General features: G+C 41.5%; 2 protein-coding genes and 1 pseudogene across 9 annotated transcripts; 1 reads left to right on the forward strand and 2 right to left on the reverse strand.

The window, feature by feature from the left end:
• Positions 1-42,725: 42,725 nt before the first annotated feature.
• LOC110257896 (uncharacterized) lies at positions 42,726-53,716 on the reverse strand. Its single transcript, XM_085009132.1, has 7 exons — positions 53,368-53,716; positions 51,005-51,119; positions 49,009-49,161; positions 48,632-48,795; positions 48,317-48,492; positions 47,550-47,707; positions 42,726-46,694 (listed from the first exon to the last, which is right to left on the reverse strand). Exons 1-6 carry the CDS (start codon positions 53,714-53,716, stop codon positions 47,603-47,605), a joined length of 1,062 nt encoding a protein of 353 aa, XP_084865258.1. The 3' UTR covers positions 42,726-46,694; positions 47,550-47,602.
• Positions 53,542-112,492, forward strand: LOC110255257 (centriole and centriolar satellite protein OFD1). Of its 8 annotated transcripts, none has more exons than XM_021080897.2 (23): positions 53,542-53,919; positions 54,073-54,171; positions 74,767-74,973; positions 77,094-77,162; positions 77,249-77,279; positions 84,077-84,184; positions 86,262-86,398; positions 86,988-87,161; positions 89,704-89,810; positions 91,599-91,718; positions 93,808-93,881; positions 94,781-94,872; positions 95,899-96,088; positions 101,962-102,092; positions 102,624-102,735; positions 104,622-105,227; positions 105,520-105,607; positions 106,507-106,604; positions 108,171-108,290; positions 110,126-110,283; positions 111,280-111,441; positions 111,992-112,059; positions 112,354-112,492. In XM_021080897.2, exons 1-23 carry the CDS (start codon positions 53,911-53,913, stop codon positions 112,394-112,396), a joined length of 3,003 nt encoding a protein of 1,000 aa, XP_020936556.2. In that variant the 5' UTR covers positions 53,542-53,910; the 3' UTR covers positions 112,397-112,492. The 8 variants fall into 8 exon arrangements, with proteins under 8 accessions (XP_020936556.2, XP_084865146.1, XP_020936557.2 ...); XM_085009020.1 differs by having other exon boundaries at positions 53,542-53,819; positions 74,763-74,973; XM_021080898.2 differs by having other exon boundaries at positions 53,542-53,819.
• A 16,060-nt stretch (positions 112,493-128,552) lies between these two features.
• Positions 128,553-139,429, reverse strand: LOC110257945 (neuronal membrane glycoprotein M6-b-like; annotated as a pseudogene).
• Positions 139,430-144,179: the final 4,750 nt, after the last annotated feature.

The raw sequence follows: 144,179 nt of genomic DNA on the forward strand, positions 1-144,179 counted from the left end.
GACTTTTTTCTTCCCTTCCTCTTTTTTTCTCTTCTCTTGTTAATTGATTATTTCTAGTGTTGTATTAGAATGTTTTTTCTTTTCCTTTTTTTAAATACGTGTGTTATTGTCCTTTTTTGGTTAGTAGTTCCCACAAGGTCTTTATATCTCTTTTGATATGTATGTAAAATTGTTTTAAGTTTCTGGTCTGTTAATCTCTAATGTATTTTCAATATTATGTATTCATCTTCTCCTCTTCTTACAATTGCTGATTTTCATATCATATTTGCCCGTGAATGATTTCTTACATCAACTGTATGTTTGCCTTTACTGTTGAGGTTTCCCATGTATAATTTTTTTGTTTCCTGTTGTGGTCTTTTCTTTTCAACCTAGATAAATTTCTTTAGCAATTTGTTATAAATCTTGTTTGGAGGTGCTGAATTCTTTCAGCTTTTGCATGATGAAAAACTGTTGATTTCTCCATAAAATATTCTACCTTGTTGTGTAGAGAATTCTACACAAGAACATAACAAGTTTCTAGGGCCCTCTTCTTAGTTATCTTAAATATATATTGCCAGTCCCTTCTGGCATACAGTTTCTGCTGAAAAATCATCTACTAAACTTATGGGGGTGCATTTTATGCTATTTGCTTTTTTTTCCTTTGTCATCTTAATATTTTTCTTTGCATTAAATTTTCATTGTATTTAGTATGCATCTTGCTGTTCGTCCTTGGGTTTAACATGTTTGGGATTCTCTGTGATTCCTCAACTTGAGTAAGTGTTTCCTTTCCCATACTAGGGAAGTTTTCAGCCATAATCTATTCAAATATTTTATCTCTGGCCCTTTCTCTTACTCTTCCCCTTCTGAAAACTCTGATGTGTATGTTTAATGTTTTCCCGGAGGTATCTTAGATTCTCCTCAGTTCACTTCATTCTTTTTTCTTTATTCTTTTCTGTGGCTCTATTTTCCACCTCATTTATTTGTTCTTCTGTCACTGTTATCCTCATGTTGATATTTTCCAGTGTATTTTTCATTCTGGGTAATTGTGTTATTAATTTTAGTTTTCTTGTTCTTTAAATCTTCTAGCTCTTTGTTAAACATTTTTTGAAACTTCTTGATCTGTGTCTTCATTCTTTTTCTGACATCATGGATCATTTTTACTATCATCACTGAGTTTTTTTTTTTTGTAGTTTGCCAATCTTTTGTTCATTTTAGTTCTTATATGTGTTTACCTTATTTCTTTGTCTTTTTCCCTTCTCTGAATTTCATGCTCAACTTGACAACAAGGATGTGGAGGTGGAACCTGGTGTCCAGTCCTAGAGTTCTCAGGTGTGGTAGCAGCTCATATCCTCAAGAGCACATGATGGGAGCAGTGGTATCATGCTACCTGTTCTGCAGCTGGGTGGCTGCTATGGACATAGTCTGTGATGGAGGTGACAATGTTTCATGTTTCATGGAAGTGATCATGGAGCAGAGAGTGGGGGCAGTGGCTCCCATGACCCCACCCATTACCAGGAAGTTCTAAGGATGCTTCCCTGTAGATGACAGTATTAGCAACTACTCTAGCCACAGTGGAAGACACCATGGTCCCTCCACTTACCAAGAGGCTCAAGGGAGAGCTGTCTATAGCTGGAGGGGAAGAAACTGTTCCCAGGGGGCCTACCTTGGCCAATGACTGGTGGGATCACTCTCTGCAGCTGCTCTTCCTTTTGCTCAGCAGCAGCTACTCACACTCTGGCTCCTGGAACTGGTGCCATTCACGTCCTGTAGCCTGAGAGTGGGTACAAGGAAAAAGGCTGTAGTTGTGGATCACAGCCCTTACCTAAAACACCCTCAAACAATGGTCTCCAAGTTTATCCAGGTTTCCTAAGCTCAAATGTGCTTGGAAAACACACATACACTCAAATGTGATTACCCTAGATTCTAGTCCTTCCAGGCTGTTTCCATGTGGCAAGTCCTGGTTTTTCTTCCCATATAGCCAATCTGAGCTCTTTCTCTGAGTCTGATCTCCAGAGCCTAAGTTTCAGTTCCCAACCCCTGTCCATACTGGCATAGGGTTTGGAATTGCAGAACATTAGCAGTGACCATTTATGCAGGACTCTTTCCATCTTAATTGCTTCAAACAAATCATTGTGTTTGCCTCCAAGGCTCTAAATTTCCTCCCCTGTCCTACCTGATCCCCCACAAGTGGGGGCACTTCCCATGGTGCAGAATTCTTCTTTTTTCCATCTATATCCTGGGGGATACAGCCCCATCCCACTTTCTTTCTCAATTTCTCTCTCTTTTGCTTTTCTTTTGACGTATGAGGTTTTGTGAAGATTTACTTGCTTTATCAGAATCATGAGGTATTTTGGCAGCATACAGTAAATTTTTGTGCAAATTGTTGCATAATTAGACCTTTTCTCTTTTATTGTACTTTCTATTTGTTATAGAAAGTCTCTTTTATTTTTTTCAATTTTTTCCCCACTGTACAGCATGGGGATCAAGTCATTCTTACATGTATACATTTTCCCCCACCCTTTCTGCTGTTGCAACATGAGTATCTAGACAAAACTCTCAATGCTGCTCAGCAGGATCTCCTTGTAAATCTATTCTAAGTTGTGTCTGATAACCCCAAGCTCCCGATCCCTCCCACTCCCTCCCCCTCCCATCAGGCAGCCACAAGTCTTTTCTCCAAGTCCATGATTTTCTTTTCTGTGGAAACGTTCATTTGTGCTGGATATTAGATTCCAGTTATAAGTGATATCATATGGTATTTGTCTTTGTCTTTCTGACTCATTTCACTCAGGATGAGAGTATCTAATTCCATCCATGTTGCTGCAAATGGCATTATGTCATTATTTTTTATGGCTGAGTAGTATTCCATTGTGTATATGTACCACATCTTCCAGATCCAGTCATCTGTGGATGGACATTTGGGTTGTTTCCATGTCGTGACTATTGTGAATAGGGCTGCAATGAACATGCGGGTGCATGTGTCTCTTTTAAGGAGAGTTTTGTCCGGAGAGATGCCCAAGAGTGGAATTGCAGGGTCATATGGAAGTTCTATGTATAGATTTCTAATGTACCTCCATAGTGTTCTCCACAGTGGCTGAACCAGTTGACATTCCACCAAGAGTGCAGGAGGATTCCCTTTTCTCCACAGCTCCTCCAGCACTTGTTATTTGTGGATTTATTAATGATGGCCATTCTGACTGGTGTGAGGTGGTAGCTCATGGTAGTGTTGATTTGCATTTCTCTTAGGATCAGTGATGTGGAGCATTTTTTCATGTGTTTGCTGGCCATCTGTATATCTTCCTTGGAGAAATGTCTATTCAGGTCTTGTGCCCATTTTTCCATTGATTGATTGGCTTTTTTGCCATTGAGTTGTATAAGTGGCTTATATATTCTAGAGATTAAGCCCTTGTCAGTTGCATCATTTGAAACTCTTTTCTCCCATTCTGTCGGTTGTGTTTTTGTTTTCTTTTGGGTTTCCTTTGCTGTGCAAAAGCTTTTCAGTTTGATGAGGTCCCATGGGTTTATTTTTGCTCTTATGTCTATTGCTTTGGGAGACTGACCTGAGAAAATACTCATGACGTTGATGTCAGAGAGTGTTTTGCCCATGTTCTCTTCTCGGAGTTTGATGGTGTCCTGTCTTCTGTTTCAGTCTTTCAGCCCTTTTGAGTTTATTTTTGTGCCTGGTGTAAGGATGTGTTCTCATTTCATTGCTTTGCATGCCGCTGTCCAGGTTTCCCAGCTAAGATTTTTTCAATGTATTTGTGGGAGTCATGAACTTCACATCCTACTACTCCACCATCTTCTCCTGTGCTTGCTATATTATTGTAGAATTATATTATGCATACAACATGCTGCTTTGATTACCATATTTTTGTAGTAAATTTTGAAATCATGTAATGTTCATACTCCAAGTTCATTCTTCTTTTTTAAGTTGTTTAGGCTCTTCAGGATCTCTTACAATTCAATATCAATTTTAGAAATGGGTCTCAAGCTTTGCAAAAAAAAAGTGGTAATTTTTTAATCTAATCTAGAGATCTATAGATTTACAGTTGGGGGTACTATTGACATCCTAACAGTATACTCTTCCTATTAATGAACATGAAATGGCTTTCCATTTATTTACTTTATCAAAATTTTAGCAGTATTTTTTTTGTTAAAGTACAAAATACTCACCTCCCTTTTTACATGTGTTGCTATTTTATTGTTTTAGATTCAATTGCAAAGGAAAATGCCCTTAATATATTCTTCAGATTATTCATGCTAGTGTATGTAAGCAATGCTTATATTTGTGTATTGTGTATTTTTTTATTGTGTACCCCACACTTTTCTGAGTGTATTTATTAGCTCTAGGAACATTTCATGGTTTCTTTTGCATATGCTTCATATATGATTATGTCACTTGTGAACACAATAGGTTTACTTCTTCCTTCCCAATTAGGGTGACTTTTATTTCTTTTTTCACATCTAATTTTTCTAGCTAAAATCTCTATTACAAAGTTATATTCTAATCATGAAAGCAGGCTTTCCTGTATTTTTTCTCAATTTGGAGAAAGTTCATACCCTATATGTGCAGGCTGGTCACTGCTCCTGATCTTCCTCTAGATGCTATATTGTTCACACAGTTTGGCCACATAGTTTTTCCCCCCAGAGATTCATGGAGTGGAGGCTAGGAAAAAGACCCAGTCATATGTTAATTAGGTTATTCTTTATTTTTACTTTTTTCAAGCTAGACAAAGTATTGTGCAATTAAAAGATTTGAAAGATTTGCTAAATCCAGTGATGAATAGAGTATGATGTCACCTGGTTAAAAAGTTAGTTACAATATAGCTTTGCTAATGTGTAAAAAAGGCTTTTTGAAGAGAAAGTGAAACTACTTCATTTTGACACCATTCTGCTCCAGTAATATATAAGCTATGGTTCCCACTCAGACACACACATCTTTGATAAAAATTGTTATCAATGCTCCAACCACATCCCCCTTGTGACGCTTATATTTAAGGACACAGTGTTTCCCAGTGCAAATTTACCATAAAGAGACAGCACTTCCTTCATCTATTTGCAGGTAGTCCAGTTTCTAGCTACATTAAACCCACTTCACTTGTACATGGGAAATTATGCATTCTTTGAGAACCACACTTAGATTATGACTATGATCACTGGTGCAGAATTATATATGTCACAACTCCCTTGTACTTTGACCCTTCCCTATCCAGTTCTCCTTTATGAGACTGGGCTATAGAATTTTCCTTGAGACTTGGGTCAATTGCATTCTAATATATGCAACTTTTATTCCTGGTTCTCTTTCTCACTTCCATACTGATTTCTCCTGTGCTAGTATATCCCATTTTATCTCTTCTGTCAGGGTCTGCTCATAAAAACACAATCTTAGTTGCTCCTCAGAAATTAGGCTCAAATAAAACAATTAATTAAGAGCTGAATGATGAATGAAGTAGCATTAAATGTTGAATAGAAATGACCTCATTTATTCAAAGATATTTGCTCTCCTCATTTTCTTAAAAAAATTTTATTCTGGCATTTATCTTTTATCTTCCTACTTTGGAAAAAAAACAGAAATATTTCTTCTCATAGTCCAAATTTATTGCTAAAGGACAACTTCCTGCAGTCTGACTGTAGGAGAGATTGACAGATGACCAGTGGGACAAATATACAAAGAACATGTGCCTAATCTAAATATTGCTGTACCATAGCTCGCATTAAGCATTGCCATATTTTATACTTTTGAAAGCAAAGCTTAAACACCAGATATTTCAGCACATTTTACCATTTTTTACTTAAATCCCCTTTTTTTAGAATTATGAGAGTGAAATATATTACAGGTAAAAGCCAGATATGACAATTTACAATGATATTTTACAAAAATTTGTATTTCATAAACTTCTACCAAAGGTTAGAGATAAGTTAAGAAAATGATGAAATGGAAGAAAAAAATTGGGTTTTTTTTGGACTGTGATCATCTTGATCTAAGGCCCATCCTTCTCAAACTTGTAAGTGGTAGGGAGCTGAAGAGAAAATCTTAAGACCAATAAGCTATGGTCTCCCAGTTAACGTAGCAATATATCCTGAAAAGACAGTTTCACCCATGTGATTTTTAAAAAATTACCAAAAAAAGCAACAACAATGACGACAATAAAATCTGCTACAGTTCTAAAACTCTCACATTAATAAAGAAGATAAGAGGTATAATGATGTAATTTTATACAAACTGTGTAAACAGGTGAGAAGGAAATTGTCCTGGAGTATTTCAGTCCCATAGACCAAGACCTGATGATTTGACAGGATGTCTGGGGACTGAATGACTTTGGCTTCTCCAGAGGTATAACCCTCACTATAAAAGTGTTTAGTTTGAATCTTGACTATGCAGTTTTAGAGGATCAGGCCTTTGCTTTTTCCCTTCAGTTGTGGTATCGGCTGTTCAGAGACTCAGCTTTTGTGGCTGGCCAGGCTGAGCTCATCCCTGGGATCTGTCTGTGAAATTTCTCCCCAGCCTTCTTTTCTATCTTTCTACCTGAGCCAGTGTTTCCTATCAGTCACTTGAGTCAATTCTGTGAAGTCACCTGCCAGTTCTCTTGGAGAGAACACAAATTAAACAAGGTCATATGTATAAAGATGGTCAGAGGGGTGTCCAGCTAGTGGCCTGACTTGATGTGGGAACAGCTGTTGGACCAAGTGTAATGATTTTGGAGAGGAAAGAGGAACTTCCCTGTAAGGAACATACTGCCTCTTAGAGTGAAAGCAGTATGGAAACCAACTCTCAGGTGCAAACACCAAGTGGAGTCCATCCATGGGTTTGGTTAGGATGTGGGAGGAAGGTTTATGAGTTGTTATTAAAGATAATAGCCCAGAAACCTTTTGGTATTTGTATAACCCAGCTCAGACAAAGGGATAGTGAATAACCAAGGACATTCTGGTAGGAGGTTTAGGTTACAGGTCAGCATTGACCTCCTAATTTAAATTATATCACCTGAAACAAAGGACACTGTTCCACCTGCATGCCTGTGGGTCACTTTCAGAGAGTTCTAGGATGGACAAAGTCCAGACAACTTGACAGGCTGTCAGAGTTCTGAATGCCCTGAAATTCTACAGAGGCAGAACTCTGAACCTACAAAAAAGATGGCTTGGATACTGGGCATGAAATGTTCCAAAATTAGGCTTGCATGGTGCTGGGCATCTATCTGCAAACCATCTATCTGGGATGGTGGTTGTGAATGCACTATGTCAAAGCAGAGGTACCTTAATGGGTAGGTTGCATCTATCCCTTGAGGGTTATCTGAAATTTCCTATTTTTCTTTCCATCTGAACCGCTACCTCCCTTCATTCACACCTGAAGTAAAATCTTACCTCAAGCCAAGTAATAAAGAGCTGATGAATTTTATCTCCTTAACCTGATTTGGAGTGGGTACAGCTCATGGACTAAGAGAAGAGTGGTGAAGTTTGGGGAAGAGTTGAGTGCCATAGCTAACTTTAATAGAAGAATAACACCATCTGGAAGGCAGTGAGTTGTTCATAGAGGAAGACAAGGAATTAAAATGGCTCTGTAGTGCACCACCCCAGGGAAGTCAGTCCATGGGCTTGTTCAGAAAGCTGGAGGAGAGGCTCTGAGTTGTTATTACACAGATTGGCCACCAGAGAGGGATGAATTGCTGGAAAGCCCAACAGCTGGTTGTGGTGGCCCTTCTAGATACCTAGATGGGGTTCAAGACAGGGAACTAGATGCATCAGGGAGTGGCTGGCAAGGAGGGGTAGATTTCATGCTGCTTCTGAAATCTCCAGACCAAAGTGGCATAACTACTGAAAGGGAAATGGTTCTGCATCATTGGGTTACTGTCAGTTGGCCCAGATAGTCCAAATTACACAGGTTTAGAGAGGCCTTCAGGGATACTGAGTGCCTTTGGTTTAAGAGGAAGCAGAACTCTCAATCTCTAGACAGTTGTGTACTAGGAATGCAATCTTCCAGAGCAGGGCAGCACAGTGTTTGGTATCTGGAGAGCCAGGATGATGAGCAAGAATGGAGAGGGTAAAAGAACGGGTATTTGGTGTGCAGGTTGAGTATATGTCCCAGAACTGTCTCTCAAGGATTCTCCATAAACATCTTAATGTATCTAGGTATAGATGTACTCACATTTTTGTGCAATACTGATATAAAAAAATCTGACATAAACCCAGGTCACAGAAAACATGGGACAACCAAATGTGTACAGGGCAGTGAGGAAGCTGTAGGAAAGGTTGGAGAATTTCCAGGTGATTTACCTGATTCTGAGTATGTCTGGCTCACTGCCTTCAATGGGAGCTGAGAGGAACAGTGTGGGATGTGGGAGACTCTGAGATGCAATTCTCCTTCCTTTCCACCATCAGGCCCTTGGTTATTCTGAGAATGAAGAGGAGGACCAGGCCAGGTTCCCAGGTGTTCATGACCCATGCAGGACAAAGCAGGGAGATCGGGAGGCAAAAGGATGGGATGGTGCTGAGTCAAGGTCAGTGTGGCCAGAGGACCAGGAGCCCTGACATGGCCCACCTCCTGCCTGGGGCTGGTGCTCTAGGGCTCAGAGATGTGTTTAGGGATGGTTCTGCCAGAACCCCAAGGATGGGCCTGGGGAGGAAAGCCGAGTGACAGCTTGCTTCTGGCTTTTGGGTACAAAAGACCAGGAATGAGTGTGGCTCCCTGGTTCCTCCATTATCACTGGGGACCTGTTCCATCCTGATCATTAGGCCCAATTACCAGATGGTCTCACAGATTGTCATGGGCCTAAAGGCCTTTTCCTCTTCAAGGGGTATAACATTGGAATATGGGGTTGGCAGTTTTCTTGAAGCAGGATTGGTATTTTTCCCATTTCTCTTTTCCTTTCACTTCCTTGGTTTGTGGCAACAGTGAATTGGAACCTGAGGATATGAAAGGAGTGGGCATAGGAGTGGCATCTGTGGCTGGCCAGGCTGTATTCTACCCTGGGATGTGGTGGAGCGATTTCTCACCAGGGTCCTTTTTCTCTTTTTTCAGCTAAGCTGGTGATTCCTGTCAGTCACCCATGTCAGTCCTGTGAAGACACCTGTCAGTTCTTTGAGAGAACTTGAGCAACCACCAGGTCACAGGTAATGAGGCCTGGCAGAGGAGGATTGAACTCATGGCCTGAATTGCCTTGACCATGGCTGCTGGACCAAGGGCCATAGGTTTGGACAGGGAGATGGGGTGCCCTTGGAGACCTTGAGAGAGGAAAACCACCCCCTATAAAGGACAAACGTGATCTCAGAATGAGAGAAGGATGGAAACCAGTTGTGAGGGTCGCACACCCATTGCGATCCCCATGAGGTAGGTCAGGGCTAGGCAACGGGGCTCTGAGTTGTGATTAGGGGGACTGGCCACCAGAGGGCACCAAAGCAACGACAGAGCCCAGAGCTCCTGGCATGCCCCAGCTCAGACAGTTGCTTGGAGCTGGGTCTGGTGTATCAGCAGTGACGTGCCTGGACAGGAGGGCTAGGTGCCAAGTAGCCTCAGACTCTCCAGTGCAAATGAACATCACCTAAAACAAAGGCCCTAGTTCCATCTTTACTCCTCTGGGGCCCCTTTAGAGAACTCTAGGAAGCTCAGAGTCCGGACAACTGGACAGGCTAAGTCCTGACATCCTTGAAATTCTGCATGGGGTACCTCTGAAGCCACAAGCTGTTGCCTTGGCTACTGGGTTGCCTCTGCCAAGGTGGGTTGGAGGTCACACCTGCAGAGGCTCAAAGCAGACGTTCCCTGGTGGGCTTCCATCCCAAAAACCTGACCTTGGAGTGTTCTCTGAAAAGTTCCTATATTTCCTTCCATCTGAGCCTCTGATAACTTTTGTTCAGCTCTGAAGGAGAGAACTTCCTTCCAGCCAAATAACCTCCTTTAGGAGGGGAGGCTGATGAATTCCTACCCAGGTAGCTGAGTGGTAGTGGCTCCTTCCACTCAGGAAATCAAGGAGGAATAGTGAAGGTTGAGGAGCAGTGAGAGCCATGGCTGCCTTCGAGAGAGTCATGGCCCCTTCTGGAAAGTGCTGTGTGGTTCTTAGAAGAGGGAGTATTAAATTGACTCTGGTATGCATCAGTCTGGGGCAGTCATTTAGAACTTGTTTCCTTGGGAGGCAGGAGGAAGTGTCCTGAGTATCTTCAGAGAAATGGGACTGCCAGAGGGGCCAAAGGCAAATGAAGCCCAATAGCTCCTGGTGTGTTGACCCTTCCTTGCTCACAATTGTTGGTTTGGATGGAGATGTAGCATACTTGATTTACAATGTTGTGTGAGTTTCAGGGCATAGCAGAGTGATTCAGTTTTTTTGTATCTATATAAGTAATATTTATTCAATTATACACACTCACATACACATCCATTCTTTTTAAGATTCTTTTCCATTACATATTATTACAGATTTTTTTTTGTTTGAGGAGTGTGCACATATTCCACAATTATTTTTAATTACAACAATAATAAAAACTCCATTAATGAAGCAAATCTTGTTAGAAACTAATTAAGAAAACTTGGTAGAATTCAAATTGGAAACAGTTTGAATTGACAATTCTGAGTGCATAGTGGTAAGAAACTATCTATGATACAGTAATTAAAGAACATTTTAAATCTTACCCTTGAGCTGTATCTTCATAGTTCTTTTATAATTGTACTAGTTAGCTAGTTCCAAAGCAAACATATTCATCACTGTATACAATTTTCTTTTCATGTTCAATAATATCTAGTGATTGGTTTGCATGGTTTAGGAAGAATGCCTCTTTTTAAATTTTTTTTTTTTACAAAATAAAATACATATATTTAAACACAATTACATTCACACAGATCATTATATTATGGATCTTAAGAAACAGATTAAGTGACTCCCTCTGGAGAAATGGAATGGAAAGTATGCTGAGACAAAGAGGAAATTTATTCTATACTTTATCCCATTTTGTATGGCTTTCATCTTTACTTAGTATTTAGTATTTATCTATTACATTTCAATTTTTCTTTAAAAATTACATTACATTAAAGTTGCATATATTGCGCAACTAAAATTTATAAAGAAGAAAGCCTTATATACCATTAAATATTTTATATAGCGTAATAAAAAGAATAACTTAACTGGTAAGAATAACAAAAATAATACACCCTCTGAAAAGAAGTAAAATATAAAATGCATAAGTTGGTTAAAAAACAGTGTAACTATATAAATATGTCCTCACAATTTGTTATATCTCATTGATTCTTCAATAAAGGCATTACACTATTCTAGGTGATGTGATAAACAAGACATTATAGACCTTACATTGTACCATGGAGAGAAATGGTTATTAATAATACAATTGTAGAACTGTATTATTTAATTGTACAGTGGCATTATTTAATTATAATTATCATAAGTTCTTTGATGGAGAGGAAATCAGAATCAGACCTAAGAAGACTTCAGCATTCCAAGAATGGTGTCAAATGACCCCCTTCATGGTGGATTATGCACTTATTTACTATGAGATATATTTCTTCTCCAGAGATTCCTTGTTTGGGTATCAATTGTAGATTTTTGGTTTGCAGTTGTCCTGAAGTTTTGATATAAGAGTCTATATGTATATGAGGTTGTTTTAAGCTGTTGGTCTCTTAATTGTAAGTTCATCTCCAGTGTCCTGTATTTGTACCCGTCTCTTCTCAGATTTCTGATTTTGGTGGTATAATTGTGCCTGGATGACTTTGTATCTTTACTGTATATATTCCTTTACCAGTGAGCCTTGTCATTTGTGGAATTTTTGTTTCCCGTTGCTGTCTTTGCTTTTCTGTCTAGAGAAGTTCCTTTAGTATTTGTTGTAAGGCTGGTTTAGTGTTGCTGAGTTCTCTCAGCTTTTGCTTATCTGTGGGTTTTGATTTCTCCTTCAAATCTGAATGAGAGCCTTTCTGGGTAGAGGAATCTTGGTTGGAGGTTTTTTCCTTTCCTCACGTTGAGTATATCATGCCACTCCCTTCTGGCCTGCAGAGTTTCTGCTGAAAAATCTGCCGATAACCTTATTGGGGTTCTCTTGTATGTTGTTTCTTTTCCCTAGCTGCTTTCAAGATTTTCTCTTTGTCTTTAATTTTGGTCAGTTTGATTATTATGTGTCTCAGTGTATTCCTCCTTGGGTTTAGTTTATATGGCCCTCGTTGTGCTTCCTGGATTGGAGTGAGTGATTCCTTCCCCATGTTAGGGAAGTTTTTGGCTATTATCTCTTGGACTATTTTTTCTGTCCCCTTCTCTCTCTCATCTCCTTCTGGCACCCCTATAATATGGATGTTGGTGCGTTTCACGTTGTCCCAGAGTTCTCTGGGGCTCTCTTCATTTGTTTTCAATCTTTTTTCTTTTTTCTGTTCTGCATCCATAATTTCCGCTAATCTGTCCTCCACCTCGCTTATTTGTTCTTCTCCCTCCTGTATTCTGCTTTTGGCTGCTTCTAGTGAATTTTTTATTTCAGTTATTGTATTTTGCATCTCTTCTTGTTTAAGTTTTATATCTTAGATATCTTGTATCTCTTTGCTCAGAGTTTCCTGTAAGTTGTCCATCTTTGCCTCCAGTTTATTTCCAATGTCTTGCATCATCTTCCGCATCAACAATCTATAGCCTTTTTCCTGGAGGCTGAGACTCTCATTGCTTAGCTGATTTTCTGTTTTTTTTTTTCCTTTCTCCTTCATCTGAGGTATAGTCCTCTGTCTTTTCATTTTATAGGTTTTTGGTGTGGTGACCTTTTTACAGATAAAAGGGTTGTAGCCTCTCTTACTTCTGGTGTCTGCCCCCCCTTGTGGCTGAAGTCTGTTTGGGAGCTTGCTGTTAGGCTTCCTGATGGGAGAGGCTGATGCCTGCCCCCAGGTAGGAGGAGCCAATTCTAATCCCTCTGGAGGGTGGGGCTTAGTCTCTGGATGGGATTAGAGGCAGCTGGGTGCCTGAGGGGTCTTTAGGGAGCCTGTTTACTGAGGGGCAGGGCTGTGACCCCACCTGGATTGCTGTTTGCCCTGGGGCTTCTCAACACTGACTGATGTGTGGGGTCAGATTTTCTCAAAATGGCCCCCTCCAGAGAAAGGCATGCTGCTGAATATTCCCAAGAGCTTTGCTTTCAATGTCCTTCCCTCACAAGCCACATTCACCCCTGTTTTCCCAGGATGTCCTCCAAGAACCGCAGTCAGGTTTGACCCAGATTCCTATGGAGACTTTGCTTTGCCCTGGGACCCAGTGCATGTGAACATCTGTGTGCGCCTTATAAGAGTGGGGTCTCTTTTTTCCCCAGTCCCGTGGAGCTCCTGCGCACAAGCCCCACTGGTCTTCAATGCCAGATGCTCCAGGGGCTCTTTCTCCCAGTGCCAGATCCCCACACGTGAGGGTTTGATGTGGGCTCAGAACTCTTACTCCTGTAGGCGAGTCTCTGTGGACCAGTTTTCAGTCTGTGGGGCTTCCCACCCCAGAGGTGTGGTGTTGTTTATATCACAAAATTGCCCCTCCTACCTCTTAATGTGGCCTCCTTTTGTTCTGGAGTAGGGTATCTTTTTTATGGTACGGTCCATTTGAGTGTCGATTGCTCAGTCTTTAGTTGTGAATTTTGTTGTTTTTAGGAGAGAAGTTGAGCTGCAGTCCTTCTATTCCACCATCTTAATCCTCTCTCCCCTATTGCAGAATTTTGAATAGAGTTCCCTGTGCTATACAGTAAGTCCTTATTGATTTTTTGTATGTAGTATAGTGTGTATATGTTATATCCTAAATGCCTAATTTGTCCCTCATGCCACTTTTCCTTTTGCTAACCATAAGTTTTTTTCCTACGTCTGTGAGTATGTTCCTGTTTTTTAAATAGGCTCATGTGTATTTTTTTTTTCAATTACACATAAGTGGTATCATATGATATTTGTCTTTTTCTCTGTCACCTCATTTAGTATGATAATCTCTCCATCTGCACATGTTGCTGCAAATGCCATTATTTCATTCATTTTTTATGTCTGAGTAATACTCTGTTGTGTATATGTACCACATCTTTATCCACTCCTCTGTCAACAGACAATTAGGTTGCTTCCACGTCTTGGTTATTGTAATAGTGTGCAATAAACATTGGGATGCATGTATCTTTTCAAATTATGGTTTGTGCCCAAGAGTGGGATTGCTGGATCCTGAGGTAGTTCTATCTTTAGTTTTTTGGGGAACCTCCATACTGTTCTACTTAGTGGCTGTAAAAGTCTACATTCCCACAGCAGTGAAGGAACATTCCCTTTTCCCCACACCCTCTCCAGAAATTTTTTTTAAGGGCCAAACTTGTGGCATATGGAAGTTCCAAGGCTAGGGGTCAAATTGGAAGTGCAGCTGCTGACCTACACCACAACCACAGCAGTGCTGTATTCTTAACCCACTGAGCAAGGCCGAGGATCAAACCCACATCTCATGAATAATAGTCTGGTTTGTTATTACTGAGCCATGAAGGAAACTCCCTGCAGTATTTGTGGCTATTCTGACCAGTGTAAGGTGGTAACTCTTGTAGTTTCAATTTGGCATTTTTCTAATAATTAGTGATGTTGGGCATCTTTTCATGTGATTTTGACCAGCTCTTTCTCTTCATTGGAGACATGTCTCTTAAAATCATGTGACCATTTTTTTTCTCCCATATTAAAAAAAAATTTTTGAAGTAGAGTTGATTTACCAGTTGTGATAATTTCTGCTGTACAACAGTGATTCAGTTACACATATACACACATCCATTCTTTTTAAGATTCTTTTCCCACATAGATTATCACAGAATATTGATTGCATAGTGTTCTCTGTGCTGTACAGCAGGTCCCCGTTGGCCAGACATTCAAAATACAGTGTGCATGTGCCAATCTAAAATACCCAGTTCACCCCTTCCCCAACCCTACCTGTCTCCTTTGGTTTCCATAATTTTCTTTACAAAATCTATGAATCTATTTCTGTTCTGCATTAAGCTCATTTGTATATATTTTTTTAGATTACACATATAAATGATATCATGTGATGTTTTTCACTGTCTAACTTCACTTAGTATCTCTAGGTCCCATCCATTTTGCTGCAAATGGTATTATTTTATTCCTTTTTATGTCTGAGTAATATTCCATTGTGTGTGTGTGAATACACAAACCACATTTCTTTATACAGCATATATATGGGTCTTGTTTTTGTATCCATTCAGCCAGTGTATGTCTTCTGGTTGGAATATTTTGTCCATTTACATTTAAGGTAATTATTGATTTCTATGTTCTTATTGCCTTTTGTTAATTGTTTTGCATTTGTTTTTGTTGATTTTCTCTGCCCTTTATCTCCTGGCCTTTTTTCTTCCCTTTTGTTCTCTTGTGGTTTGATGATTATCTTTAGTGTTGTGTTTGAATTGCATCTACTGTAGATTTTTGGTTTGTGGTAACCGTGAGGTTTTGATATAGGAGTCTACACATACACACAAGATTGCTTTTAAGTTGCTGGTCTCTTAATTGCAAATGCATTTCCAGGATCCTGCATTTGTACCTTCCTCTTCTCACTATTGCTGCTTTTGGTGGTATATTTGTGTGTGGATGATTTCCTACCTTTACTAATGTTCGCCTTTACTGGTGAGCCTCCTCATTTGTAATTTTCTTCTTTCTAGTTGTGGCCTTTTCTTTCTGCCTAGAGAAATTTCTTTAGTATTTGTTGTAAAGCTGGTATGGTGGTGCTGAATTCTCTTAGCATTTGCTTATCTGTAAAGGTTTTGACTTCTACTTCGAATCTGCAAGAAAGCCTTGCTGTGTAGAGTAATCTTGGTTGCATGTTTTTTCCTTTCATCACTTTAAGTATATCATGCCACTCGCTTCTGGCCTGCAGTTTCTGCTTAAAAATCAGCTGATAACCTTATCGGGGTTCCCTTGTATGTTATTTGTTGCTTTTCTCTAGTTGCTTTCAATATTTGCTCTTTGACTTTAGTGTTGGACAGTTTGATTAATATGTGTCTTGGCGTGTTTCTCCTTGGGTTTATTCTATATAGCGTTCGTTGTGCTTCCTGGATTTGAGTGAGTCATTCCTTTCCAATGTTAGAGAAGTTTACAGCTATTATTTCTTCAAATATTTTTTCTGGCCTTTTATCTCTCTCTTCTTCTTGCACCCCTATAATGTGAATGTTGAGGTGTTTAAAGTTGTCCCAGAGTTCTTTTAGACTGTCCTCAATTCTTTTCATTCTTTTTCTTTATTCTGTTCCACATCAGTGATTTCCACCAGTCTTTCTTCCGCCTTCCTTTTTTGTTCTTCTGCCTCCTGTATTGTGCTATTTTTTTCTTCTAGTGAATTTTTTATTTCAGCTATTGTGTTGATCATCTCTGATTGTTCAATCTTTAAATCTTCTATTCCTTTCTTAAACGTTTCTTCTAATTCATCGATATTTGCCTCTATTTTTTCCCCAAAATCTTGGATCATCCTTACTAGAATTACTCTAAAGTATTTTTCAGACAGGTTTCCTATCTCCACTTTGTTTAGCTGTTCTTCTCATGTTTTGTTCTTTTCCTTCATATGACTCATGTTTCTCTGACTTTTCATATTGTAGAACTTTTTGTGTGGCCTCCTTTCTGAAGGTTAGAGGGTTGTAGCCTCTTTTTCTTCTGGTGTCTGACTCTTTGTGGTTGAAGCTGATTGATACAGGGGATTCCTGACGGCAGGGACTGGTGCCTGCCCACTGGTAGGTGGAGCTGGTTCTTATCTCTCTGGTGGGTTGGGCTTCATCTCTGGGTTTGATTTGGGGGCAGCCTATTTGCTGATGTGTGGAGCTGTTATCCTACCCTGTTTGTTGTCTGGCCTGGGGCTTCTCAGCCCTGATGGGTGTGGCCAAATTTTTCCAAAATGGCAGCCTCAGGGGAGCTCACACTGATGATTATTCCTGGGACCCCTGCCTACAATGTTGTTCCCCCACAGTGAGGCACAGCCACCCCTGCTCTCCCAGGAGACCCTCCAAGACCTCCCAGTGGGCTTTATCCAGATTCTCATAGAGTCCCTGCTTTGTTCTGTGATCCAGCACACATGAAACCCTGTGTGCCCTCTTAGAGTTAAGTCTCTGTCTCCCCGAGTCCTATGGAGTTCCTGTGCTTAAGCCTTACTGGCCTTCCATGCCAAATGCTGCAGGGGATCCTCCTCCCAGTACCAGACCCCCAGGCATAGGAACCCAATGTGGAGCTCCATATTCTCACTCTTATGGAAGAGCCTCTGCAATGTAGTTATTTTCCAGTCTGTGGGTCACCCACCAGTTACGGGATTGCATATATCATGAAAGCACCCCTCCTACCATCTTTATGTGACTTCTTCTTTGTCTTTGTATATAGGATATCTTTTTTGGTAGCTTCCATTCTATTTTGTTTATGGTTGTTCAATAGTTAGTTGTAATTTTGGTATTTTTGTGAGAGGAGGTTATCTGGAGTCCTTCTACTCTGGAATCTTGTCTATGTTAATTATGTTCAATTTCCTATGTTCCCTTGTGGTCCTGTCCACATGTTATAAAGTTGGGATGGTCTTTTGCAGGATTCCCTTGTTGGCTCTGAATTAATAAGCAATAACTTGTCCTTCCTCTCCTGTTTTTGTTTCTTGTCCTCTGTGCTGAGTCTTGTGTCACTGGCTCATGGGCACCCAATGGGAGCGCAATTGTCTGACCATTTTTTAATTGGGTTTTTGGGTTTTTTTAATATAAACCTGTATTAGATATTCATAGATTATGGAGATTAATCCCTTGTTAGTTGCTTCATTTGCAAATATTTGCTCCCATTCTGTGTGTTGCATTGTTGTTTTGTAATGGTTTCCTTTGCTGTGTAACAGCTTTTATGTTTAATTAGGTCCCATTTGTTTATTTTTGCTTTTATTTTCATTACTCTAGGAGGTAGATCCAAAAAGATATTGCTGTGGTTTAGGTCAAAGAGTGTTCTGCCTATGTTTTTCCTTTAGAGTTTTATAGCATCCAGTCTTACATTCAGGTATCCCTTTGTGTATGGTGTTAGAGAATATTCTGGTTTCATTATTTTACATGGAGCTGTCCAGTTTCTTCCCAACACCACTTATTAAGACTGCCTTTTCTCCATTGTATATTTTTCCTCCATTTCCATAGAATGATTAGCCATATATGGAACCAAATGTTCCACTGATCTATATATCTGTTTTTGTGCCAGTATCAAAATGTTTCAATGACTGTGGCTTTGCAGTATAACTGATTCTTCTAGCTCCACTTTTTTTCCCCTTAGAATTGCTTTGGCTCTTAAGAGTTTTGTTGTGTTTCCATACAAATATAATAACTTTTTGTTCTAGTTCTTTGGTAATTCAATAGCGATTAGAATGTCCTGGGTACTATAGTCATATTGACAATATTGATTCCTCCAATCTAAGAATACAGTGTGTATTTCTGTTTGTGTCATCTTCAGTTTCCTCCATTTGTTTCTTATTATTTTTCAGAGTACAGGTGTTTTTAGAATTCTTTTTTTTTTTTAATCTTTTTGCCTTTTCTAGGGCTGCTCCTGTGGCATACAGATGTTCCCAGGCTAGGAATCTAATCAGAGCTGTAGCCACCAGGCTACCCCAGAACCACAGAAATGAGGGATCTGAGCCACATCTGTGACCTACACCACAGCTCATGGCAATGCCAGATCCCTAACCCACTGAGCGAGGCCAGGGATTGAACCCACAACATCATGGTTTCTAGTTGGATTCATTAACCATTGAGCCATGATGGGAACTAGAATTCTTTAGGTAGGTTTATTCCTAGGTATTTTGTTCTCTCTGACAGGATGATAAATTGGATTGTTTCCATAATTTCTCTTTCTGATCATTAGTTGTTTGCATAATAGGAATGCATGAGATTTCTGTGTACTAATTTTGTATCCTGCAACTTTACCAAATTTGTTGATGAGCTCTAGTAGTTTTCTGGTAGCTTCTTTAGGGTTTCCTATGTATAATATCATGTTATCTGCAAACAGGAATGGTTTTACTTCTTTTCTGATATAGACTCTTTTTATTACTTTTTCTTTTGTGATTGCCATGGCTAGTACTTCCAAAACTATGTTGAATATAAGCAGCAAGACTGGACATCTTATCTTGTCCTGATATTAGTAGGAATTCTTTCAGCTTTTCACCACTGATAATGCTGTTAAGTGTGTGTTAGTCATATATGCCCTTTATTGTGTTGAAGTAGGTTCCCTCTGTGCCCACTTTGTGAAGAGGTTTTTTTTTAATCAAAAATGGGTGTTGAATTTTGTCAAATGCTTTTTCTGCATCTCTTGAGATGACCATTAGTTTTCATTCTTCAATTTGTTAAATGTGATGTTTCATGTTGTTGGATATTGAAAAATCCTCACATCCCTGGAATAACTCCTTCATCATGCTATGATGATTCTTTAAATGTATTGAATTTGGTTTGCTAACATTTTGTTGTGGATTTTTGCATCTGTATTCATCAGTGAAACTGATCTATAGGATTTTTTTGGAGGAAGTTGGGGGTTGATTACCTTTTCTGATTTTAGTGTCAGGGCAATGTTGGCCTCATAGAGTGAGTTTGGGAGTGTTCCTTCCTCTGCAATTTTTTGGGAGTATTTTTGGAAGAATAAGTGTTAACTCTTCTCTAAATGTTTGATAGGATTCACCTGTGAAGACATTTGGTCCAGGACTTTTGTTTTTTGGAAGTTTTTATTACATTTTCAATTTCAGAACTTATGAATGGACTACTCATGTTCTGTTTCTTCCTGGTTCAGTCTTGAAAGGTTGAACCTTTCTAAGAGTTTGTCTGTTTGTTCAAAGTCAGCCATTTTATTGGCATATAGTTGCTTACTATGGCCTTTTATGATCTTTTTTATTTCTGTGGTGTTGACTGTAATTTATATTTTTTCATTTCTAATTTAATTCTCCCTTTTTTCTTTGTTAAGTCTGGCTAAAGGTTTATATATTTTGTGTATCTTTTTAAAGAACCAGCTTTAAGTTTCATTGATAGTTTCTGTTATTCTCTTTGTCTCTCATTTATTATCTGATTTTTATGTTTAAGTTCAAAGTTATTTATTTGTGATTTTTCTTGTTTGCTGAGGTGAGATAGTATTTCTATACACTTCCCTCTTCGAATGCAGAGGAAGGAACACTCTCAGAATGTTTTTGCTGCATCCCATGGGTTTTGGATCATTACATCTTCTTTGCAATTTTCCTCTAGGTAATTTTTTTTAAATTTCCTCTTTAATTTCTTCAGTGATCCTTTGGTTATTTAGTAGCATATTATTTAGCCTCCAAATGTTTGTGGGTTTTTTTTGAAGTTTGTGTGTGGGAGCGTTGTGGTCAGAAAAAATGCTTGATATGATTTCAGTCCTCTTAAATTTAAAGTCTTGACTTTTGGCCCAAGATGTGATCTATCCTGGAAATACTCCGTGTGCACTTGAGAAGAATCTATATTCTTCTGCTTTCTGATAAAGTGTCCTATAAATATTAATTAAGTCTCTCTGGTCATTTAGGGCCTGTGTTTCTTTATTGATTTTCTGTTTGGATGTTCTGTCCATTGATAAGTGAGCTTTTTAAGACCCCTGTTATTGTTGCATTATGGTCAATTTCTCCTTTTAGGCTGTTAGCGGTTGCCTTATATATTGTGGTGTTCCTATATTGGGTGCATATATATTTACAATTCGTATATCTTCTTCATTGCCCCTTTGATCATCATCATCCATCTTTGTCTATAGAAACATTATTTATTTTAAAGTCTACTTTGTTTAATATAAGTATTGCTGTTCCTGCTCTCTTTTGATTTCCATTTCCATGGAATATTTTCCTCCACCCCCCTTTTTTAAGTCTGTATATGTCTATATGTCTGAAATGGATCTCTCTTAGGCAGAATATATTTAAGTCTTTTTTTTTTTAAGGGCCACTCTCATGGCCTATGGAAGTTCCCAGCTAGGGGTCAAGTCAGAGTCACAGCTGACAGCCTACACCACAGCCACAGCAGTGCCAGATCCAGGCCATCCCTGTGACCTACATTGAAGCTCATGGCAATACCAGATCCTTACCCAACTGAGTGCCAGGGATTGAACCTACTTCCTCATGGATACTAGTTGGCTATCTTTGGGGTGGGTGTCCCTTGATATGGTACCATATGGTATCATATGATATGGCATGGTATTTCTTGCTTTTCCCTTGTTACTTCTTTCTTTGTATGTAATTTTTGTCAGTTTAAGTCTCAATGTTTTTCTCTATGGTTTCTCCTGTATGGGATTCTCTGTGCTTCTTCAACCTGAGTAAGTGTTTCCTTTTACATATTGGGGAGGTTTTTGGTTATAATCTCTTCAGATATTTTCTCTGGCCCTTTCTTTTCCTGGAACCCCTAAATACAAATGTCAGTATGATAAGTTGTCTCAGAGGCCTTTTATACTCTCCTCATTTCTTTTCAGTCATTTTTCTTTATTCTTTTCTGTGGCAGTGATTTCCACCACTCTATCTTCCACCTCATCTATCCATTCTGCCTCTGTTATCCTACTATTTATTCATTTTCTTGTATTTTTCACTTCATATATTATTCCTTTCATCTTAGTTTGCTTCCTCTTTAAATCTTCTAGCTCTTTGTTAAAAATTTTTGTAACTTTTCAAATTATGTGTCCATTCTTTTTCCAATATCTTGGATCATTTTTACTCTCATCACTCTGAATTCTTTTTCAGGCAGATTGCCTATATCCTCTTTATTTAGTCGTTTTTGTGTGTGTGTGTTTGTCTTGTTACTCTGTCTAAAAGTTATTTCCTTTGGCTCATAAAGTCTACCTTTCTATGTTTGTGGTCTACTTGATAGCAGGTATGAGCATGTTGAAGCTGATACCCAGCCCTGGAGTTCTTGGGGATGATGATGGCTCACATATTCAACAGCAAGCAATGGGGGTAGCCATACCATGCTACCTCTCCAGGAGCTGGGTGGCTTCTACCGATGGGGCCCATGATGGATGTGGCAGTGGTTCGTGGCAGTGGTTCATGGCACTGTATTTGGAGTGGGGTGTTTGGGAAGGAGTGGCTGCTGTGACACCTCCCCTTGCCAGGCAGCTTGTGGGACCACTCCCTTTAGGAGTCTGCAGCTACTCCCATGGCCCCTCCCATTGCCAGGCAGCAGTATTTCTTTAATATTTTCTCTTTTTTTGCCCTAAATTTATCAAAACAAGTCCAACATATGTTGTTAAGATTACTGTTGTGATTTTTTTTCATTTCAGGTAAAAATAATGAGCTGAACAGATGAGGTAAGATTTATGATCTGTGTAATGTGCTTTTTAATTTTTTTATTACTCAGTGAATTTTATTACATTTATAGTTGTACAGCAATCATAACAACCAAATTGAGATGGCACAACCATTGAGATGGCACTTCCATCTCAAAGCCCCAGTGCCTACCCCCCCAAACCTGTCTCATTTGGAAACCATCATTTTTCAAAGTCTGTGAACTAGTATCTGTTCTGCAAAGTTCATTGTGTCCTTTTTTGAGATTCCACATGTAAGTGATAGCATCTAATGTTGGTGTCTCACTGTCTAACTTCATTTACCATGATAATTTCTAGGTCCATCCATGTTGCTGCAAATACTGAGTCATATTCATTGTGTATATGTATCACATCTTCTTATCCACTCCTATATTGATGGATATTTATGTTTCCATGTCTTGGCTGTTGCATATAGTGCTGCAGTGAATACTGGAGTACATGCGTCTTTTCAAGTCAAGGTTTTCTCTGGATAGATGCCCAGGTGTAGGATTGCTGGATCAAACTGTAGTTCTGTTTTTAGTTTGCTGCTTTCCACAGTGGTCGCACAATTTTACATTCCCACCACAGTGTAATAGGGTTCCCCTTTCTGCACACCCTCTCCAGCACTTACTGTTTGTAGACTGATGATGGCCATGGCCCAGAGTACCTCATTGTGGTTTTGATTTGCATTTCTCTAAAAAGTAGTGATGCTGAATATTTTGTGTGTCTTTTGGCCATCTGTATGTCTTCTTTGGAGAATTGTCTGTTTAGATCTTCTGCCCATTTTTTGATGGGGTTTGTTTTTTTGGTATTGAGATGCAGAAGGTATTTATAAGTTTTTAGATTAATCCCTTGTCAGTTGCTTCATTTGCAAATATGTTCTCCCATTCTGTGGATTGTCATTTTGTTTTGTTTAGGGTTTCCTTTGCTGTTCCTACTCTTTGTCGTCTTGGGTAGGATAGCTTTTTGAAAGCTTCCAGTCCATTTAGTTGAAGGTTGTTCAGCGTTTGGTGTAATTTTGTTATTTTTATGAGAGAAGGTAAGCACCAGTCCTTCTCTGCCATCTTAATCCCATTTGTAAAATGATTTTTTAATTTTTTTTTTTTTTTTTTGCTTTTTACTGATGGCCCTTCAGCATATGGAAGTTCCCAGGCTAGGGGTTGAAATGGAGCTTCAGCTACCTGCCTATAACCCCAGCCACAGCGACTTTGGATCTGAGCATTGTCTGTGACCTACAACCACAGTTCATGGCAATGCTGTGTTCTTAATGCACTGAGCAAGAGCAGGGATTGAACCCACATCCTCATGGATACTAGTCAGATTCATTTCTGCTCTGCCACAACAGGAACTCACATATTTTTATTTTTTATATTTTTGTAGTTGAATTTATCATTATTAATTTAAAAAATTTTAAAATTATATTTGACTTACAGTTTTCTGTCAATTTCAAATATATATAGATATATGTATATATATATATACATATGTATATGTATATATACGCACACATACACATAAATATACTCTTTTTATCTTCCATTATGTCCCATCACAAGTGACTAGATATAGTTCCCAGTGCTGTAGAGCAGGATCTCGTTGCTTATCCACTCCAAAGGTAATCGTTTGCACTTACTAACCCAGACTCCCTGTTCATCCAACTCCCTCCCCCTTGGTAACCACAGTCTGTTCTCCATGTCTGTGACTCAGTTTCTGCTCTGTGGATAGGTTCATTTGCTCTACGTTTTAGATTCCACATATAAATGATGTTACATGGTATTTGTTTTTCTCTTTCTGATATATTTCACTTGATGTGAGACTCTCTAGTTGTATTCATGCTGTAAATGGCATTATTTTTCCTTTTTTATGGTTGAGTGGTATTCCATTGCATATATGTACCACATCTTCTTAATCCATATATGTCTTGGCTATTGTGAATAGTGCTGCTGTGAACATATGGGTGTGTGTATTTTGTTTTTGTCTCTTTTTGTCTTTTCTAGAGCCACACCTGCAGCATATGGAGGTTCCCAGGCTAGGGGTCTAATTGGAGCTGTAGCCACTGGCTTATGCCAGAGCCACAGCAATGCCAGATCTTAGCCACATCTTTGACATACACCACAGCTCACAGCAGTGCTGGATACTTAACCCACTGAGCAAGGCCAGGTGTCAAACCTGCATTCTCAAGGATACTAGACAGATTCATTAACCACTGAGCCATAATGGGAACTCCATGCATGTATCTTTTTGAATCAAAGTTTTATCCAGACATATGCTGAGGAATGGGACAGCTGGATCATAGGTAGTTCTATATGTAGGTTTCTGAGGTACCTCCATACCGCTTTCCATAGTGGTTATACCAAATTATATTCTTACCAGCCATGTCAGAGGGTTCCCTTTTCTCCATATCCTCTTCAGCATTTGTTATTTGTAGAGTTATTAACTATGGCCATTCTGACTAGTGTGAGGTGGTACCTCATTGTAGTTTTGATTTGCATTTCTCTAATTAGTGATGTTGAGCATCTTTTCATGTGTTCGTTGGCTAACTAGCTATATGTCTTCTTTAAGAAATGCATCTTTAGGTCTTCTGCCCATTTTTCAATTGAGTTGGGTTTTTTTTTTTCTGCTGAGTTGTATGAGTTGTTTGTGTATTTTGGAGATTAAGTTCTTATTGGTTGCATCATTTGCAAATATTTTCTCCCATTCCATATGTTGTCTTTTTTTTTTCTTTTTAATGGTTTCTTTTGCTGTGCAAAAGCTTGTCAGTTTGATTAGGTCCCATTTGTTTATTTTTGCTTTTATTTCTGTTGCCTTGGGAGAATGACCTAAGAAAACATTTCTAAGGTTGATGGAGAATGTTTTCCTTTGTGTTCTTTTCTAGGAATTTTATGGTTTCATGTCTTTAAGTCCTTAAGCCCTTTTGAGTTTATTTTTGTACATGCAACTGTCCAGTTTTCCAACATCGCTTGCTGAAGAGACTTTCCTATTTTATGTTCTTGCCTCCTTTGTTGAAAGTTAATTGACCATATGTGTCTGGATTTATTTCTGGGTGCACTATTCTTTTCCATTGGTCTGTATGTCTTTTTTTGAACCAGCATCACACTGTCTTGATTACTGTACCTTTGTAATGTCTAAAGTCTTGGAAGTTATGCCTCTTGCTTATTTTTTTTTTCCCTTCACCTCAGGATTGCTTTGGCAGTTCTGTTTTTTTTTTTTATAATTATATATACATATTTGGATTGTTTGGTCTGGTTTTGTGGAAAACATCAATGGGTAATTTGGTAGGGCTTGCATTGACTCTGTAGAATGTTTTAGGTAGTATGGCCATTTTAGTGATATTAATTCTTCCAATCCAGGAGCATGGGATATCTTTCCATTTTTTCTGAAACCTCTTTAATTTTATTGATTAATGCTTAATAGTTTTCAGCATGTAAGTTTTCACCTCCTTGGTCATATTTATTCCTAAATTTTTAATTTTGGGGAGTATGATTTTAAAAGGTATTGTATTTTTTATGTTCTTTTTCTAATATTTTGCTGTTAGTATGTAGAAAATACAACCAGTTTCCAAATGTTAATCTTGTATCCTGCTGCTTTGCTGAGTTTGTTGATCAGTTTGAAAAGCTCTTGTGTGGGGCCCTTAGGGTTTCCTGTATATACAGTGTAGTGTCATATTATTTGCATGTCATGATAATTGTATCTCTTCTCTTCCACTTTGGATACATGTTATTTCTTTTGTCTGATTGCTGTGCAGTTATTTTTTATTGAAGTATAGTTGATTTACAATGTTTAAGTTTCTGTATAGCAGTGTAATCCAGTCATACATACATATGATACATGTATTGTGCTTTTTAAATTTACTTTTTAAATGTGATTTAATACAGTTGCTATAGCACTATTTGATTACTTCAAAGACAGTAATCATTGTGAACTCTGGAATCCAAGGAAATCTGTTATATCAACAACATAGGAAAAGGATTTGACAAAATCAAACACACATTCATGATAAAAGCTCTCATTAAACTAGAATTTGAGGGGAACTTTCCTCAGTGTGATAAAAAATATCTACGAATTCTACAACTAAAATTGTACCTAATGGTGAGGATTCTAGAAGCTTTCAAGCTAATATCAAGTATATAGAAAGAATGTTTGTTCTCACTTCTTTTATACAACATTGTACTACTTGAGGTCCTAATGTAATTAGCTGCTGAGACCAGCTCAGCAGGTGGGGGCTGAAGAACATGTGCTGTGCAACTTAAGAAAAAAGTTAACATAAAAAAAGATATGGAGACATTTATCTTAATTAAAGATGGGAACTGGGGAACTCAAGGTCTCAGGGAACAAGAGCACCACCTCAGGAAACCACAGTGCTTTTATTGTGCTCTTGAGGCTTACATCAAGAGAGGAGGGGGCTATAGGTGCAGAATATATATATTTTTTATTATTATTTTAGAAGTCACATAGCTGGTAGCTGGTTAAGCTTTTACTCTGATGTTCAGGCAATAAGCAAGACTTTTAACATCTTAAATTTTGGGAAATTTAGTCTTTTTATACTCCTAAGTTACAGGGAGCTATACTTATTATTTATAATCAATCTATCCCCATGATAACTCCCCCAAAAATGAAATAGGAATCCACATTGACAAGTTGGTGTATATTACATGTTCCTTTTATTTCTTTCTCTAGGAGACTTGCTTTTTTTCTTTCTTTCTTTTTAGGGCATATGGAAGTTCCCAGGCTAGGGATCACATCATAGCTACAGTAGCTGGCCTACACCACAGCCAGAGCAACATGAGAGCTGAGCTGTGTGTGTGACCTACACCACAGCTTACAGCAATGCCTGATTCTTAACCCACTGAGTGAGGCCAAGGATCAAACCTGCATCCTCATGGATACTAGTTGGATTGTTTCCACTGTGCCACAAGGGGAATTTTTTTGTATTGTATATCAAGTGTACCCATTTGTTTTGTTTAGTTTTCTCTTAATCTATCTTGATTTCCATTACAGTACCTACCTTATTCATTAGCTACATGAATGTCTAACTATTCAAACTGTTCTCTGATGATAGATATCTGGCCGTAGAGTACTAAAATGCCAGCTTCCCACACCTTAGTCAATAGTGAGTGTTAGAGGTAAAAATTTTTGTTCATTTTTTTAATAGATGATAGAGTCACATGGTTGAAACTGTTAGGCAGTTTTATGCCTATGGAGGCAACCATAGCTCAATTTCTTCAATATCCATCTAGAAATTTAGTACATAAGGAAAGTGTGTTGGGTTAGTTCTGTAGGACTGTACCAACAAGATGTGGACTGGGTGGTTTAAACACTGGGAATTTCTTTTCTCACAGTTGTGGAGATTAAAAGTCCAAGATCAAGGTGTTTATAGCTTTAGTTTTTCCCAATTCCTCTCTCCGCGGCTTGAAGGTGACCTCTCCTCTGCGCACAGCCCCCTGCCCTCCTCTGCCCCCCACATGTCTGTGTCCAAAAAGACACCAGTGAGATTGAATTAGGGCCCACCCTAATGGGCTCATTTTGACTCAGTTACTTTAAAGGCATTGTCTCTAAATATAGTCACATTCTGAGGGACTGGGGACTAGGCCTGTTGAATATGAATTATGTGGGGACACAGTACAGCGCATCTCACTCATGTCTATAGATGTGTGTGTTAGGTGTTTACAAAATGTGTAACTTTGATTTTCCTATAGATTTAACATAACTTAGTGGTTTTTCTAAGTTTGTTAAGTATCTTTTCCGTAAATTTTTTCCAGGTAAATATTCATGGATTAGATTTGTTGGCAGTCAAGAAGTCTGCAGCTGTGCAGCAAAAATTGTTCAGAATGTGTAGACAGGCTGACGGAAGGGACAGTAGTCCAGCTTTGTACTGTGACTTACAGGGACCTGGTGAATGGAGGTAACTGACCAAACAGTACTGAAGTGTCACACTAGGAAGAATGAAACCTGACTGGATAGCTTTGGCCTTCAACGTGACAAGTAACTGATGGGAGAGCTCTTCACGCAGCAGCAAAAGGTAACTGAAAACTAATTCTTTTAAGAAAGTAAAACATGCTTGATTGGCTGGTATTACAAAGATGACAGGTAGGGAAAAAGCCAGAGTTGAGGAGCAAAGCAGGACACCTTGGTGGCAGGAGGCATGGAAGCAGCTGCAGAGCCCGGAGCCCTGAGGGAGCAGCCAGGAGGGGAGAATGGGACGAGGGGCTGGGGGCCCGGTGTGGGGACTGATGCTCACCACCTGGCCTCAGGATGGCTCTGTGATGTCCGGTTCTTTTGTGCTGTTTGTGGACATACAGCCTTGAGACAGAGTTCAATGTTAAGAGAAAGGCAAATTATTCAACTTGAGAGGATAGACAAATGTACCTTTGACACTCAATGTAGCAATTCCAGTATGCTGTGTGGAAGACGGAAAACTGTGCATTTGTCCTTGCACTTCTTAATGTTTGTGTCACCTTCTTGCCCCTTGGGAAAAACTCCTTAGTTGAAGTTAAAAAATCCTAGATGGTTCTCACCTTAAAGCCTTGTGTCTTACATTTATATAAATGCGGGGAGCTGAAAAGATGCAGGGACTCAAAAAAAGGACCCTGCCTGATGGCAAAAAACACACAAAAAAACAAACAAAACCCCTGAAGGCAGGTTCCTAACCAAGGAAGGGAGCTCACCTGAACAGTACAAGCCAAAGGTGGGCTTCTGGTCAGGATAAAAAGCCTGCCTGAACAATACATGCGGAAGGTGGGCCTCTGGTCAGGATGAAAGCCTGCCTGCGCGGTACAAGCCGAGGGCAGGCCTCAGGTTACACAGCTCTCACTTTGATGTTGACGGGGAAGAATTGTGGCTTTCCTGGGAAAACAATCTCCATGTTTGCACTGGAGAACATGGACTGTTTCTTGGGTGACCTAGTCTTTCCTGCTGTTTTATATATTATTTAGTTTCCTTCAGTCTCTTCAGATTATTTGCTTATTATTCTTATTTTCCAGGCTTATTTTCCTGTGACTTGTGATTTAACAAAATTACAACAATAATATAATACGAATTTCATCCTGAAGGACTTTCCCCTATTTTAATCCAACTTCATTAAAACATAGTGTTTATCTACTAACTAGTCATAGAGTAAACTTTAGAGTTAGGATTTTAATGAGGTTCATGGAAGTTAAACATATATTATTCTTGACCGAAAGACACCTAGCTATGAGTTCTAGAAACTTTTAAGTGACAGCTAGTTAAGTTGGTTTATATTTTCTTACACAGTCTCCTTGCCGTAACACTTTAAAAGATAAGCACCAGTCTAAAAACAAGATTTGTGAATGCCAAATTCTTGTGTCCATGACCTCTTCAACTTGTGGAGACTTGCTGCCCATGGTATGATTTGTACTGAGTCTCCTCCTTTCCACATGATGTGTTGTACCTAATTGCCCTTAAATTATACTCACTAAATGTAGTTAAAACAAAGATCTTAGAACATGATGTATAGCTGCTGTACCATGTAAAAGTTAATCAATATACTTTTAATACTGTGATGTAATCTGTAGTTATGCCAATTATGCCAATAAAATTTGAGCAGTCTAGCACCCTGAAAGAAGGGACAAAGAGGCTGTCTCCATTGCAAAAGCTGATGTCCATCCCTCTCCTTTGGGAAAAAGTGTACACTGCCTGGCTGCCAGAGCTGGCCTCTGGCATATAAAAACTGGGGAAAGCTTTCATTGTACTAGCCTGGTCCTGTGACACCCTGTGACTCTGGTTCCCCAGCACCAGCGGCTTGTAGGCCAGGGCAGTGCTAGGGAGGAAAGGGCATCTCTGTAGTCGGTGCATTCTGGGAAGCCCCCATCCTGGACGTCAACCAGGATGTGCTGTCGAGACCACATGGTGCAAGCACAGGGGGGCAGCAGGCAGAGCAGAGCGGAGACCAGTGGTCTTGTGGGCGTCACTCCAGGGGCCTAGGAAATGAAAGGGGGCAGGAGCGGATTTGTGCTTTTGATCTGGATTGCTTTGCGAGTGCTGACGCACATTCCAGATCTAATGCTGACTCGCATGTGCTCAGTGGGGCCTGATGCCCAGGGTGCTACTGACGTTGCACAATTTCTCTTGTGTTCCAGAACTTTCCATGGCATCACCTACTACTGGATATGAGCTTTGCCAGCTATTTTGCTTTTTTGGTGTTCTTTTGCTTTCCTAATGATTAGCACCTGGTTTTCCCGTTAACAGAAGTCCCCCAGTTCCATCCTTCCAGCTGTCCTATCCACATGCCCACAGGCTTTCCCCACACAGCCCACCCTGAGGTTCCCCCTCCTTGACTCCTGTGCTTTTCAAGCTCTTTCAAAGAAAAAGTCATGCATAAAACGATACCTTACTACACTGATCTACTCACACGGGGCTTGTGTTACTCATTCCCATCTCACCTCACAAGGCTGTTGAAAAGGATAAGGCTATTTGCAGGGTACCAAAGTTGGCTGAGCCAATTTCTTATTGTTTCCACCTTATAACTTCCTATTGGAACATGCCCTCTGTGTAATATGCTTGTAGAGGGCAGACCCAACTATATACAATAAATATACATGTGGGTCTCTCCATTGAGCATGGCTGAAATCATTCTTGGGTTTCTAGCTGAGTTTTTTTTTTTTTTTTTTTTTGCTCTTAAACCTTTGGCATCTAGTTTGAGGTAATTTGACTTCTATAAAATGAGTTATGATTATTTTAGTTTGCTGACTTTCCAGAAGAGAAATAGGACTAAGATGGTACTTGTGGTGGGCTGAGCACTTTAAAGGTTCAGTAGTACTAACTTTCAAGTAGTACTAACTTTTAAAGATTTTTTTTGGATGAACATCTTTATTTAAAAAAAATCACATGAATAGGGTAAAAAATTATGGTAGCAACTTTGCAAGGATACAAGGCCAAACTTAGAATTACTTGCTCAGGTTACTCAGAATGGAACAGTATTCAAGTGCTCACAACTAGCACTGAAAATACCTGAATATGACTTGCTTTTCAGTGGACGTTTACTGGTTACAGTAAGATCCCACGCTGTCACTGCACAGCGACCACTCCCGCCTGCTCCTGTACACAGCCGAAATGGCCAGGAGTGCAATCTTGTCTGTTTCCAGCTCTAAAACTGCCTTACAACTTTTTACTACAGGTGTCAACAGGTTCACTTGCTCTTCAGTGTTACTGTCTGAGGGAAAGGAAACATAGGACATAAACTGTCACTTTGATCCTAGCCTTCCAGTTTACCAACACAGATTCAGGATTCTAGGATTACAGCAGCATTGCTGTTCCCAGTCTTACAGGGCAGGCCTGTGGCATTTGGCCGGGCCAGAGCTGTGAGCTCTGGCTTGTTGGATAGTGCCCTGTACACTGCCTGTACGTTTTCCTGACATCTCTAGATGTATAGATCAGCCCATCTCTGTGCTGGCAACTTCATTCCTTACTGCTTAGAAGCTTTTTAGCTTTCAGTCTGGCTACCAAATCTTTACCATGACATCTGCTTCTGGGTTGTTACATCAACATCAAGCTATCTGAATGAGGAAAGACAAAAAGCTTAATCTCAATTTTTAAAATAAAAATATTTCAGGATTATCAATAAAGAGCTCTTTATAAATAATGGATGTTCACAAGCAAATATCAATCTGTTGATAATCATAAGAAACTGAATGTACTGTTTAGATAATCACTAGATTTAGATAAATTGAGGCTGTAAGTAAAACTTTTCCATGCTATTTAATCAAGTTAACTACAATGTACACATTCCTGAGTATACCCCATTGTAGTTTCACTGTTTATTCCTGATTTTTTTGCATTCAGCTTAAAAGATGATTCTTTCCAAGAAACTGAACTTTTCTGTGAAATGTGCTTGATTGAATAGGAGAACTGCATTCATAAAATTGATTCATTGTAAAGTAGGAGAGAAGAAAGGGAGTTGGCAAAGTATAAAGGCTGACAAACCATAGGTCTCTAAAAGGAAATTATTTTGTTTGTTTTGCTTTTTATGGTCACACCCACAGCATATGGAGGTTCCCAGGCTAGGGATCCAATTGGAGCTATAGCTGCCAGCCTATACCCCAGCTATGTAGGATCCAAGCTGTGTCTGTGACCTACACCACACACCATAGCAACACTGGATCCTTACTAGGCAAGGCCAGGGATTGAACCTGAAACATAATGGTCACTAATCAGATTCATTTCTACTATGCCACAGTGGGAACTCCGGGAAGCTTTAAATTTAGTCTTCAAAGACATTCAAAATTCTGAAGACTATATTTTTACAGTTCAATGAAAATGCTCCATTGTCAAATAGTAATTTTTCTTAAGGAAATTTTTTGTGTTGGTGAACTACCTCTGACAAAGCTAATAGTGGTAATTGCTGGCTGTGTGAGCTAAACCAACTTCAAGGACTCACCTTGTGCATGAAATCCACTCATGTTTATTATAAGATGTGAATTAATCTGGAAGCCCCTTTGGCTGCATAAAACAAACTCAAAAACTGCCATATGCTTAGAGTGAAGGCAAAAGTTATACCATAATGATATTAAAAGTTAGTTACTCATGGGTGTTCTCTTGTGGCTCAATGGTAACAAACCTGACCAGTATCTACAATGATTCAGTTTTGATTCCTGACCTTGCTCAGTTGATTAAGGATGCATCATTGTGGAAAGCTGTGGTGTAGGTTGAAGATTTGGCTTGGATCCTGAGTTGCTGTGACTCTAGTGTGTGCAGCCTGGCAACTGCAGCTATGATTCGAACCCTAGCTTGGGAACTTCCATATGCTGTAAGTGTGGCCCTAAACATACACACATGCACACACAAAACTGGAGTTCCCATTGTGGCTTGGTGGGTTAAGAAACCAACATAGTGTCCCTGAGTATGGGGATTTAATTCCTGGCCTCACTCAGTGAGTGAAGGATCTGGCATTGCTGCAAGCTGTGCCATAGGTCACAAATGTGGCTTCTCTGTGGCTGTGGCATAGACCTCAGCTGCAACTCCAACTCAACCCCTGGGGACTTCCATATGCTACAGGTACTTCCCTAAAAAGAAAAAAGTTACTCTTGTGTGGTAATTTTTTAACATTCAGGTTTTTAATATTCTCCTTTAACACAAGACAAAGTGATCAGTTTCTCAGATAATGCAATGAGTAAATCATAATGTATTGAAAGAAAATTAGTACTGAATGGAGTAACAAATGAGGAAAGGACTTACCTGTTGGAGACCACTGAACTGCTAAACTGGAGAAGGCAAACTTAGCTCATGTGCAAAATCACAAGCTAAGGAATGCTGTCACAGAGTTCTAAGGTACAGGGTCTCTTTCAAAGACAAGATAAGGGAGTTATGCATAAACCACACTATTCTAATAAGCTGCACTATGACCTAGAGGTATGCACCAGTAACTTCATTGCTAGTTGTTTCCTTTGCTATTCACTAAGAGGTAGTATTGTCATTGCCTATGCCTGATTTTGCTCACTAACCTACATAACTCACCTTCCTTAATAAGTCAGAGTGCCTCCTGGTCCCCCACTTTCTAAATGTAAAGAGTATTATGTTTTGTCATACTGCGCCATCCCTCTTTCAGGGCCTCCCATTGCCCTGCCGTACTGGATGCAGCACTTACCTACTTTTACACAATAATCACTTGATGTTGTCTATCTTTAAAGGAAGGCTAAATTTTCTTATTTGCTGCTTCTGATTAGGAATATTGATTAACTGCGCTGATATGCAAAAAATTTTGTCCAAATACAGGTGATTTAAAGTATTAAGAATACACTGTCAGCACTGCAGTTTAACCACTGACTTACTACATTTCAGTTCTTCTAATTATGTATCAAGAAATGCAGGGGGGCCACTTTCTCCTGGAGTGACTCTTTGATAATACATGAAATCACTTCCTACAAGCTGATGCTTTATACTCATGGCCCTGTAATTTAAGTACATGGAAAACATTTTAGATTAAAATTATGAAGCAACTTCCCTCACAAAGATTGCTTGTCTCTCTTTAGGGTTCCCTCATAGAATCAACTATATGCACCAAAAGGGGGAGAATGAAACAATTCAAAAGCAACCAGTGCTAGCTATCCTACAAGCATGTTAAGGCAGGGGGTGAGGGATGGGGGGAGGAGGCACCCTACAACGTGAGGGAGCTCCTGCTGGGAAGAGCAGGTCTGAAAGGAGCACTGTGTCATCTAAGGGTGCTGCCTCAACAGGCCAGTATCATGCCCCTTTATAATCAGATGTCACAAGTTCCAGAACATATAATACCTTATATCTTTATCATAGACATCAGTAGTTTTTTTTTAATATATATATATTTTAGCTTTTCTTATTACTCAAATGAATTTATCACATCTGTATTTGTATAATGATCATAACAATCTGATTTCACATGATTTCCATCCCACACCCAAGCACATCTCCCCTCCCCAAACTGTCTCCTCCAGTTTAAGTTTTCCTTTTTTTTTTTTTTTTAGGTATTTGAGATATTTATTTATTTATTTTTTATTTTATTTTATTTTATTTTCCCACTGTACAGCAAGGGGGTCAGGTCATCCTTAGATGTATACATTGCAGTTACAGTTTTTCCCCCCACCCTTTCTTCTGTTGCGACATGAGTATCTAGACATAGTTCTCAATGCTATTCAGTGGGATCTCCTTGTAAATCTATTCTAGGTTGTGTCTGATAAGCCCAAACTCCCGATCCCTCCCACTCCCTCCCCCTCCCATCAGGCAACCACAAGTCTCTTCTCCAAGTCCATGATTTTCTCTTCTGAGGAGATGTTCATTTGTGCTGGATATTAGATTCCAGTTATAAGTGATATCATATGGTATTTGTCTTTGTCTTTCTGGCTCATTTCACTCAGGATGAGATTCTCTAGTTCCATCCATGTTGCTGCAAATGGCATGATGTCATCCTTTTTTATGGCTGAGTAGTATTCCATTGTGTATATATACCACATCTTCCGAATCCAATCCTCTGTCGATGGACATTTGGATTGTTTCCATGTCCTGGCTATTGTGAATAGGGCTGCAATGAACATGCGGGTGCATGTGTCTCTTTTAAGTAGAGCTTTGTCCGGAGAGATGCCCAAGAGTGGGATTGCAGGGTCATATGGAAGGTCTATGTATAGATTTCTAATGTACCTCCATCATGTTCTCCATAGTGGCTGTACCAGTTTACATTCCCACCAGCAGTGCAGGAGGGTTCCCTTTTCTCCACAGCCCCTCCAGCCCTTGTTATTTGTGGATTTATTAATGATGGCCATTCTGACTGGTGTGAGGTGGTATCTCATGGTAGTTTTGATTTGCATTTCTCTTATAATCGGCGATGTTGAGCATTTTTTCATGTGTTTGTTGGCCGTCTGTATATCTTCCTTGGAGAAATGTCTATTCAGGTCTTTTGCCCATTTTTCCATTGATTGATTGGCCTTTTTGCTGTTGAGTTGTGTAAGTTGCTTGTATATTCTAGAGATTAAGCCCTTGTCAGTTGCATCATTTGAAACTCTTTTCTCCCATTCTGTAAGTTGTCTTTTTGTTTTCTTTTTGGTTTCCTTTGCTGTGCAAAAGCTTTTCAGTTTGATGGGTTTATTTTTGCTCTAATTTCGATTGCTTTGGGAGACTGACCTGAGAAAATATTCATGATGTTGATGTCAGAGAGTGTTTTGCCTATGTTTTCTTCTAGGAGTTTGATGGTGTCCTGTCGTATATTTAAGTCTTTCAGCCATTTGGAGTTTATTTTTGTGCATGGTGTGAGGGTGTGTTCTAGTTTCATTGCTTTGCATGCAGCTGTCCAGGTTTCCCAGCAATGCTTGCTGAATAGACTTTCCTTTTCCCATTTGATGTTCCTGCCTCCCTTGTCAAAGATTAATTGACCATAGGTGTCAGGGTTTATTTCCGGGTTCTCTCTTCTGTTCCATTGGTCTGTCTGTGTGTTTTGATACCAGTACCACACACTGTTTTGATGACTGTGGCTTTGTAGTATTTCTTGAAGTCTGGGAGAGTTATGCTTCCTGCTTGGTTTTTGTTTCTCAGGATTGCTTTGGTGATTCTGGCTCTTAGGTGGTTCCATATAAATGTTTGGATTGTTTGTTCTAGTTCTGTGAAAACTGTCCTGGGGAATTTGATAGAGATTGCATTGAATATGTAGATTCCTTTGGGTAGGATGGCCATTTTCACAATATTGGTTTTTCCAATCCAGGAACATGGAATATCTTTCCATTTCTTTACATCTTCTTTGATTTCTTTGATTAAGGTTTTATAGTTCTCGGCATATAGGTCCTTTACCTCTTTGGTCAGGTGTATTCCAAGGTATTTGATTTTGTGTGGTACAATTTTAAAAGGTATCGTATTTTTGTATTCCTTTTCTAATGTTTCATTGCTGGTATACAGAAATGCAACTGACTTCTGAATGTTAATCTTATATCCTGCCACGTTGCTGAATTTATTAATCAGTTCAAGGAGTTTTGGGGTTGAGTCCTTAGGGTTTTCTAGGTATAGAATCATGTCATCTGCATACAGTGACAGTTTGATCTCTTCTCTTCCTATATGGATGCCTTTGATTTCTTTTGTTTGTCTAATTGCTGTGGCTAAGACTTCCAAAACGATGTTGAAGAGCAGTGGTGAGAGTGGGCATCCCTGTCTTGTTCCAGATTTGAGGGAGAAGGCTTTCAGTTTTTCCCCATTGAGGATTATATTTGCTGTGGGTTTATCATAAATGGCTTTGATTATATTCAGGAATGTTCCCTCTATACCCACTTTGGCGAGGGTCTTGATCATGAATGGATGTGGAACTTTGTCAAATGCTTTTTCTGCGTCTATTGAGATGATCATATGATTTTTGACTTTTTTTTTGTTAATGTGGTGTATGATGCTGATTGATTTGCGTATGTTGAACCATCCTTGTGAACCTGGGATGAACCCAACCTGGTCATGGTGTATAATTTTTTTGATATGTTGTTGGATTCGGTTGGCTAAGATTTTGTTGAGGATTTTTGCATCTATATTCATCAATGATATTGGGCGATAGTTTTCTTTTTTGGTGGTATCTCTGCCTGGTTTTGGAATGAGGGTGATGGTGGCCTCATAGAATGTCTTTGGGAGTATTCCTTCTTCTTCCACCTTTTGAAAGAGTTTCAGGAGGATGGGCACCAATTCCTCTTTATATGTTTGATAGAATTCACCTGTGAAGCCATCTGGTCCTGGACTTTTATTTGTAGGGAGTGATTTTATGACCTCTTCAATGTCATTTCTAGTGATCGGTCTGTTCAGTTGGTCTGTTTCTGCTTGATTCAGTTTTGGCAGGCTGTAAGATTCTAGAAAATTGTCCATTTCTTCCAGATTGTCAAACTTATTGCCATATAGTTGTTCATAGTATTCTCTTATGGTTTTTTGTATTTCTGCTGTATCCGTTGTGATTTCTCCTTTTTCATTTCCAATTTTGGTGATTTGGGTTCTTTCTCTCCTCTTTTTAGTGAGTCTGGCCAGGGGTTTATCAATTTTGTTCACCTTTTCAAAGAACCAGCTCTTGGTTTTATTAATTTTCTCTATTGTTTTTTGAGTCTCTATTTTATTGATTTCTTCTTTGATCTTTATAATTTCCTTCCTTCTGCTGGCTTTAGGACTTTTTTGTTCTTCTTTTTCTCATTCATTTAGGTGGAGGGTTAAGTTGTCAATTTGGGATCTTTCTTCTTTTTTGAGAAAGGCCTGTATTGCTATACATTTCCCTCTGAGCACTGCTTTCACAGCATCCCATAGATTTTGAGAGGTTGTGTCTTCATTATCATTTGTTTCAAGGTAGTTTTTAATGTCCTTCTTGATTTCCTCATTGACCCATTGGTTTTTTAGTAGCATGTTGTTTAGTCTCCATGGAGTAGGTTTTTTCTCTTTGCTTTTCCCGTGGTTGATTTCTAATTTCATGGCATTGTGGTCAGAGAAGATACTTGAGATAATTTCTACGCTCCTAAATTTATTGAGATTCGCTTTATGTCCCAATATGTGGTCGATTCTTGAGAATGTTCCATGGGCATTTGAGAAGAATGTGTATTCTGATTTTTTTGGATGTAGTGTCCTGAAGATATCAATTAAGTCTAACTTTTCTATTGTTTCCTTTAGGATCTCTGTTGCTGTATTGGTTTTCTGTCTAGAGGATCTGTCCATTGATGTGAGGGGGGTATTTAGGTCTCCTAGTATGATTGTATTCTCATCAATATCTCCCTTTATGTCTGTTAATATTTGTTGTGTGTATCTGGGTGCTCCTATGTTTGGGGCATATATGTTGATGATAGTAACATCCTCTCCTTGGATGGATCCCTTAATCATTAAATAGTGTCCTTCTTTGTCTTTCTTTATGTCTTTTGTTTTAAAGTCTATTTTGTCTGATATGAGCGTTGCGACTCCTGCTTTTCTGTCATGTCTATTGGCATGAAATATTTTTCCCCAGCCTTTCACTTTCAATCTATATGTATCTTTTGTCCTAAGGTGAGTTTCTTGTAGGCAGCATATTGAAGGTTTTTGCGTTTTTATCCACTCAGCCATTCTGTGTCTTTTGATTGGGGCATTCAGTCCATTGACATTTAAGGTGATAATTGATAGATGATTATTTATTGCCATTTGATCCTCGTGTTCCAGTTGATTCTATGGTTCTCCATTCTTCCTTTTTTTTTTCTTTTTTTTTTTTTTTGGGGTGGATGGTCTCCTGTTATCATCTGCTTGAGTGTATTTTTTTTTTTTTTCATTTTTTGCAAATGCAATATTTGGTTTTGGCTTGTGGTTGCCCTGTTTTTTAAGTATGCTAACCCCTTCCCATAATTGTGTGTTTTAGCCTGATGGTCCTGTAAGTTCAAACACTTCATTATTATATTAAAATTAAGAAGAGAGACATACATACAAACAAAAAGGGTTATTTACCTCCTAACATCCATTGCCCACATTTTATGGTTTTGATGACTCTTTTTTATTTTTTTCTTTTTAATTTTATTTTGTTTGAAGCATGTTCATGATTAAATCTGTATGCTGGCTTATTTGAGTGACTGCTCTCTGATTGTGGTTTTCTCAGTCCTAGTTCTTCCTCTTCTTCTTCTTCTTTTTTTTTCTTTTTTCTTCCCTTTCCTTCCTTTCTTTTTGGTTTAGAGAAGCCCTTTCAATATTTCCTTTAACCTGGGTTTTGTGTTGCTGTATTCTTTAAGTTTTTGTTTGTTGGGAAAAATTTTTATTTCCCCTTCTATTTTAAATGATATTCTTGCTGGATAAAGTATTCTAGGTTGCATATTTTTTCCTTTTAGCACTTTAAATATCTCTTGCCATTCCCTCCTGGCCTGTAGTGTTTCTGTAGAGAAATCAGCTGATATTCTTATGGGGGAATCCCTTGTAGGTAACATTCTGCTCTTCTCTTGCTGCCCTTAGGATCCTCTCTTTATCACTAACTTTTGCCATTTTTATTATGATGTGTCTTGGTGTGGGTCTATTTGGATTCAATTTGTTTGGGGCCCTCCGTGCTTTTTGTATCTTGAATCCAGTATCCTTTAGATTTGGGAAGTTTCCAGCGATCATTTCTTCAAGTATATTTTCCATTCCCTTATCTTTTTCTACTCCTTCTGGAATTCCTATTATGCGTAGATTGGCCCGTTTTATATTATCCCATAGGTCTCTTATATTGCTTTCCAGTTTTTTGATTCGGTTTTCTGTCTGTTGACCAGATTGAGTGATTTCCATTATTCTATCTTCCATATCACTGATTCGTTCTTCTGCATTATTCATTCTGGTTTTTACTGCCCCTAGTTCAGTTTGCATCTCTGCAAATGAATGTTCTAGTTTTTCTTGGCTCCTCCTTATATTTTCTAGCTCCTTTCTGAGGGTATCTGCATTACTGTTCATATCTTCTCTTAATTCCTTCAGTATTTTCACTATTTCTCGTTTGAACTCCAGGTCTGTCTGAGTGCAGAGATCTGTTTCATTGTTGACTGTTTTAGGTGAGTTCTCCTGTTGGTTTGACTGGGGGTGGTTTCTCAGCTTCTTCATCTTGCTTGTTGTTTTCTTTCTCCTGAGGGAGTTGTACTCTCCGTTATTGGGCAGTGTTTGCCTTGTCACTGCCGTGGAATATTTCCTGAGGGCTGTCGTTGTTGGTCAATCTTTTTTGAGGCAGTGTGGCTTTTCTGGAGTGTTGATGGGGCTAACAGTGTTTCTTTGAAGCAAAGGAGGGCTTCCTGAGGGCAGACAGGACTGGGAGGTCCACACCAGGATGGTAGCAGATTTCACTTGGTCATGCACAGCTTGCTCTGGTGTTTTTAGGCTGTGGGGTTCTTGCAGGGGCTGGCGGTGTTGGGCAGCTGCTCTTCAGGGGTGCATCACCCCCTGGGGGCTGGAGCAGCTATCTGGGTCACTGAGAACCTAAGAGGCTCTTCCCTAGGGCAGCCCAACTCTGAAGGACAGCCTGAGAATGTAGGCGGATCTTTTCAGTCTGGCCGAGCTTGTTGCAGCTTTTCTGGGCTGCAGGGGCTCTTCCAGGGGGCTGGTGGTGCTGAGCAGTTGTTTCACGGGAGTGGGGCACCCCCTGGGAGCTTAGGCGGGTAGCAGGGCCCTTGGAGACCCATGAGGCTCCTCCCCAGGGCAGCCTGATTCAGAAAAACCATCTGAGATCTTTTCCTGATTCGGCCAGGCTTGTTGCAGCTTTTTTGGGCTGCAGGGGATCTTCCAGGGGGCTGGTGGTGCTGAGCAGTTGTTTCACGGGAGTTGGGCACCCCCTGGGGTCTTGGGCGGGTAGCAGGGCCCTTGGAGATTCAAGAGGCTCCTCCCCAGGGCAGCCCGATTCAGAAAGACCATCTGAGATCTCTTCCCGATTCGGCCAGACTTGTTGCAGCTTTTCTGGGCTGCACTGGGTCCTGCCTGGAGCTGGCAGTCCTCTGCAGCTGGTCCACAAGGTCTCAGCACCCCTTGGGGTCTTGGGCGGGTAGCAGGGCCCTTGGAGACCCAAGAGGCTCCTCCCCAGGGCAGCCCGACTCAGAAAGACCGTCTTAGATCTTTTCCCAAGTCGGCCAGGCTTGTTGCAGCTTTTCTGGGCTGCAGGGGGTCCTGCCTGGAGCTGGCAGTCCTATGCAGCTGGTCCACTAGGTCTCAGGCACCCCCTGGGGTCTTGGGCGGGTAGCAAGGCCCTTGGAGACCCAAGAAGCTCCTCCCCGGGGCAGCCCGTCTCAGAAAAACCGTCGGAGAATTAGGTCGATCTATTCACGGCCTGGCTAGGCTTGTTCTAGCTTTTCTGGGCTGCAGGCCTTTTCTAGGGGGCTTGTGGTGTTTGGTGCTGCTCTGTGGAAGTGTAGCCCCTCCAAAGGGCAAGCAGGCCTGTGCAGGGAGAGCCCCTGTGGTGGTAGGTTTCAGGCAATTGTTGAGGCCAGCCTTCCTGGATGGCAGGCAGCCGTAGGTTCGGCGAGAGCGTAGAGGGTGGCGGGGGTGGGGGGAGGGAATGCACTGGGAAGCACAGCTTTCTGCTAGCTAGCGGGCCTGTAAGCTTGCTGTGGCATGGGGGGTATTCTATGGGGACCCACCCCTTCTTCTCTCCCCTCCCCAGCACGGGCACAGACCAGGCTCTTCTCCCAGGTTCCCTCTGAGGCAGCTTTCCACTTCCCCGCCCCTAGAGTATTGCTCCCTTCCTCTGCGACAGCTTTGTTTTCTAGTCTCCCAGGCAGTCTCTGTCCTGTCAAATGGTTTAGAGCTCTCCCAGTTTCCACTCTTCCCCGCCCCCCCTAGCCCGGGGACTAATCTCTGGAGCCCAGGTCTCGGTGCCTAGCCCCCCACCCAGGCATCCCCTGGCCCTTTCTCGGGGATTAACCTTCGGAGGCGGGGTCTCGGTGCCCAGCCCCCGCCCAGGCGTCCCCTGGCCTTTTGGGGACTAACCTTCGGAGGCGAGGTCTCGGTGCCCAGCCCCCACCCAGGCGTCCCCTGGCCCCCTCTCGGGGACCAATCTTCAGAGGCGAGGTCTCGGTGCCCAGCCCCCACCCAGGCGTCTCAATTTTTGGTGACTGTGCCCGTAGCTCAGATGGTCCATTGGGTTCTTGGTCGGTTTTTCCGTACTCCGACTTACTGCTACACTCTTCTCTGCATCTGGGGATTCCTCCGGTTCATTTGATCTTTCGCCCGGTAGGTGACTTTCCAGGGTGTGGGATCCCTCTCTCCTCCGTAGTTCCCTTTCGGGAGCGCCCGTCCCGCTGGGATGCACCTTCTCTCACTCTCCTCTTTTCTCCCGTTCTGCCCAATAACGTCACGAACTTCTTGCCGTTATTGGAGTTTAGGTTCCTCTGCCAGCGATTGGTTGCTGTTCTGTGCGAGTCATTTCTTCTGTAGATGTGCCTTTTTTGCTGTGTTTGTGGGAGAGGGCGAGCGTGTCCCCCTACTCCTCCGCCATCTTGTCCTCTCTCCAGGTTTTCAATGTCTGTAAGTCAGCATCTGTTCTGCAAAGAAGTTTAGTCTTTATTCCACCTGCTTGGTTACATCATGCAGCATAATAAATCTCATATTTGAAATAATTAAGGTATGATCTTCTTTAGAAATGAAAATTGAAAAGCAATCAGTTGACACATTCTTCATGTCAGTCACATACAATGTATTTTGCAAAAGTTGAATTCATAAACTGAGTTCAAAATTATGTTTTTTTACTCCATTAACTTATTACATTTATAGTTGTACAATGATCATCACAATCCAGATTTATAGGATTTCCATCCCACAACCCCAGCGCATACCCCCACCCCCAAAATTATGTTAATTTTAACTTAATATAATGGTTTTTTATTTTTTTGGTATTTTTAGGGCTGCACCTAGGGCATATGGAGGTTCCCAGCTAGGAGTTTAATCAGACCTACAGCTGCCTGCCTACACCACAGCCACAGCAAGGCTGAATCCAAGCTGTGTCTGTGTGCCACCTACACCACAGCTCATGGCAATGCCGGATCCTTAACCCACTGAGCGAGGCCAGGGATCAACCTGCATCCTCTTTGTTTCCACTTTGCCACAAGGGAAACTCCCTTTTTAAAATTAAAGTATAGTTGATTTATTCCCTAACACTTCTCTTCATAGCCAGGGATCAAACCTGCATCCTCATGGCTATCAGTCAGATTAACTTCCTCTGAGCCATGACAGGAACTCCAAACAATCTTAAGTTAGAAAATAACTATGAAATAAACCTACCCTTGATAAGATTCAGACAAACCTTAATTTAATAAGACTTGGTTTAGGACTGCACCTGTAGCACTTCCCAGGCTATGGGTCCAGTCAGAGATGCAGCTGTTGGCCTGCACCACAGACACAGCAACACATCTGAGCCACATCTGCAACCTACACCACAGCGTGGCAAGCCTGGATCCTTAACCCACACGCTGATACTATGTCGGGTTCTTAACATGCTGAGCTGTAACAGGAACTCTGAGACTTGGTTATAAAACTCTCAGTTAAAGTGAGTATTTTTTCCTCTAAAGAAATAAAAGCCTTGCAGTTCCCGTTATGGCAGCAGAAACGAATGCAGCTAGAAACCATGAGCTTTCCAGTTCTAACCCTGGCCTCCCTCAATGGGTTAAGGATTCAGCATTGCCATGAGCTATGGTGTAGGCTGTAGCTGTGCAGACGAGGCTTGGATCCTACATTGCTGTGGCTGCGGTGTAGGCCAGTAGCTGTAGCTCTGATTAGACCCCTAGGCTGGGAACCTCCATATGTGGTGGGTGCATCCCTAAAAAGCAGAGAGAAAGAAAAAAAGAATGAAAGAGAGAGAAAGAAAAGCGCTATAAATTTGACTTTTACCTGATACTTTGCAGTCCAGACTCAGAGCCTGGCATGTGGGTTCCACATGGTTTAATCTGTTACCCCAACCCTTGGTTAGATCTCCTTATTACATAGATAAGGATATGACCCGCAGTTACAAATGCCGAGACAAACCACTCATTGAACTTGTCCACAGTCTTCAAGTACATGTTGTTTGACAGCCACATGTTCTCGTCCACCAGGTCGAGAGCAGCGTGTGCTATGAACTGGTTCAGGTGGCGGTGATCGTCCTAGGTGACAGCGAGCAGCACCAGATTAACATTCACACACAGTGTCAAAAACGGAACACTTCATTCTGTAAATGTCACACACAGCTTTCTCCGGGGAGGGAGGAGCTTGCTGCTTTTACTTCGATTCTTAGTCAGGAGACTTACAAAGGTCTTCAGTGTTTTCACATCATTTTCTATTTTCTAATTTGGTATTTAAAACTCTATGAATGGAAATAGCCAGTTACTTATTAGATGAAATACATTCAAGAAACTATACAGATTTTTAAAAAATTTTCCAGAGGAAAGTTACTAAATTCTCTAATTTACAGATGGGAAAAATGAGTAATAACACATTAAAAAAAAAAAAAAGATCCTGCTTTCAAGAAGCACACATCTTTTTAGAGGAGGAAGACAGAAAAAACACATGGCTATGGATAAAGTAGAGCAATTTCATAGGCTGGGGCAAAGGAGCTGCTGGAAAGAAGTGGGAGTGGCGGTGGGAGGAGGGTTGTGTGTGCAGTGACAGTGGGTGAGCAGAGGAGACAGCCTGGCATAGCTGCCTGGAGCTGTAAGGCAGTCATGCTGCAGGAGGACCTGGGAATGGCAGGTGGCCAGGCTCAGCCTCAGCCCCATGCAGTCACCTGTGACAACAGCAGGAGAGAGGGGACTGTTCCATCAGAATATGGACAGGGAATTCATAATCCAGAATGCAATCTCGCCCCTGGGGAATTCACACTTTTCAGATGCATTTTTCAACAGCTGTTAAAGGTTGAGTTTGTGCCCCTTGCCACACTTCCTCTGTTGGAGTCCTACCCCCCTGGGCTCCAGGATATGATCTTACATGGAAATGGGAACTTTATAAAGGTAACAGGTTAAAATGAGGATATCAGGCCCTGATCAGTGTGACCAGTGTCCTTATAAAAAGAGGAAAATCTGGATAGAGATGGACAGACACCCACGGAGAAGGCCAGGTGAGGCCTGGGGTTGTGCTGCCAGAAGCTGGGAGGGGCCTGGGCAGACCTTCCCTAGTGGCTTGGAGTGGGCACAGCACTGCTGACAGCTTGAGCTTGGACCTCTGGCTTCCAGAACCTCGAGGTAATAAGCTTCTGTCGTTCTAAGGTGCCCAGTTTTTAGTAGTGTGTACAGTAACCCTGAGAACCTAATGTAACATCTTTACTCAGGAGGCTGTACCCATGACTGGCTGGACAAAGGCTGCTTGTTGCCCAGAATCACTCACACGGATAAAGTCTATTCATTTATTTTATCCTTTTTTATTTTTATTTTCGCTGTGCTGGGGGCATGTGAAAGTTCCCAAGCCAAGGATCGAACACAAGACACAGCAGTAACCAAGCCAGATCCTGAGCCACAAGGTAACTGTAGTTAAAGCATGTTTTACTGGACTCCTGTCACTGTGAGAAGGCTAATTTAATCATTGGGGAAATAGATGTATCTGTATCTGGCTCACAGCAGTGTTTTCTTTTACAGTGACGATCAGTCTTAAGAGTTGAGAAGGCAACTGTAGAAATGTTTTAAGAAGGTGAGTGGTAACAGGAGAAAAAAATCAGATCAAGTTGTATGACAAAGTACCTTTATATGTAGTGCTTTCCTGACCACAAGGCAACTGGAGTGATAGGAAAAACCACATATATGTAAGTAATCATATACCACACACAACAGCTGGCTGGTTTCTTTCATCCTGTGGGACTGCAGAGCAAGGCCTACTCAGCTGTTGTGGGTTCTCATCTGTCCAGATCTCTTTCAGCTCTAAACTTGCATCACACCACAATCTAATGCTACAAAATACCAACTGCTAGGGAATTTTTTTTTTTTTTTTTGTCTTTTTAGGGCCACACCTGTGGCACATGGAAGTTCCCAGGCTAGGGGTCGAATCAGAGCTGTAGCTGCTGACCTACACCATAGCTCATGGCAATACCACATCCCTGAACCATTGAGAGAGGTCAGGGACCAAACCTGTGTCCTTATGGATACTAGTCAGATTTGTTTCCACTGAGTCACAATGGGAACTCCCTGTTAGGGAATTTTTTAAGGTTCCAAATGCACTTTGGATTCTGCTTTTCCGGCTGGCAAAAACTTCATTTCCAAAACTGGATTGTCATGGTGACCAACAATGACAAAGTAGAAGCTTCCAGAGATCGTCTTCAATATACAGCTCCTAATTAAATTAAAGTAATACGTATTTTCAGTACTCAACATTGAAAACAAAAAATGGTTAACAGGAAGTGAAGAACTCCATTTTTTTTTTTTTTTTTAATTTAAGCCTGAATTGCAGAGGAGGTGGCCCCTAAGCTTGGCAGGCTTCCCACTATAGCACTGTAGATAGCTAGCTTTTGAATGATACAGATGATTTCTCTGTGATATGCAGAATCCAGTTCTAGATTTTCATAGGGAAACTAGAAGACCACTACTATGAAATCACAGAAACAACACTGTCATGATCTGAAAATGTGGAACATGGACAGTTAGCCAGGCTACACTTGGACGGGACCAGTTAGTAGCAGTGCTGACACCTGGAAAGATAATAAAGGATGCTGATTAGGAAATAATGTTTCAGAGGAAGCTAAAAATCACTCTCCTGCATGTCACCTACAGAAAGGCATGGCCCCTTAGCCTTCATCTGCAGATTGTATGCAGTGCCCAGCTTCCTACCCGAGGGTCTATGCCAGGAATGAAACTCTGCACATGGAAGAGCTTGAGGTATGCCTTTTCAGACATGCTAATGAGAGGAAGAAACAGTACCACCCCCACCCCCCACTGCACCTGTGACATATGGAGGATCCTTAACCCACTGGGCCCGGCTGGGGATCAAAATGGTAACACCAGAGAGGCTATATCATTAACCCACTGCACCACAACAGAAACTCCAACAAAGTTTTATATTCCAGGAAAAGGGGAAGAAATAATATCCACAAAGACATTCTGGGGCATTAAGAGGTCTCAGAACTACAGTTAATAGGCTTGCTCAAGGAATATAAGAGGAAGTGGAGGAGAAATCAATGATTCCACGGCTTTTAGCACAAAATCTGGACAGATGGATGGACAGACACAGATTTATTTGAGTCTTTGGAATCAGACAAAGCTAGTTTCACAGTATAGCTCTGGCACAGGAGCCAGACTTGGTCCTGATGCCTCAGTGGCCACCATTGGATTCCTTATGGGAAATGGGGATGACCGTGAGTCATCCCTCACGGTGAGTCTGCGGACAACACGACCTAGTGGCCGCAAAGTGCCTAGGCAGTGCTCAGGAAATGTTCCTTAAAACTATGTGGAAGAGTGCACCCACCCAGATGTGGGGCCCAGGAAGCCTCCTGGGGTTGGGAGGGGGGATCTGTTTAACTAGGAGCCTACAGTCTCAGAGAACATACCCAAGGGGTGTCAGAACCCAGGGGTCATCAAGCCCCACTGGGCTTCCATGGGTTCACATAGAACGTGTGATGAACTCCAGAGATCTGAAGTGTGCTTCCTGGGCAAACAACGTTTTGTAGAGAGAACCACGGCACAGCTGGCACTTTTCACTCTGCAACTGGCAGAAAAGGCAGATAGGAGACTCTCCTGGCATGACGAGGTGAGTCAGACGGAAAAGGTTATTTGGGGCAGGGGCTGGCACACCACCGTCTGTGGGCCTATCTGGCCTGGGCCGTCCTCTCCCTGCCACTGTCATCTAAGGCTGCTTCTGCCCACAGCAGCAGAGGGGGGCCGTCACCCAGAGACCATCTGGCCCTTTACAGAACATGGTGGTCCCTGTTTTAAGGGAAAGATGAGAAAAAGTAAAACTGGACACAAAAGGCGAGAGCGATACAAAAGCTATGGGGAAGGAGGCGAACTGGCAATAATTCTCAAGCAAAAGTGAAGGGAGAGGGATGGGAGCTTGAAACTTAACAAGGTGCACAGTGACATCATCCATTCCTGCTGGAACAGGTTTCATAGCTGGAGTTTGCCAAGGGGAGGGCTTACTTTCTTCCAAACAAACACTGAAGCAGCAGCAGGGGAAAAAAATCCTGTAAGGAAATTATGTCTGCCCCTACACACATTTAAGAAGCTGCACAAGACAACATATGTATAAGGAAGATCACTCCGCGCGCGCGTGCGCACGCGCACACACACACACACACACACACACACACGCACTCACCCCTAGATGGAGACAGCACCTGGGAGAGAAGCCCAGGGCTGAGAAGCACTTGAGAAGCTCAGAAAAGAGGCTGCAGGCCATGCAGTGTAAAGGCTCCGTAGCAAACTGCCCGGCTGCACAGAAGCCGAGCTGCCCACACTGTGCCTCCACATGCAGCTGAAGAGCTAGGCAAGCGGCTGGAAGGCGAAGTGGGGGTAAAGGAAGGCGGCGTCTCAGGAAGGGACTGGGGCTTACTGGGCGGGGGCGGGCGCAGAGGTGAGTCCCACACTGGGCTGCGTGCTGTCTGGGAGGAGGGAGGCGCTCTCCCCGACTCACCCGTCCCCTCGCTGAAACAGGGGCCCTCCCAGCATCTCCAGAGGTGTGGGGGTGGCTGCAGACCTGGCACGGGCCTAACCGGGAACTGAGGCTTCGAAGAGGCTAGAACCGAGGATGTTTCCACATGTCTGGCTGAGGTGATGCAGAGGAATAGCAAGATAACGCTGCTCTTCACCGAGAAAGGAAGAAGGAAAGGGAAGGAAGAGGGACGAAAAGGGACAGGCTGATTTTGAAAATGTGGAGGAGCCAGAACAGCTGCCCCTCCCAAAGATGCCCACACTCTGAGCCCTGGAACCTGTGCGGGCTGCTTTACCGGACAAAGGGCTCAGGCCCCTCAGCAGCAGCCCCTTGGGCGGGGAGGAGCCTGGACTACTCACCTGGGCTCCCTGTAATTACCAGGTTCTTTAAAGGGAAAGAGGGCAGGCTCATCCAGGCGCAGGGTGGAGTTGCAGAAGGTGGTGCAGGGAGGTACCTTGATGCTGGCTTTGAAGGTGGAGGAAGAGGCAGTGAGCCAAGGAATTCGAGAGTTTCTAGAAGGTGGAAAGGACAAAAAAAATTCTCTTCAAGCACCTCCGGAAAGGATTTCAGCCCAGTGAGGTGGATGCTAAATTTATTTTTATTTATTTATTTATTTATTTATTTGGTCTTTTTGATTTTTCAGGGCTGCACCTGTGGCATATGGAGGTTCCTAGGCTAGGGGTCTAATTGGAGCTGTTGCTGCCAGCCTACACTAGAGCCACAGCAACACCAGATCCCAGCTGCATCTGCGACCTACACCACAGCTCACGGCAATGCCAGATCCTTAACCCATGGAGCGAGGCCAGAGATGGAATCTGTAACCTCATGGCTGCTAGTCAGGTTCATTTTTGCCACGCTATGAGGGGAACTCCAATTTGTGCTGTTTTAAGACATTGAATTTGTATTAATTTGTGAAGGCCACAGTAGCAAACTAATACACATTGTCAGAGCTGCAAAATCTGCAGGTACAAGGAAAAAAAAAAAACTTTTAAGTATCAGCAGAAAGGTAGAAGGTGCATCATCTGAAGAACTGGGAAACAAGGATTTTGTTTACCATGGGACTCAGGTTTCAAGGCCGTGTGGAAAATGGGTGTGAGGGGTGGGCTGGCAATGGTATCAGGAGGTAAAGCCACTCAGAGCAATATGGGGGTGAGAGTATGAAAAGAACAGCCACTGCGTTTTTCCAGCAAGTGTCCCCTACACCCATCATAGCTGAGTGCATAAAAAGTGCTCAAGACTCACAGAAGGGTGTGCGTGTGTCTGGAAGGGGGTATGATGTTGGAATACAGGAAGGGGAATGCAGGAATGGTAGGCTTGGGGGGGGAGTGGGGGTAAGGAATAACTGGCCTCTGTAAGGGAGAGAACCTTCCGGAAGCTTCAGTGCCGAGGCCCTTTAAGGCTTTCAGGGGACTGATTGATGACACCTGTGTTCAAGTCACAAGCTACACCTTTGTGAGAAGATGTTAAGGTTATTAAGGTGCCAATGAAGAAACCCTCCCTTCCAAGGGACAGCACTCCCACCTGTGGTGAAAACAGCAGTCTCTGGTGGATGGAGTGACAGCTACTTTCAAGAGAGGCAACTGAAGGACTCAACAAGGACTTGCCTGAGGTGGAAGAGCACGTGTGTAGGACGTAAGGAGGAGGGCCCTAACTAGTAAGGAGCAGAAAAAAGGACCGGGAAACTGAGGCTAGCACCAGAAGGGCAAAAGCCCGAAACGAGCTGACATCTGTGGAATAAATACGTTAAGAAAACAAAAGCCTTTCTAGGCTACAATCAGGAAAAAGCAAGGGAGAAGGTCGATTACCTCAAGCACCTGGTACCTAAGGGCCAGAGGACACAGGTGTGCAGAATTGCAGTCTTCTCAAAGAATGATTTTCACACAAGTGGGGAAGAAATAAGGCTAGGCAAGCTGTGACCCTCAAGACATATAAGTTAAAGAAATGTGTAGACATTTCAACAGAGACTTCCCATCTCAGCAAATGATGTATCTTGGGCTAACAGCTGTGATCCTATGACTACTGATCACTGATTGCAGAAATCCTAGGTACAGAAAAGAGCCATGCCGTTAGAGTAACTGCTACTCCAACTTGAAACAAAAAAGGTTATCTCCCAGTCTGTAGCTGAGTAGTTCTCAAGAGATGAAAACACCAACAGAAATAAGTATCAAATGCCTGTCTTTGGTTAGACACTATGCTGGGAGCATTTATTATAAACTAAGTTATTTCATGTGAATCCCTAGACAAAAAGAGTGGGTTACTACTCTCTCACCTACTTGCAGTTCAAGAAGTTAGAGCAGACCTACATTGCCTGGTGAGAGGTAATTAGTCACTTGCAGAAATAACCTGGTTACCTACCTTAGAACACCCTGGAGACCTGAAGCCTGGATGACAGTCTGTGTACCCTCAGAGCCACAGCAGTGCTGATACCAGGAAGCATTCCTCTGCTGAAAGAAGGACAGCTTGGTAATGACTGCAACGTTAACTAAGTGTGTCCTGTGAGTTGACAGCATGGGGTCTCTAGGAAGCCCTTGAGTTTGAGCTTAAGCCTGACCTAGTCTGTCTTAATGTTGGAATCAATAATGTGAGAGGAAGCCAACTTGGCTATTCTGGCAATGCTCTGGAAACAATACAAAAGGAACAGAGTTTAAAATGGTGGGCGAGACCTTTTTTGTGGGAGGTGGGGGGAGTGGGGTATGGTACAGTCTTTAAATGTGAAGCTGTCTAATGGAAAAGGGATCGGACTAGGGATGGCAAATGGGTCTTGTGAGCTCATTCTAAGGAAATGGTGTGAGAGAGTCTGAGAAGACCCCTAGGGTGGTCAGCGGGAAGGAGGGCTATGATCAATGATCAGTGAATGCTGTGGGTTTGGAAGAGGGCAGTGCCTATGTTGTGAGTGCCAACTATTTACTAACTGTGAACTAGACAGACTTACTCCAAACTGTTCCAGAGGCCAAACCTATGACTGCTCCTTGCAGGTTACATGGAAAATCAGGTAGGTAAATATAATTGAGAACTTTCCAACAACTAAAGAACTTTCAGGCTGCCTGGTGAGAGGACTCCCCCTCCCCCTCCCACACCCTGTTCACTGGAGGCTGAAAGGCCACTAGTGCCAGAGTGGGAGGATGAGCTCCATGAACTTAGAAGTCCCCTCTAAGACAATTTATGGACTCCAGTTCCAAAACCACCTATTTTTATAGCAAACCTCTTTATATCCCCTACAGACTAGAAAACTGTCCTGTGCTCCCAACAGTACTTGCTTCAGTCATTCCATAACCCTGGGGCTGCAAGAGTAACCTAGTGTGGGGGCAGGACATGTCTCTTGCAATAAGCAGGATGGACAGTATTGACAGTTCCTTAATAGGACATTTTTTATTAAAATTAGAAGCACTTCCTCTAACTCCAAGTAAGATAATGGTTGCTTTTAGATATTTAATCTAATTCTATTTAATATGGGGACCAAAGTTGGGGTTAACAGGGTATCGAGGCACAGATGTGTTTTTATTTAAAAGTATCTGCAACATGAACACTTTCGAACATATTTCATTATTTCACTATTCTGCTCAAAAGCCTTAATGCTCTTCATCTACAGGATCAAGTACTAATATCCAAAACCTGGTCCTATGTTGCTCTGCACGGCTTTGCTCATCTCACTTCTCTACATCGGCTAGAGTGGACTGGGCTACTTATTTTTTCTCCCCAGCTGTGACTGTGTCCACTGTAGTTAAGTCTCCTTACCTGGCATACTCTCCTCGATTCCATGTGTAAACTTTACGCATCTTTTTAAGTCCAATCAAATTCCTCCTCAAATTATTTTCCAACATGAGCGCACACACTCTCTACCTCCTATTGAAGTTGTCACTCTTGATTTTTCTTACATTATCTAAGCCTTGAACAGCCAGGGATCAAAATTCACTGTCCTCAGCACTGCTGTTCACAAAGCTAGCACTGGCCCAATTCTGTCTTCAGAGGACATAAATACCTTATACCCACAGCGTGGTGCTCTGGAGATAAGTTTCCTCTGCTCTTGAGAGGGTCCTGATGTTTGTTTAATTCCTTTGATAATTTTCCCCCTTCTTCCCACCACCCAAAATCTACCCAACGAGGCCCTGATGAAGTCGCATTTTCCAGAGATGTGCCAGCTCATGGTTATATCCAGCTTTTTTTCTAAACTTAACCAGTCTACAACGTATCTTAGCCAATTCTCAGGCTTTAATGTTATTATTGCTTCTAGAGAGACTGGTTCCTTTTCTAATTAGATTTAAACATCGTAGGAACACAGTTCACCTATCTTCCTCACCGCACGCTCGGTTTTCCATGGGGGGCGATTATGCCTCCCAGGGAAGACCTGGCAATGTGGGGAGACATTCATGATTGTCACAACGGGGGGGGGGGGGGCGAGTGCTACTGACATGTAATGGATAAAAACCAGGGATGCTGGTCAACATCCTATAGTACACAGGACAGCCTCACAAGAAAACATTTTCCGGCTCCAAACGCCAGTAGTGCCGCGGTTAACAAAACCGGGGTTACCTGAGTGGCCTAGTGAAAAAACAGAACAAGCAAAGCCCCAGAGTCCGCGCACGTTTGCCTGTTAAAGTGTGCACTGGCCGGGCGGGTTGGGCCCAGGGCAGAAGGGAGAGACTAGGTCAACAGCCGGGTCACGCGGGGCACAGGACGTCCCTAGAATCCCGGAGCCGCCCACTCACTCCGTCCCCTACCTGCGGCGAGACGCCGGCAACGGAAACGCCCAGTCAGTCCCCGCGGCAGAGACCCGCGCCCCACAGCTGCAGTGGGGACTCCCGAAGCTACCCTCGCGAGATTCCACAGCTGCGCTCCTGCGACACGTAGGCGGAGCTTCCGGCGGGAGTGCTGCGCAGCCCGGCGCGTGCGCTGTAGCGCTCTAGATAGGGCGGCTGGGCTCAGAGGACTTCGGGGAGGGGTGGGCTCAGCTCTGAGCTCCGCGAACGCCGCCCGGCTTGTTTCCTTGCGCCGCGCCTCCTCTCTTCCGGTCTCCGCCTCCTCTCTGGCCGTGAGAGTTGCGCGTGGGTCACAGCCCCGCCCACCCATCAGAACCGCAGAGAAAGCAAGTGGCCGTTTCTGCCCCGGTTCCTGGTTCGGAGCGCGAGGCAGTGTTCGGCTCTCTTGTTCCTCCGGATCCGTTGGGACAGAGGCGGGGCTCCGAGGGCAGGGATTCTGCTGGGCTAGGTCTTGAACTCGTGCCACGGAGGGTTGGGACGGGCTCGGGAGGAAGCCGACACCTGATGGCTCAGGTAGATACACCAGCCGCTTCCTGGAGGCGGGCCAAAGTGAAGGCTTTGTTTCGGTTAAAGCGTCTCTGGGCTTACTTTGAGGCCACCGGTCTGTCTTCAGTAATTCAGGTCCCCTCTGCCTGAGAGATAACCCGTAACCATTTTCTCTTACAGTCCACCATGCCCCCCAAATCTGACGTGTTGAGTCAAGATGAACTTCGCAAAAAGCTGTACCAGACATTTAAGGATCATGGTATACTGGACACACTCAAGGTATCACTTTTAGGCATATCTGTTCTATAACCTTTAGAGATGTAACCTGTAACCTGTACACATCCATGTTTTGCGCATTAAAAATAGTATCTACCGAATGTACTGATGAGTTACATTGTTCTGTCCTGTGTAACACTTAGAACATAAACACACTTCAGTAAAGTTAGGTTTGTTTTCAAACTCTGGAGGACAGGTTGCTAATTAATAAGTGGTTTTTTAAAAACTCGTATTTAAATGGAGGGTATTGTCGTCGTATAGAAGTCATTAAGGAACTATTAAGTGTAGAAAGAATTTTCTTTTTTAAAATACATTGAGTATATTGAGTTGCGTTGTGGCTCAGAGGTAAGGAGCCCAACTAGGATCCATGAGGGCAGGGATTCGATCCCTGGCCTTGGCCAGTGGGTTAAGGATCTGGCATTGCTGTGAGCTGTGGAGTAGGCCGCAGAGGTGGCTGGGATCCTGTGTGGCTGTGGCTGTGATACGGACTGGAGGCTCCAGTTCCAATTTGACCCCTAGCCTGGACACTTACATATGCCATGGGTGTGGCCCTAAAAAGACCAGAAAAAACAAACAAAAAACCCACTATATATATCTAAATGTATGTAGGAAGGTAAGTAAAATTGAGCAGCAAATACTTCTTAATACACTTTACATGTGAGTTGACAACAGGGAGTAGGATTATTTCAAATGTGTTTTCATTAACATGTATATTTGAAAAAATATTTTACACTTGAAATGGGAAATTAAGGAAAAGTAAGCTCATTTTTTTTTTCTTTTTCTTCCTCCTTGGTTTTTATAACCTAAAACTGCTTGAAGCTCATCTTACATAAGGAAAGGGATAAAGGAAATAAATCATTTTTAATACAATTACTGTTACTAATTGGCATAGTGGTGTGTGGGGGTGTGTGGGTGTGTACTCTAATATTGTGAGCATTTTCCTGTGTCCTTATAAATTTTTTGAAATCCTTGCTTTCATTGGCACCAGGCTCATCTTTGGATTCATGGGTTGTGTATGTAGCAGAGAGCTATTACTTAACATTCAGGTGATACTCTGTTCTGACGAGGCCTGCTGGTCAACCCAGGTCCTGAAGTCAGCAGTGCTGCAGAAATAAGAAGAAAGAGACACAGAAATAGAGTGGGGATCAGGGGGCTACCACCTTCAAGAGTCAATAGCAACCCTCTGAGCCAACTCAAGGTTTTTATTTACTATTTTCTACTTCCTTGTATGTGTAGGGAACACGTCAGTGTTTTACTTCAAACTTTTTGGAAGCAAGATATGCTAGGACAGTCATTCCTAAGCATATAAAATAATCATAAATGTCTTAGCCCTTCCAGGCCATAATTTGTTGTCTGCGTCAAGCCATCTATGGTCTCTCTCAAAAATCCCCCAAGCAAGGCTCCAGTCCTGAGAATGTTAGAGCTGATGGTTTTCCATCAGCAACATCAGTGCTTCAGCAGTCTTGTTTTCAAGATGCCATTCTTTGATGTTGTTCTTATTCATTTTGCCTCAAGTGTCATGAGAGTCACAAGACTTTGTAAAGTATAGACTGACCTCTATGGCCACTCTATGGTTCCAGTCTTTTCTTTCCATTCTTTGTCAGTTGCATATTTATGCTTCCAACACTGGTCTATACTTTGCTTCAATTGCATCTCTCACATTTTGCTTGGGATAGATTAAGTGGCAATAAAGAATCAAGGAGCATGAGCGTTTTTTAAGGCTCTTGGGGTAGGTGCCTTATTTGCAGAGGTAAAACAGTTGACCCTTGAACCACAAGACTGTTTGAACTGGTCAGGTCCACTTATGTGTGGACTTTTTTCAATAAATACCTACTACAGTTCTACACTATCCATGGATACAGAATTGGGGATAGGGAGGGTGACCCCAACCCCTGGTGGTTCAACAGTCAACAGTAGTTTATAGTCCACCAACTGGTTTTGTAGGGTTTTTTTTTTTGGTCTTTTTAGGGCTGCACCTGTGGCATATGGAGGTTCCCAGGCTAGGGGCCTAATCGGAGCTGTAGCTGCCAGCGTACACCACAACTCATGGCAACGCTGGATCCTCAACCCACTGAGTGAGGCCAGGGATTGAACCTGCAATGTCATGGTTCCTAGTCAGATTCGTTTCCATTGCAGTTTTTGAGTGCTTGTCTCTCACCACTGTAATGATCATAACGTGTTTGAAACAAATCTAAGTTTGCAAAACCCTTTTAATATTTATTCTTTTGATTATTAATGAGGTTAAACATATTTTGTGGCTATTGTATGTTTTCCGTGGATTGGTGGTTCATGTTCCTTGGGTTTTTATTTTTCCGTAGAATGCTAGAGATTTCTGATTACATACAAGTTTATGATAGAAGCATAATCTTTTTCCACTTTCGTGGCAATATTATCTTGGCATTCAATTTTTTATTTTATTTATTTTATTTTTGCATTTTAGGGCCACAGGTGTGGCATATGAAAATTCCCAGGCTAAGGGTCAAATTGGAGCTACAGCTGCCAGTCTACACCACAGCCACAGCAATGCAGGATCTGAGCTGCGTCTTCGACCTATATCACAGCTCTCAGCAACACTGGATCCTTAACCCACTGAGTGAGGCCAGAGATTGAACCTGTGTCCTCATGGATATTAGCTGGCATTTACAACCCTCTGACCCAAAATGAACTCCGGTGTTCGATTTTTTAAAAAAATTTTTTATTGTAGTTGATTTACAATATTATGAAAATTTTTGCTGTGCAGCAAAGTGACCCAGTTATACGTATATACACATTCATTTTCTCATATTATTGTCCATAATGTTCCATACAAGTGATTGGATGTAGTCCCTGTGCTTTACAGCAGGATTTCATTGCTTATCCACTACAGATGCTATAGTTTGCATCTACTAACCGCAAACTCCTGCTCCCTCACCCTGCCCCTTACCACAAGTCTGTTCCATGTCCATAAGTTTGTTTCTTTTTTGTATATAGGTTCATTTGTGTCATATTTTATATTCCACAGATAGGTGATATCATAGGGTATTTGCCTTTTTCTTTCTGGCTTATATCAGATAGTATAAAAATCTCGAATTGTGTCCCTGTTGATGCATATGGCATTATGTTGTTCTTTTTATGGCTGTGTAGTATTCCATTGTGTGTATGTACCACATCTTCTTAGTCCATTCATCTGTTGTTGGACATTTAGGTTGTTTCCATGTCTTGGCTGTTGTGAATAGTGCTGCATTTAGTTTTCTGAGGTACCTCTATACTGTTTTCCATAGTAGTTGTACCAGCTTACATTCCCACCAACAGTGCAGGAGGGTTCCCTTTTCTCCACACCCTCTCCAGCATTTGCTATTTGTTGTCTTGTTAATGATGGCCATTCTGACCAGAGTGAGGTGGCACCTCATTATGGTTTTGATTTGCATTTGTCTAATAATTAGTGATGTTGAGCATTTTTTTATGTGCTTTTTAGCCCTCCATATGTCTTCTTTGGGGACATGTCTATTTAGGTCTTCTGCCCATTTTTCAATTGAGTTTTTTATTGTTGTTGTTGCTGTCATATCTAGTTGCTTCTGTATTTTGAAGACAAAGACCTTGTTGCAACTATTTTCTCCAATTCCACTTGTTGTCTTTTTTTTTTTTTTTTTTTTTTGATGGTTTCATTTGCTGTGCAGATGCTTGTGAGTTTGATTGTTTTGTTTTGTTTTTATTTCTGTTGCCTTGGGAGACTGACCTAAGAAAACATTAGTGTGGTTGATGTCAGAAAATATTTTGCCTGTGTTCTTTTCTAGGAGTTCTGTGGTGTCATGTCTCATGTTTAAGTCTAAGCCATTTTGGATTTATTTTTTTGCTTGGTGTGAGGGTTTGTTTTAGTTTCATTGATTTACATGCAGCTGTCCAGTTTTCCCAGCACCACTTGCTGAAGAGACTGTCTTTTTCTCATTTTATATTCTTGCCTTCTTTGTTGAAGATTAATTGATCATAGGTGTCTGGGTTTATTTCTGGGTTCTCTATTCTGCTCCGTTGGTCTGTATGTGTGTTTTTGTACCAGAACCACACTGTTGTGATTACTGTAGCTTTTCAGTATTGTCTGAGATCTGGGAGAGTTATGCCTCTTGCTTGCTTTTTTTTCCCCTCAGGATTGCTTTAGCAATCTTTTATGATTCCACATACATTCTTGGATTGTTTGTTCTTGTTTTGTGAAAATTGTCATTGGTAATTTGATAGGGATTGCATTGAATCTATAAATTGTTGGGGTAGTATGGCCATTTTAATGATATTAATTCTTCTAGTCCAGGAACGTGGAATATCTATTTCTTTGAATCCTCTTAATTTCCTTGATTAATGTTTTATAGTTCTTAGCATATAGGTCCTTCACCTCCTTGGTCAGGGTTATTCCTAGGCATTTAGTTTTTGTGGCTGAGATTTTAAAAGGTATTGTATTTTTATATTCCTTTTCTAATATTTTGTTGTTAGTATACAGAAATGCGACCAATTCTGACTGTTAATCTTGTATCCTGCTACTTTGCTGAATTCATTGAATCAATTTGAATAGTTTTTGTGTGCAGTCCTTAGGGTTTTCTATATATAGTATCATGTTATCTGCATATAGTGGCAGTTTTACCTCTTCGTTTCCAATTTGGATACCTTTTAGTTCTTTTGTTTGTCTGATTGCTGTCGCTAGGACTTCCAATACGATGTTGAATAATAGTGATGAGAGTGGGCATTCTTGACTTGTTCCATATTTTAGTGGGAAGGCTTTGAGCTCTTCTCTATTGCTGTGGGTTTGTCGTAAATGGCTTTTATTATGTTAAGATATGTTTCTTCTTTACCCACTTTGGTAAGTTTTTATCATGAAGGGATGTTGGATTTGGTGGTCAACTTTAATTTGACTTTAAAAATACTGAAGTTATATTTTTATATGGTCAAATCTATTGTTTACCTTTTTTTTCATTTTTACTTAAAAAAGTTTTATGGCCACATCTGAGACATATGGAAGTTTCCAGTCCAAGGTTTGAATCTGAGCTGTGGTTGTGACCTGTGCCATAGCTGCGGCAGAGTAGGATCCTTTAACCCACTGCACCAGTCCAAGGATTGAACCCCCACCACTATGTGACCTGAGCCAGTGCAGTTGGATTCCTTTCTTTTGTGTGTATCTTTCTCTAGAACCGTGTTCGCAGCACATGGAGATTCCCAGGCTAGGGGTCTAATTGGAGCTGAACCTGCTGGCCTACTCCAGAGCCACAGCAATGCCAGATCTGAGCCACGTCTGCTACCTACACCACAGTTCACGGCAAGGCTGGATCCTTAACCCACTGAGCAAGGCCAGGGATCAAACCAAAAAAACTTAGTTGGATTCATTAACCTCTGAGCCACAACAGGAACTCCTGTGGTTGGATTCTTAATCCACTGTGCCATGATGGGAACTCCTATTGTTTACTTTTTCTGCTGGTTTTATTCTTAGTAAGTCTTTCTCCATTGAATACATATTCATGTTTTAGGTTTTTAAAAAGGCTTCATTATTTACAGCAACTTGTTAGCCTACCTGGAATTAAGTAGTCTGTAATGCATTAATCCACTTTTGTTAAGTGGAATGATTCTTATGCCTGGGCATGGCATATGTTCTTTCACTGCTTTGGGGATTCAGTTTGATATAGTTTTACTTCACAACTAATATTGACTAATCATTCTCTCTCTTTTAAAAAAATATGTAAATATAGTTGTCTTAAAAAGTTATGATGGTTTGGGGTGTACAGCAAAGTAAATCAGTGATGCATGTACATGTATCCATTCCTTTTCGGATTCTTAACCCTGTTTAGGTTACTGAGTAGAGTTCCCTGTGCTTAGAGTAAGTCTTTGTTAGTTACCTATTTTACATCTGAGTAGTGTGTTTGTCAATCCCAGCCTCCTAGTTTATCCCTTCTTCCAACATTTCCCCTTTGGTTTCAAAATCTTTTGAGTTTGTTTCTGTTTTGTAAGTTTCCTGGTATTAATCTTATTAGATTCAACATATAAGTGATCTTTCTCTGTTTGGCTTAATTCACCTAGTATGATAATCTCTAGGTCCATCTATGTTGTTGCATATGGCATTACTTCATTGTTTTTTTATGGCTGAGTAATAGTTTACTGTATATACGAACTACATCTTCTTTGTCCATTCTTCTGTTAGTGGACATTTACGTTGCTTCCATGTCTTAGCTGTTGTAAATGGTTGTTCAGTGAGCATTGGCATGAATGTATCTTTTTGAATTATATTTTCTCCAGATAGATGCCCAGGAGTGGGATTGCTGGATTATATGGTAGTTCTATATTTAGGTTTTTTTTTTTTTTTCTTTTTATGGTCACATCTGTGGCATATGGAAGTTCCTGGGGTAGGGGTCAAATTAGAGCTGCAGCTACAGGCCTGCACCACAAGCGTAGCAACACTGAATCTGACCTATATCTGCAACCTACTCTGCAGCTTATGGCAATGCTTGATCCTTAACCCACCAAGTGAAGCTAGGGATTGAACCTGCATCCTCATGGAGACTACATTGGGTTCTTAACCTGCTAAGCCATGGCAGGAGCTCCTGGTTTTTGTTTTGTTTTGTTTTTAGTTAATTAATTTTTAAATTTTTTTTTGTTAAAGTATATTTGATTTACAGTGTTGTGCCGGTTTCTGCTGTATAGCAAAGTGACACAGTTATACATATATATACACACTCTTTTTTTTGGTATTATCTCCCATCAAATTCTGTCCCAAGCACATGGAATTATATATTTAGTTTTTTAAGGGAGCTGCATACTGTTTTCCATAGTGATTTCACCAAATTATGTAACTACCAACAGTGTAAGAGGGTTTCCTTTTCTCTGTACCCTCTCTAGCATTTATTGTTTGTAGATGTTTTGATGATGGCCATTCTGACTGGTATGAGGTTATATCTCACTGTAGTTTTGATTTGCATTTATCTAATAATTAGTAATGTTGAGTATCTTTTTCACGTGCTTTTTGGCCGTCTTTCTGACTTTTTTGAAAAATCCCCGTTTAGGATTTTTCGACCATTTTTTTTTATAGAGTTGCTTGTTTTCTTTACATGAGCTGCACAAGATATTAGTATATTTTAGAGATTAATCCCTTGTTGGTCACTTAGTTTGCAGATATTTTCTACTTTCTGTGGGTTGTCTTTTCATTTTGTTTGTAGTTTCCTTTGCTGTGTAATAGCTTTTAAATTTAACTAGATCCTATTTGTTTATTTTTATTTTCATCTTCATTTCTTTGGGAGGCAGATCCAAAAAGGTATTATGGCAACTTACATCAAAGAACGTTCGGCCTGTGTTTTATTCTAAGCGTTTTATAGTCTCTGGCCTCACATTTAAGTCTTCAATCCATTTTGATTTGTTTTTGTATATGGTGTTAGAGAATGTTTCAATTTCATTCTTTTACATGTAGCTGTCTGGTTTTACCAGCAGAATTTATCAAAGAGGCTGTTTTTCCTCCATTGTATATTCTTTCTTTATTATAGATTAATTGACTGTGTGTGCATGGATTTTTTTCAGGCTTTCTATGCTATTCCACTAATCTATATATTTCTATTGTTGTGCCAGTACCATGCTGTTTAAATGACTGTAGTTTTGTAGTATAGTCTGAAAGCAGGAGGCTTGATGCTCCAACTCTGTTTTCTTTCTCAAGATGGCTCTAACTGTTTGGGGTCCTTTTTCCATAAAAATTAAAAAATTTGTAGTTCCCATTGTGGCTCAGTGGTTAACGAATCCGACTAGGAACCATGAGGTTGAGGGTTCGATCCCTGGCCTCGCTTAGTGGGTTAAGGATCCGGCATAGCTGTGAGTTGTGGTGTAGGTCTCAGATGCGGCTCAGATCCTGCATTGCTGTGGCTGTGGTGTAGGCTAGCAGCTACAGCTCTGATTCGACTCCTAGCCTGGGAACCTCCATATGCCTCAGGTGTGGCCCTAGAAATGACAAAAAAAAAAGAAAATTAAAAAATTTTTGAAGTTCTTGTCATGGTTCAGTGATAGCAAACTCAGCTTGTATCCATGAAGATGTAGACTTGATCACTGGCTTTGCTCAGTGGGTTAAGGACACAACGTTGCCATAAGCTATGGTGTAGGCCACAGATGTGGTTCAGATCCAGGGTTGTTGTGGTTGTGGCATAGACAGGCAGCTGCAGCTATGATTCGACCTCTAGTCTGGGAACTTTCATATGCTGCAGCTGTGGCCTTAAAAAGACAAAAATTTTTTTGTTGTAGTTCTGCAAAAAAAATGCTATTGGTACTTTAACGGTTACCGCCCTGAATCCCTAGTTTGCTTTGGGTAGTATAGTCATTTCGACGATACTGATTCTTCCATTAAAAGAAGCTGTATCTTTCAATCTGTTTGTGTCATCTTCAGTTTCTTTCAACAGTGAGTTAAAGTTTCCAGAACAGGTCTTTTTCCTCCTTAGGCATTTGATTCACTTTTATCCCATGGTAAATGGGATTGTTTTCTTAGTTTCTTTTGTTGCTAAGGTAAGCAGTTTCTTTATATTAATTTTGTATTGTGCAACTTTACTGAATTCACTGATGAGCTCTAGTGGTTTTCCTGTAGCATCTGTGGATTTTCTGTGTATGGTGTCATGTCATCTGCAAACAGTGACAGTTTTACTTCTTCTTTCCCAGTTTGGATTCCTTTTATGTCCTTTTCTTCTCTGATTGATGCAGCTAGGACTTTCAAAACTATGTTGAATAAAAGTGGCAAGAGTGGAAATCCTTGTCTTGTTCCTGACCTTAGTGGAAATGCTTTCAGCTTTTCACCAGTGAGAATTGATCATTCTTTTTGAGCTATCCTTGTGTAACTTTGGTATCAGGATTATTCTGGTCTTTGTTATTTTGCAGCTTAGTGTATCCTTAGGAGAAGTAGTGTTTTCTTTTCTTTCCTTTTTCTTTCTTTTTCCTTTTTTGGTCTTTTGTCTTTTTAGGGCTGCACCCCCAGCATGTGGAGGTTCCCAGGCTAGGGGTCTAGTCAGAGCTGTAGCTGCCAACCTACACCACAGTCACAGCAATGCCAGAGCTGAGCCGAGTCTGCGACCTACACCACAGCTCACTGCAATGCCAAATTCTTAACCCACTGAAGGCCAGGGATCAAACCCAAAATCTCATGGTTTCTAGTCAGATTTGTTTCTGCTGCGCCACAATGGGAACTCCAAAGTAGTGTTTTCTGTTTGCAACTGGGCATTCAGTTTCTGTTCTTCTAGGATGATCAATAGCACCATGGAATTTTATATTCTCAGTCTTAGGTAATTTGTTTTCTTAGTTCAATGACTGGCCTGGGTGCGTTCTAGTTTTTAAAATTGATTGAATTTTTTTAGTGGCCTAATTTGTATTCTGTTTGCGTGTTGGAAGTAGTTTGTGTGTGTGATTAAATACAAAGCCATGACAATACCTGTTAAAGTTTATGAAATCTCCTTCTTTATTTTAAATTTAAGGAGTCTGTCAATTTCTGAGAAATGTGCTGAGGGTCCATAAGCCTCATCTCTTCCGCTTCCCCTCCCCACTTGTAATTTTCCACCTTTCCTTCCTTCTTTGCTTCCTTTCTCTCTTTCTTTCATCTTTCTCCCTCCCTTCTCCCTTTCTTCTTCTCTTACTCCCTCTCTCTTTCTTCCTTTCTTTAGTTCTTTCTTTGTTTTTTTTTTGGTGCAGAGGAAGGTATATTTCAGGGCCAAGCAAGGAGAACAGGTGGCTCAGGAGCAAAAAACTCAAACTCCATGGTGATTTTGGGGGAAGGGTTTTTTTTTTAATTAATTAATTAATTTTTTTTTTATTTTTATTTTTTCCTGCTGTACAGAATGGGGATCAAGTTATTCTTACCCTTACACATTTTCCCCCACCCTTTGTTCTAAGCAATATGAGTAACTAGACATAGTTCGCAATGCTACTCAGCAGGATCTCCTTGTAAATCTATTCTAAGTTGTGTCTGATAACCCCAAGCTCCCGATCCCTCCCACTCCCTCCCTCTCCCGTCGGGCAGCTGCAAGTCTATTCTCCATGATTTTCTATTCTGTGGAGATGTTCACTTATGCTGGATATTAGATTCCAGTTATAAGTGATATCATGTGGTATTTGTCTTTGTCTTTCTGGCTCATTTCACTCAGGATGAGAGTCTCTAGTTCCATCCATGTTGCTGCAAATGGCATTATGTCATTCTTTTTATGGCTGAGTAGTATTCCATTGTGTATATATACCACATCTTCCGGATCCAGTCGTCTGTGGATGGACATTTAGGTTGTTTCCATGTCGTGGCTATTGTGAATAGTGCTGCAATGAACATGCGGGTGCATGTGTCTCTTTTAAGGGGAGTTTTGTCCGGATAGATGCCCAAGAGTGGGATTGTGGCGTCATATGGAAGTTCTATGTATAGATTTCTAATGTACCTCCATCGTGTTCTCCACAGTGGCTGAACCAGTTGACATTCCCACCAAGAGTGCAGGAGGGTTCCCTTTTCTCCACAGCCCCTCCAGCACTTGTTATTTGTGGATTTATTAATGATGGCCATTCTGACTGGTGTGAGGTGGTAGCTCATGGTAGTATTGATTTGCATTTCTCTTAGGATCAGTGATGTGGAGCATTTTTTCATGTGTTTGCTGGCCATCTGTATATCTTCCTTGGAGAAATGTCTATTCAGGTCTTGTGCCCATTTTTCCATTGATTGATTGGCTTTTTTGCCATTGAGTTGTATAAGTGGCTTATATATTCTAGAGATTAAGCCCTTGTCAGTTGCATCATTTGAAACTCTTTTCTCCCATTCTGTCAGTTGTGTTTTTGTTTTCTTTTGGGTTTCCTTTGCTGTGCAAAAGCTTTTGAGTTTGATGGGTTTATTTTTGCTCTAATTTCGATTGCTTTGGGAGACTGACCTGAGAAATATTCATGATGTTGATGTCAGAGTGTTTTGCCTATGTTTTCTTCTAGGAGTTTGATGGTGTCCTGTCATATATTTAAGTCTTTCAGCCATTTGGAGTTTATTTTTGTGCATGGTGTGAGGGTGTGTTCTAGTTTCATTGCTTTGCATGCAGCTGTCCAGGTTTCCCAGCAATGCTTGCTGAATAGACTTTCCTTTTCCCATTTTATGTTCCTGCCTCCCTTGTCAAAGATTAATTGACCATAGGTGTCAGGGTTTATTTCCGGGTTCTCTCTTCTGTTCCATTGGTCTGTCTGTGTGTTTTGATACCAGTACCACACACTGTTTTGATGACTGTGGCTTTGTAGTATTTCTTGAAGTCTGGGAGAGTTATGCCCCCTGCTTGGTTTTTGTTTCTCAGGATTGCTTTGGCGATTCTGGCTCTTTTGTGGTTCCATATAAATGTTTGGATTGTTTGTTCTAGTTCTGTGAACAATGTCATGGGTAATTTGATAGGGATTGCATTGAATCTGTAGATTGCTTTGGGTAGCACGGCCATTTTCACAATATTGATTTTTCCAATCCAGGAACATGGAAAATCTTTCCATTTCTTTACATCTTCTTTGATTTCTTTGTTTAAAGTTTTATAGTTCTCGGCATATAAGTCCTTTGCCTCCTTGGTCAGGTGTATTCTGAAGTATTTGATTTTGTGAGGTACGTTTTGAAAAGTTATTTTATTTTTGCATTCATTTTCTAATATTTCATTGCTGGTATACAGAAATGCGAGTGACATCTGAATGTTAATCTTATATTCTGCTACTTTGCTGAATTTATTAATCAGTTCAAGTAGTTTTTGGGATGAGTCCTTAGGATTTTCTATGTATACTATCATGTCGTCTGCATACAGTGACAGTTTTCTCTCTTCTCTTCCTATATGGGTGTACTTCTTTTCTTTTGTTGTCTAATTGCTGTGGCTAGGACTTCCAAAACTATGTTGAAGAACAGTGGTGAGAGTGGGCATCCCTGTCTTGTTCCAGATTTGAGTGTGAAGACTTTCCATTTTTCCCCATTGAGTATGATATTTGCTGTGGGTTTGTCATAAATGGCTTTGATTATGTTCAGGAATGTTCCCTCTATAGCCACTTTAGCAAGGGTCTTGATCATGAATGGGTTTTGGACTTTGTCAAATGCTTTTACTGCATCTATTGAGATGATCATGTGATTTTTGACTTTTCTTTTGTTAATATGGTGTATGACATTGTTTGATTTGCCTATGTGGAACCATCCTTGCGAACCTGGGATGAACCCTACCTGTTCATGGTGTATGATTTTTTTGATATGTTGTTGGATTCAGTTGGCTAAGATTTTGTTGAGAATTTTTTTGTCTATATTCATCCAAGATATTGGCTGATAGTTTTGTTTTTTGCTGTTATCTTTGGTTTTGGAATTAGGGTGATGGTGGCCTCATAGAATGTCTTTGGGAGTATTCCTTCTTCTTCAACCTTTTGAAAGAGTTTAAGGAGGATGGGCATCAGAGGAACCTGATCACCTTGCAGAGTTGCCCTAGTAGTCTCACAGGAGCTCTTGTACAGGAGACAGGAGACAAAACTGCAACTTGAGGCACTGGGTGGCTAGTCGTAGATGTTTTGTGAATGCAACTGAATGAGACGGATCACAGGAGAGTTCCAACACGACCACACAGGCCGAAGCAAGTGTTGAGTCCCAGTCCACAGTTCCGTCCACAGATCCTCACATGGCTTATGGTGGCCTTCTTCAGAGAGGTCCTGACCTTGGGCTTTATACATTCCCACCAATGCTAAGAGGCACCTGAAATATTTCCCGGGGGAGCAGCCAGAGATGGACAAAGCAATCATTACTACGTCCCTTTCCCCTCTTTGTGTGTAACTGCCGTCTTTTAGGGGAGAGAACGGGTGGCAAACAGAGTAACCGTCCACCCTTGGAGTGTATGATAAAGAATTTCAAGAAGGGACATTCGGGAGATTGCAGTACCAAGTTGACTCCAGGAAAACTCCAGACGTTCTGTGAGATAGACTGACCTTTGTTTGGGGTAGGTTGGCCTTCCAAGATAAAGAACTAAGTAACAAAGTGTTTAGAGTTGTCACGAGCAACCCAGGACACCCAGAGAAGTTCCCTTGCATTGACTGATGGCAAGATATGGTCCTTTCTCAGCTACCTTGGCTAAAAGTCTGTCTGGAAGAAAACTGCAAAATCATGATGGCTCAGATATAAAAGCCCCCTCAAAACGCCGATCAGAAGCCCCAAAGCCTGTTTTATCTGAGGAACCAGAGGAAATTCCCCCACCTTATGCACCATTGTACACTCCACTGCCGCCAGTACTTCCAGCAGCCAACGCTGTACTGGAGGTATCTGCCTTCACTGAGAGCAGCCCCTCCCAGACTCATCTATGACGTTATCAGTAGCAGCCTCTCCCGAGCCTCCAGTGTTAACCTCGTATACTCTGGCCAGAAGGCAACCGAAAAGCCGAGTCAGCAGGGATGGCCCCCTCTCCACCACGGTGCCAGGGGGCCCTGCAGATGCCACTGAGAGAGACCAGAGAGCCTGTTAATTTTAATCAAGAGACTCAAATTTGAGGAGGCCAATGTGTTTTTGTGTATCAACCCTTCACACCACTGACCTCTTCAACTGGAAAAATCATACTCCCTCCTACACCAAGAAGCCCCAAGCTATGATAGATCTAGTGCAGTCCATCATTCAAACCCACGAGCCTACCTGGACTGATTGCTGGCAGATTCTTCTAATTCTATTTAACATTGAAGAATGACACCAAATTATTCAGGCAGCTTTAAGATGGCTAGAGGAACACGCCCCAGCTGGGATAGCAGATCCCCGGACTTACACCTGGGCCCATTTCCCTGAGGAAAAATCCCCAATGGGACCCTAATAATGTCTGGGGATTTCAAATGCTGGAGCACCACCAAGAGGCTTTTTTTAAACAACATGAAGGAAAAAGGCTAAAAACACGGCAAAACCCCAGAGGTGCTCCAGGGGCCCAATGAGAGCCCAAGTTGATTCTGTGAGAGGCTATGTGAGGTGTTCCACCTCTATACACCCTTTGACCAAGAAACAACTGAAAGCCAGTGGATGGTCAGTGCATCCTTCATGAGCCAGGCACAAGGGAACATCTAACGCAAGCTCCAGAAGTTAGAGGGCTTTGCAGGCATGAATGCTAGTCAAGTGCCAGGAATAACAAGCAAAGTATTTGTCAGCTGTGACCAGAAAGCACTAAAGGCTGAACACACACACACACACACACACACACACACACACACACACACTACAAAAAAAGAAAAAACCTACCTTGGTAAAGCAAACAGAAGTTCTCCCACAGGGCTGGGGCCAAAAAACAAAAACAAAAACAAAAACAAAAAACAAAATGTGGGCTGACAAAAAGGATGGCCATTTTGCCCAGCGCCAAAATGGATAGAACCAATGTGCCTACTGTCATCAGGCAAGCCACTGGGAAAAAGAGTGCCCCCAACTGTCAGATGATTCCCAACTGAGACCCAAGCAGATGGGACGAGGCGAGGAGGTCTGGGGCCAATATCAGCCAGCCCAACAGCCACATGCGATCCATGAAAATGATTTTGTAGGGCTGGCCACTGTGGGAAACTATGAGGAGAACTAAGACCAGGCTTCATTCTGTTAGGCCTCAAGAGCCTATGGTCCAAGTGAATGTAGGGGACAGTCAATTGACTTCACAATTGATGCTGGGGCAGAACACACAGTGGTAATTCAGCCTGTGGACCCATTCTTGCAGAGGCAAGCCACCATGGTAGGGGCCACAGGCAACCAAACATGGTGCCCCTTTCTGCTGCCTTGATGAGGCACTTTGGGAGGCCATGAAGTCATTCACTAATTTCCATACCTCCCCAACTGTCCTGTGGCCTTGATGAGTCAGGATTTATTGGGAAAGCTAGAGGCCCAGATCTATCAAGAAAAAGTTAAATACCTTGGCTCTCACATATCCCAGGGACAATGTCAACTCAGCCCTGAGAGAAAGCAGGCTGTCTGCTCAATCCTGGTTCCCTCCACCTGACACCCAGGTTCAGGAATTTCTCGGAGCCACAGCTTTGTACAGGATGTGGACACCTGCTTTCTCCATTTTGACAAAACCCCTATATGAGGCCACAAAGAGGGGAGAACAGGAAACTTCCTTGTGGGAACAGGTGAAACAAAAGACCTTTAAAAAAAATTAGGGAGGCCCTCACCAGTGCAACTGGCCTAGGGCTCCAGGACATAGCCAAGTCTTTTCCCTGTATGTACATGAGAGCAGCGATGTTGCAGTGGGGGTCTTAACTCAGATGCTGAGATCATGGCATCGTCCAATGACATACCTTTCCAAACAACCTGACTCTGGTACCCAAGGATGGCCACCCTGCCTGTGGGCACTTGTGGTCACAGCCCTTCAGTGTCGGAAGCTGATAAACTGACATGGGACAAGAGTTAACAGTTTGAGTGCCACACTTGCTACTAACATTAAAGGAATATAAGGGAGAATACTGGCTTACTCACCCTGGATGGTTAAATATCAGGGGATGTAATGTAAAAACCCACATATTCACATAGAAATAATGAGGATTCTAAACCCTACAACCCTGCTGCAGATCAGGCCAGGTCAACCAGATGATGATTGTATTAAAGTCATGGATAAAGTATTCTCTAGTTGACTTGATTTAACAGACCAGCATTTGTGGTGAAAATAGTGTGATTTGTGGCAAAGGGATTAAAAATCGCCTGGAAGGTGGACACAGAGTGTTGGCTCCAGAGCTCCAGAAAGGTGTAATGGATGAATTGGACTCTGAAACTGCAATTAAGCAAATTGTGCTAGGGGATGCACCTGGATTGGGACCAGCTGTTGCCAGTAGCCTTGCTAAAAATTAGGTGTGACCCCAGTGAGCAGACTGGGTTTTCTTTTTTTTTTTTTTGTCTTTTTGCCTTTTCTAGGGCTGCTCCTGTGGCATATGGAGGTTCCCAGGCTAGGGGTCCAATCAGAGCTGTAGCTGCTGGCCTACGCCAGAGCCACAGCAACGTGGGATCTGAGCCATGTCTGCGACCTACACCACAGCTCACAGCAACACCAGATCCTTAACCCACTGAGCAAGGCCAGGGATTGAACCTGCGACCTCATGGTTCCTAGTTGGATTTGTTAACCACTGAGCCACGACGGGAACTCCTGGGTTTTCTCCTAATGAAATCCTCTCTGGGCATCCCCACATAAGAGTATAAGGAAAGATTTAAAGGAACTAGTGAACCTCACCCTAAGGAAGCAGGTGCAGGCACTAGGTTCCACTCTGGCCACCCTCCATCAGTGGGTTAGGGAACGGTTACTTGAAAGCTTTCACAGGGATGCCATATGGATAAAAGCGTAGCATGTCCAGCCATTAAAACCTCTTTCAAGGGACCCATTTACTGCCATTTTATCCACCCCTACTGCAGTAAAGGTAACAGAAGTGGCTCCTTGGGTCCACCACAGCACAGTAAAACCAGCAGCAGAGACTGGGAGTGCATCCCTGATCCCTTAACACCATGCAAGATACTCATCTGAAAGTAGCAAGCTGCAGCGCCAGAGGCCCATGAGGAGAGAGCACTGCTCTAGCCACTCTGGAGGCTGACTGGTTTATGCACGAGGGAAGCTTGAGGAATCAGCAACCAAAGGGGATAAATAGACCGTTTCAGTTCCCCATTTTGGTCCCCTTATTGTGATGCACTGCCACCCCTTGTACCTGTCTGGTATTATGGTCACTGTCCTAATCTTTGCACAGCTGACAGAAACTGCTCTGGCTGAATGGAAGTGTGGCAAAAGATTGCTGCTCATGCTCTGCTTCCTCTTAAGGGTAGAAGGTTTTGTTGTTATTGTTTATGTTTGGTCTGGGCCCTTTTTACCTCTCTTGTAGACTCAAATTCCACCTCTTGTGACAAGTACATGGGGAAGATTTGGTATCGGGAAATGTTGGAATGTCCTTCACCTCCTATGCCTACCAACCAGTGCTTCTTATCGAGGTACCACCCGACCCTTTGCACATGTAGTGCTAAAAGGTATTGGATGGGATGAATAAAGACAAAATACCTAGAGGGGTACAACTGCCAGGACCAAAGAAAGGGGGAACAGGGGCTTGGGTCTGTTGGTCATAGAGCTGACATTAGGGCATGGCCGATGGAGGGGGAATTCAGGATCATGCCCAGGCCCAGCTGGCCATAGAAACTATGCAAAGGATAAAACAACAGGCAGGCCCAAGGCCCCCAAAGTCAGAGTCCAGCCTGATCTATGGGCAGCTCAGGAAGGACCTGGGGCCAGACCAGAACTTGCCCACCCTGCACAAGAACCTTTTCATTGACCTAGCTGAAAGGATTGTCCATGAGTTCAATGTCACTGACTGTTGGATCTGGGCAATGGTCCTTATGAGTGAAAAATGGCCTTGGAAGGGGACCAGCCTAACTGCACTCCATTTGCTTCAATGGAATCATTCCATAGCAGACAGAGAAAACAACTGGCCCCAAACTTGGGTCTTAGCCTCAGGGGTGATTGGAAAAGTGTGCATTAGCAGAACAGGGTCCAGTTATACACAATGGGTAGAAGGAACCCCATGCAAATGAAAGCTTTCTTGGGACTCTACTGAGTCATGGCCAAACACTCCTACCTGGCATTGGGCCCTGGTTTCTGCTGTTAACACCTCCCAGTGCTAGTCCTCTCCCTGTCAAGCCATAGTCAACTATACTAGACACACCGAGAAGGAGGCCAAGCCATTCTGTGACATACCTGAAATTAGCGAACGCTGGGCCAACTTCACACTCCTAGCCACCCCGAACACTGGAGGGCACCTGATGGGCTGTTTTGAATGTGCGGAAAAAACACATATACAACTCCCCATTTGGTGGAAAGGAAGCTGCGCCATTGGCATAGTCCAACTGGGATTTTTCCTCCCGCCTAACTAGGAGGGAGAGAAATTAGGGGTTCTCCTTTATCAGAGCCCAAAGGTTAGGACCAGAAAGGAGTCCTGTGATAGGTGGACAACAAAGATGGGGGGACAGGCGTGGCTGCCCCAGAAATTGTTGAGACATATGGTCCCACCACTTGGGCACAAGATGGGAGTTGGGGCTACTGAACTTCTACATACATGCTCAATCGAATGATCAGGTTATGGGTGGTACTGGAAATTATTACTAACCAAACAGCCGTGACCCTGCAACTCACAGCCTTGGCAAAACCAGTCACAAATGCATGCAGCTATTTACGAGAACCGCCTAGCCTTAGACTATGTATTAGCAGAAGAAGGAGGGGTATGTGGAAAATTTAATCTGACTGCTGCCTCCAGATAGATGACAATGGCCAGGCCATGACTAATAGCCACAAACATCAGAAAACTGGCTCATGTCCCCATATGGGCCCTGGAGAGCTATTTGCGGGATGGTTTTCAATCTTTGGGGGATTCAAAACCCTCATAGGTGTTGTGCTTATGATTGTGAGAGGCTTTTGATCTTAACCTGTCTGGCTGCTCTAGTTATAAGATCTGTCTCTGGTCTCATTGAGGCCATGATCAAAAGGAAAATGGCCAGCCATGTGATGATGCTATGGAAATATATATCCCTAGCCCATGATGATGCTCTTTGACCCTGAGAGAGGGATCAGAGCATCAAAGAGGGGAATGTGTGGGGAGGGGGAAAAGTGGGGGACGGCCCTCCCCAGAACAAAGGGAAGGCAACCCCCAACATCAGCACCTGTGTGCACATGCACAGTTCTGTAACAATGTCACATAACCTGAACCCACTGGCCAAAGCTTGTCTAAAGCTGTCCACTCAGAAATTACAGATCACCTGTTGCCATTTTAATGGGTAGGCAATGAGATCTTGCATATATCAGTGGGAACTGTGTCTGGTCACTTGTGATAGAGCATGATAATGTGAGAAAAAACAATCTATACATGTATGTGTAACCAGCTCACCATGCTATTCAGTAGAAAGTTGACAGAACACTGTAAACCAGCTATAATGAAAAAAATTAAAAAAATAGGAAATTACAGAATATATGTTACCTTATAAGGGGTATAAAGGGACTTAGATGTAGCAGAAAACTAATGGGGTATATAACGCAGTACAGCCTGCTGCACTGGGGGCTGAGCCTTTGGATATGAGTCCTCAGAGGCAGTGCCACCAGAAGTAAATGTTGCTCCCCGTCAAAAAGCCTTGGTCTTCCATTTCTCCGTACATGAATCCTGCAGCAATCAAGATGGAAATTTATCTTTAATGTCATTCCACTGTCTGCTGCTCTTTCACCTATTTATGTTACTCATTTAACTCTTATCCTATTTCAGTACTTGTTTGCAAGACATCCTAATCCTTTTATTTACCTGGATCTAAGTATACTTCTTTCTTACTGTGTTATAAATTTAATTAAACCACTCTAAATTTTACTGGTGGAGAAGGCTGTAGTTTCTTTTTTATTATTTCAATTACTTAACTGTCAGATGAGGCAAAGCATGTATATTATGTTTAGTGTAAATGTCCTTATTGAGATTTTAAATGTACATATTTCCTTTCTACACTAGTAATTTTAAAAAAAATTATTTTACTGTCATATGATTGATCTACAATGTGTTAATTTCGGGTTTACAGCAAAATTATCCAGTTAAACATATATATTATTTTCATATTTTTTATCGTGGTTTATTGTAGATAGTCAATATTGTTCCTTGTGCTATACAGTGGAAACTTGTTTACCCATATCCTAGTAATTATGTGCTATTCTACTCTCTAGCTGAAGAATAGATGTAAGAGCAACTCCATTTGTTTCTTGCTTGTATTCTATTAATAGCAGTTCCTTAGATGTTGTTTATTACCAAACTGCATAGATCTAGGTGGTATACTGTTACGCTCAGTCCATTGTATATTTTCAGATTATATGTGAAAAAATTAGAACAGATAGCCAGTAATCAGATTAATTTAGGAGGTGTTTTTTGTTTTTTGTTGTTTTTTTTTGCCAAACCTGTGGCATGTGAAAGTTCCTTGGGCCAAGGGTTGAACTTTCACAACAGTGCCAACCAGAGCTGCAGCGGTGACAATGCCAGATCTATAAGCCTCTCTGGCCCATCAGGGAACTCCTTAAAACCAAATGAATAATGATGCTGGTGTGAAAATTACCCACCTTGAACCTAAATTTCATTTATAAAATAGGAGCAAGTCATATTTTGCAGGATTTAGAATTAGAAACAGTCTTTGTGAAAGTGAATCTTAATAAGACTTTTGGGGTTTACTGATTTCTCTTGTGTATATTATTTCCCTTTTGGGAACCTACTTTAATTTGACCAATACACTTTAATATATTTAACTCAGCATTGTTTTCATATCTTGCGACTGTCCACCGAGAGGTGAGGAAGTAGCAGAATTGTCCCTATATTTGATGTCCTGATGAAAAGTTGCTGAAACAGACTTGTAGGGAAGTGAAGTTAGAGTCTCTGGTGTTCTGGCTCACCGCCAGTTCACTTGGAAGCTGGCAGAAGCAAGCTGCTTTTTCCAGAATCCACTGGGATGCTTATCTTACTGGGTTAGACAAAGTGTGCAGGGGATGGATCATAACTTTTGGTCATGGGTCTAGAACCATCCTGGAAATAAGAGGAAGGATTCTAATTCATGTGACAAATCTGTGTACCTACCTCCTGTGGAAAAAATCCTGAATTTTTTTCCCTTCTTGTTTCATTTTGTTCTGGAGCTAGACAGAACTCAGAAACCACCTCATTCACGAGCTGATGCACCCTGCGTTGAGTGGCCCCCATCCACTGAAGCCCCCGTCCATCGCAGTGGAAGGGAGCGTCCTCTTAATAGGCGCTTCCAACTCTCTAGTAGCAGATCACCTACGGAGATGTGGCTATGAGTATTCACTTTCTGTCTTCTTTCCGGAAAGTGGTTTGGCTCAAGAGAAGGTATGTCTTTGCTTTTGTCTTTCTAAATTTTCTGTTAACAGCTTCATTCTTCAGATAATAGCTAAGTGCTCCTTGGCTAGCTGGGTCCACTTCTCATGCATCTTTGAAATTATATCATGTATTTGTTATATAACATGATTTGGGAGTATGAAATTTGTTATTGTTACCAGTTCCTTGGAATCTTTCTTTGTTTTTGTAAAATTGTGATGTGTAGGATCACTGCATGTTTTGGAGCTAGCGTTGATCTCTGTGTAGTCTGAGACCCATAATGGCCATTCATTGAATGTGTGTTGGAAGATTGGCCCTGCTGGTCACACTGCTGGTGTGAGGTCTATTACAGATGAGGATCCAGAGTCTAGAGAGGTGAGGCTTTCCCTGGTAGTGTTGTGGGTTAAGGCTCTGGCATCTCTGCAGCAGCTTGGGTTGCTGCTGTGGCTCAGGTTCAATCCTTGGCCCAGAAACTTCTGCATTCTGTGGGTGTGGCCAAAAAATAAAAATAAAAAACACATAAGACCACTGTAGAGTCTAGAGAGGTGAGGTGATTTACTTAAGGTCATGTGATTTGTAAAATCACATGTACACTAAATCTAGATCTGTACACTATGGTCTGCTTACCATGCTAGAGTCTCTCAGATATTTGTTGCTTATTAAATGTATTGAAACATGTTTTACCATTTTCTGATTACCTTAAACTGTCTCTCCAAGCCATTGAACTTACTAGTCACACTGTGTCATTTTTAAGTGCAGATAAAGCAAACTTTCCCTATTTTTTAAGAGATCTAATTTTTTAGAGCACTTTAGGTCCACAGCACAATTGAGTGCAGAAATTGCCAACATGCTCCCTGACCCCACACAAGCACAGCCTCTCCTTTTGTCAACATTTTTTTACTGTGTACGTGTTTACATTTGATGAACCTGCACTGTCACAGCATATCACTCAAAGCCCACAGTTTACATTAGGGTTCATTTTGGGGTTGTCCCTCTGTCTTTACTCTTTTTCTTGACCATAATTGTCAAAAAGTTTGATATTTCACATTGCTGTTGCTTTTTGGGTTTTTTGGCCACCTGTACCCGTGATATGTGGAAGTTCCTGGGCCAGGGATTGAACACAGCAGTGGCCCAGGGTGTTGGAATGACAATGCCAGATCCTTAACCCACTGTGCCACAAGGGAAATTCCTAAGATATTCAGAAGTTCTAAGAGAACAGTGTTATTACTTGAAAAACTTAAAATTTAAATAGACTGTATTTATTCATTAACAGCCAAATTTACCAACATTAGGAATTTTTTTTTGATCTATCAATTTTTAAGTTTCTAATTACATTTCACAGTCTCCCATATTGCCTGAGTAACAGTCATTATATATTTATAGTTGTAATGACTCACTTTAAAGATTTCAGTAGTATAAAATACTGTGCAGAATATTTTCTTAAAAGGAAGACCAGTTGAAAATACATCAGTATTCTCAGGGTAGACATAGTGAACTGTATATACCATAGTAGAAAAAAAAATATTAAGAGTATTTACTCAGGCGTTCCCTTCATGGTCCAGTGGTTAACAAACCCAACTAGGATCCTTGGGGATGCAGATTCCATCCCTGGCCTCACTCAGTGGGTTAAGGATCTGGCTACAGCTCTGATTCGACCCCCTGGGAATCTGCATATGCCTCGGATATGGCCCTAAAATAGAAAAAAAAAAAAAAAAAGAAGGATATTTATTCAAAAGTTTTACTAAAGTTTATCTAAAATAGTTTTAAACATTCAGAGTTGTAAAGACAGTAAAGACTTTGTGTATGTAATGAAACTAGTAATTTTAAAATTACATTGCAGTTAAAAGACACTGGAGTACACTCATATATTCGTTGGTCCCTCAGATGTTTGTCATCTATAAGGCGTGAGCTCTTTCTGTCATTTCTGTTAGGTGTATCATTTTTGATGTGAAGTATTTAGAATTTAATTATGTGATCAAGAGTAATTTTATTTTTTGACATCAATGTTGTAACATATAATAGTTAAGAAAGCTTAAATTATATTTTATTGGCATGATTTTTAGGCTTGTATTTAGAAACATCCTAATTTATCATTAAACATTGACATTAAAATGTCTACTTTTTTTTTAAAGGTATTTACTATGCAGGATCTACTACAGCTCATTAAAATCAACCCAGAATCCAGTCTCTACAAATCACTAGTAGGATTGTTTTATTTTTACAAGCTGCTTTGGATTGTTAACTATAATTGAATACTTGAATAACAGTAAAATATTTCTTTTAACAGATTTCAGGATTTGATAAAGGAAACCAAAAAGGTAGGACTTAAATCTTTGTAGAGATTAAGAACATTTTTCTTAAGTGTATTTTTGTATAAAAGTTAAGAAATAGAAGATAATAGGAAATTTAATTTGAATTGAAAATTTTGATTTCCCTTGCTAACAATACCTAACCTTTTTTTTTTTTTTTTTCTCATCCACAGCACACAGAAATTCCTGGGCCAGAGATTGAACCTGAGCTATGGCAGTGATAATGCCAAATCCTTAACTGCCAGGCCAGGGAACTCCATCCTTACCTTTCAAATAAAAGAGTTCAACTGTTTCAACAAATGTGGATCACTTGCCCCACACTCAGTCTTTTAAAGTAGCTCTTGCTCAAATAAGAAAGTTGGAGGAGTTCCCTGGTGGCCTAGTGATTAAGGATCCAGTGTTGTCACTGTGGCATAGGTATGATCCCAGGCCCAGGAATTTCTGCATGCTGCAGGTGTGGCTAAAAAACCCCCCAAAAAACTGGAGACAGAATCAAGAACGTTATAAATGGATTGGAAGCTAGTCTTGGTAAATATGACTATTGTTTGTACTATTTCCCAAAACAAAAGCAAGAACAAAAAACTAATAATGTTTAGGCCAAGTATCTTCATATCCTAGATATCCCTCCTCAAGTACAATGTGGAGTAGTAATTCTTGCCTAAAGAGTGAAATACCTGTTCAGTAATATGTTATTTTTTGTTAAGTGTTTACATAGGCCTGATGCATTGCTCTAATTTTGGCCTTCATAATAACTTTCAGAGACCATTGACTGATCTAAGAGAATAGAAACTACATATATTGGTCTCTGCCCTAGTTCCTGACACACACCTCCTAAAAATCTTGTGATTTCCGAAGTGGTAAGAACACAAGGTGCATCTCTTGTTACAATACTGGTCTGTGACCTCTGTTCTTGACACAGGCCTCCAGACACCCTTGTAACTTCCTGGGTGATAGGAGTGCCTTTTGTTCTAATGAGCCAACTTTGCGTGGGTCCCTGGATGGCTCCTGGGGGAGGGCCAGTCACTGCAAGGGCCAAGCCATGAGTAGAAGCTGGGGATTTTCAGCCCCACCCCCCAGTCTCTTGAAGGGGGAAGGACCGAAAATGATGTTAATAATCAATTATGTGTACTTGAAGCCTCCATGAACCCCAGAAGTATGGGGTTTGGAAAGCTCCCGGGTTGGTGAACACGTGGAGGTGCTGGGAGGTGGCGAAGAGCGCGTGGGAGTTCCGGGCCTTCCCACGTGGACCTCACCCTCTGCATTTCTTCCATTACGCACTTCATCTCTTTCCTTGATGCTATGCTTTATTTAGTAAACTGGTAAACATAAGGAAGTGTTTGCCTGAGTTCTCTGAGCTGCCCGGCAGATGCATCAAACCCAAGGAGGGGCTTGTTGGAACCTCCATTCTACAGCTGGTTGCTCAGAAGCACAGGTGATAAGCTGGCCTTGCAGCTGGTGTCTGAAGTACGTGTGTGTGGAGGGGAGGGCAGTCTTACAACAGAGCTTAACCCCTGGGATCTGATGCTTACCCCAGGTGGGTGGCGTCACAGTTGGGCTAAATTGTAGGACACTCTGCTGATGTCACAGAGACTTGCTTGATGTAGGGAAACCCCTCTCTGCCCCCTGCCCCAGGGGGCATGAAGAATGAAGTGTTGTGCAGCGTCCTGTGTAGCGTAAAGGAGGCTCACATGGAGGAGAGAGCTGGTAGGAAGAGGTGGGTTTTCCCTTCACAGACAAGGGAAGCTGAGGTTTCTGCCCCTCACAGCTGCCATGGGTGGCCGACCACGGGCTGGGCTTGATTTTGGACTAGTAGTATGAACATAAGCTGGTAGTATGCCTATAACGCATACTGAACGTTTAAATCTGTTCAGAAAACCTGTAGTATTACGTAACTGCCCTTGCATATTGACGTGCTCCTGGATTCTGTGTGCTGCTGTCATTGCTACATCCCTGCAGGGACATTCATTCAGGACTTGCCATTCAGCACACATTTGAGGACCTACTTTCTGCCAGTCATTTGCCTGTGACTGAACTGTCTGTATTCCTGGGAGTGATGTTAGCAGAGGGTAAATTAAATTATATCACAGAACAGTCTGGCCTGCTTGCAAAGCGGGTCATCTGTGTTGAAACAGAGGATGATAGGTGATCCTAGATTGTAGATTCTAAGGCACTGCTGTCTAATGTGGCTTTGTGATGATGGGAATGTCTATATCTATGTGGTCTCAACACCCATTTACTGGAAATGTGGCTAGTGTGATGAGGAAATGAGACTTGAAACAGCTACATATGAGGGAGTTCCCTGGTGGCCCACCAGTTAAGGATCTGTTGTTGTCACTGCAGTACCTCAACTCATTGCTATGGTATGGGTTCAATCCCTGTCCCAGGATCTTCCATGTGCTGTTGGTGTGGCCAAAAACATAAATAGCTACATGTGAATAGTGACCATCGTGTTGGACAGCACAGGTCTAAGTTAATAGCTGCTGTCTGTAGCTTAACTATTTCAGAAGAAATTGAAGGTTTGAAGGGATATTAAGGAGTAATCTACTAATTTGTATACAGGTATTTATACTGTTCTTAAAAATAGTTTTTCACATTTAAACACTCTATCTAAATTTTTGTAGTTCAAAAACACCTCTGGCTAACACCTCTTTGCAGCCTCACCAAGGATACTGATAAAATTTCTGAAACTCAAAAGAGCTGAGTCACAAACACATCAGGTATCCCAGTGGCAAAATTTGGGTGGGTTTCTTTTGCTAACAGTAAAACAGCTACTGTTAAAATGAAAAGATTTAAAAATTGGTGGCTTCCAAATAAGAGATTGAGACCTTCAGAAAGCTTGTAGGAACATAATTTGTACCTATCTGTTGTATATTCCCTGACAGAGACCTAATGGTCTTATCTTATGGTGTCCATACTCTGAGGGTGCTGAGCTGTTAAATGGTTATGGTACTTTTGTTCTTATACTCCACTCACCCATCCTTCTCACCCCTAATTGTTCATTTCTGAGATAATGATGCCCAGAAAATAGCTCGGCAATAAATTTGGACACTGGCTTTTGCCTTTTTGGAAGTTAAAATCCTTAACCTGTGACTATCAAAGGTATAGATAAATAGATCAGTGGGACAGAAAAGAGAGCCCAGAAGCAATTGGACATTCATATGCACAAAAATGAACCTAGACACAGACCTGCTACCTTACACAAAAATTAACTCAAAATGAATAATAGATCTGAATGTGGAGCCCAAGTTATACAACATCTGGAAGAAAACATAGGAGAAAAACCTCTGTGACCTGAGGGTTGATGATGATGATCTATAACATCGAAAGCGTGATGATTGAAAGAAAAAGTCAATCAGATTGACTTTACTAAAATTTAGAAATGTCTGCTCTGTGAAACATGCAAAGTAAAAAGACAGACAAGTTTTAGGCAGGGAGAGGGTCTTGGTAAAAAACTTCCAATAAAGAACTTTCATCAAAAATATGTAAAGAAGGAGTTCCTGCTGTGGTGCAGTATGTTAAGAATCTGACTGCAGCAGCTCAGGTGCCTGTGGAGGTGTGGATTCAATCCCTGTCCTGGAGCAGTGGGTTAAAGGATCTGGTGTTGTGAGAACTGCAGCAGCGTTGCTTTAAGCTGCTGCTCAGATTCATTCCCTGGCCTGGGAACTTCCATATGCCATGAGGGTGGCCATTTAAAAAAAAAAAGTTTTGTTTTTTTTTTGTTTTTTGTTTTTTTTCTAACAAGGAACTCTGACAACTCAACACTAAAGTGGCAACTCAGTTGTAAAAAGTTTTGTACAGACACCTTTCCAAAGAAGACATAGAAATGGCAGATAAGGATATAAAAAATTGTTCCATGTCGTTTGTCACAAAAGACATTCAAATTAAAACAAAAGTGAGATAACACCCTACACCTATTAGAATGGCTAAAATCCAGAGCACCCACAACCCTAAGTGCTGGCAAGGATGTGTAACAATAGGAGCTCTCACAAGTACAATTTAATTCGTACTTGCCAGAAATCGGTTATGACCAAGATGTCATTTGAGAGGTGAGTGGATAAAGCTGTGGTACCGCAGATGGTGGACTACTATTGAGATACAAGGAATGAGCTGTCAAGCTATACAAAGGGATAAATGAATCTCACATGTGTATTAATGTAGGAGAATTGTCTGTAAAGGCTACATGCTGTATGATTGATGTGACATGGTGGAAAACGCCAAGCCTTACAGATAAATCCGGGAGGAGGCTGGTGTGGTCCATGTGGGGATGGGTTAGTTGTAGATGGCAATGTGAATTAGCTTCATGTAGATACAGGTGATTGAGATATTTATAGGGAGGTATGTAAACACAGGTTATTGTGCACTCATTCCCTTGCTCTGTAGGCTGAGGGGGAGAAGCAGTGACATCCCAGTTGTGATGAGCACACCTGGAGCCCTGTTAAGACTACTAAGATAGGGTTTCTAATAACACTCCATAGGAATAGGAACCAGGGCTCCTAGGAGCGGTGGTCAATTCCAGGAATGGAGTGGGGACTATTACGTGATGATCCTGGAAGCCCTTACAGTGCCAGAACCTAAGGAAGTGCTTAAGAAAAAACCCACAGTGAAAGTGCTTCCACAGGCCAAAGCCGGAACAATTGGAGTAACAAAATAAAAGATGGGTGATGTAAATGAGTTATAGAAGTATGCTGCTTTATAATTACCAAAATATAAAATAGGGGTTCAAAAAAGAAAATCATGGACTTGGAGAATAGACTTGTGGCTGCCCCAGGGGAGAGGGAGGGAGTGGGAGGTATCAGGAGTTTGGGGTTATCGGATACAGCTTGGAATGGATTTACAAGGAGATCCTGCTAAGTAGCAATGAGAACTATGTCTAGATGCTTATATCGCAACAGAACAAAGGGAGGGAAAAAATGTATACATGTAAGTGTAACTTGGTCCCCATGCTGTACAGCGGAAAAAAAAATAAATTAAAAAAATAAATTTAAATTTACAAAGTAAAACACAAAATAAAAAAAAAAAAGGGTTCATACTGAAATAGATACCTAAATGAGAAGACTAGAGAAATGTTTCCTAGAGGGGGTTGTGCGTGGAGGGGAGGGGGTTGAGCTACTTAGGTGCCTGCGGAAAGCGCTGCAGAACTGAGGAAAGGCCATGACAGCAGAAATGCTGAGGTGGAAGAGAACGCCTCTCAGAATGATCTACTGCAGGCTCTTGATGTCTGCCAATTTTTTTTTTTTTTTCCCATAGAGGGAGCTGAGATCCAGCCCCAGCATTACAGAAGGCACTGGTGAGGTGAGAAAAGGCTGACAAGAAACAGGAGAAAAGGGTGGATAAGACAGAAAAGAAAAGCCCTTGACTTGATGTAGAAGTCTAACAGTTCTAAGAGACTGAAAACTTTAAAAATCCATGAGTATAAATTATTTTAGAAATTTCAAACTATTGAGAAGGGTATAAAGTGAAAGAAAAATAGAAATTTCTGCCAATATTCTCTAATTTCTCCATATTCCCATATTGCTTTCTGCTGATAACAAATCAAAGAGTGTCTTGTTTATCTTACCAGAATTTAACCAATTGGTCTTAAGATTTATATAGATGTAATTAAGACACATATACCCACAATGGGATCATATTATAGAAAAACTACTGTGCAATTAGCTCTTTTTTATATCCACCAGTATATCATTCTCTAGCTGTATACTTAGACTAATTATTTTTAAGGGATGTATTTAATTACCTTCCTGTTGATGCAGATTTTATTGTGTAGCTCGGCTTTGCTGTTAGAAGCAGTTGCCGTGCAGCGTTAGGTCTTTTGTGCCTGGGGCCAGCATAGCTGTCTAAGGGGAAAGAAGTGGAATAACTAGGTTAAAGGGCGCTTGGATTGTGAGTATCCATAAACACTGACAAATTGCCCTCCCAAGTGCAGAACAGCCTGCTTCCCCGCTCCCTTGCTGACACCTGGAGTGCTAAGGTTAAAACTTGATGACATGATTATCGGGAAAACGTCATCTTTCTCTTGCATTAATGTGCATTTATGATTTTGTTCATACTCATTTGACTTGTAATTTTTCTGTAAACTCTGCCCATGTCTTGCCCTGGTTTCCTGGTTTCCTGTTTTGTTATTGACTTGTAATATCTTTGATGATATGCAAATTAGTCCTCTGTCTCTGTATTATGGCATGTATATGTTTCTAGTTTATCTTTTCTCTCTCTCTCTTTTTTTTTTTTTTTTTTTTTTTTTTGCTTTTTAGGGCCATACCTGTGGAAGTTCCCAGGCTAGAAGTTGAATTGGAGCTATAGCTGCCGGCCTACACCACAGCCATGACCAGGCCAGATCCAAACTATATCTGCAACCTACACCACAGCTCACAGCCATGCTGGATAGCTGACCCACTGAGCGAGACCAGGGATCAAACCCACATCCTCATGGATACTAGTCAGATTCATTTCCATTGCGCCACTATGGGAATGCACATCCTTTCTCTTTTTTTAATAATTCCATGAATTTTAATTATCATCGTACACTCATCATCACGATCCAATGTTAAAACATTTCTATCCCATATCCTTTGTCTTCTTTTTTATTTCATGCCATATATGTTCTTAATTTTCATGTTTGATGAATATTTTTCCTTATTGCTTCTAGGTTTTTGTGTCATGCTTGGAAAGGCCTTTGCTCAGAAATAATTCTTGAGATACTTTATTTAGAAAAGATAATATTATATAACCAAGATTGTGTAAGCAGTGATTGAACAATGGTTGAATGAAAGAAAGTTGTGAAAAGAAACCATACATGTTATGTCTTTTAGGTTTTCTTATGCAGTTCCTAAAAGAGATGGCAGAGTATCATCAGACTAAGGCAAGTTGCAACATGGAAACTCAAACAGATTCAGCACTTCCCATCAAAGACTCTCTGGGTAATTGTGGTCTTCTGTAATCTTAATTCTTCGGTTTCCATTTTGAATGAAAGGCATGACCTGATGTACTGTATTATGGTTTGTTCCTTGATGGGGAGGGATGAAAGCTGCCAGTGGCAGAGGTGCTCATTTTTTCTGGAATCGTGGCTGGGAGGGACCAGGAACTGCTCTCCAGGGCTGCCCCTCCCAAATGTCATGGGGACTTTGGGGCCCACTTCCTTGTTTGCTGAGTTGAACCTCTCTTGACTCTGACGTTCTTTCCTGTGTCTCATCTAACTTTATAGCCATTAAAGTGAGAAGATCCTAGACTATATGCATTTCAGAGAACTAGAGAAGTCAGTGGTCAGTTCCTTTATTTTATAGTTGGAGAAACTGAGGTCACCTGAGGAAGAGCAACTTGGCAATGCCCAGTCTGGTATTAAAGTGCAAGTTTTTTGGTCAATGATCCAGGGCCTTTTCCACTGTGGAGCCAGCTGGCCTGCCTGCCTACCTGCCTTCCTTCCCTCCCACCTTCCTACCTTCCTTCCTTCCTTCCTTCTTTCCTTCTTCCTTCCTTTTCTCTCTCTCCCCTCTCTCTCTCCCTCTCTCTCTCCCTTTTTCTTTCTTTCTGTCTGTCTGTCTGTCTTGCTGCACTTGGGGCATGCAGAAGTTCTGACACTAGGGATTGAACTTATGCCACAGCTGTGACTCAGGCCACAACACTGAAGATGCCAGATCCTTAGCCCACTGTGCCACAGGGAAGGCCTGTAAGCCTTTCTGTAATTCCGTTTTGGCCTTTAGTTGTGTGCTCAGGAGAGAAAGGAAACAGTTCAGATGCTGGGGTTAATTTCTTGGCCCTTTGTTACTCTTAAAGAGCATTAGTGCCTTTAACTTGGAAGAAGGTTAGTTCATCATTTGTAAAGCCCATATTGTATGACTAGGCCTTTATTTGGGTGTAGGTTTGATTCCATTAGGAACAGAGAATATGCTTACTCTAGAGCAGTTCTGTTCAATAATAGGAGCCCCATGTGTGACGTGACATTTTGCAACAGCCACAGTAAAAAAGGTAAAAAGCAGCAGGTATCATTTGTTTTAGTAATGTACTTTACTGAATCTGATATTTACAAGATATTATCCCAACATGAATTTAATATGAAAATAATGAGACATTTTGCATTTTTTGTTTTGTACCCAGTCTTGGACGCCTGGTGTGTCTTTTACACTTAGAGTACGTGTCATTTTGCACTGGTCACGTTGTAGGCACTCAGTATGGCCAGATGTGGCCACAGGCCTGTGTTGGACAAACCAGTCCAGAGCATTTGAGAGAATTCAGAAAGGTAGATCGAAAACCACAGCTAAAGCTTTGCCAGCAGAGACATGTCTGCCAATATTTTAACCAGCTTCTGCCAGCCTTCTTTTCCTGGGCCTGCTTTTTGGTAGTGTTGGTGTTATGACTGAGATAGTACAGGAGGGCCAGGTTTGCAGTGTGCTTTGTGATCGATCGCCATCCGCACGCAGTTGGTTCGAGGGCCGCAGGTCTGCTGGAAAGAGCACCTGAACGAGAGACCATTAGTCGACCTGGCTTCAGCCGCATTGATGCCGTTAGGTAGTTGCTTAGCCCTCTGGCAGTTACTTCAACTGTATGGACACCTTTTCCCTCTCTGTGGAGCTGAAACGCATGTGTTTGATTCATCTGAAGGTTAGTGTTGAGAAAGTGTGAGTCAGCTTTACCCAAAATCCAATGAGAGCTCTCTCCCTTGGCTTTTAGAGGCTGGGGAGAGAGGCCTGTGTTTTCTGACTTAAACTGTGCTCTTTGATTTCTTTACCCCTGGCAAGTTATGATGAGAGTTTTCAAACATTCAGAAAAGTTGAAACACTTTCACAGTGAATGCTTGTATACCTAGAGTCTGCCGTTAAATCTGCATTACACTTACTTGATCACTTACCTGTCCATCCATTCAGGTCTATTTTTTGTTATATTTCCAGGTAGGTTGCAGACATGCCTCCATTTTCCCCACAGTATACTCTTTGCTTGTGAGCAGAGCCTCCTGCTCTCTTGACCATGTTTCTGTAACCTGTTCCCTGTGTTGTTTGATAGCTGAGAAGCTGCAGCTTATTGATGATGAGTTTGCAGGTGCTCACCCTCAGCACCCACAGTTAGAATCTTTAGAAGTCAAGTTAAATGAATATAAGAGAGAACTAGAACAGCAGCTCCAGGCAGAAATGTGTGAAAAGGTAAGATTTATCTTATTGTTAATGAGAGTGATGCTTTTGTTTCCTTTTTTTTCCTTTTAGGGCTATGCCTGTGGCATATGGAGGTTCCTAGGCTAGGGGTTGAATCAGAGCTACAGCTGCAGACCTACACCACAGCCACAGCAACACAGGATCTGAGCCTCGTCTGTGATCTGCACCACAGCTCATGGCAACACTGGATCCTTAACCCACTGAGCAAGGCCAGGGATTGAACCCACATCCTCATGGATGCTAGACAGGTTCTTAACCCACTGAGCCACAATGGAAACTCTGGAGAGTGATGCTTTTGCCTTTCTTTTAATGTCTTCCTGCTAGGTACGTGGGGAGATATCTAGAATCTTTCCTAATGAATGTGATACTATACTGTTGTATTATTTTTTGCAATTGATGTCATTTCTTTATGCCTTTTGAGTGAACCCTACAAGTACAGTGAATGAGATGACACGTGAAGATGAATTAAACTAAATATATGTCAATAGCATTAACATTAAGCCTAATGGTGAAAAGATAATTCGTTACTATTTCTTCAGTATAGTTATTGTATTTACAATTATTTGTCATCGATTGGCAGTTGAAACATTTTAAAGATACTGAAATAGCAAAAATTAAAATGGAAGAGAAAAGAAAATGTGAGAAGGAATTGACTGATTTCCGGAATGAACTTGAGAGAACCTGTCAAGCAAAATCTGAAGCCCTCATTTCTCGGGAAAAGATGACCCTTGAGAGAATTCAGAAGCATCAGGAGGTACTATTCTACAGTAGTTTACGGGTGGCTATGTCCAGACTGTCTCTCTGGCAGGGGCTGGGGCCCAGGGCGCACGTGGGAGGATGGGCCTTGGAGAGGACGCACTGACACCCTTCCTCTGAGCCGGCTGGAGGGAAAGGACGGCAGACGTGAGTGCAGGCGCTGGGAGTGGGAGAAACACCCAGGAAGCAGCGGGTTTGAGGCTTTGGTAGCAGCTTGAGGGAGAGGGTCAGAAGTGCAGAATGGCCTTTGCAGGCAAAGGAGAGCAGCTCTGAGAAGCAGATGGGGCTGCCTGAGCCATTAAGGCTGGGCTGAGGCTGGCAGCCTGGCATTATCATGGACCAGACAAGCGCTCGGCGGCAATGGTTGTGGCCCAGCTCCTGGAGGGTGTGCAGGTCAGCCAGGGCGGCAGAGAGGAGCTTGGAAGAGCTGCGTTTCTTCGGCCTGCAAAAGGTAGCCCATTTGGTGGAACACACTGGGGTTCAACAGTGTAGGGAAGGGAGCCTGAGAGATCCAGTAGCTGTGAACACCAGCCAGCAGGGCCGGTGGCGTGGCTGTCACACAGACCTCAAGAAGCAGGTCTGCGCATCCTGCCGGCTGGAGTAATAGGGCTGAGCCCGGAGGACAGCATTGCAGGTTGGGGTTTCAGGTGAAGATCGCAACAAAATGGAGCGCATGGCCCTGGGAGCCAAGGTCAGGTCCCCAGAGTGGCAGCGTGCAGGGCTGCCAGGCTCGGCCACGTGGCCTTTGCACTTGTCCCCAGGAAGGTGGCTGGATGGGAGGTAGAGAGGTTGCCGAGTAGCAGGGAGGGTGCGTAGGGAGGGATTGGGTCCATCGATTTAGGAAAACCAGGCTCCTTCCCTAAGGGCATGTCATAGACCAGACTGGATTTGGGGTCCCGTTTCCTATGGACAGAAGCCAGAACCTGCGTCAGGTGGTATTGGAAGAGGGAGGCTTGTTTCCAGGGTCCACCCTTGCTTGGAGCTTCTCCGTAAGACCCAGTTACTTAATGGTGATTGCCCCCCAACCCCCACCTTGAGTTTTGTGTAGCAGTTCTGGAAAGTGGGCTTTCTTCAGCCATAAAATAAATGTTGGAAGCACAGGTGTTGGAAAGGCTTGGATTGTGTTTATACTCACAAGTTGACCTTCAAGATAGGTGGCTGACTAGATCAGATCAACCAATTAACAGACTTGAGCCCCCATTTAGTCCACTGATACTCTGAAGGCTCTAGAGAAGGTTGGCATCCTCGAAAAGAGAACGGTGCCTGGAATGCCCCTCCCCTCCTCTGCCTGATAAAACCTCCCAGTCCTTCAAAATCCAGCTGGACTGTCACCTCCTTGCGATACCTGTCCTGACTCCCAGTGGCACTCCGTTGGGTGTAGTGCATGCCATGGAGTCTTGACATACTTGGTTGTGAAACCATCACCGTGCAGTGTGACTGCAGGGTGGGTTGTAGCGGGTGGGGACTGTCTGTTATATCCATTCATCTTTGTATATTCAGCTCACGGTGTTCCTCTGATGTCTGATAGGTGTTCAGGAAGTCCTCGCCCAGGGAACACACAAATGGAAGCATGGCCGTTCATTCAGGGCATCATGCGAACTTGCCAAGTCCGAATGACCTAGAAATTTAAACTTGCAATAATGATGGAACTGTAGGGATTCTTTCTCTCTCTCTTTCTTTTCTTTTTTTTTTATTTAGGGCCACACCTGTGGCAGATAGAGGTTCTCAGGCTAGGGGTCCAGTTGGAGCTATAGCCACTGCAATGCCAGATCCGAGCTGCCTCTGAAACCTACACCACACAGCTTATGGCAACAATGGATCCTTAACCTACTGAGCGAGGGCAGGGATCAAACCCTTGTTGTCATGGATGCTGAACGGATTCGATAGCCAATGAGCCATGACAGGAACTCCAGGATTCTCTTCTTTCTTTCTTTTTTTTTTTTTTTCTTCAGTCTTTTTGGCTTTTCTAGGGCCGTTTCTTGCGGTATATGGAGGTTCCCAGGCTAGGGGTCGAATCGGAGCTGTAGCCAGTGGCCTATGCCAGAGCCACAGCAACATGGGATCCGAACCGCATCTGCGACCTACACCACTGCTCACGGCAACGTCCTATCCTTAACCCACTGAGCAAGGCCAGGGATCAAACCCTCAATCTTATGGTTCCTAGTCAGACTCATTAACCACTGTGCCACGATGGGAACTCCTGGGATTCTCTTCTTTTACATTTTATTGGTAAATGTATCCTTTGTTTCATTTTTTTCTTGCTGAAGAACTTAGTGAATTTTGAAGTGTCTGAGAGATGTTAATTAAGTAAAACAGTTGAACAAGCGATGTTAGGAATTTAGGGTGATATACCTTAATGGTCCTTGGGGGAGGAAGGAATAAATTATTGTGGGAAAAAAGCAAAACATATATCTCAAATTGGAATCTCTTGAAAGCAAAATTGTTCCTCTAAATGTCTGCACCTAGCAAGTGGCGTATTAGTTCAGCTCTCTTTTGTTTTCTTTAGTTTGCTTGCTAAAACTGAATGCTTTCCTGTACAGAATGAAACGAAAGAAATTTATGCTCAAAGACAGCTACTGCTAAAAGATATAGATTTGCTGAGAGGCAGAGAAGCAGAGCTGAAGCAAAGAATTGAAGCTTTTGAATTGTAAGTAATGTGTTTTGTTGTGGATACTCAGAATGAATGAGATTTGAAAGAACTCCTGAATGTGTCTAAATATTCTAAGATTAACTATGTTACAACAGTTCTTGGTTGTAAAGGTGATACCACCTAGCATTAAAGGGCACCGGTTGAGAGAAACAAGGATGAGAGTTGGTTTTTTTTTAACTTTTTTTTTTCTTTTTTTTTCTAAGCTAGCTCAACTAGCTGAAGCTGAGCCATTTAGTATTTTTTTTTTTTTTTTGTCTTTTTGGGCCACTCCCATGGCATATGGAGATTAGACCCCCAGTCTAGGGGTCTAATCGGAGCTGCAGCCCCCGGCCTACACCAGAGCCACAGCAACACGGGATCCGAGCCACGTCTGCGACCCACACCACAGCTCACAGCAATGCCGGATGCTTTACCCACTGAGCAAGGCCAGGGATTGAACCTGCAACCTCATGGTTCCTAGTCGGATTCGTTAACCACCGAGCCACGACGAGAACTCCAGAATGAGAGTTTTGCTTTTGAAATACCAGACACCAGGATGAAAGAACGATTTGCCGTCGTGGGGCTCCAGTGGAACCGGACTAATAATTTGAAGACTCTGATAATGCTTGAACCCATCATCCATTTCCCATTTGTGAACAACCATTCAGATCTGACAGACTGATGTACAGGTCGTAACAGAGTCCGTAAATTGATCATGTGAGAAAAAAGGAACATGGTTTGGGCCAAGATAGTGACTATAGAGTCACTTCTTCCCTTCCATTTGCCCTCCTCCTCCCTTCTAGACATAAAATAAAGTAAATAAATGTAGTGTTATTTTACCTTTCAGTTTTTATTTATTTTTTACTGTTAATATTTTTATTTTACTGTTAATTACTGTTCCTTTACTATACAGGGTAGCCATCAGAGGGAGCTAACACACAGAGCTTTTATACTTTGCTTGGAATAGTCCTCTTCCCTAGTACTTCTATTTTTTTTTTTTTTTTAAGGGCAGCATCTGTGGCATATAGAAGTTCCCAGGCTAGGGATCGAATTGGAGCTGAACCACAGCTCACACAACACCAGATCCTTAACCCACTGAGCAATGCCAGTGATCAAACCTGCATCCTCATGGATACTCGTCGGCATTTGTTTCTGCTGAGCCACGATGGGAACTGCCTCTTTTTTTTTAAATTAAAGTGTAATTGATTTACTCCCTAGCACTTCTCTTCATGGCTTGGTCTAAGTACCTCTGAACCCATTCTCCAGCTCTGGAATCGCCGTCGTGCTTGATGTAGGGTCTCACTATGAAGACCATTCCATTCTGCAGTATTTGGAGGTTCTGACTGATCATTTGTCTTTTGCTCTCATTCAGCACTCTTTTCAGTGTGGAATTAGTAAATTATCAAGTACCAAAACGAATCTTCTGCCTCTGATTCCTGTGGGCTTATCAATTGAATCTTACGGTTAGAAGCAGTATTCTAGAGGAGCCAAGCAGTTAAGTACACGAGCTAAAGTCTGGTTTGTAGCTCTGGAGCTATCAACATCAGTCTTTCAGCCCTGGATTGATTATGGCCACTTACCCCTTGTGAACATTCTTCAAGTGTGAACCATCTTCTTTGAGAAAGCACTTTGGTTTTGGCACTTGCCCACTGTCCCCAGGCAGGTGGCACCAAGGAGTACCATTGGCCACTTCAGACCCATCATCACTCAGTCAGCTCATAAAAGAGGTGGAAGACTTCTGGCTCTTACCCTGACAGTCACATAATTGTCATAATAGTTGGAGTCGTCTGTTTTTGCTAATTTCAGGTCCCAGAGGCTACAAGAAGAGAAAAATAAAAATGTGACCCATGGGCTTTGGAGGCAGGAGCTGAACATCCAGAGTATGGAGGAGACCTATGACCAAAAGCTCAAGAACAAACTCCTAAAGTAAGTGGTGCTTTTTTTTTTTTTTTTTTTAAATATCACAATTGAATTAAATTGATAGAACCATAGCACAAATGAAGTAGATAGGACTAATGATTTATGACAATAGTGTTTTTAAAGAAAAATACTGTTTGCAGTAAATGTCAAGCCTTTCCTAGGAGTATTTGATATAAGATAATTTTAAAAATATAAAAGTACAGAGAATAGCATCTCCTGCTTGTTCTTTGTTGCTTCTCTAACATTTATTGAGGGCCTGTAATTTGCTTGAAAATTCTTTTTCTTTTTACAGCTGCACCTGCAGCATACAGAGGTTCCCAGGTTGGGGGTCAAATTGGAGCTGCAGCTGCAGGCTTACACCACAGCCACAGCAACACCAAATACAAGCTGCATCTGCAGTCTGTACTGCAGCTTGTGGCAATCCTGGATCCTTAACCCACTGACTGAGGCCAGGGATTGAACCTGCATCCTCATGAAGACTATGTTTAGTTCTTAACCCGCTGAACCATGATGGTAACTGCATTTATCAGTTTGCTTGAATTTCTTTAGGGAACATTGTGATGACCTCACCTTGCATTGCTGAAAAGCTGTAAAATAGGGATTAGAGTCAATTTTATCTTTTCCTCTAACTTACTTATATTTTCTTTAAGGTGGGGATTTCTAATAATTATGAGTTATTCTCAGTGCTTATGGTATTTGTCAATGAACACGTACCTTGTATTCTTTCAGTATTCCTCAAAGAATCAAAAGAAAAGTAAGAATTAACTGTGAAGCAAAAAATGGTACAGGGAAAGGAAAATACGGACAATTGTGGTACTATGGCTTTTTTAGTCTTGAGTTTTGTTGTGTTCTGGTGAATGGTATTTCACTGCAATTCCAGTGAAAGTAAATTGTAACTTTTGTCTCCAGGGCTCAGTGTAATGTCTGGAATGTAGTAAGTGTTCAGTTAATGTTAATTGAGTAAATAAATTCATAGCAATGAGATAGCTCAGCTCAGCAGCTCTGGGTATGCTTATTCATTGGCCTCTTTTTACTGCCTTCTCCATAATTTGTCAGTGACAATCCATTACATAGTAATTGCAAAGGTGGTTTTTTGAGGTCATTCTTAAAAAGAATTCTAATGCAAAGTACAGTACCTTTTCCATGTATAAGTTTTGAAATGATGGATTTTATCTCCATATTTTATGTCAACTCCTCTAATAGAACTGTGAGCACTGAAAAATCTGTGGTTGTTAAATGGTTAGGGATAAATGAATAAAAAGTGTATGTGAACTTGGCATGGCCATGGAGTAGGGAACTGTTGCGTATCTTTGTCTGGCCTTGGGTTTGGCAAGTGTTAAAGTTTGGAGGATGTTGACCACAGGAGTGCTTCTCTTTCCTTTCTCTCATCTCTGAATGAGAAAGTCAGCTTGTAGTAGCTGGTGGAGACAGTAAAATTCCATGACAGTATGCCTTTTGGTATCACCAATCCATATATAATTTTAGTACTGTTGGCATCAGCTCTAAATATTGTGCTCAGCCCCTGAGGGTGAAACTTCTTATCCTGCTTGGGGTTGGGGAACCCCTGCTTGTGGTTGGGGAAGTGGGGTGGATTGGAAATGACTGACCGCTTCTTTTTTGTTTGTTTGTTTGTTTTGTCCATACCTTCAGAGTTCCCAGGGCCAAGGATCATAAAAAGATGAGCCACATCTTTGACAATGCCAGATTCTTATCCACGGAGCCACTGGGAAACTCCATGACTGGCTTGTTATCCTTGGGGATTTAGAGTCTGTTGTATACAGGGTAAATGCAACTAAACTTAATTCTTGGTGTCAGTGGACACCAACTGAGAAATGGTGCCTCGGTAGCCTCAGTAATGCACCCTTTCATTTTGTGCTGGAGTTTGGGGACCAGGATTGGATTACAGGATTGCAGCAGGACTTTTTATATCCAGAATTCAGATTCATAGCCTCGGTACAGGTGACCTTGAAGCTCATGTGTTGTCCTGTTCGGTGCCGTCTGGCGCCAGGTGTCGTAGATAAGCTCAGGCATCAGTAACAGTCTGTCCAGGAACATGACCAGGGAGGAACTCATTTTCTGTCATCCTGACTCTCAGGTATCAGCTGGAACTGAAGGAGGACTACATCACTAGAACTAATAGGCTGATTGAAGATGAAAGGAGGAATACAGGTGATTCTCGGGGTTTGGGGAGGGAGGCTGGATTTTTCAGTTCCGATGCTTGTGATTAGCTTCCTAAGTTGGGCCTTCTCTGTAATTCATAAAATAGGTACCTTACACTTCATTGTTACCATAAAATGACGCAGTTTTTTTGTCCTTTTAATTTCACAAAGTTAAAAAATAACACTCACTGTGTTTTTGCAAACTTTAATGTTTAACCTTTTCTATATTTGCAAAGATCAGTGGGTTATCGGTAGGATTTTATTCAACTTTTATTTCACTGTATTTTGATAAATAAAATCTATGATGTTAAGAAGGTGGCAGCAACTTATTGCCATTGGTTAATATCACTTATCACCATGAGCCATTTCATTTTTTCACTGTTCCCTGTGCCCTGATTTCTTATTTCTCTTATTTCTAATATGTGTTTATGCTTCATGATATTTTAATTTGACATATAACCTCCTAAACTCTTGTGTACATTATCTACATTATCCCAAGACTAGGAAAAGTTGGAAAATTTTTTGATCTTTCAGATACTTTGATATTTCAGTGTATTTATTTAATTTTAATTTAATTTAATTTAATTTTATAACATAGCATTCTCTGTCTTTAAGGAAATTCACAGCCATCAGCAGGAGGGCCCCACACTCTGCAAAGATGGTGTAACTGTGGTTACTTGTGTGTAGCAGGAAGTTCACCACATATATGACCATTACAACTGACTTCCCATCACCTGTTGAGTAACAGGGCTTTTTTCTTGTCTGCTGATTTTTTTCTTTTTTTCTCCCCCATCTGCCATTTTAGATGATAAAATAATGGTCATAACGTTTGACATACTGGCTGTAAATTATCAAGTGACTTTTGTATTCATTGGAAAAACATATTTAGTGGTTGGTTCTGTCTTTCAGAGAAAACTATTCATTTGCAAGAGGAGCTCAGAGCTTTTAAGTGTAGAAAGGAAGAATTCGATCGTTCTGTAAATCGTGTGAAAGAGCTTGAGGTAATGTTAAGCCTATTGGTTTTTCGGAACAGATGTTAGAGAACACGTGAAGTTTTAGTCTCATACATCATTCATCTCAAGTTATCCTCTTAATTAAAAGTTTGGACTATTTATTATATGACTGAGAGGGTGATGGCTGAACTTAATGCAATAGTTCTTCCTTTCCATCTTAGTCTCCTAGAGAAGCAAAGAACGAGTGTGTCCTTTGGGGCGCAGAGTTGTCCTTAAATCCTGTCTGTCTCCCTCACTGTCCATGTGCCCGTGTGCAGGTTCTGTGACCTCCGATCCCTTCTCCATCAACTTTGGGATATTGCTCACATGCCATGGTTCTTGAGGGACCTCAGTGAGCTGGTCTGTGTGCCTGGCCTGTAGCAGGGGCCTGGTGTATGTTAGCATCGACTCAGCCTCTCCTTCCTTCCCCTCAGCAGCAGGTAAAATTCCTGTCACTACATCAGCATCTCCCAGATTCCGGCACAATGTGATGCATTTTTCACATGCCACTGTTGCTCTCTTTCTGTTCCTTTGTGTACTTGCTCTCCAAAGAGCAAAGCTGTAACTTGAGGAACTTAAACTGTCTTCTGTACATAAAATTTATTTTTGCAACTGTAATGTCTTCCTTACTTGAGAACTTTGCAGGCTTCTCTCTGCAACTATGAGATGGATTAGACTTAAGGAAAGTACCTCACAGCATGTTAGTGGCATCTCTCCCCTTTTCATGCGAAAAAATTTATTGTTAAATCTGTGATGGCTTATGTGTCCTTAGTTGCAACTGGAAAATCGGGTGATAATCAGAAGCTCCTGCTTTGCTGGACAGTGTTCTATGTAAATTGATTTGGATAAACCTGCCGCAGCTCCAGGGCAAAAGATGACTTTGATTGATAGAGTTAGGGTCAGCTTCTTGCTGAGAAACAGACGTCTGACAAGTGATTAAATTGTGCCACCCAGCTGAGAGCAGCCCACTAGCTTTTACCTGGGCAGTGCTGTGATGTCCCCATTCAAATACAAGTTTCCCTTTCCCAATTGCAGCTTGAGTTAGAGTCTGTCAAAGCCCAGTGTTTGGCACTAACAAAGCAAAACCACATGCTGAGCGAAAAAGTCAAAGAGATGAGTGACTATTCACTAGTAAAAGAAGGGAAACTGGAGCTGCAGACGCAGAATAAACTGCTTAAACAACAAGTGGAAGAGTTGAGAAATGAAAACTTGCGTCTCCTCAACTGTAAGTCTTTTTTTTCCCCTGATTTGCCTGTTGTTTTTTTCAATTTAATTTTTACTTTATATTGGAATATAGTTGCTTACAATGTTGTTAGTTTCAGGTGTACAGTGATTGTTATATTCACTCTTTTTCAGATTCATTTTCCACATAGATTATTACAGAATATTGAGTACAGGTTCCTGTGCTCTACAGTAGATTCTTATTGCTTACCTATTTTATATAAAATAGTGTGTATATATTAATCCCATCCTCCCAATTTTTCCCTCCCCATAATCTTTCCCTTTGGTAACCATGTTTGTTTTCAAAGTCCATGAGTCTGTTTCTGTTTTATAAATGGGTTCATTTGTGTCATTTTTTTAGAGTCCATGTATAAGTGATGCACACTTGTCCTTTTCTGTCTGACTGACTTCACTTAATAGGAGAGTCTCTAGGTTCATTCATGTTGCTGCAAATGGTATTATTTTATTCTTTTTTATAGCTGAGTAATTTCCACTGTGTATATGTACTACATCTTCTTTATCCATTCCTCTGTTGATGGACATTTAGGTTGCATCCATGTCTTGGCTATTGTGAATAGTGTTGCAATGAACATTGGGTGCATATATCTTTTCATTTTTTTCTTTTTTATAATAATTTTTTTTTTCCCACTGTCCAGCGAGGGGGTCCGGTTATCCTTACATGTATACATTACAATTACATTTTTCCCCCACCCTTTCTTCTGTTGCAACATGAGTATCTAGACATAGTTCTCAATGCTATTCAGCAGGATCTCCTTGTAAATCTATTCTAAGTTGTGTCTGATAAGCCCAAGCTCCCAATCCCTCCCACTCCCTCTCCCTCCCATTAGGCAGCCACAAGTCTCTTCTCCAAGGGAACCCTCCTGCACTGTTGGTGGGAATGTCAACTGGTACAGCCACTATGGAGAACAGTTTGGAGATACCTTAGAAATCTATACATAGAACTTCCATATGACCCCGCAATCCCACCCTTGGGCATATATCCGGACAAAGCTCTACTTAAAAGAGACACTTGCACCCACATGTTCATTGCAGCACTATTCACAATAGCCAGGACATGGAAACAACCTAAATGTCCATCCACAGATGATTGGATCTGGAAGATGTGGTATATATACACAATGGAATACTACTCAGCCATAAAAAAGAATGACATAATGCCATTTGCAGCAACATGGATGGAACTAGAGACTCTCATCCTGAGCGAAATGAGCCAGAAAGACAAAGACAAATACCATATGATATCACTTATAACTGGAATCTAATATCCAGCACAAATGAACATCTCCTCAGAAAAGAAAATCATGGACATATATTTTTTCAAATTATGATTTTCTCTAGTTAGATGCCCAGGAGTGGGAATGCTGGGACATATAGCAGTTCTATATTTAGTTTTTTAAAGAACTTCCATAATGTTCTCCATAGTGATTGTACCAATTTATATTCCTACCAATGGTGTAGGAGAGTTTCCTTTTCTCCACACCCTCTCCAGCGTTTATTGTTTGAAGACTTTTTGATGATGGATATTCTGACTGGTGTGAGGTGATATCTCGTTGTACTTTTGATTTGCATTTCTCTAGTAATTAGCAATGTTGAGCATCTTTTCATGTGCTTTTGGCCATCTGTCTTTGGAAAAATGTCTTTTTAGATCTTCTGACAATTTTTTGATTCAGTCATTTGTGTTTTTTTAATGAATCTGCTCTAATTTTTATGATTTCTTCTACTAACTTTAGGTTTTGTTTGTTCTTTTTTGTCTAGTTGCTTTAGCTACAAGTTTTTTTATTTTAGATTTTTGATATAAACTTCTCTCTTAGAACTGCATTTGTGGCATCCCATATGTTTTGGATTGTTGTGCGTTTTTTTTTTCTTTATTTCTTTTCTGTTAAGTAGCATACTGTTCATGTGTTTGTTTTTTTTTTGCAGTTGATTTCTAATTTTGAGTGTTGTGATCAGCAAAGATGCTTGGTATGATTTCAGTTTTCTTAAATTTTTGAGACTTGCTTGGTAGCACAAGATGTGATCTGTCCTGTAGAACATTTCATGTGCATTTGAGAAGAATATGTATTTTTCCAATTTCAAGTGGAATGTTCTAGAAATATCAGTTAAGTCCATTTGGTCTAGTGTATCAGTTAAGGTCTATGCTTCCTTATTATTTTCCATCTGGATGATCTATCCATTTTTGTAAGTGGGGTGTTAAAGACCCTTACTATTGTGTTATTATCAATTTCTCCTTTTATGACTATTAGCAGTTACTTTATATATTGAAGTGCTTCTATGTAGAGTATGTATGTATTTACAATTGTAATGCCTTGTTGGATTGATCCTTTGATCATTATATAGTGTCCTTGGTCTCTTGTAACCTTCTTTATTTTAAAGTGTTTTTGTCTGATGGTATTGATACTCCATCTTTCTTTTGATTTCCATTTACCCAGAATACATTTTTCCATCCTCTTATTTTGAGTCTGAATGTGTCTGTGTATCAGAGGATCTCTTGTAGACAGCATATATATGGGTCTTCATTTTGTATCCATTTAGATAGTCTATGTCTTTTGCTTAGAGCGTTTAATCCATTTACATTTAAGGTATTTATCAGAATATACATTCAGATTGCAGTTTTATTAACTATATTATATTTGTTTTTTAGGTCTTTTTTCTTCCCTTAATCTTTTGTTCTCTATCTTTAGTGTTGTATTTGAATTACTTTTTCTTCTTTATGTGTGACTCTGTTGTAGATTTTTGGTTGTGGTCACCATGAAGTTTTGTTATAGCAGTATGTATATACACAAGATTGTTTTAAGCTGCTGGTCTCTTAATTTCAAATGAATTTCTTATGTCTTGCATTTGTACTCTTTTCACAGTTGCTGGTTTGATATCATATTTGCGAGAGGATGATTTCCTACCTTTACTGTATGTTCACCTTTACCAATGAGCTTTCCCATTTGTCATTTTCTTGTTTCTATCTGTAACCTTTTCTTTTCTGCCTCAAGAAGTTATTCTAGCATTTATTATAAAGCTGGTTTGGTGGTGCTGATTTTTTCAGCTTTTATTGTCTATATAGCTTTTGATTTCTCCATCAAATCTGAACAAGAACCTTGCTAGGGAGAGTATTCTTGCTGTATGTTTCTTTACTTCATCACTTTAAATATATGTTCCCTTCTGACCTGTAGCATTTCTACTGAAAAATCCACTTATGGGGATTCAATTGTATGTTATTTGTTGTTTTTCTGTTGTTTTTCTTAATATTTTCACTTTGTCTTTAATTTTTGTCATATTTTAATATGTATGTCCCTTGCTGTATTCCTTCTTGAGTTTATACTTTATGGAGCTCTCTTCCCTTCATCAATTTGAGTTACTTTTTCTTCTCTGTTATTGAAATTTTGGGTTATTATCTCTTTCAATATTTTATCAGGTCCTTTCTCTCTCTTCTTCTGGGGCTGCCATAATGTCACTATTGGTGTATTTAACATTGTACAGAAGTCTCTGAGACTGTCTGCATTTATTTTCTTTCATTTTTCTTTATTTGGCTCCATGGCAGTGATTTTCACCAGTCTCTCTTCCTGCTCATTCGTTTTTCTGCCTCATTTATTCTACTACTGACTCCTTCTAGTGTATTTTTCATTTCAGCTACAGTATTGTTTGTTCTTTAAACTTTATACCTATTTTTTAAACTTTTTTTGTACCTTCTTGGTCTGCGCCTCCATTCTTTTAACAAGATCTTGGATCATCCTTACTTTAATTACTCTGAATTCTTTTTCAGGTAGACTGCCTATCTCTGCTTCACTAAGTTGTGCAAGGTTTTATCTCATTCCTTTGTTTTGGAACATATTTCTGTTCTGTCTCATTTTGGTCTGACTTTCTTTGTTTGTGGTCTCCTTTTTTCAGTCTGTAAGATTGTAGTTCCTCTTTCTTCTGGTGTCTGCCTTCTCATGGTGAGGGGGTTCCAGGGGTTTGTGCAGGCTTCCCGGCGGGAGGGACCAGTGCCTGCCCACTGGTTAGTGGAGCTGAGTCTTGTCTCTCTGGTGGGCAGTACTATATGATGGGGTGTGTTTAGAGGCAACTGAGGTCCTAGGAGATTTTTCTAAATACTGTGTTTGCATCCTGTTGTTAGTTTGGCCTGGGATATCTCAGCATGGGAGCCTGCAGGGTGTTGGATGGGGTCAGGTCTCAGCACCAATAATGGCAACCTTTGGGAGAGCTCACACCCATGAATAGTTTGGGGCTTTGGCCTCCTGTGTCTTTGTCCTCACAGTGAGTCACAGCCAACCCCTGCCTCCTCAGGAGATCCTCCAGGACCCACAGGTAGGTCTGGCCCAGGCTTCTATGGCATCACTGCCTTGCCCTGGGTCCCAGTGCACATGAAACCATGTATGTACCCTCTGAGAGCGGAGTCTCTGTTTCCCCCAGTCCTATGGCGCTCCTATAGTCATTCTCCACTGGCCTGCAAAGCCAAATGCTCTGGTGACCCCTCCTCCTGATGTCAGACCCTCAGGCTAGGTAGCCTGACACGGGGATCAAAACTCTTATTCCTGTGAGAGGACCTCATCTCATTAGACTTCTTTGTCTTTGGATGTAAGTCCCTCTTTTGGTTGGTTCTGGTCTTTTTCAGTAGATGGATATTGACTAGTTAGTTGCAATTTTGGTGTTTTTTTTTGAGAGGAGGTGAGCTCAAGTCCTTCTCCTGTGCCATCTCATCCCCTTTGTTTCTAATGTCCAAGCTGAAGACATACTAAACTTCCATGAAACTTAAGAAAAACTGACCAAAAGAGTGATGAATTGACAAAATTTGGGCAGTCTTTTTCTTACCTGAGTGCTTGGTCTGGTTTTATTTGCTCATAGGATGCTTTGTGCAGAGGCCTTGTACTCCACCCTTCAGACCAGAGTTCCTAGTGTAAACTGGCTTCACCTGCCTGTCTGCATGTTACTGTAGTTCATGTTAGCATCATATTATGAAATGAAGCTTCTCTGGAGAGAGGCTTCAATTGAGAAGATTACCTAAAATTTAAGTTCTCAGATTCCTTCCTTTTTGCTTGCTATTCCATAATTAATAGTGTCCCTAAGAAGAAATATTTAAAAACTGTCCATATCTACCTCTGTGGATGATACTGGGCTCCTCTCCTTCTGACTCCTGTGCCTGTGCCCAATGGGGATAACCTCAAGCACTTCGAGGTGGGAAGAGGGGTCAAGGTTGTCGGCCCTCTCCACCACCTCTATGTACAGTGATTCCGCACCTCTCAACCAAGCAAGATTGCAGTGCTTCTGGGATGGCTTCTCACCTGCACTCTGCACTTGAGTCAACTTGCTCCCTCCAGTTCTGGAAATTCCTCCCTCCCTGGCCCTCGAAGCTCAAGGACTGGTAATGGCATGGCCCCATTACTAACCCAGAGAATTACATAGTCTTTGGTAGCTAGGAACCCAATATGAGTCACCCTTCATTGAAGGGTCCTTGCATGACCTAGTTTGGAGACGGCATCTACTTTCTGTCTGGACAAGAGAGCCACTGGCAGATGCACAGATTGAATTGGAACTCAGCACAATATTGATGGGTTTCAATAGAGCACTCCTTCTCTGCCTCTGTGTATGAAAGAGGGGAAAGGTGGGCTTTCAAGTTAATTTGAGAATTTGAAAGCATTCTACTATGTGGAGTAATATTTGAGAGAAGTGAAATATGTGCACTTATTCGCATTCTTTGTGTTTTGAAATTTGTGAGTCAGAATTGCTCATAGTTCTTTTGATAGAATAAATATAATATTGTGTGCATACAAAGCAAAGGAAGACCAGTATGAAACCACTTGAGCTACTTTTGTGAATTAAATGAGATAACTCAGGGTTGGTAATGACCAGGCTTTTTTGCCCTCTTAGGCATAACTGAGCCATCTCCTGAGCTGGTGATTTTCCAGAAAGAATTAAAGAAAGCAGAAAATGCTATCATGCTTGAGCATAAGGAGTTTGAAACCCACAAGCAAGCTCTTCAAAAACAGCTGCAAAGCGAAGTGAGTATCTCTCCTCGGGCCCAGGGGTCAGGCCAGTCCGCTGCTTGGATGTGTGAACTTGATGCACACCACACCAGTGTAAATAAGAGTCTTTCTTACATCGGCGATCCCCCGAGATGCTAAAGGTCTCGTTTCCATCCGAGAGAATGCTCTAGTGATTGTGTGACTTGGTATTCGTAATAGTCGCGAAATCCAAAGGCAAGCAGACACAGCTAAAGACAAAATTCCCCAGGTCCTGATGCTGTTCACAGTAGCAGTGTCTCACTTCTCACCCCGTGCCTTGGAAATACTGCTTCCCTCTCTGGAGTTTGCCCAGGCCCTGGAGTAGCTGCTCGGATATGGGTGCAAGAGGAAGTGGACACTTGTGTGGTCTGTTGTTACTTTATAGGGATGTCATGGGTTATGGGCTGTAAAGCTGCTCAGAATTGACCAAGCAAACAAAGGGTGTAAGCCCAGTATGAGAACTGTTCCTTCGAAGTGAGCTGTGATGGGTTTCGAGTTGATTTCTTTCCCTTCTCTAAATCTCTGCAGATTGAGCATTCCGCCCAGCTGAAGGCCCAGATACTGGATTACGATGCTTCTGTCAAGAGGTTAACTATGCAGGTTACTGACCTAAAGTTGCAGCTTAAACAAACTCAGACAGGTTAGAGACATTTTTAACCTAAAAGTAGGTTTGTGCAAATGTAATGCTGGTTATCACTGAATTCGTAGTAATTCTCATAGTAGGGAAAAAGCTATAGAAATAGGTGCTGTTTTAGAAGTCAAACTGCCTGTCCATTTCAGGGGTACCAGTCAGGTCATCACTTAGAGTGACTTCTCACAGGTGCCCCACACATGGGAGAGTCTCATTCCCCAAATAGGAAGGGTGTGGTGGTGATGCAGAGGTCCCCAAATTCACCCTGGACCTAGGCTTGCTTGCTTTCTGTCTTTTAAAATTTATTGAAGTATAATAGTTGATTTATAATGTTGTGTTAATATCTGCTGTACAGCGAAGTAGCTCAGTTTTACATACATATTCTTTCTCGTATTCTTTTCCATTGTGGATTATCACAGGGTATTAAATATTAAATCCCTGTTGCTGTACAGTAGGACCTGGTTGTTTATCCATCCCATATGTAATAGTTTGCCTCTGGACCTAGGGAGTTTCCTTTTTTATTTGTCATCCTGACAGTAAGATCAACCTACTCTTCAGTGGTGTTAGACACTCCTTGATAAACGCATACATCCGCTGGAAAGGCAGGGTGGCCTGGCAAAAAGAGCACTGCTACTGGAATTGGAAAATTGGTTTTGGTCCCCATTTTTGAAGTTGGTTGTTTGGCTTCAGACACGTTCCTTTAACTTCCTTGGGCCTCCGTTTCCCCCTTTGTAGCGAGCATAATAATACCTCCCGGGCTGTGGAGGATGGAGGGGAAATGGGATGGGCTGCAGTACAGTGCCCAGTGCATATAAACCCTCGGGCAGTGGGCCCTGCTATCGTTTTATTCCTGGGTCTCCAGTGGATGGATGCTGCTGCCCCTCCTACTTCTCCCAGGTCTGCCACAGCCTGTATGCTTTGTTTAGCTGCTTTCACGCTCGGCTCAAGTTTCCCTGTGTTCATGGTTCTGAGCCTTCCTTGGTTCCCATTTGCACTTCTCCTCCTCAGGCCCTTGGCCCCTTGTCCCCCACGCCAATTTGATTTCTGTCATTTTATCATCTCTGCTCTTTTCTTTCCTCATTTTCTCTCTATACCTTGGCATTTGCCAAACTGCCCACAGCTGAAACCATAGTGAGCTCCTCTCGTGGGGAATAGTTTAATAAGAATGGAAGTTTTTTGAACGCCCGCATCGCAAGCATCTGTCCTGTGGCATCATTGGGGTGGGGTTGGCAGGACAGGAGCAGTCACATGTGCTGGCTTTGCACTGGGTGTAGTGACTCTACACCTTGCTAAGCATGGCACTCAGCCTCAATTAGTCACAGCCTCCATCTGTGACATGGGAGCAGTGAGAGTTCTGGGCCCACAGTGGTGCCAGGATCACATGTTCTCATTCTCTTATCTCAGCCTCAGGTCATCTGCTGTGGCTTTGGCCACAGCCCCAGGGGTTCGGTGGCAGCACCCTGGGGTCAAACACATTCACTGCTTTGTAGTCAGTGTATGAACATGCATGCTGGATGGAAAAAATAGAGATTATAAATGGGTTTATGTCAGCTCAAGTCAGGTGTTTTTTAGCCACCAGCGTTCACATCTGGTTAGACTTTGCCCAGAAATAAATCGTGAGTACCTTCTCAGTTCTCAGAGCTTTTTGGACTTGAAGGTTGTGTGTAATAGGTTGTGAAATAATACCATGTATTACAAAAGAAAGCCTAGGAAGCAGTAGTTTGTACATAGTTGTTCTTGAGAAATGTTAATAATTGCTGTTAGGACAGTGGTGGTTTCAGAAGCTGTTTATGTGCAAGTCTGTCCTTATTAAAATTTGAAACAGAAACATATCAGTTTGATTCTGTACCTTTCCCCCTCTTGTCTCTCACCCTATGTCTGCTCGTCACCCACAGCCTTGGAGAATGAAGTGTACCGCAACCCAAAGCCATCTCTGCTCAGTCGCTCCGTCAGCAGGTTAATGGGCGGCAAGATGGGGCCCCTGGATGGTAGCATAAGCAGGGATTTCTTGAAAAACGCTTTGAGACAGGACGAGCTGCTGGCAGGCACAGTTACACCATGGATCCCAAGTTACCCCAGTGCAAGCCCAGAGGGCAGTTCCCCTGATTCTGACCTGGAATTTGTAGCTAGCACCAAGGCTCGGGTGAGAGAGCTAGAGCAAGAGGCCAAGTGCTTGGAAAAAGCTTTCCAGAACTACCATCAAAGGGTCAGTCAGTGCCCCGCCAAGAGCCCACTGGAAGCCAGGAGCCCACCCCTGCTGCGCCTGCTGGGGAATCTCAAGAACATCCTTCCAAGTGCCCCCGACAGGGGTGTTTTTCCCGAGGACCAAGTTGCCTCTCAGCAGCCTCAGATGAGCGAGCAGCGAAAGGACAACAGCGAAGTGTCTGAGGTGACCAGCAGCTCGGCCTCCAGGTCACACAAGGGAGAGGCATCCAGATGCCTCTCCTCCACTTCTCTCCCCAAAGCGAGAAGAAGCCTTGACAGTGAGATGTTCTTGGAAGGTAAGCTCCTGCTCAGGGGACAGATAGGTTAGTTCTCCTGGGATGTGTCCTCTGATCCTCTGAGAGTGCAGCCTAGACAGCAGGAGGTGGTGGGAGCCAGCAACCCTCCATCTATCTGCAGGCTCCCTGGGGACCCCATCGTCTCCCCCATGTCATGGCTGGGGAATCATTAACACATCATTCTTGGCTTTTGCAAGGATAATGGCACTCATTTTCAGAGTAACAGAAACCCCATTGCTGTCCTCTCCACACCATCTGTAACATTCTCCTCCTCGTGTCTCCTGCTTGGTAGGTGACAGAACACTGCAGCCTTCACCTGCTGAGTGCTGGCACAGCCTCTCAGTGCACTCACTTTCCAGCCCAATGGAGCCAAAGGCCAGGTAACTTCTGGGCTCTTAGCCACCTGAAATCTCAGCCTTAATTTGTGTGGGGGTTTAGGTGATGTTAAAGACTGTGTGACAGTATAGAATTTGCAGTCGCATCATACATCATTAAAAACTCATTGACAAATATTTTGGCATTTAAATATAAGCAAATAAGGCTGCACTTGGTAAATCACTGAGATAAACTCCATCCAAAATGCTGTGGGCTCTAGAATATAGGGCTGATGCAGGGTGGCGTGGGTGTGTTGAAAGGCTCAGTGGTGGGTGGCCCAGGCTGGGATTGAAGTCATGTGTGGAACCCCTGCCTGTTGCCCAGTCCCTAAGGTGGGGGAGATTCTGACTCCCTCTTTCTGGGCTCCAGCCTGGGTATCTGTGTGTTGATGCAGTTCTGCAGAGTTGCAAATGGCCCCTTGGGCCTGTCCTGGTCCTCAAGTGTGTAATGTTGTGTTATATCGCTTCTGTGGAGAGAGGACACGGGGGCCAAGCTAGGATGCTATGGTACACAGGGGCTGCTGGCGGTACGTCTTCAGCTGGCTCGTTGCTAAAGCTGTGTGGAGCTTGGTTTTCGTCCACAAATGTTTTCTAGGTGTTAACAATTCTTCTGAGGTGCGGTAGTGAGAGGGCAGCGTTGTTCTTCCTTAGGGGTGGTAGCACCTGCCTCGCTGCACGGGCCTGGGCAGTCTGGAGGACTACCAGAGTTAAGGTGCTGTGACTCTTGGGAACAAGGCCTGGCACGTGGAGTGCAACCACTGCAGTAGTCCTTACTCTCTGTGAGTCAGGGAACAATGAATTTTCCAAAGCGTTTGCTCCAGTCACAAAAAGCTTTTTCATCACCCTCCACTCTTTTGTTTTATGTTACTAAAGCTTCACATTCTTGAATTTTATTCTTCTGATAGCCTTTATCAAAGACAAATGGAACTTGAGAAAAACCAATTTGCAAATTCGGACAAGCCAGCTTTTAAGGATAATGAGGAATTTGAAGCATCATTTGAATGTGAGTTTAAATATGAATGCTTGTTTTTGTAAGTTTAAAATATTGGAAGTTTAGTTTTGGTGAAACATGTTTGTTGTTATAAAAGCCAAAGCAGGAGTTCCCATTGTGGCTCAGCAGTAAGGAACCCGGCTAGTCTCAATGAGGATGCAGGTTCAGTCCCTGGGTTAGGATTAAGTGGGTTAAGGATCCCGCGTTGCTGTGGCTGTGGTGTAGGCTGGCAGCTATAGCTCTGATTTGACCCCCGCCTGGGAACTTCCACGTGCTGCTCCTGCAGTCCTAAAATGATAAAAAAATAAAAGGCAAAAGCAGTTATAAATTAGGACATTTTTATTTTGTGATAAAACTACAAGTACAGCTATAGTGCCTCATTTTTGTATCACAAAGATTTTCAAGTTCTGAGTTCCATTTATTAAAAATTTGGGGATAACCGATTTCAAAGTTGCAGCTAAGCCCAGAAGTGAATCCTTAATTTATGAAGTTTAGGATGGGCCCAGATTTAAAATAAATGACTTCTTAAAATTTGCCTTTTTTCCCCTTTTTATGGAATATGAAGATACTATTTTTCTTGGAATTATGTTGTTTCCATCAATTGTCGCAGATTTAGAAAACCCTTTGTTAGCTACAGAACGGAGGTACAGGATGGAGCTTAAGGGTATGAGAACTGGTGGCCTGGCGTGGCCCTGCCTTAGACTGCTCTGTCTCAGGGCCAGCTGCTTCAGTATAAAATAGAAATTGAGGGTCGACCAGCTCTCAGGTTCTTTCTGGCTTGGCAAGTCTCTCTCTCACTTTCTTGTTTTTGTTTTGGGTTATAGAAGTTTTATTCGTAACAGCCCCAAATTTGAAACAACCCAGATCCCCTTCAGTTAGTGGGTGGTTAAACAAGGGATGTTAAGTCTCCACCATGAACTCCCACTCCACAAGTAGATGGAACAGTGTTGATATGCAACAGTTTACATGGGTCTCCACAGAATGGTTTCGTGAGAAAAAGCAATCCCACAGAGACATACTGTACTAGTTAGTTTGTGTAACAGTTCTTTTATTGAAGTATCGTTGCTGTACAGTATTACATAAGTTACGGGTGAACAGTATCATGAGCCAGTTTTTAAAGGCTGTACTCCATATGTAGTGATGATGGAGTATTGGCTGTATTTCCCATGTTTTATTTATAATTTTTGCCTTCATGAACATCATCTCAAGTCTGAATGTGTAATGTTTGAACAGGTAAACTAGAGGGCTTAGTATATTTTGCAAAAGTCTTTGTAACCCACTTGATTACTTTTGTTAAATCATTAATATTTAAATAAAATACAAATGATTATCAGCATACTCACTGGGTGGGTCCTTCTGTCACTGAGTAACACATGGAATTTGTAAATGAACCTCCTAAGAAGGTTTGAGAAGCAAGTGCACGGGCAAGGGGCTAGGGTGGCTCCCTGGAATCCTGTAAGGAAAGGGCTGACCCAGTTGCTTTGGCTGAAACTTGAGCGCTGGGTGAGAAGTTAGCCTACCCTCCCTTCTCCTGCCACTGCATGCAGTTAAAGGGCCCTTTGTTTGTGCCTTGTGCAGATGTGGGGAACACGCCCAGGCAGCTTGAAATGGACGGCTGCCTTCCCACTGGCAACATGCCTCACATGGACAGTGCCGCAGCCGCTCTGCACACCAGGGCTGTCTCCTGTCAGTACCCCAGTAAGTTTTGCTTTATCTTAACTAACAAGATATATTAATTAATTAATACTACTCATATTATTTTTCTTTATACTTGCTTCCTTGGTGCTTTAAAAAATTGGGACAGTGGAGTTCGGTTGTGGCTCAAACCCAGTTAGTATCCATAAGGACACAGGTTCAATCCCTGGCCTCACTCAGTGGGTTAAGGATCTGTAGTTGCTGTGAGCTGTGGTCTAGGTCTCAGATGTGGCTCAGATTTGGTGTTACTGTGGCTGTGGTATAGGCCAGCAGCTGCAGCTCTGGTTTGAACTCTAACCTGGGAATTTGCATATGCTGCACCTGCGACTCTAAAGAAAAAAAAATTAGGACAGTAACAGCTTGATATTTCAGTCTCCAGAAGAGCTGCTAGTGTTAGAGCGACCCTGGTCATCAGATTTCTCTTGCCTGGCCCTCCTTCCCTCTCCCCTGCTCTTCCCTGCATCCCCACTTCCCCCGAGGCGTGTGGAGGGGGAGGTCAAAGCTTTGTGCCAGGACTGGGCCCACAGCCGGGTCCTTTTCTCCTTGGCCCAAAGTGTTGAAGCCTCATACTGAGTGAAACCACCTTCTGGTCCTTTCCCAACACTGGGAGAACATCATCCCCCAAATCTCTGCAAAGCCTCTGGTGAGCAGTTTCTTGGTTGAAGTCACAGTACTCAGGAATATGAGGAATTGCTGGCAGAGGCAAGAGATTTTCCTGATTTCAGAGTAAGTCTTTCTGCAAAGTCCTCATTCAGTGCAACTTGATCAAGAGCTTCTCTATGCTGGGCACTTTGGTGGGGCCTGGGCATCCAGCAGTGAACTATGGCAAGCCCCTGCTTCACGGAGCTTCTGGTGGGAGAGTCAGTCAGCAGACTGTCTCCAGGGACCTCCAACGGGCTGGGTACTGAGTCAGGATGGCGGCGACCTGGCACAGCTGGGAGTAAAAAGAGTAGACTATGGGAAACCACCTTAGATAGCTGTCCTGCCTCTGAGGTGGAAGGCAGATTATCATTAAATAGTGTGGTTACATTTCAGTCATTGAGAAGTGCTCTAATGTTCATTATTTCACTTCTACATCTTAGTGTAAAGCAAAATGAAAAGGCTGAAACTTGGTATCTTTGACATGCCAGTGGAAACACTTTTTTGTTTTTGTTTTTTGCTCTCTTATGTCCAAAGATGTTTCTCTGTGCCACATAGTATACCCACAGTAGAGAAGGTTCCCTTTTTTCTTCCTTCTTTAAAACTTTTTAAATTGGCACCCCAACAGCATTCCTTTCTGGGAGCTCTGTTCCACATGCGAAAGCAACACTACTTGGTAGTGACCACTGTCCCCACCAAGGAGGGAAGAGGCTGCATTTCTGCCTATGGGAATAACCAGCTGTGACCTCTGGTCCTGGACTTCATGGCCAGTAATGAGAAAGAAGGTTATAGCCTCCCTCCTGTTAATGAAGCCAGCTCAGCTAGAACAGGGCATAGTGAAGAGGTCCAGACTCCTTTGGTGAATGTGTGAATTTGTCTGTTTCTTAGCATGGGTGAAAGAAATTAGGTTCTAGGCCAGAGCTGGAGGAGAAAGGTCAGCTTCCCCATCAGGGGGATTGAAATTGAATTAAATCTGTGAGGCACAGAGTCTTACGCTGGGACCTCTAGGGAGCAGGCCAATAATTAAAGCGTGGGAAGGAATAGAAAATAGCAGCCCCTCAGAGCATGGGCACAGGGGGCGGCTCAGAGTCGCACAGCGTCCCTGGGGCTTGGCAAGGCCCGCCCCTGCAAGCCAGTCCATGATGGTTTGAAAATTTTACTGCTGGAAGCCAGCTGCTCTTTATCTTTTGTCCCATTAGGCGTTGATCCGAAACCACTTGGAGAACAGAAGGATGAAGAGGAAATATGGGAACAACAAGCAAGAGAACTAAGGCAGGGAGGGGAGGGGAGGCATATCGAGCAGCAAGAAGCTTTGGAAAGGGGGCGGAGAGAACTCGAAAAGCTGGATCAGGAAAGGGTAAGAGTGCGCACACGTGCCCTGTCCTAGCTTCTTCATGCTGCACCTGCGGCAGAGCGTTCCTCTGGGGAGGTCAGGCCGTGTCTCCAAGTCCTAGGAGGGGCGGGTAAGTGAACCCCGGTCGGTGGCCGCCACAGCCCCTTTGCTGCCGAGAACATTTGTGGGCACGCGCACCTCGTGCCTTTCCAAGTTTGGTATTAGTAGTGCCTCAGTTCGCCTGCATCCTCAGATGGTCCTGAAAATGGGCTCGTAGGCAAGATGAACTTCTCGCTGTGTTGTTGATCTTCTCGTTGTAAATGAGGTTGAAAGAAGAGACTCATGTTGCCTGGCTGGGACTAGAGCAGCTGGGGCGGTGGTTCTGGGGCTCGCTGCCTTCCTCCTGTGCTCTTCTGGCCCTCTGCGCCCTGATTCTGGCCCCAGATGGATTATTCCGGCCACTGCGCATGCCTGCCGAGTCTTGCATAAATTGATCTTCCATATGGAGGGTCCTTGGCCTCCTGGTTAATTTGGTCTAAAACGTGGGACATTTGAGGCAAATTAATCCCTTCCTTCCTTGAGATGACATGTTTTTGTCCCCCTTTGATGGTAGCTGTGAGTTCAATGAAAAAAAACAGTTTGCTGGCATGCAGATGGTACTTAAAGGAGCAGGATTTACGTTACTCTGCATCTTTTAACACTTAAAAGTTTTAGAAGATTGGAGTTCCTGCTGTGGCTCAGTGGTAATTAATGCGACTACTATCAATGAAGATGTGGGTTCGATCCCTGGCTTCACTCATTGGGTGAAGGATCTGGCGTTGCTGTGAGCTCTGGTGTAGGTTGCAGGCACAGCTTGGATCTCCCCCCGTTGTGGCTATGCTGTGGCCAGCAGTTATAGCTCCAGTTCGACCCCTAGCCTGGGAACCTCCATATACCACATATGTGGCCCTAAAAAGCCAAAAAAAAGCAAATTAGATGATCTAGTTGTTTATTTCTTATTTTGTTATCCATCTGTTTCAGAGGCTAATTGAAGAATCGTTGAAGATGGAAATGGAAAAAGAATTTGAAGTCCTGAGTCTTCAGGAAATGAAAGACAAATCTAAATCTATTTGTGGTGAAAATCCTTTAGAGAAATACATGCAAGTCCTCCAACAGGATAAAGACCAGGACTTAGCAGATAAGGTGCTAATGCTGGGGCCTGCCCTCTATTGGGGGGGGGGGTGCCAAGGGCTTCTGTGGGTTATTTGAAAACTTTGTGATAAGGGTCTGCCTTCTCCATTGGAGACAAAGGTAACAGCATAGAAAATCCAAAGTTCACATGGAGCCTCAAGCCTTTTCAATATCTTACACTCCTGTCAAAATGTCACTTTTGCGTTGGTAGAAGGTGGATGAGATTTTGATTGGTCAAAGTTTGTAAAGGTTGGGAGGTCTGTTTTTTTATAAGAACATGAAAGAAATATAATGCAAGCCCTGTGAATGAATAATGAATGCGTTAGTAGTGGGACAGTAGTATTTTATGTAAGTCTGAGGTACTGTGGGTGTTGCGAATGGCTTCCGGGTAACTAGTTTATTTCGATGTGCTTCCTAAACGTCATGTTGAAAAGTCATTGCTTTTTTAGACTCTTAAATTACATATATATTTCAAAAATAGTTCTGAGAGAAATAATAAAGTGTTTAATAAAATTAATACATATCTAATTGCAAAATTCTTCTTTTCTCGTCTTTGTGTCAGAGTTCAAAAAAGATGGCCAGAGAGGGCTCACAAGTGGACACATTGCCATCTAGTGACAAAGACGAAAGGTACGGTGTCCCCAACATGGTATTCTTACGCAAACTGTGATCACATTGCGGGTTTTCTCAGCCAGGGAAATGGTCAGATATTGGAGTGTGCCTGTAAGAAATTGCATCAATCAAAAGCACCATCTTCCAAAAGAATCCCATTGGATTTTTTAACTTGTGAAATTGCTACTGATAGAAATTGTAAGCAAGGGCAGAAACCCCACAGGGAAGGAAGGAGAACGTTAACAAAGATGTCTGAATAAACTTGACAGGAATTTAACACGTTAAAACAATGTTTGTTTTTCCCTAATTCAGTTTCACAGGCTTTTCTCCTGAAGAACCAGATGACTCTTGGTAACTGCTTGGTGCTCAGCTGCTTAACTAAGATTTTGGAACTAAAGACCTGAGAGTTCAGTGTAATGAAACATAGTTCTCAATAAATATTCACGTGCAATCTGGTGTGATTTTTTTTTTCTCCTCTAATTCTATTTGGTACTATAGTGTATAAACTAAAAAAAAATCTAGTCAAGTGACACCTCTTCAGAATTTTTCATTCTCAAGCCTTTCATGACACTGGAATGAGCTGCCTTTTTTTTTTTTTTTTTTTTTTTTTTTTTTCCCCATTTTTGTCTTGGGTTTTATGTACTTGAAAACTTATCTTGTCGGTCAAGTTCTAGGCTTGCATTTTTGGAAGTTGCAACTCTGTTCCTTCCTCTCACAGTTGGGCTACCACCTGTCAAACAAGAGACCATCTTCCCCTGTGTTTCTTGTGACTTGTCCCTGAAAATAAAGACACAGGTTTTTCTATTCTTGGCTCTAGAAACAGTATGATAACACCTCTGGTCTTTACCTTAGACATCTTTTTCTTGAGAATGAATACAAACCCTCCTTGGATGATGATAAAAAGAGAAGATAACACTTATTGAGCACTTACTGTTGTGTGCCAGATGCAGTTTTAAAATTTGTTAGGTATTAACTCATTAATGCTCGTGTCGGCCACATGAAGAGCAGGTACTATGAGTGTCCGCATTTTACAGATTGTGAAACTCGAAGCACAGAGGTTGGGGTCTTGGCTAAGGTCTCAGGGCTCTCAGGCTGTGGAGCCAGGATGTAAGCTTGGGCCTGCCTCTGACCAGGGCTGTTGCAGATCTGCTCTGGTGGAAGACATTCCTGGGACTTACAGTCGGTCGCCCATGGGATGTCAGGCTCCCGAAGGACCTTCAGAAACTATGTGTCCCCCGAGTCAGGGAAACCGCCCTCCAGTGCAGCACCAGCCTAACCTCCACATGGGGAAGGGCTGACTCACTTTCTTTCCTCTTTGTTCATCTTTGTACACCTGAAGCACTTAGTCCTGCGTGTGGGAGCATCTCGGAGAAGTTCTTGAATGATGCTGCCAGTATGGTCATCAGAAAGCTTACACGGAACTGCTCTGAGTGTGACCAACCGTCCTAGTTGCCTGGACTGAGGGGTTTCCTGGGACGTGACTTTCATTGCTGACCCTTGGTCACCTAGCACCTAATACAGGAAGGGCTCGTCCGGGTCTGTCTTTCCAGTAAAACCCTAGAGGATTGGTTTTCCTTAACACATACAGACTCGGCTTCATTGTTTTTGTGAGTGAAACTTAGTAGGGCTCCATAACAAAGCAGGAAGGAGATTTGGGGGGTATTTATTATTTCTTAGGCTTCTAAGGAGTTTCTCATTTTAAGTATGACCTTCAAAATAGTGGAAAGAAAGAAGTTGTCTGGGCATCATTCATTATCACACTTACACATCAAACATTGAGCCATATTGTACTTGGTATCTTCTCTTTCCACAGCACCTCAGGTTGCTTCCCCCCCCCCCCCCCCCGCCTTCCAGCTTCCAGATACAAGTAACATATAGCACTGTGGGGCTTTAATGTATAGAAGAAGCTGATTTGATAGACTTACATTGCAAAGTGATTAACACCATAGTAGCATTAACTGACACCTGCATTATGCCACGTAATTATTTTATTTTTGTCTTTTTAGGGCCTTACCTGCAGCATATGGAGATTCTTAGGCAAGGTGTCCAATCAGAGCTGAAACTGATGGCCTATACCACAGCCATAGCAACATGGTATCCAAGCTGCATCTGTGACCCTACACTGCAGCTCACAGCAATGCTGGATCCCCAACCCACTGAACAGCGCCAGGGATCGGACATACATCCTTATGGGCTAGTCAGGTTCATTAACAGCTGAGCCACATGGGAACTTTCCATGACATGTAATTTGCAGTTGATGATGACATTCAAGATCTATTCTGGGAGTTCCCGCTATGGCACAGGGGTTTAAATATCTGCAGTGGCTTAGGTCACAGCTGCTGGTCGGTTTCAGTCCTGGCCTGGTAACTTCCATATGCTGTGGTGTGGCCATAAAAAGAAAAAAGATCTATGCTTCAGCGACTTTCAAGTGTTTAATCGAATATGAACTATAATCACTGTACTATATGTTAGATCCCCCGAACTTACTCATTTTCTAACTGGAAGTTGGTGTCCTTGGACCAACATCTCTTTCCCCCACTCCCAGCCCTTGCTAGCCTTCATTTTGGTCTGTTGTCATGAGTTCTCACATGTAAGTGATACCATACAGTATTGGGCTTTCTCTCCCTGGTTTCACTTAGCATAATGTCCTCAAGGTCCAGCTATGTTGTTGTAAATGGCAGGATTTCCTTTTTCCTCATGATTGAGTAACATTCCATTGTGTGTATATATACCACATGTTTTTTATTCCTTCATCCTGAGATGGACACTTAGGTTGCTTCTGGGTATCTTGGCTATTCTGAACAACACTGCACTGAACAGAGCAATGCAGATATCTCTTTAAGGTCATGTCTTTGGTGTGTTTAGATAAATACCCAGAAATGAAATTGTTAGATCATATGGTCGTTCCAGTTTTTGTTTTTTTGAGGTTCTTTTTGGCTGCACCAGTTTACATTCCCACCAACAGTACACAAGGGCTCCCTTTTCTCTATATTCTCAACCACACTTGTTATCTTTCTGATGATAGCTATTTAAACATGTATGAGGTGACATCTCATTGCGGTTTTGATTTGAATTTCCCTGACAAGTTGACCACCTTCTCATGTTCCTGTTAGCCATTTGTATACTGTCTCTGGAGAAAAGGTCTGTATTGTTCCTCTGCCCATTTTTTAATTGAATGGCTCGGGGGTTTTTTGAGTTGTAGGAGTTCTTAATAAATTCTGGGTATTAACCCCTTAGAAGATATATGGTTTGCAAATATTTTCTCCTCTTTTGTAGATTACGTTTTCAAAGTAATTGTGTTGATTATTTCTTCTGCTGTGCAGAATCTTTTTAATTTAATGTAATCTTGTTTATTTTTGCTTTTGGTGTTAAATCCAAGAAAGTCATCAAGACTGATGTTACGGAATTTACCCTCTGTTTTCTTAGTTCTTGTGTTCAAGTCTATAATCCATTTTGAGTTAATTTTTTTTCCGTATGGTGTAAAATAGGGATTAAGTTTACTTCTTTTGCGTATACCTGTCCAGCGTTCCCAACATTATTTACTTTTTTTTTTTGTCTTTTTGCCTTTTCTAGGGCTGCTCCAGTGGCATATGGAGGTTCCCAGGCTAGGGATCTAATCGGAGCTGTAGCTGCTGGCCTACACCAGAGTCACAGCAATGTGGGATCTGAGCCACATCTGCAGCTTACACCACAGCTCACTGTAACACTGGATTGTTAGCCCACTGAGCAAGGCCAGGGATGGAACCTGCAACCTCCTGGTTCCTATTTGGATTCATTAACCACTGCACCATGACGGGAACTCCCCAACATTACTTTTTGATAAGACTATTCTGTCTCCCATTGTATATTCTTCGCTTTGTTGGAAATTAATTGACCATGTATACGTGACTTTATTTTGGGGTCTTCTGTTCTGTTCCATTGATCCATACGTCTTGTTTTATGCCAATACCAAACTTTTTTGATTACTACAGTTTTGTCATATAGCTTAAAGTCAGGAAATATAATGCATATACCTATGGTTTTTTCTTAAAATTGCTTTATCTATATACAGTGTTTTGTATTATTTTGTGGTTTCATACAAATTTAGGATTGTTCTATTTCTGTGAAAAATACCTTTTGAAATTTGATAGAGGTTGCATTAAATCTGTAGATTACTTTGGGGAGAATGGACATTTTACCAATATTCTCCTAATGCCTGAGTATGGACTGTCTTTCCATTTATTTGTCATCAGCTTCTTTCATTGGTAACTTACAGTTTTCAGTGTACAGCTCTTTGGTTTCGTTGGTTCAGTTTATTTCTAAGTATTTTATTCTTTTTAATGTAATTGTAAATGTGTATACTCTTAACTTCTCTTTGTGATCATTAATTGTTAATGTTTATTGCCTCATTGATCTGGCTAGGTCTTCAAGTACTATGTTGAATAAAGTGGCCAGAGTATGTGTGCTTGTCTTGTTCCTGATCTTAGAGGAAAAGCTTTTAGCTTCTCACTGTTAAGTGTGATGATAGCTGTGAGCTTGTAATATGTGGCCTTTATTAGGCTGAGGTGCATTCCTCTATACCTAATTTATTGAGAGTTATCATGAAGAGATGTTGAATTGTGTCAAATGTTTATTCATCTAACACAACAAACATGTTATTTTTATCCTTCACTTTGTTCATAGGTGTATCACATTGATTGACTTGCCCATGTTGAACCATCCATGCATCGCTGGATTAAGTTTCATTTGATCATGGTGCATGATCTTTGTTTTTTTTTTAATTGAAGCATAGTTGATTTTATGATGTTTTGTTATTTTCTGCTGCACAGCAAAGTGATTCAGTTATGTATAAATATATACATTCTTTTAAAAAATACTCTTTTCCATTATGGTTTATCATAGGATATTGAATATAGTTTCCTATGTTATCCAGTAGGAGCTTGTTGTTTATTCATCTTGTATTTAATAGCTTACATCTAATAACACCAATCTCCCACTCCATCCCTCCCCCAAAGTCCTTTCCCTTGGCAACCACAAGTCTGTTCTTTATGTCCATGAGCCTGTTTTGTAGATAAGTTAGTCTGCCATACTTGAGATTCCACATATTTGTGATCTCATATGGCACATGTCTTTCTCTTTCTGATGTACTTCACTTTAATCCCTGCTTGTATCCAGGTAGCTGAGAATGGCATTATTTAATTCTTTTTTATGGCCAAGTAATATTCCATTGTATATATGTCCTATATCTTCTTTATCCAGTCTTCTGTTGATGAACTTTTAGTTTGCTTCCATGTCTTGGTTATTGTAAATAGTGCTGCAATGAACACTGAGTTCTGTGTATTCTTTCAAATTATGGCATTCTCCACATGTATGTCCAGGAGTGGGATTGCTGGGTCATATGGTAGTTCTATATTGAGTTTTTTTAAGGAAACTCTACACTGCTCTCCACAGTGGTTGCATCAACCTACATTCCCACCAGCAGTGTAAGTGGATTCCCTTTTCTCCATGCCCTCTCCAGCATTTGTTATTTGTAGACTTTTTGATGATAGCCTTTCTGACTGATGTGAGGTGGTACCTCACTTTAGTTTTGATTTGTACTTTCTATAACTAGTGATGTTGAGTATCTTTTCATGTGCCTGTTGGCCATCCATATTCCTTTTTTGGAGAAATGTCTATTTAGGTCTTCTGTCCATTTTTTGATTGGGTTGTTTGTTTTTGTTGTTGAACGTATGAGCTGCTTGTATATTTTGGAAATTAAGCCCTTATCAGTCTTGATGAGACTGATTAACATTGTTTTCTCCCATTTTCTCAGTTTTATTTTTGTTTTGTTTATGGTTTCCTTTGCTATGCAAAAGCCTGTGAGCTTGACTAGGTCCCATTTGTTTGTTTTTGTTTTTATTTCTAGCACCTAGTGAGACACCTAAAACTACTGGTACAGTTTATGTCAGAAAATGTTTCACCTGTGATCTCTTCTAGGAGATTTATGGTGTCATGTCTGAGTTTATTGGGTATGGTGTGAGGGTGTGTTTTAATTAGATTGATTTATATGCAGCTGTCCAGTTTTTAATCAACACTTCTTGAGGAGACTGTCTTTTCCCCATTGTATATTCTTTCCTCCTTTGTCAAAGTTTAATGACTATAGGTGTATGACTTTATTTCTGGGCTCTGTCTATTTTTGTGCCAATACCATGCCCTTTTGACTACTGTAGCTTTGCAGTATTGTCTGAAGTCTGGGGGAGTTATGCTTGCCTCTTTGTTCATTTCTTTTGGGATTGCTTTGGCAGTTCTGGGTATTTTGTGATTCTGTGTAAATTTTAGGATTATTTTAGTTCTGTGTGTCATGGGTAATTTGTTGGGGATCACATTAAATCTGTAGATTGCTTTGGTAGTATATCCATTTTAACAATATTAATTCCTCTAATCCAAGATCTTGGGATATCTTTTCATTTCTTTGAATCATCTTTACTTTCCTTTATTAATGTTTTATAGTTCTTAGCATATAAGTCTTTCACCTCCTCCATCAGGATTATTCCTGAATATTTTATCTTGGGGGGTGTGATTCCTTTTTTCTTTTTTGGCCAACCTGTGGCATATCCTAAGCTAGGGATCAGATCTGAGCTGCAGTCTTGACCTAAGCTGCAGCTGTGGCAACACCAATCCTTAACCCACTGTATCAGGCTGGGGATTGAATCCATGCCACAGAGCTCCCAAGATTCTGCTGATCCCATTGCACCACAGTGGGAACTCCTGGGGGTGTGATTTGTGTGTGTGTGTGTGTGTGTGTGTGTGTGTGTGTGTGTGTGTGTGTGTGTGTCTTTTTAGGGCCATACCTGTGACATATGGAGGTTCCCAGGCTAGGGTTCAAATTGGAGCTGTAGCCTCCAGTCCGCACCACAGCCACTGCCACAGCAGCTTGGGATCTGAGACACATCTGTGACCTACACCACAGATCATGGCAATGCTGGGTCCTTAAGCCACTGAGCAAGGTCAGGAATCAAACCTGCATCCTTATGGATACTAGTCGGGTTTGTTAACCACTGAGCCACGAACAGGGACTCCCTTGGGTGATTTTAAAAGTATTTTTTTTTTTTACATTCCCTTTCTGATATTTCATTGTTAGTGTAAAGAAACGCAACTGATGTATGTACGTTAACTTTATGTATGTTAATACTGTATCCTGCAACCTTGCTGAATTTGGTGATCAGTTCTAGTAGTTATTATGTGGAATCTTGAGAGTTCTTTATATATGGTATCATGTGGTCTGCATGTAATGACAATTTTACCTCTTCCCTACCAGTTTGGATACTTTTTCTTCCTTCCTTCCTTCCTCTTTTGGCCTTTCTCCCTACATTTTTCTTTCTTTCTTTCTTTCTTTTTCCCCTTTTTGTCATTTTAGGGCTGCAGCACAACATATGGAGGTTCTCAGACTAGGTGACCCATTGGAGATGTAGCCACCAGCCTGCACCACAGCCAGAGCAACGCAGGATCTGAGCCTATACCACAGCTCATGGCAATGTGAGATCCTTAACCCTCTGAGGGAGGCCAGGGATCAAACTTGTGACCTTATTGATAAGAGTTAAGAGGTTTGTTAATGGCTGAGCCAGGCTGGAAACTCCTGGATACATTTTATTTCTATATCTTATCTGATTGCTGTGGATAGGAATTCCTATAATATATTGAATAGAAGAGGTAAGAGTGGGCATCCTTGTCTTGTTCCATATTTAAATGGGAAGGCTTTCAGCTTTTTAATCATTGAGTCTTTATTATACTGGCTGTGTGGTAAGTGATCTTTTTAAAGTCTTGTTGACATTTTCTTGCTAATGTCTTGCTGAGAATTTTTGCATCTGTGTTCATCAAACATATTGCCCTGTAATTTTCTATTAGTTTCCTTATCTGTATTGTGTATTGGATTAATTCTAGACTTGTGAAATGAGTTTAGAAGTGTTGGAAGATTTTTGATTAAAGATTCAATCTCCTTACTAGTAATTGATATCTCTTTTCTATTCCTTCATGATTCAGTCTTGGAAGGTTGTATGTTTCTAGGAATTGATATATTTCTGCTAGACTGTCCAGTTTGTTGGCATGTAATTTTTCACTGTAGTGTATAGTCCTATGTGTTTTTGCAGTATCAGCTGTAACATAACCTTTTGGATTTTTAATTTGAGTCCTCTCTCTTTTTCTTGGTTAGTCTAGCTAAAGGCTCGTCAGTTGTGTTTCATTTCTCTTCGTTGCTTTTTTTTCAAGAAACCATTACCAGTTTAAATTATACTTTGGGTTTAGTGTTTTTTCTAGTTCCTTGAGGTGTAAAGGTAGTTTGTATATTAGAGACCTTCCTCCCTTCCCCCTCCCTTTTCTTGGCCATGCCTGTGGCATGTGGAAGTTCCCAGGCCAGGGATCGATCCCACACTTCAACAATGACATCAGCTAAGTTCTTAACCCACTCCACCACAGCAGGAACTCCTCATATTTCTAAATGTAGACATTTATTGCTCTAAACTGCCCTATTAGAGTTGCTTTGCTGCATTCCCTAAGTTTTTATATGTCGTATTTCCATTTTCACTTGTCTCAAGATGTTGTTTTGATTTCTCTCTCTTTTTTTCTTTCTTTTCTCTCATTTGTTGTTTGGGAATATATTGTTTAATATTATATATTTTATGAATTTTATAGTTTTCTTCTCTTAATTAATTTTTGGTTTTATATGATTTTAGTTAGAAAAGATGCACGATATGATTTCAGTCTCCTTAAATTTGTGAAGTCTTGTTTCATGGCCTGACCCATGATCTATTCTGGAGAATGTGCCATGTGTGCTTAAAAAGAATGTGTATTCTGCTCCTGTTGGATGGAATGATTGTGTAATTGTTAAGTTCCTCTCGTCTAATATATTAAGTCCAGTGTTTCCGTATTGACTTTGTGTCTGGATTATCTATCCATTGTTGAAAGTGGGTTGTGAAGCCCCCTGATTATTACTGTATTGCCATCTTTTTCCCTCTTCAAGTCTGTTCATATTTATTTTATATATTTAGGTGCTCTTATGTTGGGTGCACAAATATTTACAAATGGTATATCCTTTTGGTGAACTGACTTCTTTATCATTATATAATGATGTATCTGTCTATTGTTACAGTCTTTGGCTTAATTAAGGTCTACTTTGCCTGATATAACTACCTCTGCTTTCTTTTGGCCTCTGTTTGCATGGAATATATTTTTTTCCCTCCCTTCATTTTCAATCTGGTGTGTCCTTAAAGCTACAGTGAGTTTCTTTCGGGCAGCATATTTATGGGTCTTTTTTTTTTTAATCCATTCAGACACTCCACAATGATTTAGCAGTTCACTGCCCCCTCCTGCCCCCAGGCTCACCCACAGTATGCAGAAGTTCTTGGGCTAGGGATCAAACCTGCACCACAGAGGTGACCCAGGCTGCAACAGTGACAATGCCAGATCCTTAACCTGCTGCACCGCAAGGGAACTCTTGCACTCCATTTCTTTTAATCTGAGAATTGAGTCTGTTTACCTTTAAAGCAATTATTGACAGCCATGGACTTTTGCCATTTTATTATTTTCTAGTTGTTCAGGAATTTCTTTTGTTTTTTCCTCTTCCTTTGTGATTTGAGGATTTCCTGTGGTACTGTGCTTAGATTTATTTATCTTTTGTGTGTATACTTTAGGTTTTTGCTTTGTGGTTACCCTGGGGGTCACATAAAACATATTTATAATAGTCTGTTTTAAGCTGATAATAACTTTGAATACATACACTGCATTTATACTTCCCCCCCATGTTTTCATGTCACAGTCTGCGTCTTTTTACATTGTATATCCATTATCAAATTATTGCATTGTTATTTCTAATCCTTTTGTCTTTTAACCTTTACATTAGAGTTACAAGTGGCTTACCCACCACTATTACAATGTTAGAGTATTTTGAATTTATATGTTTACATTTACCAGTGTGTTTTATACTTTGTTTTCCTGTTGCTAATTAGCATCTCTTCATTTAAGCTTGAAGAACATTTCTTAAAAGACTGGTCTGGCTTTTGCTTATCTGGAAAACTCTGACAAGCAAAACTCTGGCTTTTCTGGGTATAGTATCTTTGGTTGGCAGTTGTTCTCTTTCAGCAGTGGGATATGTCATTTCACTCTCATCTGACCTGGACAGTTTCTGCTGATGGTCTTATGGGGGTTCCCTTACATGGAATAAATTGTTTTTTTCTTGGTGTTTTTAAGATTCTCTCCTTGTGTTTATCTTTTGATAATTCAACATTAATGTGTCTCTTTGGATTCATATTTTTTTTTGTAACACTCTGGACTTCCCAGATCTGGATGTTTATTTCTTTTCCCATGTTAGGGAAGTTTTCAGCCATTATTCCTTTAAATAAATTTTCTGCCTCTTTCTCATCTCCTTCGTGGACCTCTATAATGTGAATGATTGGTTCACATGATGGTGTCCTATAAGTCCCTTAAATTATCTTCACTCTTTTTCATTCTTTTTTCTTTTTCCTCCTCTGACTGGATAAATTCTAATGATCTGTCTTCAATCTGCTTGTCCTTTTGCTTAATCTAGTCTTCTGGTTGAACTCTTCTATTGAAATTTTGAATTACTGTATTCCTCAGTTATGTGATTTACTTGGTACTTTTAAATACTTTGTTGAAATTCTCACTTTGTCATTGCATTGTTCTCCTGACCTCGGATGCGCATCTCTGTGACTCTTACTTTGAACTCTCAGGTAAGTCACTTATTCTCATTTCAGTAAAGTCTATTTCTAGAGTTGTATCTTGTTCTTTTGTTTGGAAATAGTCTCTTATTTCTTAATTTTCCTTGACTGTCTGTGTTGATGTCTCTGCAGTAGAAAACAGCCACCTCTCCCAGTCTTGACCGAGTGGTCTCATGCAGGAGATGAACTTTGTCCTTCAACCTGGCCTAGGCTTCTGCTTGCTTCTCAAACTTTTACGATGGGCCTGACTGCCCTCTTTGTTCTTGGTGCTTCTCAGTACTTGAGAGTGTGTCAAGATTGTTCAGTGTCCCAGAGGGGAGGATCACAGTCAGCACCTAGATGCAGGTAGTTGGAAGCTGAACCCTCAGATGGCAGCTAGCAAAGTGTGTAGTTAGATTCCTTCCTGGAATATACTGGGAGGTGGGGGTTTTTGCCTGCTTCCTTTGCACTTGGCCTGGGTGTATAGCTGCAGGTTGTACTCCTGGGCCTGTTGAGATCTGCTTCTTTGTTTACTACAGTCCTGCAGGACTTGTGAATGCAAGCCCTATTGGCCATCAGAGCCAGACGTTCTGGGCATCTCTCCCTTGGGTGGCAGCTGCTAAAGCTGGAGTACAAGTGTATGTATCAGCTCTTACTAGGAGATTCTTTGGTCTCCAGGTAGGAGCAGTCTGCTCCTAGATGTGTGCTAAATGGGAAGACTGACTCTTAGCAGCTTTTTTTTTTTTTTTTTGGCTTTTTTTTGGCTTTTTTAAGGCCAAGCCCGTGGCACATTGAAGTTCCCAGGCTAGGGGCTGAGTCTTGGAGCTGCAGCCACCAGCCTACACCCCAGCTACAGCTACAGCAACACAGGATCTAAGCCACATCTGTAACCAACACCATAGCTCACAGCAACACCAGATCCTTAACCCACTGAGTGAGGCCAGGGATCAAACCCAAATCCTCATGGGTCCTAGTTGGGTTCATTACCTCTGAACCACAATGGGAACTCCTCATCACCTTTTAATAAATGCAAATAGACCCTTTTCAGGGAAAGACTAGGAGTTGGTAGTCCTTTAGAGCCAGGTAAGACCTGTTGGTGTATTAGAGTTTCGTGGGTTTCTTGGACACAAATCCTATTGGCTTTAAGATCTAGGTGTTTGGCAAGGCGGCAGGGGGATTCTATTCTTTAGATGGAAATTGGGGTACCATATGTGGGGTTGAAATCCTTTGCTCTTCAGGGAGACCTCGAGTTGGGAGTGCCCAGTGTGGTGGTGTGCTGGAGGTGGGGTTTATCATAAGAGCATGTCTCATCCTTTCCCTCCTGTTTTGGTGTGGGTATTTTCTCGTTCACTGGATGTGTAGGAGTAGCTTGGTGAGTTTTATCTCTTTGAGAAAACATTGCTCTGTGTGCAGTGATAACAGTCAGTGTGTCCGTGTGCAGTGGTAACAGTCAGTGTGTCCGTGGAAGGAAGGGAGGTCAGGGGCCTGTGTCACTGTCTCAGAACTAAACCCTTAGATAACTTTTTATCTCTTCAAAGTATTACTTAGCTTTCCCCCTACTTTTTATTTTTCACAGCCTTTGTATAAATAATTAGTGGTATTCTTTATGTTTTCTTGCTTTACTTGGAGTTAGGTTCTTTTTTTTCCCCCCTGTCAGTGAACTTAAATTCTAAGCAATATTCTTTTTTTTCTTTTTCTTTTTAATTTTTATAGCCATATGTCCAGCATGTGGAAGTGCTTGGGCTAAGGGTCAAATTGGAGCTGCAGCTGCCAGCCTACACCACAGCCATTCCAACAATAGATCTGAGCCACATCAGTGACCTCTGCCACAAACTGTGGCAATACCACATCCTTAATGCACTGCACAGGGCCAGGGATGGAACCCACATCCTCATGGACACAACAGGAACTCCTAAGCAGTATTCTTAATACTGCATATCAGGTTACAGTGTGTTTAATGAAGAGTAAATTAGCTCTTTACATGGCATTTCAGATGGCCACATCATCTAGAATGCCTATGAACACAGACTGCAAAGTGTGACATGTTCCCCTGCATCTCCTGGCTGTTTCTATTTTCCTTCAGTCAGGTACAACGAAGTTAAATATCAAAACAGGAATATTGAGGGGCAGTTTAGAGAAAGAATGTTCACTGACCTCTATTTATATATATATATATATATATATTAATCTTTTTTGGGCTGCACCTGTAGCATATGGAAGTTTCCAGGCTTTGAGTCAAATTGGAGCTGTAGCTGCTGGCCTACACCACAGCCACATCAACACAGGATCCTAGCTGTGTCTGCAACCAAGACCACAGGTTATGGCAACACTGGATCCTTAACCCAGTAAACAAGGCCAGGGATCAAAACTGTGTCCTCATGGATGCAAGCCAGATTCATTTTCACTGAGCCATGACAGGAACTCATATTTGTATTTTTCTTTCCTCAAAACTTTCTGCTTTTGTTCGTCTTTAATACTGATTTTGAAAAAGTCACCTTAAGTAAAATCTCTAGTTTTGACGAAACACCTAAGAACGAGCCCTGTACTAGCTAGTGAAAGATGCCACCATTTAGGACAAGATGCTAAAAGCGGATTGCCTCTTCTAAACCTTGTAACACAGGCAGACTTGGCTTTACTGTGCTGTGCTTTATTGCACGTCACCGACATGGTGTTCTTTACAGATGGAAGCTTTGTGGCAGCCCTAATCAAGCAAGTATATTGGGTCCGTTTTTGGAACAGCATTTGTTCATGTCTCTGTGTCCCATTTGGGTAATTCTCATGATGTTTTTGCTCCACTAGCAAGAAGGTAACCAGATGATGGTTAGCATTTTTGGCACTGAAGTATCTTTTAATTAAGATATGTGCATTGTTTTCTTACACATGTTGCACACTTTATTAAAATATGGTATCATGTGTATATAACTTTTATAAGTACTGGGCAGCCAAAAAAACTCTGTTACTCTCTATTGTGATATGTGCTGTATTGCAGTGGTCTGAAACTGAACCTTAGCATCTCTGAGGCTGGCCTGGATTAGGACTATAATAGCATGAAAAAGCCCTAAGAGGATTCTTTCAGAAAGTTTTATGTGAAATCTTTGGTCCTCATCTTTTAAATGGACTTAAAGTATTTTGCTTGTTGGTTTTTAAATGAGTAGGTTCCTCTGCTATAATTTCTACTTTTTGTTTCTTAAAAATCAAGTTTCACAAGGTGTAGCTAGAAACAGACAAAAATCTCTATTTCACCCTCTAAAAGTTCCTATCTTTGGTAGCAGGATTACTGTCAGTAATGAATAAACTGCATGTGATCTATGCAACCTAAGCAATAACTGCACAAACTGCTACATAAACAGAAGGTGTTCATTCAGCAGTGTGCCAAACAGCACACAAATGGCGCTCCTGATTGTTTCCCTGCTGAGCGTGAAGGAAGGGTGATGCTTGCAGGCAGCCCTTCATTTAGAGATGTCAGTGGGTCAATAGTGACACAGGCTGGCCCTGCCCAGGAAAGGTCGCCTGTGGAAAATCCAAAGTTAGAATCATGTTGAGAGATAAGTAGTGGAACGAGATTACAAAATGAAATCCTCAGTAACAAATTTAGCTCTGCGCTTTAGTGAGTAACTCTTCGATCTAAATGATTCTTCTTATATACTCAATATATTGAAGTATAGTTGGTTTACAGTGTTGTGTGTTCATTTCTGCTGTACAGCACAGTGACCCAGTTATATGTATTATATGCATTCTCTTTTTGGATTCTCTTCCATTATGGTTTATCAGTGTACTGAATATAGCTTCCTGTGCTATACACAGTAGGACCTTGTTTGGCAGACTTTTATAGCTTGGATTTGTAAAATAGCCAGTGGTACCTGGAATTTTATGAAGGTTCCTCTTTGTTTTACCCTTTCCCCCAACTTAAAGCTTTGTGTTATTCCCATAAATGAGTATGAAGCTAGTCAGGCAAATTATATACAGGTTGGTGGCACTTTATGTAAAATACCACTCGGTCCAGTTATGACATTTTCTCAAATCGCTCTTGCTTCAGAGAGTTCTCGCAAATGAAACATGTAGCACTTATAAACTTGATTTCGATACAAATGTAGAATCTTCATGATGCATACTATTTAAAAATGACACCATACCGAAGACAGAAAGAAAGTATTTACGTATGGTAAAAAGGCAGGTGAACGAAGCTATAATTTTATTTCATTTCTCTTAATACGTCCACAACTATTTCCACCTAAATAGATCTTTACAATAAGCATACACAACTATTAACTATTATCTACAATTATCTATTGTAACACTTGGATAGAACTACAGGAAGCCCTTGGCACTGATAGAAAATATTGATCCACTGTTAGGTTACAAAAATTTATACATAGCAAAATTAAATGCTCTTTACATAAAAAATATTAGACTACTTAAACAAAACATTCAGAAATTCCTGGTAATAGCTACCAGAATTAGAAAAGTAAAATTATACTTTAGACACTGCCTCTGCTAGAACACTGGATTATAACAGCACCTTCACTGCTGGAAAAAATATTTAAGTCTGTCATGCAGCAGGAAAACAAAACACCAAGCCATTCTGAAACAACTGTTCTACATAGAAGAAAACCTCTCCCAATTAAAAAAAAAAGTCAAGATCTAAATAGGCCTTTTTTAGGCCTTAACAAAAACAACAACAAAAAGAATCCAAATGAAACATTATACTTGATGTTCAGTTTTAATAGCATCTGATAAAGGTGTGCTTCCTTTCATTTTAACACATTTCTGCACATGTATATGTTTTAAAATCCAGGAAACAGCCAAACCACAAGTTAATTCTTAACATGAATATACGTAGTTAACCCTATATTATGCAGCCCCTTTTAAAAAGCACTGATGCACCCCAGTGATATTCTTTATGTATCACTTCATAAAGAATAACACAAAGTTTACCATCACTAATACGCAATACCTATTCACCTAATGTTCTGAAACACAATGATTTAGAAGGCAAGTTTCTTTTGAAGATGGCTTAAACTCAAGCAGAGTTTTTTTTGGTTTTGATTTTTTTTCTTTTTTTTTTTTGCTGAACATTGAATTTTATTATTCCCAGGAAACTAAGATTTAGATAAGAAAAAGTGAAATAAATACCAACCGTACTTAAAGTATTCAAGTCTATAAAAGTAGGAGGTGTGTGGTCTAGTTGTAATTAAGTTGTATATAGTTGATAATGAAACTGTAAACTCACTTTTCAGACCACATAAAAATTGTTGAGTGTGGTGGTCATTTTAACAAGGTAACACTTCTTAATTAAGGGAAAAAAAATTGGTAGAACAAAATTTTATGAAGCCTGTTGTAACTTCTTAGAAATTTAAAGCAAATACTCATTAAGGCAGAGCTGATATTGAGCTGACATTGATTTCTCAAGAAGAATGATGACAATTGGGTCACTTTATTACAATGAAACCTATTATAAAATTGATTCTGGACAGCCTGACACAGTTGGAATCCAGCTTTTTCCATGGTAGGTGTAGTAGAATTACTCTAGCAGGCTCGCTTGAGCATTCTTAGAAAAAAGATTTCTGAGTAGTTCAGGAAATTAATATGTCCTGGACTGGGGGAGTCAGCCAATTTTTTTAAAGGTCCATTGTAAGGCTCACGTATCCCTGAGCCAGTTTAATAAACATCAGCTGTGAGAACTGGAACGTCACCTCAACTGTATTTTATTCCCTATTTAGATACGTGGATGTGAGGACAGATGACATCCGTGAACTGGTGGCCATTTCGCTTGATGCTGGCGCACCACGGGCCCGTGTCAAGGACTATGCCATCTTCCCCAGGCGTCTTGGCTGATTTACTCTAGGGATGGATGCAAACATGCCACAAGGTTCAAAAGGATGAACCATCATTTTGTCAAAGTGTTGCCTTTTAAAATGGCTCACGTGACACCTCCGATATCTGTTCTAAAGGAAAAGATTTACGTACTGGAAGGTTTTCCTAGAAACACATCCTGGCAGCTTGAGACAGACAATGAAGTGTTGGGACTGGTACATGAGTTTGTTGGGTGGGGAACACATCTGGACTGCAGAGCAGCTGTCTGGTGATTTGTCAGAGCTGTCAACTCGTCGGCTGAGACCCTCTGGCAGACCTTTATGTGTAAGAATTGAGTTGTTCTTTTGACCGAGACTGGATATCTTGCAGTTCCTGTTCTTCCTTTGCTTTGATATCCTGGTAAGCCTGCATTTTGCTTGCATCCTTTAAGTAAGCCCAGTTAGAAGACAGTATCATGAGGAAGTGGATCTGGAAGAGAAGGGTGAGCATGATGGCTAGTGAGCATGTGAGGAGGCAAAGCGAGCTGCGAGCCGGATTAGACGCTGCGGACTGAAAGGGGAGAGGGTTATTCTGTATTAATACCCACCCTGCTGTCAGGGGCATCGGAGACGGAGCGCATGCTCTACCAGGGCGCTTCACATTGAGAGGCTGAAGAAAGGTTAGTACACAATGAACTCAGAAAAAAATGGTCAACGTTATTGTTCAGAAAAGGCAAAAATGAAATATGAGAGGGTACTTTTTATCATTTTGAGAGTAACTTTAAAGACAGGCAGAAGTTCAGAAAGACGTATGGTTATTTTAAAGTAAGTGTCATGCAAAGATCTTTCCTATCTGTGGACAAAAATCCATTCCCCCAAAGGCCTGAAAGTGTGAACAATGTTTAAGTAAGTAATATAAAACTACATATTTAACACGGAAAAATTAAGTGAAGGTCATAACTGTAAGCAAAGCATGCAGTCCCTGTGTTAACACATTTTGAGCGGTGAAACTACATTTTTCATTTGTAACTGCCATGATTTCATTTCACAAAAGGTCAAAATCTTTATTATCATTCTTTATAGTGGATGACACAAATGCTTCTTTCCCTTTTATGTGCCTCATCTTTTCCTGCAAAATCTACAACACAGTTTCCTTCTACTTCATATTTCCCTCTCAACATATTTGAGACTTTCATATCCAGGCACAATTTCTCTCCCCATTAAATCTTACTAAAATCTGACTTGCAGTTTGGGAAGTGGCTGTGAGGAATCAGTTACTATTCACCCTAACTCATCACTTGGATGTTAATTCTCTGGGCTCTGCAAGGAGTTTGTAAAACCCTTTTCTCAGAGATAACTGATGAGTTATTTTCCTTCAAATTTTCATCAGTTTATTTGAGGGGCATTTATTTGGTAGCAAGTCAAGTAATGATTAAAAAACAAAATGTTTCAAGCAAATTTAAAATACATTTGTAAATTACTTTCCAGATGGAGTTTGACAAAATAAGTCCAGATTAAAACAATTCTCTTCTATTTCATCTTCAGGACTTGTTTTCATCACTGAAACAGGTTATCAAGCAAAAACAACGAAAAGATAAGGATACCCAAGTTTGAATACTTCACTTAGAGATAGTGCTCAAAGTTTTAAGAAAACTTTTTCAGTGGATGCTCAACAGTGTCAACAAGTAACTGAATCCTTTCCAAACGGTAGAAATAGCCAGGATTTCATTATTCTGTAGTCCACATACAGTAAGTCATTGTATTAATCTACCATGCGACATAAGTTGATTAGAGCAATTTACAAATTACTGAAACAAAGCTGCAGAAACCTAGGCTCTGCTTTAGTCTATGGGTCAGGGACATTTCAAGCTATCGAGTAGAGTTCTCTAAAGCTCCTCATGGCCCCTTATGCATCTAGAACTTAGTGCAGCAATCTTCCCGACTCTTAAGCTGCAAAACCACATAGTTATACATAGTAGCCATCATGTAGATCAGCTGGTGGAAGAGAACAGAACAGGACAGTAAGATACAGGCAGTGGGGGCCGGCGCCCTGACTCTCTACACACGGGTGAGAACAGGCCAGCTCCAAGCCTAAGGTGCTTCTTTTGCCAATTTATAATTACAACAGGAGATTTTCATACCTAGCATACACACACACACACACACACAATCTTTTTGTCATTTCAAATATACACGTCATCTGCTCTCCCCTCCATACGCTAATGAAAAAGACTCAGACATGTTTAAAACACACCCAAGAGCTGGGTCAGCAGCCTGCGAACAATGAGGCTAAAAGCCCCGTGTGCCCTTGTCTTTGCCTCACTGTCCCCTCCGCAGCTTTTTAGTCCTCTCCTGGCTTGTGGTTCAGCCAGGAGAACAGGGGTTCTTTCCATGGCTAGAATGGGCAGGGAGGATGTCACAGTTGGAAAAGCTGGCAAGGACTCAGTGCTGAGCACAGGCAATTTCCCCCTCCCTCTACCCATCAGATGTCTGGAAACCACAAGCCACACCTGCCCAAGTTACACATACACACACCCCAACATACACCTGTGTGGTTGCAGCTTCTTTATTCGTGAATTTGCCTCAGGCCTCCTGGCACTGCCACGGCCACACAGATGTGCAACGCGGGGAAAAGCCTGAGTCCACCACGGCCACACACGCCTTCTTGTGGCAGCTCTCAGACTATAAACAACAGTGTCCTTTTTGCAGTCTATTTAGTGCCGTGTGTGCTTGCATTTCTGTGATTGTGTTACTAGAGTCCTGAAGGGCTGGCCAGTGTTCCTACATGCAGGAAGGATGCAGGGGCCCTGGCGGAGAAAATACCTGTGTTGAACGAGCTTCAGTCAGGTTGAAGTTACAGGGCCGCTGGCTGTGAGTTCACTGTTCATGAATTGACAATAGACACTAAATAAGGTGTCTTTAAACAGAAGCAAACGGATGGATGCATATTCTTGTTTGGACCAAAAACATTGTGACCCTGAGGCTGTGCTTCCCCTGGAAGCAGTCGCCTGGTACTCGCTTGCTCAGGATTTGAGGAGACCCAATGCAATAGAAGTTCTGTACCTAACAAGGGCCCCTGCCCATGTAGGAATGTGTATATATGAGGTTTTCCTGGAAATGATTTCTTGGCAAAGCAGTGAGTAATGCCTCACAGAACATCAGTCCACAGTTGAAGCCATGAAAGGAAGGGCTGAGTGTCAGCTGTGCCCCACGCCATCCTAGTTACCTGTGTTTAAGTGTTGGAACCCTCTCTTCTTCCCACAGAATCCACATTTCATTCCCTACCATCCAGGCCAAGCCCACCACCTGGTACTTCCTGCAGTCTGGACAAGCGGGGAAACTCAACCAAGGTCAAGTCCCGGGCTTGGTGGCTGGAAGGGAAATCTGCTGTCACACTGAGGACAGGACATGGGGGACTGCACTGGGCGCGTCCTGGGGCCAGTACTTACCAGGATGATGTACTTACCAGGCCAGCACCAGCTCCCACGCAGGCCACGATGAACAGGTAGTAGGATATGTAGAACTGGAAAAGAAGCAGGGCACTGGCATAGGCACTTGCTGTTGGGAGGAAAGGGCCTCCATCTCCACTGCCCCTGGTGCTGCTCCCTCTCTCCTCTAGGGCTGGTTTCTGAAGTCTGGGCATCCGCTGGCATACTGGGGGCTTTCAGAACTGCCTGAGGCCCAGGCTGGACCCCAGCCCAGTTCAATCTGAGGAGCTGGGGGCTGGGCCTCACCATCAGGATGTGACAAAGCTCCTGGGTGCCTGTAAAAGGCAGCCCAGGTGGGGAGCCCTCACTATGCGCTGGTCCAGGTCAGCACTCTTCACGCTGAGCAGCCTGGCCGGCAGTGCATGATTATTTCAGTAAGTCACTGCTATCCCCAAGCAGCTCAGGACTCTCTTAAGCATGCAGGCTCCCACGAGCACCTTTGAGAATTTGCTTTTGGGAACAGGTTCAAACCAACACCTGGAGAATATTCTAGGGCCAAGAGACTTTAAACCCAAGTGTGTTGGGATTTATTCCCACTTGAGGAAGAACAAGACAGAGCAGCACCACGATCTGGAAACATAAGCTAATAACTGACAATGTATCAAAATTTGACTGTATACAAATTCAGGAGACTCTTTTCTATGAAAAATGACCTTGAATCTGTGACAAATGTTCTACTTGGAAGAAGTACCTCCAGGTGAAAGAGCAGAATCGCCACAGTCAGAGGGGCAGGGTTGGGGTCCCTCTCAAGTTACAGCCAGAAGACAAGGCCTCTGGTCCTCCCTCAGTGGGGCCAGGCCCTGGCAAGGGGCCGCGCTCTAGGTCAAAAATGGCAGACTGAGCCCCATCTGGCCTCCCCCCCTCGGAGAAGCCTCTGCCTCAGCCTGGGTTGCCCAGGCGCACCAAGGAGCCCTCTGCCGGGGAAGGAGTTACCTCGTTGGTGTTGCAGGTGTTCTCCAGGGCGGAGCCACGTATTTTTCCGGGGAAGGCGTTCCAAGGGATGGTGCCTGTGAAGCAAATCTCAACAGAAGCTCCGTTACTAGTGCAACCCCCGACGCCCTGCCCCACTGTTAACAGGCCACACTCTTCATTGGCAATCAAAGTGTCTGCCCTCTGCAGCTCTAGCTTTTGTAGTAAAAAGGCCTATTTGGACAACAGGACAAGGACAAAGTTAGCTAGTCCATGAGAAGTTTAAACAGTCTTTTTCCCTACAAGTTATGCTTTGTTCAGTGGGTAACTGTAAAAATGACTATCAAAGCTATGTTTTTCATACAGTGACCTTACGATGTTAGTTACAAATAGTTATATGGGAGTTCCCATTTTGGCTCATTGAACCCTACTAGTATCCATGAGGATGAGGGTTCAATCCCTGGCCTCACTTATTAGGTTAAACATCCAGCACTGCCACAAGTTGTGGTATAGGTTATAGAGCAACTTGGATCCTGCATTGCTGTGGCTGTGGATTCAGCCCCTAGCCTGGGGACTTCCATATGCCACAGATGTGGCCAGAAAAGAAAAGAAAACAAATATAATTAAACAACTGTAAATAAAGCTCCTTTCCATAGTACAGATTATATCATACTAAGGCTCAGATATATTTTCGCATAACCCTTGGCCTGTGGTCGTAACAAAGAGGGGAGTATACAGTAAGATCTTTTTAGTAGTCCACATGGAAATAAGTACCAAAATAAAGGTGTAAGCTGAGAAACTATTACATAAATTTGAAAAATTAATTTATGAGTTACAAATACAAATCTGAATTTATATTTCATATGTATTTTTAAAATTCATTTTATTGCATTTAATGTATCAGAAATGTTTTTGGATTTGGAATCCTACTAGAAACTTTTAAAAAAGAAAAAAATCATTCTTCACTACAATGATAGAAGTACAGTCTGGAGTTCCCATCGTGGCTCAGCAGAAATGAATCCGACTAGAAACCATGAGATTGCAGGTTTGATCACTTGCTTTGCTTAATGGGTTAAGGAGCTGGTGTTGCCATGAGCTGTGGTGTAGGTGGCAGAAGAGGCTTGGATCCCAAGTTGCTGTGGCTCTGGCATAGGCAGGTGGCTGCAGCTCTGATTAGACCGCTAGCCTGGGAATCTCCATGTGCCAACGGTTTGGCTGTCAAAAAAAGACCAAAAAAAAAAAAAAAAAAGGTACAGTCTATTGAGGGTCTCTTGATGTCTCCTCTGTAGTGACAGTTGCCTGTTAGGTTGCCTTTCTTTTCTTCTTCTAACCTAAAAAATAAATGCATATATTTCATACATAGTGTGTGCTTAAAAATTAGACATCACTAAACTACACTTTTCTCAAGAGGTAATGAAAAAGGCTTAAAAAATAAAATTCGTATTTCCTTGTATCTTTGTCAAAGACCAAAAGTAAATTTTATGTTTCGGTCAAATGAGAAGTCCCCAAATTGTCAGTGCAACAAGGATTTCAAGAATAACTGGTTGAGCAAATACAGAAGATTTAAAAGTTCCTAATGATCAAAACTACAGTGAAAAAAGATTCACTAAATATTTATTTTTAAGAACTAGGGAAATTAAAAATGTCTAGAAATTCATTTATGAAAGATTTAACAACAAAATAGGCTTTGTTTTAATTTCTTATAAAGAATAGTGTTGCTGAGCCCTGATCTTTATGAGAAAAGATTTGTCTGATGGACAGTTCATACAATATTGTAAAATAAGATAATGAGGATACACCACATTGGAAAAACAAGAATCAAAATGAAAACAATCACATCCCTCTGGAAAAATTCTGAAAGAAAAATTATTTCTACTTAATTTCTAATGAAAAGCTCTTTCCCCCTTTTTCTGCCAAGAATAAGATTTCCTACCATCCTGGCCATAAATACCAATTAAATATTTTACTAAGTAAATGTCCTCCTTTCACTCAGTAGAGCCAGTCAAAATGAACCAAGCTTATTTGCCTGTTGTTGAGGATCCCACTCATTAGAAAATATCTTTGAATATGTTTCCAACAGCCAGCTTTGATAGCATACCTTCTGATGACTTTCTATCTGTATTTTATATTATGTTTTTCAATATAAATGAAGTTAAAGCAATTAATTATTTTAAAAATATGTTATCTGAAGGGTTTGGATTTGCAAATTAACTGGTTTGCATAATGTATGCAAAACTAGTTTTGTACACATAGTATAATGGAGTAGAAAATTGCATGTTCTAAAAATGGAAGAAATTAAAGAAAAATAGTCTTTTTATAGTGAATATTCTGCTTTTTTATTTAAGTGCATTCTAAAATACTTTGTGTCAAAATATGTTTTTAATTGAATACTTCAGTTGAAAATATAACATTTTGAATGACATTCTGTAGTAACGAAACGTGTTAAGTGATGCTTCCATCTGGAAAATGGAGCACAGTGAGGGAAAGACTATAAAGTCTTTCACTAGAATGGATGGAACACATCCTGACGCTACATCACTGCCCCTGTAGTAACTAAAGTGCAGACACAGGCACCAGAGGGTAACAGTGATGAGGTGTGAAGGGGTACCGTATTGCCAGATGTCCACGCAGATTTGCTCCACCCTGGCTGTCCCATTGCTCTGGGGGCCTTGATGTCTTCACAGGTGGACCATATGTTGTACAGCATGAATACCAGCACTGTGGTGGAGAAACTGAACATCCCCAGCAAGGCCACTCCCAGCACATAGGGGAGGAAAACGAAGGAGAAAGAATTGTCACTAAGAATCATGACTGGCCAGGGCTAGGCACACCTCCAGGAGGCTTGATGGCTCATTTCCAGCCAGCCACACACCTGGGAGAGGCCTCAGAGCACCAACAGACCAGCGTAGTGACAAAGTGGAGAACAAAGAACATTACTGCCAGAAGCCATTTATGGACTTGTTCAGGTCACAGTCTTAACTAAGTAGCATGTGAAGACCTAAGAGGTGGTCCACCTTCTACATGGTCACTGAGCAACTTAGTGACAGGGTCTTCCATGTGGCACTGTTTCTAAACATCAGTTTGAGAGCCTAGAGCATCCTACTTAATAAGGATCGTGTTTGGATACTTCAATAGGCAATGAATCATAACTTTATATATTAGTTTCTCAAAAATTACATTCATGGAGTTCCCCTCATGGCACAGTGGAAATGAATCTGACCAGGAACCATGAGGTTGCAGGTTCTATTCCTGGCCTCGCTCAGTGGGTTATGGATCTGGCATTGCCATGAGCTGTGGTGTAGGTTGCGGATGCGGCTCAGATCTGGTGTTCCTCTGGTGTAGGCCTGCAGCTGTAGCTCTTATTTGACCCCTAGCCTGGGAAACTCCATGTGCCATGGGTGTGGCCCTAAAAAGTCAAAAGCCCCCCCCCAAATTAATTATAAAGCAGGTGAGTACAGTAGAGAAAGCCTGTTCTCAAAAGGAACATTGTCCTATGAAATTAATGAAGTATTAGATTTTTGAGCCTTTATTAAAAAGAAAGCCTTAAACCTTGAATTTAATGCACAGTGTATTTGATAAAATTCTCACTTTCCTCAGTTTTCTTTCATCTTTAAGTTTCACAATAACTGTGTAAGACTACTTCAAAAACACTACAGTATTTATATTGTTAAAATATATACCCCCATGGAGTGTATGGATGAAGGTTTGGAGTTTGGCTGCATCCTGTTGGTTACCCCAAGAAACTTCACAAACAGCTCATTTTCTTTTATTTCAAACACACTTATAATTTGCAAAGCCTGTGCATTTTTTTAGCTATCAAAGCAGATTTCAGCATTCCCTTTTCCTCGCCAGTGAGTATGAATAGGCTACTCTAGTCTAGGGTTCTTTTACTTATCCTTCAAAAGAAATCCTCTTTTTTTTTTCTTTCTTTCTTTCTTTTTTTTTCTGTCTTTTGGGTTGCACGCATGGCAGATGGAAGTTCCCAGGCTAGGGATCAAATCGGAGCTGTAGCCACTGGCTGAGGCTGCAACTACAGCAACATGGGATCCAAGCTGTGTCTGTGACCCATAACACAACTTACAGCAATGCCAGATCTTTAACCTGCTGAGCAAGGTCAGGGGTTGAACCTGCATCCTTGTAGAAATTAGATTAATTTCCACTGAGCCATGATGGGAACTCCAAAAAGCTACTTTCTTTCTAATAAGAGCACAAAGACTTGGGAAAGGGCTGGTGGTGGTTTGATGAATCCACCCTACTTGCATTGGTAAGAACTCCAAAAGAGCATTCAGAGCTGCTTCCTTAGTGAAGTGGGTGAGGGTCTGGGAAGCAAGGCATTCTGGTGGACAAGGGGCAGCTCTGTTCTTCCTGATGGGAAGAACTTATCGTCTTTCTTCTTTCCTGCAACTTACTTTTGTCAGCATGTTGCTCCAGTTATCATCAGTCACCTAAATCTTCCTAATACACTGCAAAGAAAGTCTGTAGAAAATTAAAAAAAACACAGCATTTGAGGCAAAAGTGACAAGTGAGAAAATTAACAAAGATAACCCAAGTCTTTCCTGAATAAAAAGTGGCTTTTCAAGTTTTCAGACAGACCTTTCTTAAATAAATTCTAACACACAACAGATAAAAGTAGTCTCCTCCAAATGGAGGTCTTAAGAAGACCCACTCCTGCCCACCAGCCCTGTCTCCATGAGAAATGCTCCAAACACTGCCTCCAGCAAAAGACGTAGTACCCATTATCTGAAACAAATACTTTGTGTCCAAAAATATTAAACATCAGTAGTTGCTGATTTGATATTTTAACCTGGCAGAAATTAAATTCCTTTCATTTTGACACTCAGTGAGTGGAAGTTAGGAGGGGTGGCTGTTGTGTCAAAGTTGCCAAGGGGATTTTTCACACTTATTATTATCTTCCCTCTGCTTTTTTTAAACAGTGACTTCCTCCCCACCATAAATAACCAATTCCTTGTACTAGTATAGTAGTCTCTTGTTTGCATTTTTTTAGTAACAGCTAAATCTTCAGAGCCTTAAATTCACTCATTCCATTGTTATGTGAACCTAATCTTAAAAAGCCAAAGTGAAATAAAGATCTTTTTGTGGTTCAAGGGTTCCAAAGAATAAAGAACTGTAACTGAGTATTTCATTCCCATACATACTCTCAAAGAACCTAGTTTTCTCAATTATACCAAATGACATTTTAAGTGAATAGTTTTGTAAGCATTGTGTGTGTTTTTGTATTTTTCACTATCATTCTCCTCAGATACACTGCCTAGCTCAGAAACTGGTGACTTTTTCCTTCCTCTCATCCTCATCCTGAAATATAAAGTCAGAAAGAGTCCACTTTTCCCACAGTCTTTGAATCTGTGCCCTCCTCTACTGCATCATTGGATCCTATTTCAGATCTTCACAAGCTTTGCAATCACTTCTTGAATGAATGTAGTTACATGCAAACCACACTGGAATTTTCTCTGTATAATTTTTGTGTCATTAAAGAGTCATCACCACCCCCACCCAAACATTTACAAATATAAGAACCATTGTTAGCTTATAAGTTAAAAATAAAAATAAAAAACAGATAGTGGACTGAATTTGGCTTGCAGTTTGTAGTCTGTTAATGCCTGTTTTAGCCTAAAAACTTATTGAGGACAGAGGTCTATATTTTAATCATTGCCAGTGATTGGGAAGGTGCTGAGGCCTGGTGTAATAGTGGCTTGATAAATACTTTCAGAAGGATTATAACAGTTTATCATAGTATATGTAACTCTTTAGAGCCAAAAAAAGGCATATCCATATTTGTCCATATTCAAAAACAAAGAGACTGTATGAAAGTTATCTCATTTCACAGTGGAAACTTTGTATTTGAAAAATCTACACTACCCTGTCTGTAAGTTGATGAGGGAAATACTTGATTTAATACTGCTAGTCATAGGTTTTAATTTCTCATCAATCAATCGTGTGCTGAGGGTTTTTCATATCCTTGCATGGGTAAGCACAATACTTGTGTCATGGCATCTTTACATCCTGGCAGCTGGCTCTTAGCAAACACAGACAAACACAGACCTGGGACCTGGCTGGCTATCCGTCATCAGAGATGGGTACTCACCATCCCGCTGATGCAGCGGCCACAGGCGGTTGTCTTAAACTCGCCATGCAGCTCCTTGACTGCGCTGGTGGTGTAGAAGCCCTCTGCCAACAGGATGATCCCGTACAAGAAGAAGAAGGACGCGATGCCGTAGATGACGTACTGCATCAGTTGGATTCTGTGAAAAGGAAGAAGACATCGCGGGGCTAAACCCACAGCGCAGTTGGAGATGTCTTGGCCGCTGGAGGGATGCCCTGGCGGGGGATGTCCCGGCACATTGCCCACCCCGCTGATGGCCCTGAGGGCCTGCTGGGGCATACCAGGCACCCCACTGCAAGCTGGCCTTTCTTCCAAGGTGGGCCCAAGGTTGAGGTGGACAACCTTCCTGACAAGGGAGAAGTTCCCTTTGGGCAGGGACCCATTGGACTTCGAACACTTGATTAGACTCATTTTCCATTAGGTAAACACAGGCATCAGGAGTTCAATCACTCGCCCGAGGGGACCCACACAGCCAGCATCTCAACTCTGGCCCAGAGGACACTTCCTTCTGCCACGTCCAAATGCCTCTCAACCAGGCCTAATGCTTTACCCCTGATAAAGCCCCTAAGTAAGCAGACGACACTTCTGTAAGGAGTAACATGGGGCAAATGTTTTCTGTACCTATAATCTTACCATACAACTGATAGTATGTGAGGTAGGTTTAAGACGTAGAAAGTTAACTCACAACTAACTTTGTCTTAATAAAAACCAGAGATTCTGGTCTGTTCTCAGTCTTTGGAAACCTATGGAATCATTGGGAGCTTTAGAAAATACTGATAATTTGTCCTACCTCTACGTATTTTAATCGGTGTGGCATGAGGCATGGACATTGGAATTTTTATATTTTTCCAAATTTTGAGAGCTCTAATGCCAATCATTAATTCAATCAAAACATATTTCCCAGATTCAGTCTTCATAAATATTTCTTGGTCTTCTTTGTACATAGATGTTACTTAATGCCTTGCCCCATTTAATTGCCCTTGACATTCTCCCCATTATCACATTGCTGCTCAGTTTATATAGTTAAGAGATCTATTCATGGGACTTAAGACTCCATAACATATAACTTACTGTCTTAGTCATCTGTAGGTGTACAGTTCAAAGGTGTTAAGAATGTTCATAGAACAGATCATTTTCATCTCACAAAACTGAAACTCTATACTAAAATAAAAATTACTCCCCATTTTCTCTCCCTATGCCTCCTCATAACACCATTCTACTTACTGTATTTATGAATTTGGCTACTTTAAGTTCTTACATATATGAAATCACACAATATTTGTCTTTTTAATACAGGCTTATTTCATTTGGTAAAATTCCTTAAAGTTCATCCATGTTATAGAGCATTTGTCATTTTTCCTTCCTTTTAAAAATTCAGTAATATTCCACTGTATCCACCTAGTACATTTTCCTTATTCATTCATCTACCAGTGGATGCCTGGGTTGCTTCCTTGTTTTAACTATTATGAGTAAGGCTGCTATGAACATGGATGCACAAAAATCTCTTTGAAACCTTGCTTTTGAGTATATTCCCAGAAGTGGAATATATAAATCATATGGTAATTCTATTTTTAATTTTTAAAGGGAGGATCATACAAATATTCACAGCAACTATACTATTTTTGATTCCTAGATGATGGTGATTCCAAGACAATGATGATGATTCCAAGACTATATGCATTTTTCAAAACTGATTCCAATTGTACTATATTGTACATTATAGTTTAATAAGTCTAACATTTTAAAAACCAAAACCAAAAAAGAAACCCTCACCCACATTTATTTACTATGTTTTTAAGATAAGAGCAATCCCAACTAATGTGAAGAGGTATGTCACTATAGCTGTAATTTGCCTTTCCCAAATTCTTATTGACATTGAGCATCTTTTTCATGTGGTAGTTGGCCAGTTTTGTTACCTTCTTTAGAGAAATGCCTTTCAAAGCTTTTGTGCATATTTGAATTATGTTCTTTTATTCATTGTTGTTGAATTAGCAGTTGTTCTCTATATAGTCTCTGTATTAATCCCTTTCTTCTGTGGAGTGCACTTTTACTTTGTTGAAACTATCTTTAGATGCACAAAATTTTTGTCTTTTTTTTCCTGTGTTTGCCTATGTCTTTGTGTAAAACGCCATATCTAATTGACAAAACTACTTGAACTTTTTGCTTTATGTCTTTTTCTAAAAGTTTTGTAGTTTTAGCTCTCAGATTTAGGTCATAGATCCACTTTGAGTTAAATTTTGCATTTGATATTGGATAAGCATCCAACTTCACATTTTGCAGGAGAATATCCAGTTTCCCCAGCAGGATTTATTGGAAAAACAGAGAAACAGTCTTTTCTTCATTGAGTGAATTGCACAGGCACCCTTGTTGAAAATTATTTGACTATATGTGCAAAAACTTATTTCTAGGCTCTCTATTCTGTTTCATTAGGTTATCTTTATGCCATATCAAACTGCTGTGATTATCGTATTTTTGTAGTAAGTTTGAAATTAGGAAATGTGAGTCCTTCTGTTTTGTTCCTCTTTTTTAAGGATTGTTTTCAGTACTGGGATTCTTTAAGACTCCAGATAAACTTTAATGATTTTTTCCATTTTAGCAAAAAGCAAAACTATCTTTTAGATTTTAGCATTAGTTTCATTAAATCCATAGATTAGTTTGACCAATATATAATAATAAATCATCCACTCCATGAACATGGATGGCTTTCCATTTATTTATTTATTCTTTAATTTCTTTCAGAAATGTTTGCAGGCTTCAGGGAGATGGGATTAAGACGGCAGAATAGAAGGACTGGAGCTCACCTTATCTCGTAAAAACAACAAAATTACAACCAAATGCTGAGCAACTTCAACCAAATGGACTGGAAACTTTCACAAAGATATCCTACTCCAGAAGACAAAGAGGATGCCACATCAAGAGGCAGGAAGGGCAATTATGTGATATAAGCAACCCAATACCTCCTGGGTGGGAAACCCCACAGACTGGAAACTAACTGGTTCACAGATACTCACCTACAGGGTAAGAGTTCTGAGCCCATGTCAAGTCCCCACATGCAGGGATCTGGAAATAGGAGAAAGAACCCCTGGAGCATCTGGTATTGAAGGCCAGTGGGGCTTGTGCACAGAAGCTCCATGGGACTGGGGAAATGGAGACCCCATTCTTAAAAGGTGCACACAGATGTTCACATGCACTAGGCCCCAGGGCAAAGCAAAGTTTCCATATGAATCTGGGTCAAACCTGACTGCAGTTCTTGGTGGATCTCCTGGGAAAAAGGGGTGAATGTGGCTTGCCATGAGGGAAGAGCACTGGAAGCAAAGCTTTGGGAATATTCAGCAGTGTGCCTTTCTCTGGAGGGGCCATTTTGAGAAAATCTGGCTCCACCCATCAGTGCTGAGAAGCCCCAGGGCAAACAATAATCCAGGTGGGATCACAGGCCATCAATAAACAGGCTGCCCCCAAACCTCCCCCAGGCACACAGCCACCTCTAGTCTCTACCCAGAGACAAAGCCCCACCCACCAGAGGGATAGGAATCAGCCCCACCTACAAGTGGGCAGACATCAGGCCCTCCCATTAGGAAGCCTACAGCAAGTCCCCCATACTGACTTCAGCCACAGGGTGGCAGGAGGCAGGGGCAACACCAGAAGTAAGAGAGGCTACTACTCTATTATCTGTAAAAAGGTCACCACACCAAAACGTATAAAAATGAAATGACAGAGAACTATAACTCAGATGATGGAGAAAGGAAAAACCCCGGAAAAACAGCTAAGTGATCAGGAGATTCTCAGCCTCCAGGAAAAAAGGCTTTTGGCTGCTGAGGCTGAAGATGACACAAGATATTGGAAATAAACTGGAGGCAAAGGTGGATAACTTACAAGAAACACTGAGCAAAGAGATACAAGATATAAAACTTAAACAAGAAGAGACGAAATACAATAACTGAGAACAAAAATTCACTAGAGGCAGCCAAAAGCAGAATACAGGAGGCAGAAGAATAAGCGAGGTGGAGGACAGATTAGTGGAAATCACAGATGCGATTAGAGACAAGATGGGGGAGGGGTAGGGGGACACATCGCCCTCTCCCACAAACACAACCAAAAAAAACCCTCATCTACAGTATAAATGATTCACACAGAACAGCAACCAATCCCTGGCAGAAGAACCTAAACTCCAATAATGGTAAGAATTGCAAGACATTACTAGGTAAAACAAGAGAAAAGAGGAGAGTGAGAGAAGGTGAATCTGAAAGGATGGGTGCTCCCGAAAGAGAACTGCAGAGGAGAAAGGGATCCTGTACCCTGGAAAGTCACCTACTTGGGGGAAAGATCAAAGAAACTGGAGGAATCTCCAGATGCAGAGAAGACTGTAGCAGTAAGTCAGAGTTCTGAAAAGCAGATTGTGAACTGAACAGATCATCTGAACTACAGGCACAGTCACCAAAAATTGAGATGCCTGGGTGGGGGGTGGGCACTGAGAACTCGGCTCCAGAGGTGAGTTCACCAGAAAGGGCTGGGGGGTGGGTGGAGCGGAGACTGCTTGGGAGGTCTAGAAACCGGTCTGTCAAGTTTGATGGGGCAGAGACTGCCTGGGAGGCTAGAAAGCAAAGCATCACAGGGGGAGGGAGCAATACTCTAAGTGGGGGGAAGTGGAAAGCCACATCAGAGGGAACCTGGGAGAAGAGCCTGGTCTGTGCCCATGTTGAGGAGGGGAGAGAAGAAGGGGTGGGTCCCCATAGAATACTCCCCATGCCACAGCTAGCTTACTGGGCCACTAGCTATCAGAAAGCTGTGCTTCCCATTGCATCCCCTCCCCCCATCCCCACCACTCCCATACATTTGCCAGAACTGGGGCTTCCTGCCATCCAGGAGGGCTGGCCTCAACAATTGCCTGAAGTCTACCACCACAGGGGCTGTCCCTGCCCTGGCCTGCTTGCCCTTTGGAGGGGCTACAACCCTATGGAGCAGCACCAAACACCACCAGCCCCCAAGAAAAGGCCTGCAGCCCAGAAAAGCTACAATCCTGGCCAGGCTGTGAAAAGATCTGCCTACATAGTCAGATAGTCCTTCTGAGTAGGGCTGCCATAGGGAAGAGCTTATTGGGTTCTCAGTGACCCAGATAGGTGCTCCAGCCCATGGGGGGTGCTTCACTCCTGAGGAACAGCTG

Source organism: Sus scrofa, chromosome Y, assembly GCF_054392235.1.
Source record: "Sus scrofa isolate SSC_HxYL_T2T_F1_AM1 chromosome Y, Sscrofa_HxYL_maternal_Yorkshire_Landrace_v2.0, whole genome shotgun sequence".
Classification (NCBI taxonomy): Eukaryota; Metazoa; Chordata; class Mammalia; order Artiodactyla; family Suidae; genus Sus; species Sus scrofa.

What these genes read in the sequence shown, in the direction of transcription:
- LOC110257896 (XM_085009132.1), bottom strand. Translation starts at nt 53,716, where the DNA reads ATGGGTGGGCGGGGCTGTGACCCACGCGCAACTCTCACGGCCAGAGAG. An exon ending in TTGCCGGCGTCTCGCCGCAG is followed by an intron (nt 51,120 to 53,367) that starts GTAGGGGACGGA and finishes TTAACGTTGCAG; the next exon opens with TCATTACCAAGCTGTCCTTC. An exon ending in GGTGCTGTCTCCATCTAGGG is followed by an intron (nt 47,708 to 48,316) that starts GTGAGTGCGTGT and finishes CTTTTCTGCCAG; the next exon opens with TTGCAGAGTGAAAAGTGCCA.
- LOC110255257 (XM_021080897.2), top strand. An exon ending in AGAATTGAAGCTTTTGAATT is followed by an intron (nt 89,811 to 91,598) that starts GTAAGTAATGTG and finishes TGCTAATTTCAG; the next exon opens with GTCCCAGAGGCTACAAGAAG. An exon ending in AGATGAAAGGAGGAATACAG is followed by an intron (nt 93,882 to 94,780) that starts GTGATTCTCGGG and finishes TCTGTCTTTCAG; the next exon opens with AGAAAACTATTCATTTGCAA.